Source organism: Narcine bancroftii, chromosome 2 (assembly GCF_036971445.1).
Source record: "Narcine bancroftii isolate sNarBan1 chromosome 2, sNarBan1.hap1, whole genome shotgun sequence".
Classification (NCBI taxonomy): Eukaryota; Metazoa; Chordata; class Chondrichthyes; order Torpediniformes; family Narcinidae; genus Narcine; species Narcine bancroftii.
In genome coordinates, this window is record NC_091470.1 from 106,039,209 (window position 1) to 106,168,263 (window position 129,055).

General features: G+C 44.4%; 3 protein-coding genes and 2 long non-coding RNA genes across 7 annotated transcripts; 4 read left to right on the forward strand and 1 right to left on the reverse strand.

Moving 5' to 3' along the window:
* The first annotated feature begins 49,131 nt into the window (after positions 1–49,131).
* On the forward strand, positions 49,132–53,212 carry LOC138754087 (uncharacterized). Its single transcript, XR_011351559.1, has 2 exons — positions 49,132–49,852; positions 52,944–53,212. It is a non-coding gene; the product is annotated as an uncharacterized lncRNA (long non-coding RNA).
* LOC138754088 (uncharacterized) lies at positions 52,911–54,851 on the reverse strand. Its single transcript, XR_011351560.1, has 2 exons — positions 54,752–54,851; positions 52,911–53,161 (listed from the first exon to the last, which is right to left on the reverse strand). It is a non-coding gene; the product is annotated as an uncharacterized lncRNA (long non-coding RNA).
* A 3,203-nt stretch (positions 54,852–58,054) lies between these two features.
* LOC138754084 (lysoplasmalogenase TMEM86A-like) lies at positions 58,055–90,137 on the forward strand. 3 transcript variants are annotated; one of them, XM_069917900.1, is made up of 4 exons: positions 58,055–58,263; positions 66,936–67,200; positions 85,686–85,916; positions 87,887–90,137. In XM_069917900.1, exons 1-4 carry the CDS (start codon positions 58,243–58,245, stop codon positions 88,048–88,050), a joined length of 681 nt encoding a protein of 226 aa, XP_069774001.1. In that variant the 5' UTR covers positions 58,055–58,242; the 3' UTR covers positions 88,051–90,137. The 3 variants fall into 3 exon arrangements, with proteins under 3 accessions (XP_069774001.1, XP_069774002.1, XP_069774000.1); XM_069917901.1 differs by lacking the exons at positions 85,686–85,916; positions 87,887–90,137 and adding exons at positions 62,035–62,138; positions 71,792–77,089; XM_069917899.1 differs by lacking the exons at positions 85,686–85,916; positions 87,887–90,137 and adding an exon at positions 71,792–77,089.
* Positions 90,138–94,480: 4,343 nt separating this feature from the next.
* On the forward strand, positions 94,481–103,258 carry LOC138754085 (lysoplasmalogenase TMEM86A-like). Its single transcript, XM_069917902.1, has 3 exons — positions 94,481–94,726; positions 98,957–99,218; positions 102,348–103,258. The coding sequence occupies exons 1-3, from the start codon at positions 94,694–94,696 to the stop codon at positions 102,770–102,772; spliced, it is 720 nt and encodes a 239-aa protein (XP_069774003.1). The 5' UTR covers positions 94,481–94,693; the 3' UTR covers positions 102,773–103,258.
* A 13,191-nt stretch (positions 103,259–116,449) lies between these two features.
* On the forward strand, positions 116,450–118,035 carry LOC138754086 (alpha-2A adrenergic receptor-like). The gene has a single exon (XM_069917903.1). The coding sequence runs from the start codon at positions 116,465–116,467 to the stop codon at positions 117,911–117,913; it is 1,449 nt and encodes a 482-aa protein (XP_069774004.1). The 5' UTR covers positions 116,450–116,464; the 3' UTR covers positions 117,914–118,035.
* The last annotated feature ends 11,020 nt before the right edge of the window (positions 118,036–129,055 follow it).

Genomic DNA, 129,055 nt, shown 5'->3' on the forward strand with positions numbered 1-129,055 from the left:
GCCTACGGTCTACCCTGAGTGTGTTCCCTCCACATAGGGGAGATCAGACCTAGTCTCCCATTACTGAACTGAAATGTCTTTGTGAATCTCCTCAGCCCCCTCTCCAGTGCTACCACATCTTTGTAACATGGTGACCGTGCTTTTAAAAAGTTGCAGTATCATACTCCATACTTCTATATTCAATGCCTCAATGAATGAATGCTAATGTCTTCATGTGCCTTCCTAACTACATTATCTCCTTCGTGGTTCAATGGATGTGCTCCAATCTCCCTTGGTTCCTAAATAATCCCTGAGACCAGTCTACTCATGGACATAGTCCATGAGCAATTTTTCAGCCCAATTCACCAACGCATCAATATCTCTCTCTAACTTTTACTTTTCCCCTGTTGACAACCACACCACTATTTGTTATTTGCACACTTGTGATCATGCCTTCCCATCCACGTCCAAATAATGTGCATATGTTTCCAAGAGCTGAGTCCTGGTTTGGAGCCTTGTGAATCAGGCTCTTCACCAAAACAACCATCTGCTGCGGTCACCAACAAATTTTGGATCCAACTTGCCTCTGATGTCACTTGCCTCATCCTTCGTGGACCAGTCTCCCATGTGAAAATGGCTTGGGAGATGGCCAAAGGTTTTGGACTCGTATACCTTGAAACAACTTGGTAGAGTGGGTTCCAAGAAATCAGAGGGTGGGCTATTCTACCTTTGCTCCAATGGTCTGGTCAAGTGGGATAACATTGACACTATTCACAATGACAAGATATGGGAGTGGAAATAGGCCCATTGAGCTTGCTCTGCCATTCTAATCAGGAGCTGATCCATCCTCCCACTCAGCCCTCTCCCTCTATCCCTTGATTCCCTGAATAATCAAATACCTGTTAGTCTCTGCCTTAAATACACCCAACAACCTCTTCATAGCTGCCTGTGGCAACAAGTTCCACAGACTCGTGATCCTCTGACTAAAGATATTTCTCCCCATCTCCCTTTTATCCTGATCAATGGTTGCAATTTTTAAGGCTCAATACTGTCAAGCTGAAAAGGAAACTATTCCTCAGTATTTTTTTTAAATTAAACGTAAAGGGAACATTTCATGCAGTAGATAAACTGAACAATTTTTTTTTAAATTTTTTATTTTTTTTGAAAGGTTTGCTTCCTGAAAAAATAAAATTGGAGATGATTATAGATGACTTCAAGTTGAACACAAATAATTTCAGATTTGCTGGATCACGTAGGAAGTTGGAGAAACATTAAATTAACTTTGATTGAATTTAGCAAGCATAAGCACGTCACCGAACACAGGTCTCGGATTATCCTAATCCAATTTCTAGAGGTGGACCATGGAAAGCATTCTGTCTGGAATGGAGGTGCGAATGCACAGGACAAAAAAAAACCTCAAAGTTCTGAACATCGACATCACGGCAGCAGTCTTCGTTCCATTGAGGACGCCTACTAGAGGCAATCATTCATATTAAAAAAAAAAGGCAGCCCCTACCCTCAAAAGATTCTCACCACACAGGTCTTGCCCTCTTCACGCTGCAACCATCAGGAAGGAGGTACAGGAGCCTGGAGACGAGCACCCAGCGGCACAAGGACAGCTTCCCCTCCAGATTCCAGAATGGGCAATGAACCACAGATACTCTCTCATTTTCTCTTAATTTTGCACTAATTAATTTATGATTAAAATGGAATTGTATGGCAATATTTGAACTATAACCCAGCTGCAAATCAGCAAAATTTGTGACATGTTCATGCTATTAAATTTCCTGATTCTGATCTCCTTTTGAATGAGATAAGCATTCACCTGTATCCTCTCCATCCTGTACCTATTTGAGACATGTTAAGTTTGTCACACCTTGCTGCTCTCAACCCAAGGCAATTCAATTCTGTTCTCTTCAAATATTTATCTTGCTTCCTTTCTGAAATGAATATTGTATCTGCCCACCTTATCGGTATCACAACATGGATCCAGCCCAAGTGCTTGTAAATAATTATTTCCCCTGCTTTTATGATAGAATTCTAACCTACAAAAACCTTTTCATGTCAGGTAAAGGGACATAAAAGGGTGTTGTGTTACACTGGATACAATTATCATTAATCTGAAGAAACACCTTCATTCAAATTTTGATCCTAATTTCCCTGTTACTGTTTTAAATAACTGGCCACGCTTAATATTATATGCTCTGTATGCTGGCATTCTCACTCAAAAAAATAAATTGACTTTTTAAAATCTCCACGGCAACAAAATCTCATTGACCACAAATACAGTCATTTCTGATGAAAGGTGGTTCACCTGGAATGTTAACCATTCTTTGTTCCACCTGCCCCTTTTGCGCCAAAGAGACGGGTTATTGCTGTATGCACCACTCGTCTCTGGAAGCCTGCTTGCTTGTTCACACAGAACAGAAGAAAAGCCGGGTGGTGAGTCCTTTTACACTGCAAGCTGGCATCCTGAGGCAACAAAAAAAAGTGGCGTAGCACAGCTGGATCCATGTTGTGTTATCGATAAGGTGGGCAGATACAATATTCATTTCAGAAAGGAAGCAAGATAAATATTTGAAGAGAACAGAATTGAATTGCCTTGGGTTGAGAGCAGCAAGGTGTGACAAACTTAACATGACTCAAATAGGTACAGGACGGAGAGGATACAGGTGAATGCTTATCTCATTCAAAAGGAGATCAGAATCAGGAAATTTAATAGCATGAACATGTCACAAATTTTGCTGATTTGCAGCTGGGTTATAGTTCAAATATTGCCATACAATTCCATTTTAATCGTAAAAGGCCCACCCCTTTTAGACTGACCCTGCATCACCTCTGACACGACCTACCTTGGCGGATTCAAGCCAGGCTGAGTGGGAAAATGGATCAGCTCATGATTGAATGGCGGGGCAGACTTGATGGGTTCTATAGCCTATTTCTGCTCCTGTGTCTTATAGTCTCTCCCAGATTTGTTAATTTCCACCAATTTATGCCAGTCCTGTGTTGTGTGTGAGAGGAAACCTGGCCTCCTTGCCTCTCTGAAATGTTTGTATTTAGGTTTTAGGTTCCATTATGGTCATGTAATACTTAATTTAGAATGTATCATACATGAAATTCTTTAACTTTTGTCTACCGAAAGGCAGACAGAGTCGCCACTTTCACGTGTCCACCTGGTCTGAAACCTGTACATAAGTCACATCACCTGTCAATCAAGGTTGCACACCTTGCTGTTAGCTAATTTAAATCACCCAGAGTTGTTATTGGCTAAAAGCACAGAATAGCTCTGTATATTGCCAGTGCATAGTACCTTCTTTCTCTTTGCCTCGTGGTCCAAGCCCCAGACATTGGTCCATGTCAGGTTTCTACTGTGAACATCGCTGGAAGTTTCGTGGGCAAGGTGTGGACTACACTGAAGCTGAGCCTTAGTACTGTAATAGATCAGTACTTGTAGAGAGCTGCATCCCTGTTGGTACAGGGAACCGGGTGTGAATGTGAAAGTCCCTGTCTAGAGTGTGTACTCAAGTGTGTAAACGTGTAGAGTACAGGCAGCCACTGATACTGGAATCCAACCTAGGGCTGATGTGAATGTTTATTTAGTTGTTTAAGTAATATAGTAATCAAGAACTGTTTGACATTCTCCCCCTGTGTGTTAATTAAAGTTATGTGTGATTGTAACACTTGTGTCCAAACTCGTCTCTCTGTGAACCCACCGAACCTGATACTCTTCCCAACCTGACGTTTCCAAGCTGCCTTCTGATGAAAGGTGATGATTAGATAGGGGCTGGGCTCCTCATCTATAGCTCCCTTGTTAAATCTCACCTATGCAAAGTGCAGAGTAGAGATTGGACATCGGGGCACTGTAACCCAACAATAGCTCAACTTTGCATGCCTTTGCATTGAAAATAACTGGAAACTGAAGTGAGACTGATTGACACAATCCTCGTCAAACTGACACAGGGAGTCACAGAGGAACTGCAGAAAGGATTGCTGCTTATTGACCAGCTAATATATAAAAAGGGTACTGATATTTTTTTACTATATTTTGGTAAAATCATAATCCCCTGGAGTGAGGAAAGACTGGATTGAAGATGCATAGATATTGCTGGGATGAATATTTTCTGCTGTGATGGAAATGAGGGATTGGCTTAGAATTGGCACTGAAGATGTTGGAGATTTTCAATCGTGAGATAGTTTGGGGCTTTAGGATAGAGTATTGTGTTCAGTTCTGGTTGCCTTATTACAGAAAGGATTTAGATGCCTTTGAGAGGATATAGGGGAGATTTAGTAAGATGTAGCCTGGGTGGGAGAATATGTCCTATGAACCAAGGTTGCAGAGGTGGGGCTTTTCTCTTCAGAACAATGAAGGATGAGAGGAGACTTAATAGAGATAAATAAGAGTATGAAGATAGGGTGGACAGCCTGGAGCAAAAATAGCAAATATCAGAGCATATTTGTTTAAGGTGTGTGGAAGAAAGTTTAGTAGAGATGTCAGAGCTAAGTATTTTCACTCACAGAGGGGTGGGTGCCTGGAATGCATTGCTGGGAAGGTGGTGGTGGAGGCTGGAACAATAGCGACATACAAAAGACTCTTAGTAGGTACATGATGTAGAAGGTTATGGGTATAAGGTAGGGAAAAATCTGATTGTTGTGGAGTAGATCAGCATAACACTGTGGGCCGAAGGGCCTGTGATGGGCTGTAATATTCTATGTTCTTGATATGCATTGGAACTTGACATGTTTGATGCACTCTATAGCAAATGGTTTCTTTGAGTCATTTTTAATATTTTAGTTAACTAAGATAATGCATGTTAAATGCTCCTGAGTGTAAAGGGATCATTTAGCAGGAACTAGTGACTAAATGGTCTTACAGTTTTCTTTTTGCATTGCCGAGAAATGTAATTGCTTGTTTTATCTCAACATTACAGAATTGAAAATCTATTTTTTTCCCTGTGGTAAAATGAGTTGGTGACCACTTATGGGTTGCTTGAACATAGAATATGGCACAGTACAGGTCTTTCGGTCCTCGATGTTGTGCTGGCCCATATTATTTCGACCAAAAAAAACCTACCTCATAACCCTCTATTTTTCTTTCATTCATGCATCTGTCTTGGAGTCTCTTGATTGTTCCAGCCTCCACCACCCTTGACAAGGCATTCCAGGTACCAACAACTCTCTATGTAAAAAAAAACACACCCCCTGATGTCTCCCTAAACTTTCCTCTCTTCGCTTTGCACAGAGGTCCTCTGGTGTTTGCTATTCCCACCCTTGGAAAAAGGTACTGGCTGTCTACCTTATCTATGGCTCTCAGAGTCTTCTAGACCTCTATTAAGTCACCTCTCATCCTTTTACGCTCCAAAGAGAAAAGCCACAGCTTTGCTACTTTGCCCCATAAGACTTCTTTTCCAATCCAGGCAACGCCCTGGTAAATCGCCTCTCCACCATCACCATAGCTTGGGTTGATGGAATTTCAACCAGATAGGGTGACACAGTTGGGGTAGCAGTTAGTGCAATGCCTTTACAGCACCAGCGATTGGGACTGGGGTTCGAATCCCGTGCTGTCTCTATGGAGTTTATATGTTCTTCCCGTGTCTTCGTGGGGTTTCCATGCGGGCTCCAGTTTCCTCCCACTGTTCGAAACATAGCAGAGATTGTAAGTTAATTGGGTGTAAATTGGATGGCACGGCTCATGGGTCAAAATGGCCTATTACCATATTGTATGTGTAAATTAAAAAATATATCCCGTATATATCTGCTGGTGTAACCCTGGCTGATCTTCTTCTTGGAACATTTGTTGCCATATGGTTTTCTGTGGATTTTTAAATTCAAAGCAAATTCAAACAGGCCAATGTTGTATACTTGTCCATTGCCAGATTTGCAAAACAAGCATTCTATTCTGAGCTCTTCCGGAGAAGAAGCTTCAAGAATTCCCTCAAATCTTCCTTGAGGAAATGTGACATTCCAATCGATCATCTGTTCTAAGGCTGGAGAATAAATAATTCTGTTCATAGAGCACAGTAATAGACCCTTCGGCCATGACCTCGTGCTGCCCAAATACAGACACTCCTCAGCAAACCCATCGTAAGTTGAATTCTGCACCTACCATTTTTTATAATTAAATTTTGAATACCTTTATTCTACACTGAAAAAAAAATTAACATACATAGCTGAAAGCGCACTGGGCATGAGGAAAGTGTGAAGCATTGAACTAAAATTAATTGCTGGATGGTGGGGACGCTAAAGCAACAGGGTCATCAATTTCACTCTCATATTCGCATATCACAAGTGGGGGAACAGATCGGAATTTGAAATGGAAAGTATGGATTCGAACCATCGCAACTTTGAAACAATTGTAAGTCAGACCATCATAAGTTGGGGAGCACCTGCACCACAATTAACCTACAACCCTCGTACATTTTGAAGGGTGGGAGATAACCGGAGCACCCAGAGGTTTCAGACATGGGGAGAACATACAAACTCCTTTCGGAGAGCTCTGGATTTGAACTCTGGTTGCTAGCGCTGCAATAGCGTGGCACTATCGGCTACGCTAAACATGCCGCCCTACACGATGACAGTAAGTGTGGCCGTGACCCATTCAACCAACTCCTCTCCATAATATTTTGTTCAAATATTTGGAAAGTCTGAATAAAATTAAATCGGAGCAATGGTTCAAATGTTTAGAATCTGAAGAATACTTCAATTAATTGGTGAAAAACTTAATAGAAGATGGGCGTGTCTGCAACTCATTCCCTAATGGACAGGATGAGGCAGAAACCGTCATCAAGTGCAACCTCTTCTTGGATGAACAGATCCAGTGTCATAGAGTCTGAGAGAGCTCTACAGCATAGGAGCAAGCCCTTCATCTCATCTTGTGCACACTGACCAAATGATCTAACCGAGCTCGTCCCATTTGCATGCGTTTGACCCACCTTCATGTCAACCTTTCAGGTTCATGGTTTTGGCAAGTGGGGTTAAGCTGGGAGCTTCTTCCAGCACAGGCACGATGGGTTGTTGAACAATGGCATATTTATCCTGGTGCATGATTGCTTCTACCTAAATCTCGATGCCACGTGATCATTGCATGCATTGCCACAGCCATGAATTAATTAGCACACTGAGTATATTCTTTTATTCAGTGTTTGCTTTAAAGTTTTAATTTTACAATGTATATTTGCCACGAATGTATTTTATTTGCTTTATTGTGAATATAATACTGTCAGTGTTTGGCTCAGAGAACGAAACGTATTTTCAATACAATATTCAATTGATTTTTTTTAGAATCCTGTTCCAGCCCTTCGAGTTTGGAAACAATGTGAGTATAATTTTACAAAACTTTGTAAGAGACAGAGTTTTAGTGTGTGTGAGGAGGTTCAAGAATAAAGGAAATTGTGCCCTGGATTTTATAGTTGTGGCACCATGACAGTATAAAGCCAGTGGCTGGGATACATGCATACTTGCAGAAGTTAGTTGTGATCTCTAGTTTCAAGCCCAGAGATAAAGAGAACTAGTTATTTGACCATAAGACCACAGGAATTTGGGTGCAGAATGAGGCCATTTGGCCCAAGTCTACCCATCATAGCTGATTTACTAGCCATTTCAACCCCATTCTCCTGCCTTCTCCCCCTAACATTTGAATCCTTTCCTGCTCAAGAACCTATCTCCCTCAGTCTTAAATACACTAGATGTCCTAAAATCCGGACTGTTCGGGGATTGGGTCAGTCCGGATTTTTGGATTTTCTGGATTCTCAAGCAGTATATTTAAAATTCAAGTTCAAGGTGAATGAAGAAGAGATAAATTTTGATATTTTATTCGTTAGCAAATACAGCATGCTTCATTTATCAAAACGAGCAGTTTTAAAGAAAAACAAAGTCAACATTTGACGAAAATGTAAATGAATTTTTTACGACAAAAATAAGAGTGTAGAGCATGAAATTATGTTTAAAAATGAAGATTGTGAAAGAAAAAATACGGTATACAAATTAATTTCTTTGTGATAAGATTACCTGTATTGTGTGGTCATTCGCTGCCGGTGTGTATCTGTGGCGTTTACACACACACATTCGCCCACAAAAGTCCGTTAAATTTGAAAAGTTTGCACGTTTTCAAAAAGTTCAGATTCTCGGGTGGCCCGGATTTCTGGATTTATAATGACTTGGCTTCCGCAGACATCCGTGGCAACAAATTCCACTGCTTCACCACCCTCTGGGTTAAGAAATTCCACCTCATCTCTGTTCTATCGGGACATTTTTTGTATTCTGAGGCTGTGCCCTCTGGACCCAGACTCTCCCACCACAAGAAACATCCTCTCCACGTCCACTCTGTCCAGGCCTTTCAGTATTTGGTAGGTTTCAATGAGATTCCACCCCCCTTCATTCTTCTAAACCCCAGCGAGTATAGTCCCAGAACCTTCAAGCACTCCTGGTATGATAACCCTTTTGTTGCAGGGATCATTTTAGTAAACCTCCTCTGGACACTCGCAACGCCAATGCATGCTTCCTTAGATAAGGAGCTCAAAACTGCTCAAAATACTCTTAAATGCAGCCTGATAGAGCCTCTACATTACCTTCCTTCTTTTAGATTCTATCTCTCTCGAAATGAATGCTAGCATTGCATTTTCCTTTCTTCCCACCGACTCTATCTCCTAGTTAACCTTTAGGGAACCTTGAACAAAGACTTGCAAGTCCCTCTGAACTTGTTGCCCTTTCAGAAAATAGTCTGTGCCTTTATTCCTTCCACCAAAGAGCGCGACCATACACTTCTCTACACCTAATTGCACCTGCCATTTCCTTGCCCAATCTCCTAACCTATCTGTCCTTCTGAATTGTGAAGTCTTCCTGCCGTAAACACTCAGCAAACGTACTGCTTCATTGTCGAAGGGGCGTGAGAGTTTTTAAAGGGGTCAAAATTCAAGATTAGTGCTTCAAAGAAATGGCTTCAAAGACACTGATTTTATGCAAATCCACTGTAATTCCTTCTAATAAATATTATGAAATATAATGGACTGGAAATACTCCCACGCTATTAACTGTGTGGCGTGCAACAGACCAAAGCACATTTTATGTGCAGGCCTACTCATGGCTCTATTACTAATCAACCACTCAGCATATCTTGTACGGTTAACTACAATCTCTCGACCGCTACTTCTATTTTTTTTAAAAAAGGTTTGTTTACAATATTAGGACCATTTTAATTCCACACCTCATTGCCACACCAACATGTCTGCCCGAGCACTGCCAATTGAGGCCACCTGCAAATTGGAGGAATGACACCTTGTGTTCAGCTGCAGCAGTTTCCAACCAGAGGGCATCAGTATCTGTTAAGTCCTCACTCTCCCTTTCTCTATCTCCTTTCCTACACCCTTCATTTTCATTTTATATCAGTGAGCTTCCCTTCTTAGCTCTCTGCCTTCTCCCCATCACATGTCAGCCTCTTCCTCTCTCTGACTCTCACCCCCTGCCGCATCCACCTCTTGCCTGTTAGCCTGTGCTCCTCCCCCTTCCACTTCCTCCCTCCTCCCCTCTCCTCCTCCTACTTTTCCAAGCGCTGGTCCCCCTTTACTTCCTCTGGCCCAGGTGAAGTACACTTGATCCCAACGTCTGCAGACGAATGGAATGGAAAATTGTCTAACGAGAGGCATACCTCAGTTTGTGGGGTGGGGGGTGGTGGAAAGGGCAGCAATGAAATTAAATGCCTCCTAAATTTTATTTCCACTTGAATAATTTTACACAGCCAAAATGATACCTCGTAGTGATTTTAATAAACACATCAAGACAAATAAACTGAACAGAATATTCACATTTGATGTAACACTGCCAGCAATGAGAAACAGAGAATGTGACCCCCCCCCCCCCACCATATTTGTATTAAAGAAATGCAAATGAGTCAGGCAATCCAACAATATTCCTGCTTGATAATCAACTAATCATCCTGATGGTTAATGGGTCTGGGTCAAAGTTCAGGTTTATTGTCAGTGTATCACATACAGCCCTGAGATTGTTTTTTCCTGCAGGCCAATCTTAGTGATCTCTATACTGGTAACTGTACATTATACTAATCAGGAACTGTAAACAAACTGACTGTGCCAATGTAAGAATAAATATACAATAATAAATAGCGAACATACGAGTCCTTAAATGAGTCTCTGAATGAGTCCATTGTTCAAGAGTTTAATAGTTGAGGTGTAGCAACTATACCTCTACCTGGTGGTATGAATCCTGTGCCACTTGTAGCTCTTTCCTGAACTGAGCATGTGCTGGGTGGTGTGGATCCTTGATGATTGCTGCTGCTCTCTGACAGCAACGTTCCATGTAGATTTTTTCGATGGTGGGGAGAATTTTGCTTGTGATGTCCTGGGCTGTGTCCACTACCTTTTAGCAGGATTTTTCACTCAGAGGTATTGGTGTCCATACTGGGCCAGCATGCAGCTGAATCAGCACAATTTCCACCACACATCTGTAGTCGTTTGCCAAGGTTTCCAATGAGGTGCCAAATTTCCACAGACTCCTAGTGGTGGAATCTGAATTCTCTCCACTGAAAAAGGGGTACGCTCTTAGGTCTGAATGAATGGCGTGGTCCCAACTGTACACACAATTAGAGCTTCTTATACTGGTTTAGTCCCAGAAACATCCTTGCGTAAACCCAAGGGTGCAATCACTTGCTTCTCAGCAACTTAATGCAAATGCAGCAAGCATTAAGAAGACAATTAATTGCGTGGTTAGCCCCAGTGACCCAGGTTCAAATCTTGCACTGTCCATAAGGAATTTATAATGTAATCGACCTGCATGGGTTTCTTCCGGATACTCTGGTTTCCTTCCACTCTCCAAAATTTGAGTGTTGATAAGTTAAGTGGGTGTACTGGGCTGATACTGTGCTGTATCATTAAAATGTAAACAAACCTTTGAATACATGTGCTAGGATGTTTCAGTACATTTATCCACTGCCTTGATAAAACCACACTTGGGGTATTGTGTGCACTTTAGACCTCTTTACCCCAAAGAAGATCTATTTTACATAAAGGGAGTGCAATGAGGCTTCACGAAACTGGGAATGCTGTAGGACAGAGGATTGGTCCCCTGGATGGGAATTTGAGAGAAGACCCACTCGCAGGATGTGGGGAAAGAAATGTCTTCACTCAGATGGTGGTGAGCACGTAGATTCTAAATCGTTGACTGCATGAAAGATGGAAAAGGAGCAATAAAATCTCTGTTGTCTGGAATTCAACCAAAAAAGGGAAAATAAATGGGTAAAAAATATGGTGCGCCTCACCGTTAGTTCTCCATTCGCACAACACACAATCTCAAGCAACCAGAAAATTCACTTATCTGGCACCAATCCCCATAGGTTCCAGATACTAGGGGTTTTACTGTTGATTACAAGCCACAAAATATATCATGAGTTTTGAGAGGATACGGTATCAAAATAGAAAAACAGCTCTGATGCCCAAAAACCCCATTCCCACTCCTATAGTCCTATTTTCAACATCGATATGGAGGGTCTAATGGAAATCCCTTTGCGGGGGTGGGAAGAGTGCATCAAGCAAACTTTAATATTAGATAGAGAATGCTGGATCAGGCAGCATCTGTGGGAAGGGAAACTGATAATGTTTCAGGTTGGAGACACTCCATCCCAACCTGCGAGCATTAGTGTGACAATGCTTAAATTGGACTACCTGCTGCATGGGTTGACATTCCTGGACTGCATGCAACACAAATCTCTTTACTGGACAATATTCAATTTGCTTCATTGTGCAGGCACATGAAGTAGTACTTTGCAGGTCATGGGGAAGGCTGCTTATCTTGTTACTCAGTCATCTTTCCTTTCAGTTCTTCGAAGGGCATCATTTGTTGATAAGTTCCTTTGACTGTGAATGTTCTCCTGTTCCTTCCATGTCTGGCATTGCTCCTCCACTGCCGACCCGACCCAAGAAACATGGTAAGTATAAGCTAAATAATTAACATCTGCTTTGATGAAGGCCAGGAGACCTTACTAGAGCAAGGGAAAGTACATCTGAATCAAATCTCCCATGGTTCTGATATGTAGGGCTTGGAATTGCATGTAGTTCAGATTCAGATTTCATATTTGTTGTCAGAGTGCATACATGACATCACATATAACCCTGAGATTAATTTTCCTGTGGGCGAGGCAGAATTACCACTTATTGATAGTGCAAAAAAAAAATTGAACACAACATACACATGTAAACAAATGATGAGATGTAAACTGACTGCAATACAGACAAAAAACAATAAAGTACAAAAGTGAGAGCCCTTAAACAAGCCCCTGATTGAGTTTGATGTTGAGGAGTCTGATGGTGGAGGGGGAGCAGCTGTCCCTGAACCTGGTGGGGTGAGTCTTGTGGCATCGATACCTCTTTCCCGATGGTAGCAGCGAGAACAGTGTGTGTGCTGCGTGGATCCTTGATGATTGCTGCTGCCCTCGACGACTGCATTCCCTGTAGATGTTCTCGATGGTGGGGAGGGTTTTGCCTGTGATGTCCTGGGCTGTGTCCTCTACCTTTCGCGCTTCTTTGTACTCAGGGGTATTGATGATGCAGCCAGTCATCACGCTTTCCACCAAACATCTGTAGAAATTTGCCAGTGTTTCGAATGTCAAATCTTCACATGCTCCTGAGGAAGTAGAGGCATTGACGTGCTTTTTTCACAATGCCATTAGCGTGTTGGGTCCAGGAAAGATCCTCCGAGATGGTGACTCCCAAGGACTTAAATTTGCTCACCAGTTGGGTATCATGATGGGTTTGTGTAAAGAAGAAATAACACAGACAAGTTTCGAAAGCAACATTTATGTTTTTTAGATAGAATTTGCGTGCTTTTACCGGTCTGAAGAATGTCTGACGTCTCTGCAGTGGTTGTTCACACATGAACAACCAAAACTCCAAATCTCCTTGATGAAGGGCTCAAGCCCGAAATGTTGGTGATGTATCTTTACCTTTGCTACATAAAGACGCCATTTGACCTGCTGAGTTTCTCCAGCATTTGTGTGATTTATCTTAAAACTCCAAATCTCTGTTTCCTTACGCGAGTTTAGACAGCAGACCGGAAATGTGGTGATTAAAGAGGCGGGACTTGCAATGCAGGACATCGATACGTGCCCATTGTTCATTTAGAATGCAGGCATTCTGGGAAATTTACTAAAGGTCTAGGTGGTAAAATATTGGAATGGGAATGGCACCCTCATCCCCATTCTGACCTTTTTACACAGCATGCATTCCAGGAAAATGGCAATAATTTCCTGAAATGTAGTGGCTGTGTTTAAAAAAACATAGTTGAGAATCTTTTAGCTCAGTTTACTACTGTATGTTATCAATATTGATATCCTTAATGATGAAGCAATTTGTACATATTATAATTGGATAGTTTAACACCTCTTTTATGTTGTTATTTTAATTTCTAACATAATGCACTTTGATAATAGATCAACAAGTGGTCCAAATGTCCTTTCACAATAAGTTGGTAAGTACTCATTAATTTTAAAATGATTAGTGCTGGTGAGTCCGTGGGTATAAAGATGCAAATCAAAGTAACAATTTAGACTCAGCTGCGACACTCAACATAAATATCCTCTTCTGCTTACAATCCTTCAAAATGCAAAATTGTGCTTTACCAGAGTAAATCTCTGATATTAATTTAATTTCTTCTGTGTACCCAAAGACCGCCTTCTAATCAATCCACCCAATCATTTATAAAATAAATTTAAATTTAGACATACATCTCTGTAACAGGCCCTTGCAGCCCACGAGCTCGTGTCATTCAAATACCCGAATGAACTTACAATCCCGGTACTTTTTTTGAAGGAGACCTATGCAGGCACGAGGAGATTGTACAAACTCCTTACAGACAGCGCCAGATTTGAACCTGAGTTGCTGGGAGTGTGATAGGGTTAGGCTAACTGTGCTGCTCGGAGGGTTGTTAACTCAGCCTGCACAAGGTCAGCTTCTGCCCCACTGCCATCAGGTTCCAGAATAATCAATGAGCCAAAGACACGACCTGACTTTTATGTAATATTATTTTTATTTCTTTATAGTAATGTTGTAAGATGATTATAATATGAATGTTTACACTGTGACGCTGCCGCAAAACACCGAATTTCATGAATTGTTCTTGACAATAAATTCTGATTCTGATTCTCTGGTTAGAATCCAATGGTTCTCAACCCACATCCCTCTTTAAGTAATCCCTGTTCCATTGATGCTCTGTGATTAACAAGGGATTACTTAAGGTGGGATGTGGGTGGAAAGAAGAAGTTTGAAATCCATTGTCTTAATTGTACCTAATTGACTCGTTATGTGCATGGCTTCATATCTCCAAAGGAAATGGGCCAATGACAATTTTTCTCAAGCAACATATCAATTAGATGGAGAGCAGTGATTCTCAACCTTCCCTTCCCAATCACATCCCACCTTAAGCAATCCCTTACTAATCACAGAGCACCGATGGCATAACCATTACTTAAAGTGGTGTGTGAGTGGAGAGAAAAAGGTTGAGAACCACGGCTTTAGGGCAACCGGTCTCTGACTCCATTCTCTGCCTCCTATTACTGAGCCAATGTTAATCCTGTAGGCAAATTGGCCTCCTATCCCATGTGCCCTAACCTTTCATACTAATCTACCAGGTGGGACCTCATCAACTATCTTGCTCTTGTCTACCCTCTTTGTCACCTCTTCAAAGTTCATGACACACTATTTCCTATCCACAAATCCATGCTGGCTCTCCCTAATTTGCTCCTGTTGATACATTCTATCTCGCAGAATCCTCTCCAGCAGTTTCCTGACCACTGATGTCAAGGTAACAGGTCTGTAGTTACCTGGATTATCTTTAAGGCCTTTTTTAAACGACGGCATCACATTTGCCATCCTCTAGTATTTCTCCTGTCCCCAGCATTGAATTAAACATGTCTGTTGAAGCCCGAACGATTTCCTTCCTCTCTTCGCACAATATTCTGGGATGAACCTGGTCTGGGCCCGGAGATTTATCCACCTCAATATGGCTTGAGACTGCTAACTTCTCCACCACTAAGGCAGACGTGCCCTAGGCTATATTTTGTTACCTCCCTCTTTTCCTATTCCTTCTTAACTTTTTCCACAGTAACCACAAAATGTTCATGTAAGATTTTTAATTTTAGAATAAAAAAAATGTAAACATACAGCACTGTAACAGGCCATTTCAGCCCACGAGTCTGTGCCACCCAATTTACACCCAATTAACCTACATGGGGCAGCATAGTTGGCGTAGCGATTATTGCAAAGCTTTTACCGCGCCAGTGATCGGGTCCGGGGTTCGAATCCCGTGCTGTCTGTTTGTACATTCTGTGTGTGTGTGTGTGTGTGTGTGTGTGTGTGTGTGTGTGTGTGTGTGTGTGTGTGTGTGTGTGTGTGTGTGTGTGTGTGTGTGTGTGTGTGTGTGTGTGTGTGTGTGCGCGCGTGTGTGTGTGTGTTTTCTCCCTGGGGGCTCCAGTTTCCACCAACTTTTCAAAACATACCAAGGGTGTCAGTCAATTGGGTGGCACGGATTCGTGGATCAAAATGGCCTGTTACCGTGCTGCATGTACTGTTTTAAAAATACCCAGTACATTTCGAATGTTGGGAGGAAACCGGAGCCCCCGGGGATAACTCACGCAGACACGGGGAGAACGTACAAACTCCTTACAGACAGTGTGGGATTCAAACCCCAAACCCGATCGCTGGTGCTGTAAAGGCTTTGCACTAATGGCTACGCCAAACCTACCACCCAATCTTCCCTATCTGCTCTGGCGTGACACAAATGCGCCTCCCTTGATCCTTGAGAGGACGCATTCTTTCCCTCATGAACCCTTTGTTCTTAATATATGTAACCAGTATTTTGGATTCTACATTACATCATCTGCCAAAGCCATCAAAAAACATCTTTTAGGCCTTATTTCAAACCTTCTAAATCATACACCCCTCACCTTACAGTAACTCTTTCCCATCTCCCACTCTGGGAAACAGAGTCAATACCCCTCATGCTTATATGGATCTCGATAAGATCCTTTCCCAACCTCCGATGCTCCAAGGAAAACAGGCCTAGTTTTCCCAGGCCACCAAGGGATTCCCTCAAACCTTCAAAGGGTCAGCTTCCATGCTGTATGACTCTAGGACAGGACAGGAGATGATGGGATGTACCAGATATTGAGCACATAATATCATTGGAGATACTTTGAACCATTCAGGGAAGGTTGTACTGTTGGAATCGCCGTCTTTCTCAACTGGGAGCCCATCTTCATAGGAGATAATTCTTCACAAACTGTTGCTGAGTTAAGGTGGAAAGGGAAGTTGGTGATAATCATGTTGTACATCATTACAGGATTGTGAAAATGAAGATACAGACACCTATGAATTACCCCCATCTGAACAACAAATGTTACCACTGACAACAAGCAGGGCCATTAATAACAGTGATTACATTGGTAAGGAATGGCTCTCATGCTCTTTGGTAAATATTTCTAAGGTGTAGTGGGGAATTCTGATCTTATGGCATGGGCGCTCTGTGAGAGAAAGGTATAAACTGTGTAATGAGGGCCCTGAGGGTTGTAAAAAGGGGATGAAAGAACCTGGGTGGATCAGAAGGGAAGAGAAAGGAGCACAAGGAATGCAGTTGACCTGAAATTAAATTTAGCTATCCAGTACAGTACAGGGCTTTCTGCCCATCCTGCCCAAATACTCCAATTAATCCCCCACCCCTGGTACATTTTGAAGGGTGGGAAGAAACTAGAGAACCCAAAAGAAACCCACGCAGACATGGAGAGAACGTACAGACAGCCCTGGATTTGAACCTGGGTTGCTCCCGTTCTGCAAGTATCGAGTTCACCGCTATTCAAACCACGCCCCCTATTGTGGGCGGCACAGTTGGCTTAGGGGTTAGCGCAGCACCTTTAGAATGCCAACGAACAGGACCGGACCAGGGTTTGAATCCCGCACTGACAGTAAGGAGTTTGTATGTTTTCCTCGTGTCCTCATGGGCTTTCCCCCCACCCTTCAAAAACGTACTAGGGTGTAGGTATTGGTGTGTAATTTGGGCAGCATGGACTCATGGGGCGAAATCAGCCTGTTACATTGCTGTAAGTCTAAAATAAAAATAATATTAGAAAATTAATTGTTCATACATTTGGCTGTGAACTGCCCAGGCGGAATGCGAGGTTTTCCTCTAGTTGTGTTGGCCCTCGCTCTGAGAGTGGAGAGGATGTGGAGGGATAGGTTAGTGTGGGAGTGGGGAAGAGGAGCAAATATGCAAATAGGAGTTTGGGGTGGTTAATGAGGACAGAGTCCAAGCCTTCTGCAAAGTGCTTGTCTTGTCTCCCCAATGCAATGGGGGGCCATGTTTAGAGCTTGAGAGGAGGGGCATGGGAATCTTTGCCTCCCCACCCATGCCTCCCTGGCACTTTCCCTCTGCGGGAGGTGCAGCCTTTGCTCTTTCCGCTCCGCCCTCAGCGTCACCCAGTCGTCCCAGGGCACCCACCCGGGGGAGGCATGATTTAGGTGCACCTCCTCCCACCTCTTTTACTGCAGTTGGTGCTTCTGATGTGATCGCCTCTTCACTGACAAGGCAGAGTGCCTGAATTCAGGGATCACTCCATCTCCAATGGCCACCCTGAGCTCCCCATGGGTGTGACATTTCAAACCCCTTTCCATTCCCACGCTGACCTGTCTGCCCTTGACCTTCTCAGCTGCTAGGGAGAGGCTAAATGCAATCAGGAATAATACCATGAATTTTATAATGCACAGCCCAATGGTGTTGACATTGAAGTGTCCATTTTCAGGTAACCTCCACCCCCTGTAACCTTCAGGACTCATTTCTCCCGCCCTTTTGTCCAAACTCCACCTCCAGATTTTTTTCCATTTTTCCAACTATCTAAAGCAGCATAGACCAGCCACCTGGGTTTGAATCTGGCGTGGTCAATAAGGAGCTTGTACATCCTCCCTGTGTCTGTGTGGGTTTCCTCTGGATGCTCTAATTTTCTCCCACTGTTCACAACGTACGGGGGTTGTAGATCAATTGGGTGGCACAGGTTCATGGGCCAAAAGGGCCTGTTACTGTGCTGTATGTCAATACTATAGTCCCCAGCAAATCCATCCCCAAACTAGGATCTAGGCCTCAGTTCAGCGTCTGTAGATGGATCCTTAATTTTCCGAAGATGCCGAGCAATATCTCCTCCTTGATCACACTCAGCACTGGCGCTCCTCAGGGACGGGCCTAGTCCCTGACTACACTCCCTCTACTCCTACCACTGGACAGCTCCTCACTGTTCCAACTCCATCATATTTGCTGATGATACCACAGACGAGGACTGAGTATCGAATAAGAGTTGGGTGGCAGGGTGCCACGGTAACAACCTCTCTCTCTCTCTCAATGCCAGTACGATGAAAGAGGCGATCATGGACTTCAGGAGAGGGGGCAGAGTCCCTGTCTTTGTCCACATCAATGCCACTGAAGTTAAAAGAATAATCAACTTCAAGTTCTAAATTTTAAATTAAACTTAGATTTATGGCACGATAACAGGCCCATGAGCACGAGCCGCCCAATTACATCGAATTGATCTACAACCCCCAGTATACTTTGAGGAAATTGGAGCATCCAGAGGAAGCCTATGCAGACACGGGAAGAACATACAAACTCCTTACAGACAGCTCTGATTCGAACCCTGGTCTCCAGCGCTGTAACAGCATTGTGCTAACCATGCCACTCATTTTTTCTGAGGAATAAATATCTCCAATCACCTGACCTGGGACAAGCACATCAATGTGATGGTTAGGAACCAACACCTCAGCTTTCTCAGAAGACTGAGTGAGTTTGGCATGTTCCCCACCCCAACTTCCATCCCTCAACAACTTCAACACAGGCAGACTAGCTGGATGCATAACAGCATGGGACGGGAGCGACTCTGCTCAAGAAGCTGTGGGGAAGGCAACTCAGAGCATCACACATACTTCCCTCTGCTCCATGGACTCCATCTCCCACTGCTAGGGGAAGACAGCTGAAGAACCCAACACACCCGGACACTCTCTCTTCTTCCTCCTCCCATTGGGGAGAAGGCTCGAGAGTGTGAAAGCCTGCGCCAACAGGCTTCAAGACAGCTTCTTCCCCATAGCCATCAGGCTCCTGAATGGACCCCGCCCAATGCTCAGGCTCCCCTTGCTTGATACCAATTGACCTTCCTTTCCATTGTGATCCTGCAATCTGTAATTATGCTCTTTACTTACGAATGTTAGGCATCGCCTGATAATTTGCTCCCGGATGAACCCTTCTCACTGTACTAGGTATTTTGTTCTGGAGGGAGATAGGAAGTTTTGGGAAACTCATCATAATTCCACAGTCCTATTTTGTAATCATCTACATTCGGATACGTTGCAGTCTTTATTTATAGACTGTGTCTGGAGATTATTTTGATTGATCTGGCATCAACATACACAGAAATAGTCCCCAGATCTCTCCAAACAGCTAATAGTGTTCAGCACGAATCATACTGGCAAATGATTCAGATTCAAGTCTCACACCTCAGCTAACGATTAACCAAACTGCAGCTGTTTTCCACATGTATTTGTATCAAAACAAACAATCCATAATAGCTTCACTGACAAAGGAAGTAACTAACATATTGGATGAAGATATATTGCGCGTGGATGATTTATTTTTAATGGTACGGGTCTTTTGGCCCATGAAACCCATGCTGCCTGATTACACCCAATTAACCTATCAACCCCGTCTGCTTTGGAGGGTGGGAGGAAACTTGAGCATCCGGAGGAAACCCACGCAGGTCACGGGGAGAATGTACAAACTCCGTACAGACAGCGCCGGATTCGAACCTGAGATTCTAGTGCTGTAACGTGGTCAATTCTTTCAAAAAGTGATTTTTGGGACATAAAATGCCACTGGCAAGGGTAATATTCATGGATAAATTATTTTCCCCCATGTTGGTATTCTTAAAAAATTGCACTCATTATTCCAGTGATGGGAAACCAAGTGATCTCATCCTTCCTTTACTTGTGAACAATACACAAATGTGCTGTGTATTGTACTTGTGCACTGCACTTGTTCCTGTGCATGTACACTACACTTGTGCACTGTTTGTGTACTGCGCTTATGCCCAGCACTTGTGTACTACTCTTTTTTACTGCACTTGTGTACTGAACTTGCGTACCACACTTGACCCAACATCTAAAGGTTTACTTGTTTAATTGTTATTTAACTCTCATGCTTGTGAAACTGTTCTTGTTTCAGAAAGGCCAGTGTTAAATAAACAACTGGCACCAACAACTGGATTTCAACGACAAGTGAATTCCACGAAGGTAATATGGAAAACTCAAAATGTGATGTTGCACTTTTGGTCTTTATGGGCTCCTGATAATTTGATATTTGTGGAGTAGAGTAACAGAGTGAATTGCAGGGCAAGTATTCACTTGCTTTCATTTCGTTTATCAAGACCAGTATTACAAAGCATAAAGTGCATTCTTTTTGATTTAATTAAAAAAAAACCTTTTAACGATACATCCCTTCCGGATTATGATACCTGTGATGCCCACTTATACACGATGAACCTCTCAACCCTGTGAATTTTTGAAGGGTGGGAGGGAACTGGAACACCTAAGGATGCGCACGCAAGACACAGGGAGAACTGTGCAAAGTCCGAACAAAAAATGGCAGATTTGAACTCAGTTCATGGGCGCTGCAATAGGGTTACATTAACCACTGCACTGACCATGCCAATTTGACTGGCCTCATAACTTCATGGGGCAACACAATTTACCACATGTTTTGCTCCACATTCCATCATCTTGTATGCATCTGTCTGACCTGAGAGAGGACCCTAATCCTATCCCTTGTATGCAGAGATTACATCTAAGGCTACTCTGCTCTGGTAAGACAGAGTCATAGACAGGCCCTCTGGCCCAACCTGCCAATGCCGATCAAAATGTCCCACCCCCACTAATCCCACCTGCTTGCATTTGGTGAATATCCCTCTTAACCCATCCTATCCAGTTAATATAGGTATTCCCCGACTTACAGCCTACTCGACTTGCGTCCATCCGCACATGTGATTGAACTTTAAAAAAAATAAATACACATCCGCGCATCCGCAATATAGGGCCCAGCGCAGTCGCTGTTCTGTAGGTGCACTAGAAAGATGGAAAGCAAGAGGACAAGCCAATAGATTGTCTCATTTCATCGTTTCAACAATTCTAAAGGACAAAGAGAAAATACATGAGGCTGTAAAATTGTTCTGCAAGTATTAAGAACCACCTTGATTCCTGTGTGCATGCGCGGTACTCGGTTGGTGCATGCGTGATGGGTTCACGCATTGAAGTTCAGTTGGCGCATGTGCGAGAGTTAAGGGCATGAATTCAATATCTTCGGGGCACTTAACTCTCGTGCATGCGCCAACCGAAGACCCGCGTATGCGCACAGGAATCACAGGAATCACAATGGCTGCGCCCAGCCTACAGACCCCGAGATGCTGACTAACAAGGTAAGTACGTGCATTTTGGCTCTTATATGCCCCGTATCCCTGTTACACTTGGTCAAATACAACATTTGATTAAAAAGTTTGCTCTAAGGCTTTGCGACTCCACGCACATGAGCAAAATCCCGACTTACGTCCATATCAGGGTACAACTAATCCTTCGGTCCCAATTACAGTCGTAAATTGGGGAGTACCTGGACTCAAAGGTGCTGGAGGAACTCAACAGGTCCAATGGCACCCATAGAAGGCAAAGTTATATAACTGACATTTCGAGCCTGAGCCCTTCGTTAAGGTATAAGAAAAAAGCAGCCGAATGCCTGAATAAAAACAGAGGGAGGAGCAAAGGCCAATGGTGCAGTGGGAGGAGCATAGGCCAATGGTGCAGTGGGAGGAGCATAGGCCAATGGTGCAGTGGGAGGAGCATAGGCCAATGGTGCAGTGGGAGGAGCATAGGCCAATGAGAAAGGCCAGAGGTGGACGGATAAGAAAGCAGGAGAGAACAGCTGTGAATTAATTGGGAGGTAGCTCTGTGAATTCTTTGGCTTGGCTTTGTGGACAAAGATTTATGGAGGGGTAATGTCCACATCAGCTTCAGGCTCGTTTGTGGCTGACAAGTCCGATGCGGGACAGGCAGACACAGTTGCAGCGGTTGCAAGGGAAAATTGGTTGGTTGGGGTTGGGTGTTGGGTTTTTCCTCCTTTGTCTTTTGTCAGTGAGGTGGGCTCTGCGGTATTCTTCAAAGGAGGTTGCTGCCCGCCGAACTGTGAGGCGCCAAGATGCACGGTTGGAGGCGATATCAGCCCACTGGCGGTGGTCAATGTGGCAGGCACCAAGAGATTTCTTTAGGCAGTCCTTGTACCTCTTCTTTGGGACACAGGGATGGGGGGAAGAAAGATAGAGAGAGAAAGAAAGAGAGAGAGTGAGAAAGAGATAGGAATAGGGGAAAGGGAGAGATGGGTGGGTTGGGTCTAAGGAAACCAGAGAAGTCGCTGTCAATGCCATCTGGTTGGAAGGTGTCCAGATAAAATATGAAATGCTGTTTCTCCAGTTTGCAGGAGGTCTTAGTCTGGTAGTGCCAGAGACCACGGACAGACATGTCAGCATGGGAATGGGGTGGGGAATTGAAATATGTTGCCACTGAAATGTGATTCATGTAATGGTCCAATTTTTTCTTCAATTGCATGCCCCTTTAACCAAGTACCTCCCAGGGACAAAAGACCTAACCTCTCCAGTCTGTCCTTGTAACTCAGTTAGATGGGTGCTTGTTCCTGTGTTGTATCTCCCTGTGACTCTGTGATGATCTCAGTTTCACTTGTCTCTCAGATTTGTACAGCTTTCTAGACTTCATGCCAGATTTTAAAAAAAATTTGAAAGTTTTCCCACACCCAGTTCCAAATTAAAGGACTCCCGTGATAAAAGAGAGAGGGGTACATGGCAATTCCATATAGCCCCAGCACCCTCCTGTTTCTGGATGGCTGGTGACGGGTTCTTCCCAAAATTGATCTTCTTCCTCTGCATTCCATCAGAGTTAATAGCGGGAGGTCATTTGGTTAACCACCTGCCTCACTTTGCAATTTACACACACACACACACACACACACACACACACACACACACACACACACACACACACACACACACACACACACACACACACACACACACACACACACACACACACACTCACACACACTCACTCCAGACTACCCCATGCTGAAAATGCCAAACCATATCCAGCCTCAGACTTCCCTGGTGGGGAAATGTACTTGAATGGGAGGTAATTGCATTAACCCTTGTTGGACAGAGCACCTACCCATTGGCTATCAAGCTCTGCCAGGCCCTCCAAACTTGGTAGTAAGCTCGGTGCCTTGGTAGACCCATAATTCAGAAATGTTGAAGCTGGATAATCTTCGTGCTGTGTTGACACAGTGCAGAATCTTCTGTCAATTCTGGGTCAATGGAAAGGAATATAAATAAACAAGGCACTGGAGCTCCTTCAAATGCTGTTGCTCAATTTAGCAGTCCCAGCGGCTCTTGTTCCCGTTCTCATGCTTGTCAGTATTTAGCTTATCACATCATACCATGCGTGTCTTAAGGGCTGAACATGATGTGAAAACTAGCACAGAGACAAGTTCTCACTAAATCCTGCTCATGTACATTGCATGTCACGGAATACCATCAACAGCAAAGCTGGCAGATGGTTCTTATCCATTACCAAGGGAGCTGAGCGCAGATCCTAAATCACTGCTCCATGTGTGGACAACTAACACACCAGGAAAAATGCCTCCTGATTGGAATAAAATCTCTCCAGGCTATTCAAGGAGTACCAATGAAACAATATCTATCAAGAGCTCATGGGCAGAGGTTCCATCTGTAGTTTGCAGTTATGAATCACCCTCTCCCACATACACACACACACACACACACACACACACACACACACACACACACGTATGATGTGAATACACACATGTATGATGTGTATAGGCACATGCACACACACATTCATGCACATACAAACATACATGCACATGCACACACACAAACACATGTGTATGACATGTATGGACACACACAGACAAACACACAACCCACACATGTATATGGACACACACACACATAGACTAGTTCCATGTTTGCACTATGTTTCTAACCATGCATTTCTCAACCTACTGCCCCACTACAGCCACACTTTGAGGTGGAACAGGCCACAAACAACAACCAAGATGTAAGTGACAGAATCTAAAGGCCACCTTCAGTCTGGATGTTCCTTTGGCCAGAAATGACTCCCTGAATTCAGTATTCCGCTGGTCACAACATAACCCTGACTTAACACCACTCATCCCTCACTCTCCATCTCCCACTTACTGGATGCAAACTCATCTGGTTTCTTTTCCCCAAACCCCTCCTCCCACACTTCTGTACCCTTCTCCATGTTTGTGCCCCAGCCTGCACATCCAGCCATGGATTCCTTTGCAAATCTCCACACTTCCAGTTCACCTGAAGGTTTTCAGTTTATTTATATATTAAGTACATTTGGCATATTCCATACATAGAATGACAATTAAACAGGTCATTCAGCCCAACAACCCTGTGCTGGGAGTTAACAGCCCATAGACTTCCAAATCCCACACTAATCGTATCACCTCTTTCCCACCCCCAATATCACTCAATCATCCCCTGCCTCGCATGTGCATCAACCGTTTGGTTGTCTAGTAAAGTCAAGTTTATTGTCACCTGATTCTACAGGTACAACCTGATGAAACAGTGTTCTCAGGTCCTCGGTGCAAAACACACAGACACACAACCAGACATAACACACATACAGACAAACAATACATATGCAGGGCAAGTATTCATAAAGATTATTTCATGACTATGAGCATCTCGGATAGTCAGTGAGCAGTTCCTTGGGTCGTTCAGTGTTCTCACTGCCCGTGGGAAGAAGCTGTTCCTCAGCCTGGTGGTGCTGGCTGCGATCCTCCTGCATCTCTTCCCGACGGGAGCAGCTGAAAGATGGTGTGAGCGGGCTGAAAGGGGTCCTCAATAATTTTGTGCGCCCTCTTCAGGACAATGATCTTGGTAGATCACATTGATGGTGGGGGGTTGGGGGGGGGGAGGGGAAGGGACTGAGTCACTTTAATCTGCATCCTGCTCTGAGTGACAGCGGTTTTATGCTCGGAGTAACAAAGACATCCAAACTCATTGAAACCAAAAAGTTTGCTGATGCTGTGACTGTAGTAAATGCACAGAAATGCTGGAGAAAATCCATCGTCTCTCAGCATCCATAGGAGGTAAAAATATATAACTGAAGTTTCGGGCCTGAGCCTTTTGTCAAGGCATGGGCAAAAAGCAGGGTGGCGCTTTTTATGGATGCTGTGGGGCCTGTTGAGTTTTCCAGCATTTTTGTGTGTAAAGTTATTCGTTTGATACAGGTTATGTGCCTCCAGATAAACTGTGGTGCCAGAACTCAGCTGGTCCTATGTTAGTTAATATGTAGTCTGAAGCTTCAAGTTTTCATACCTTCTTCCTTCAGGATCCAAACAACAGACGAGACAGTGAGACTGACTGCATGTACGACCTATGGGTTGCTCTCCATGTTGACAAGATTTAAAAATATGTAAAGGGAGAAGGTCCAGTTAAAGTCTTTGATGCAGAAGGAAGAAATTAGATCAAGAAGAGATAGTGAATACTTTAGGCATTAATTAATATCCATTGATTATTAGAGAGGTGCAGACTGAGGTAGCTGAAGATGTTGGGAAAGATTCATGGTTCGGGGCTGATGTTATTCCACTCACTTGGAATGAGAAGAATCATGGAGTTAAATTAAGACCTTAATTGAACTCTTCAAATGTGAAGGAGGCACTTCCCCAATGCTCACAACAGTTCCTTTTAAAATAGATCAGGCAAGGGCCTGCGATGGTGGCACAGTCCAGCAACACTGACTGGTATGTCCAGCACAGATCCACTCAAAAAAAATCATTTGGGGAGCAGGCATTACTTCCAATAGACCAGGGCACAAAGGACTTCTCTGCAGTCTACCACAAAAGTCTGGGCTTCCCCAAACTCGATCCTCTCCCCTTCTAACAGGTCTCCAGGTCACCTGATCATTTTATTGTTGAGTGGGGCTGGGCATTGAAACATACCCCGGGTCCCAAACTGCCAGTGTCCTAGAATGGGGAAAAGATGGGGGAAGATGAACGTGCCTTTCCAGTAGGAACATCCTGGGTAAGAAAAGGAAAACTCTTTCCCTGGATGGGCTCCGGTTGTGGGTGTTAATATCCGCCACACCTTGTAGCAGAGGTGGCTGAGAAGCAGGAGTTTTGGGATGGTTAGCATAGCAGTTAGTGCAGCATCATCACAAAGGCAGCGACTCATGTTTGAATCTGGTGCTGCCTGTAAGTACGTTATCCCAGTGGCCTTCCCGGGTTTGTAAATTGCAAAGTGAGGCAGGTGGTTTCTTCCCTCCCTCTAAAACGTATGGGGTTGGTTGGTTAAATGGGTGTCATTGGGTGGCACAGATTTAATGGGCTCGAAGGGCTTTCTACCATGCTGTATCATTGAAATTAAACATTAATTTAATTTAAAGAGATTGAGTCGTCAGGGACTGTACTCACTGGAACTTAGAAGAATGAGAGGGGATCTTATAGAAATGTATAAAATTATGAAAGGTATAGATAAGATAGTGGTAGGTAAGTTGTTTCCATTAGTGGAGGAGACTGAAACTAAAGGATCACGGCTGATCTGATGATGGGCTCATCTCCACCTGCCAACCTTTTCCCCATATTCCTTAATTCCCCTACTATGTAAAAATCTATCAGATCTTCTCTGAAATACATTTACTGAGGCATCCACTGCTTCAATGGGTAGTGAATTCCACAGATTCACCACCCTCTGGGAAAAGCAGTTCCTCCTCATCTCCGTCCTAAATCTACTCCCCTGCCTCTGTCCCCTGGTTCTGGTCTCCCTGAAAATGGACACAACTTACCGACCTCTATCTTACCTTTGCTTTTCATAATTTTATATGCTTCCCCTCTCATTCTTCTAAATTCAATGAGTTCAGTCCCAGACAATCTCTCCTCATAGGCAACCCCATCATCTCTGGAATCAACCTGGAGAACCTCCTCTGGACCACCTCCAAAGCCAGTACATTCTTCCTCAAGCAAGGAGACCAGAACTGCACGCAGTCCTCCTGATGCGGTCTCACCAGGACCTCATATAGTTGCAGCATAACCTCCCTTCTCTTGAATTTAATCCCTCCAGCAATGAAGGCCAGCATTCCATTTGCCTCCTTGATAACCCGCTGCACCTGCAAATCAATCTTTGGCGATTCATGCACAAGCACACCCGAGTCCTTCTGCCTGGCAGCACGCTGCAATTGCTTGCTATTTAAATAATATTCTGATCTTCCATTTTTCCATCCTCAGGTCTGCCAACATTGTACTCCATGTGCCAGCCCTTTGCCCACTCACTTAACCTGTCTATGTCTCTCTGCAGACTCTCCGTACCCTCTGCACTATTTGATTTTCCACTCAATTTAGTGTAATCAGCAAATTTAAATAAACTCTGTTCCCTCCTCCAGATCATTTATTAATATCGTGACCAGTTGTGGGCCCTGCACTGACCCCTATGACACTCTGATCACCACTAATTAGCAACCAGAAAAACATCCCTGTACCCCAACTCCTATTGGTTAACAAATCTTCTATCTTCTATCCACCCCAACTCTCTGCTTCCTTATTTTATGTCGGAGTTTTAAGCAGGCACCTTATCGACCACCTTCTGAAAATGCAAGTAAGCCATGTCCACCTGTATCCCTCTACCCGCCATGCTCATTATATCCTCAATGAATGCCACTAAATTTGTCGAACCAGTCCTGCCTTTGCTGAATCCATGCTGCGTTTGCCTGATGGATCCATTTTGTTATTTTTTCTTTTATGATAGCTTCAAGTATTTTTCTGACTACAAATGTTAAACACACTGGCCTATAGTTCCTTGCCTTTTCCTTACATCCGTTTTTGGTGTTCACTATCTTCTAATCCACCGGGATTTGCCCAGAGGCCAGAGAATTTTGGTAAATAATCACCAAAGCCCCCACTGTAACTTCTGCGATTATTTTTTTCCATGCCCTGGAATGCATTCCTTCAGGACCAGGGGATTCAGCTACCTTGAGTCCCTGAAGGGCGACCCCCTGTGTTACAGTGTCACCTGAATTCTCATTCGAAACCTTAGGCTACAACAGTTGACGTTGAGCAAACTAAACAGTTCGTCAAGTTGAAAGCTAAAGATTTGGTCAAAGAAGCTTTTTATGAAGTACTTTGGAAGAGGAAAAAAAGGGCAGAGAGGTTGAGCAAAGGGGAATTCCGGTGATATGGGAAAGGTCACGTGAGCAAATGGTAGAATAATCAATTCAGATAGCCAGAGCTGGAGGAATGCACTGATCTTGGAGGACTGGCAGGGAGGAGAGACAAGGAGACATAGGATATGAAGAGATCTGAACCATCAAGTTATTGGAAAACAAGTTATTGGATTCCAGTACAGAACCACAGCCCCCTACTCTTCCCCATCTCCTTTCCTTCAGCTCTCGCTCTCTTTTTCTCTCTCTCCCCCTTTTCCCTCTTTCTCCTTTCACAGAGCCAAAATTTTCACCTTTCCTCTTCTCATATCCCATTAACACCTTTTATCTGTTGGTCTGATCTCCTCCCCCTCCCAATCTTCCCCCTTTCTCTCCCTCATCTTTATTCAAATACCTCCCTGCTTTTTGCTTATCCCTTGAAGAAGGGCTCAGGCCCAAAATATCGGTACCTTATCTTTACCTCCTTTGGGCGCTGCGAGACCAGTTGAGTTCCTCCAGCATTCACTGTGTGTTTTTGCTACAATCACCATGTCTACAGACTTCTGTGGAGTGATGTCGAGAGCTTATCATATCTAATTAACGAACACCTTTGACTATTTTTCTGGACTCCTCCCCCTCCCATTCTACCCACTTTCTTTCCCCAACCTTTAATTCAGACACCTGTATTTTTTCACTCGTATGTTGAGAGGGCGGAGGCCCGAAATGTCGGTAATATTTTTTTGCCTCCTATGAACGCTGCGAGACTGGCCGAGTACCTCCAACTTTTCCACGTTTTAACTACAATCACAGCGTCTGCAGACTTTCATGTTTCCCTCGATTACCAGACACATTGGTGAGGGACGAAAGTACAGTTATGATATGGACTGGAGGGATCTGGATGAGCTCAGGTTCACAGAACATTGAATGGGGGATGCTGGATAAGTTTTCATGGGGATAGTTCAACTTGGAGGTGGTAAAAGGAGAGCAGAAGGTTCCAGCAGCAGATGAGATGGTGTTGGTGCAAGCAGGGTTCCAGCCATGGAAATGACTCCACCTGGGAGTCCATCAGTCCCAAATTGTCTGAGCATAGAACATCGAAATCTCCAGCAAAGTGGAGGCCCTTCTGCCCACAGTACTGTGGTGACCTAATAATGTACTCTAACTGCCTAGAACAGAGGTAGACAACCTTTTTTTAAAAAAAAACTCTCGTTCCACCTTAAGTAATCCCTCTGCCATCAATGGTCTGTGATTAGTGAGGAATTGCTTAAGGTGGTATGTGAGTGGGAAGAGAAGGTTGAAAATCACTACTCTAGATCCAATTGTTACTGAAATATTTTGCTTAAGAAAAATTGTCTTTGGCCCATTTCCTTTGGAGCTATGAAATCATCCACATAACGAGTCAATGAGGTACAATTAAAACAGTGGCTTTCAAACTTTTTCTTCCCACTCACATACCACCTTAAGCAATCCCTTACTAATCACAGAGTACTTATGGCATAGAGAGTACTTAAGTTGGAATGTGAGTTTTTTAAAAAAGGTTGTCAACCCCTTGCCTAGAATTTCCCCACTGCATAGCCCTCTATTTTTTATCAGTTCCACATACCTTTGTAATAGTCTCGTAAAAGATCGCATTGTGCCTGCTACCACCGCCATTGCCATCAGCGCATTCCATGCACCCACCACACTCTGTTAAACACCTCCCTTTTCCTATCCCTCTTCTTGGCATGAAGAGCGCACCTCATACACTCCCCCCTGCGCTTACTCCATAAAACTGTACCCCCTCGTGTGGGCCATTTCACCTCTGGGGAACAAAGCCTCTGGCCATCAACACAACCAATGCCTCTCATCATCTTGCACTCCTTTCTCATTCCCTCCTGTCACTCCAAGGAACAGCGCCAGTTGTTTCCAGTGTTAGCTGGAGGCTTAAAAAAAGAAGTTGGTGATAGGGATATGCTTGGTTTTTCCATTGTTTATATTCTCCTTGAAAGGACCACTGAATGGCAGAGCAGGAAATTAGATCTGGTTTGTGAACACAACTCTCAGGCCATCATGTATCCTTCCCCCCCCCCCCCCCATCAACTTTCCACTCCCCCCGTCTCCGGAGAGCTACTAATACATTCAAAGCCACACCCCACCCCAGTCACACTCTCTTTCCATCCCTTCCACTGAGCAGACGATACATGAACTTGAAAGCACGAACCTCCAGATTTAAGGACTGTTTCTTTCCTGCTGTTATCAGACTCTTAAATGGGCCCCTCTTTCATTAACGATGCCCTGGCACTGTTTTAACTCTACTTTTTTTAATACCCTGCAATTTGCCTTTGTAACACGGTACCTTGCACTTTCTCCTTTTGTAACACCCTGCACCTTTGTTTATTATTGCACGGCCTGCTATGGGCACTCAGCAGATCAAACAGCATACTTTATATAGCAAAGATAAGGATACATAATCAAAGTTTCAGGCTTGAGCCCTTCATCAAGGTATAAGCAAAATGAGAAGTGTTGATGAACATTTTGCTCATACCTTGATTAATGGTTCATCCCCGAAACGTGTCTTTACTCTATAAAGTACACAGTTGGACCTGCTAAGTTTCCAAAGATTTGTGTTTTTACTTCAATCACGTTTTCTGCAGACTTGCGTGTTCTAGACCTCTCCTATTTAAATATGGGTTGACTTGTCCGGATACCATGCAAAACAAAGCTTTTAGCATTTTGGCACACGTGGCTAAAACAATCCAGTGTAATTCTAATTCGGTGTTTCTAACATCCTGAGGGGCAGAACCTCTTCCCTTATACCCCATATGGCCCCAGTTACCCACTCCCGTGGAGATACACACTCCTTCCGGCAGTTTAACTGGGTGATCATTCAGTCCGCTTTATGCTGCCTGTGACAGTGGGCTCTGAACTTTCCACAGGATGATGACAACTGTGAATATCTGGACTTCAACAACAAGGAAGGTAAACAAGAAAGTCTGCAGACGCTGGGGTTGAGTTCAATTCACAAACGTGCTGGAGAAACTCAGCAGGTCCCCCAGCATTCATGGGCAGTCAACATTTCAGCTTTGCACCCTTCATCAAGAGCCTTTTACCTCCTGCACAACCCTCTGAGTTTCTCCAGCCCATTTGTGCATTGCACATGAAAGGTAAGTCTGTTGCATTCTGCTTCAGAACACTAATTTCTTCAACAGCTGGGTTTAACAGGTGAGAAAACCTTTACATCCCTTCTTTACACTGTCTCCTTTCAACAACACAGATTGGAAAAATAATAAATGGTGTGTGCACTTTAAAATCAGTTGGTTGCATATGGCCCAGGGGGATGATGAACTTTTCAGTGGAGATTAAAGTCCTTGGATTCGTGTGATGGACCACCTTGATTTGAGGGAGATGGTGCATGCGGGAATTGTTTCGGAAGCCGATTTCATGGCCAGTGCTGGAAAATGCGCACTTGAAAATATCAAATTTAAACATGGGCTCAGAAACGCATTCCGCGGCTCCTGTTGTGACCTCCTATCTCCTGGAGTGACTGGATGCAGATGGAAGATGGTTTCATTGATTACCTTCACTCTGTCTGCTGCAATAACAGTGACCTTCCAGTGGCCAACTATTTCGATTCCACACATGTTGAAACTTCCTGCAAATTGAAGGGGCAGCTCCTGATATTCAGTCTGTGCACTCTCCAACCAGACGGCATCTCCAGTTTCTGTCTAACTCCTCCCCTGAGTCTCTTTCTTTCCTTATCCCTCTGTCTGCTTTCCTCCAGCTCCCCACCCTCCTTCCCTTCCCTCTCCAGAGCTACCTCATCCCTATCACTTCTCAGCTCCGACCTTCCCACCTATCTCTTACCTAGCGGCCTGAGCTCCTCCCCTTGGCTCCTTCCTCTCTCCTCTCCTCTCCCTCCTTTTTATTTCAGGCACCTGCCCATATTTTTGCCCATCCCTTGATGAAGGGCTCTGGTCCAAAATGTTGTTTCCCCTTTACCTCTTATGGATGCTGCGCGAGTTATTGGATAGACCCGCAGCAGTTCTCAACCTTTTTCTTTTGACTCACATCCCACTTTAGGTCCATCCCTATGCCATTGGTGCTCCATAATGAGTAAGGGATTGCTTAAGGTGGAATGTGAGTGAGAAGGTTGAGAATCACTGCTCTAGACCCAATTGTTACTGAAATATTTTGCTCAAGAAAAATTGTCATTGGCCCATTTCCTTTGGAGTTATGAAACACTAAGCATAACAAGTCATTTAGGGACAATTAAAACAGAGGTTTTCAAACGTTTTCTTTTCGCCCACATACCACCTTAAGCAATCCCATACTAATCACAGAACACCAATAACATAGGGAATACTTAACCTGGTGTGTGTGTGGAAAGAGAAAAGGTTGAGAACCACTGGAATAGAGTAACAGTTCTTCACTACTGAATATGGAGCGGAGTTGTGCTGTTCGCACAACGTGCATTACCCCTCTCCTTTCTTCTCACAGTCCAGAAAAGCAAAAGCGGACCAGATTCCAGACCACTGCCAAGTTTCCTTCGAGGAATACCTTTGCCCCCAGTGTAAGTGAAACCAGTTTTCTTCAGTGCTGTAGAACATCATCCCACACTTTTTAAACCAGCTTTCAGTGATCGTGGTGAGACTCAGGAGATTCAAGACATTGGAAATGAAGCTAAATACAATCAGCAAAATCTCGCGTTTTTTCAGCAAATCTTGCATTTTTTTCATGAAATCATATCTTTGCAGCGCGCGTTTCTTCGGCAGATCTAACACTTTTTTTCAGCAAATCTCGTGGATTTTTTGCCGATTTCAACTTAATAATTTCAACTCACAATGCGAGCCCGTTAACCGAACCCCATTGCAAGTCATGGTCTACCTGTATAGTCGGCGTTTCGGGGCGTACATCGAGACTTGAACATGCGTTTCGGCTCACAATATTGACCATTCTCTTCCTCCCACTGATGCTGCTCAACCCCACCAAGGTCCACGAGGAGGTTGTGTTGGGTTTTCCTTCATGTTGGACTGACGTATGCTTGTCTGTTTTCTGAGATTTGTCTTTCTCCTTAACTATTGGGTACTGAATTAAAAGCAAAATGTATATATCTTGCAGGGGAAGCCCACCTGTTCCTCCCGGAAAAGCAGTGAGTATCGTTGCTGATCTGCGCAGGATTAATGACTGATTTAAAGATTGTAGCTGAGGTCATGCATAATTCCAGCAAAATGAACCAAATGCCCCTGTGCATAAGAGTACATTTTTTAAAAATCTAAGTAACTAATGAAGAACTTTGCTGAAAGATAACGTGGAAACAGCAGTCCCTTGCTGATTGGTTAAATTGCAAATATATTTTGCAACACAGATCTTCCACATCTTTTTCATCATACAGCCTAGTAGAAGGCCCTTCCAGACCATGAAGCCTGTGTCACCTCTGTACATCTAGCCAGCCCCATACATGCACCACTGACATGTCTGCCATGGCCTGGTGTACTGCTAAATTGAGGCCACTGTACTGACAATAACCACACCAGCAGAGCGAGTATAAGACAACTTAAATAAACTAATATGTACACTAAGAGGTCTTGTCTCTCTGCAAGACAAACCTGGAAGGTTATAAGTTAGACTTTAGCTCTTGACTGCTTTATAGACAAGGTCACTGGGATGACCCCTGGTGACCTAGTGGTGTATTTACATATCACCACAGCCACCTGTAAATTGTAGGAACAATGCCTTGTTACTCCCCCCCCACCCCCACCACCGTCCTCCTTCTCTTGTTTGTAAGTTCAAAGTCCAAATTTTTTGTGGCTTCCATTGCCTTCTGAACCTTCTCGATAGTGGTAAAGGGGTGGGGAGTGCGGTCTGCCTTTCGGCATATCTTGGTGGAGGTGTGGGAGTGAGAAGTACTGGTTGGTCATGTGGGCTGGGGATCCTCTTGTATGGGATTAGGTCCTGCCATCAAGTCTAGAGTGGTGATATTTTGTGGGGCGGGCGTACCCAGGGACCTGATTTCCGGGGTGGGTGGTCTAGTCCTCTGGGGTGACTCGATGGACGACTGTTCTAGTGACTGCTGCTGTGCTCCTTGTTGATCCGTAGACATCTGTGTTTCCTCCACGTTGTTCACACATCCGGCCGGCACGAGATCCCTGGTGGCCACCGAGTCTTCTCTTCCATTTTGGAATGTGACGAAGGCATACTGAGGGTTCGCGTGCCTCAACTCCACTTGATCCACCAGCGGGTCCACTTTGTGGGGTCTGCAGTGCTTCAGGAGGAGAACAGGTCCCAGTGTCATCGTCTATTTAGGCAGCACTGTGCCCGTCGTGGCTTTCCTTGTGAAAGAAAAGATACGGTCATGTGGGGTCATGTTAGTGGCAGTACACAACAAAGAATGTATAGAGTGTAGGGCTTCTGGCAACACTTCTTGCCATCTAGTAACAGGCAGGTCTTTTGCTTTTAAAGTCAAGAGGATTGTTTTCCAGATAGTGGCATTTTCCCTTTTGACTTGTCCATTCCCCCTGGGATTGTAACTTGCAGTGTGTGCCGGCTCCAGGATTTCTGGGGTCGAGCTCCAGCCTGTCTGGTTGCAGCTCATGGCTAAGCCGCAGTCTCTGGTCCCTTAGGTGTAGCAAGGGTGGACCCTGGGGTACTGGGAGCTGCTGGTAGAGCCTCTGTGGGGCTGGTGTCTGCTGGAGGAGTAACCTGGGTGCTTGGGACTATTGGCTGAGTCTCTGGCTTTGGGACATTCGCAATGGGCTTAGGGGGGATCCCAGCGGTAGCATCAGATCTCCGTGGTACTGGGGAAACTGCTGCTGGGGGAGTGACGGTAGCAGTGTCTGCTCTCCTTGGCTCTGGAGTGGTTGGGAATTCTGCACATACGTGGCGATCGGGAGCACGCCTTGTGGAGATCCTTCTACCCGCACTTGTAGTGGCCCCTTTCTGATCAGACCGGGGTTTAGGGTCGGCGGCATCTGTACCGGCGAACCCACAGGCAGGCAGGGCTCTTGGCCATTTCTTACCTGCCCTATCGTACTTCTGTAGTCTTCCCTGCATTCTACCATGATTCCAGTACAGTGGTTCCTCGCCATCTCTGTCCTCAGAAGCATGTGCATGCTAGTTGTCCCCAGATTCCCTTCCTCAGGAAGAGTCTCTAGGTGGTCGGGAATGCAGGTTGGAGCAGAAGCAGCTTCCATCCGTGTAGCTATCATATTAGTTTATTAAATTGTACTGACAATAACCACACCAGCAGTGCGAGTATAAGACAACTTTTATAAACTAATATGTACACTAAGAGGACTTGTCTCTCTGCAAGACAAACCTGGAAGGCTAGACTGTAGCTCTGGACTGCTTTATATACAAGGTCACCGGGATGACCCCTGGTGACCTAGTGGTGTAATTACATATCACCACAGCCACCTGTAAATTGGAGGAATAATGCCTTGCATTCTCTCTCAGCATCAATATATGGTTCTCCAATTTCCAACAAACCCCTCCCCCAGACTCTCCCTTGTCCTCCCTACCCTTTCCCTTTCTTCTCCTATCAGAGATCTACCGTTAATCCTCTGCCCTCTTGCACTAACACTTCTCAGCTTTTTTCTCTTCTACCCTCCCATCTGTGTCTACTTACCTGTCCACCTGTGCTCAGGCCTGGGTTAACCATTAAGCAAAACAAGCACATGCTTAGGGCAACAATGGAAGTGGGGCGGGGGGGGGGGGGCGGGGGGGAACCACAGAGCTTTTTTTTTCCAGTGCTGGATTCCCCATGGAGCAGCTGAACAAGGGGCCCACAACTTGCATTTTTTCCTATTGCCCTAGTTATAAGTAAAACATAACCTGATGTTGCTTACTGTAATTTAGTGTTAAATAAAATTACAAAACAGGTTATATTTAATATAGTTGTGGGGTTTGAACTGGAGGAAACTGCATTTTTAATCTATTATTTCAATTCAGAACTTAATGAGTTGTCTTGTCACTCGGTCAGAGGGGGGAACCATTGTTGGGCTGTGCTTGGGCCATCAGTTGGCCTCAATCCAGCCCTGCCTGTGCTCCGTCTCCTCCCCACCCCCCCCCCCCCCCACCCGACATTTTTATTCGGGGCTGTGCCTTATTTTCGACATTCCTGTTGAAGGGCTTAGGCTCAAAAATCTTCCTTCCTACCGATGATACGTGACCTGATGAATTTCTCCACCACTTTTATGTACTTCATGTGTTTTTATTTGGGGTCTACCCGACTTATATTAACCTTTCCTTACTGATGTATTCTAACCTTCTTCCACTAAAAGAGGATTGGAAAGTTATTTTTAAAAATTAGATGTGCAATGGTTAATTCTCCAAATTTAGTTCCTTTAACTTTCCTGGTGAATAAATCCAAAATTACCTTAGTGTAATAGTTCATCTCAATTTTCATGCTCCATAACACAAGCAGGCTATTTGAGCAGAGCTGTCTTAGTTCACTTGAAAACATTTTCCACAGATGAAAATATTCATTCTGTGTAGTATGAATGTCTGAAGGTTCACTCTGACCTGAGGAGATCGTATGGAATAATTTATTTGCTTCCAGGAAAGGAATTTGCGAATTTCTGGTTCAAAGAATAATATGCATCATTAAAAGACTGTTTGGGACTGTACTAAACATCATTTCAGTCAGTGTTTGGGACTGTGCTAACACATCGATTCAGGCTGTGTTTGGGACTGTACTAAACACCAGTTCAGTCAGTGTTTGGGACTGTGCTAACACATCGATTCAGGCTGTGTTTGGGACTGTACTAAACACCATTTCAGTCAGTGTTTGGGACTGTGCTAACACATCGATTCAGGCTGTGTTTGAGACTGTACTAACCAGCAGTGTCTGTCTGTGTTTGGGACTGTATAACCATTGATTCTGTCTGTGTTTGGGACTGTACTAACCAGTGATTTTGTCTGTGTTTGGGACTGTACTAATCAGTGATTGTGTCTGTGTTTGGGACTGTACTAACCAGTGATTGTGTCTGTGTTTGGGACTGTACTAACCAGTGATTCTGTCTGTGTTTGGGACTGTACTAACCAGTGATTTTGTCTGTGTTTGGGACTGTACTAACCAGTGATTGTGTCTGTGTTTGGGACTGTACTAACCAGTGATTCTGTCTGTGTTTGGGACTGTACTAACCAGTGATTCTGTCTGTGTTTGGGACTGTACTAACCAGTGATTCTGTCTGTGTTTGGGACTGTACTAACCAGTGATTTTGTCTGCTGTCACTACTATTTACTTTGTTTCTATTTGCAAGGGTGTGGAGTTAATATGATAATATGTTTATTAATTGAAAAATTATTTTTATCAGATCATAACTTTAAAAACTGTTCTCTTTTAGTATCCTCGGAAAGTTTCCTTATCACCAGAAGGTTGGTGTTTACATTTGTCTTCCTTTAGAGTCTTTTAATACAAATCTTTGATCTCTAAAAACCACATTCTTCCAAAGCAGTCACTACTACAGTCCGACATGTGACACTTTTTTTCAGTTTAGATTTTTGTCTAGTCATTTTACTGCACAGAACAAATCAAATTCATTGCAAAGCAGCTACCTCCTAACCTCATTCAACTTTCAAAGAACATTCACCAGCACCCCGAGGCAAAGTTCACAGAGCCACCTGTAATTGATCAATCATCTGTCACAGGATAATAAGTGCACCCCAAGCCACAATCCTCAATGTTTACAGAATATCCAGGGTGACAATGTCTGGATCGGCCCGGATTTTAAATGCAATCGATATGCTCTTAGAACAAAGGAAAATAGAGCATAACACAATATGCATCAGGTGGGTTCTCGGAACCAAAAGGGATTCCTTTTCGTAAAAATCTATTCCTTTCCATCAGATGAGCAGCACGGTTAGCGTTCAAATCCGACGCTATCTGTAAGGAGTTTGTGTGCTCTCCTTGAGTTTGCGTGGGTTTCCTCCAGCTGTTCCATTTTCCTCCCACCGTTTGAGACGCACGGGAGTTGTAGGTGATTGGGAATTGGGCAGCATACACTCGTGGGCCGGTAGGGCCTGTCACCGTGCTGAATGAACAGTGAAGTACAGGCACTACCTTCCTTTCTCTACTTTTTGCACAACCTTAAAAAAATGTAACTTGTGGCAATATTTGCTCCCATAATTCTGATGCAACCTCTGTGATATGTTCAAGACATTGATCCCTCCATTGTGCTCGCTGCGAGATCAGTGCCCTGTGGCGATGTTTCTCCCAACAATGTAAGATTTGGATTGGAATATAACCTGTATTTATCTGATAAATGTCAAGCTCTTCTCTTGCTGTTCAAGACTTCATTACATTCTCTCCACACAGAAGCTCCAAATTTATCGTCAACAAGCAAAGGATTTCTACAGAACCAAGCTAAATATGGGGTGCTCGTACCAACTCCATTTGTTCAGAGGTACGTGAATCTATATTCACCAGAACCAGATTAATTCCAGTGAATCATTTTCTCTGTTTACTTCATTAGCTTAAAAACAAACCGCAGCGCGGTAACGACAACGCTGCCACTGGTGCGGACCCGGGAGAGCAGGGAGTGGGCACATACGCATCGTTCTATGGGTCATGCTACCTGACCTTAAAGCTCCTGATGGGCTTTAAGCAGCCCGTTAAAGAGGCTGATGGTGGCTCTTTTTTTTAAATAAGAAAACCCTGCAACCACAGGTCTATGTCCAAGGTAGTGGCGCCTGTGCTGGGCAGTGTTGCCCACTGGGGGGAAGAGCGGATTGCTAGAAATGGGGTCAACAGCCCCTGTTGAGAAGAAGCAGTGCAGGAGATGACCCTACAGGGACAGTGACTGAGGCAGCAGATCAACGAGTGGCTCAGCAGCTGAAGGACTCATGCAGGCTGTGGGCTGTTGGTGACTTGCGCTCGAAGGACCCACACAGGCTGCAGGCTGCTGAAGACTGGCTCTTGGGAAACAGGCATTAGAACTAGGATTCAAGAGGGTACTGAGGATAAGAAGGGCTCCCGGAGGGCCTCTAGTGCCGAAGGCTTCCTGGTTGTGCTGGAGGTTTGGATCGGGAGCTCGGGTTGCCGATAGTTTGAACTGGAGTCTGTGTAACTGCAGGAGCGATGGAAGTGAATCCACGGTCACTCGGTATATCTGAAGGGAATCTCTTTTGGTTCCCTTTTTCATGGTGACTCTTTGTTTGCCTTACGATAGGCTGAAGTCAAAGTAGATCATGCATATTACATTTTTAATGTATCATTACACGTCAATAAAAGGAAACTTTGAACTTTTAGTTATGGAAAAATAAAACCATTATCGAAACAGCTGTAACTCCATCGGGAATAGTGAAGGTTCATGGACCAAATGATAGATCTATTGTGTATCAGTGATTCACCTGCATCATCAGATACCCTTGCTCAGATAGGTAGCCTGCAAGAAATAACAGAGATGCAGTTGTAGTACTGACCTCTACATTGCGGAGCCCAGACATCAGCTCCAAGACACCTCCTTATATCTACTCCTGGACCAAGACCCCACTAACCATCATCAAGATATTGTCTCAGACTATAAATGACATCATTACTTCAGGTCACCTCCCCATCACCACCTCTAACCTGACAGTTCTCCATTCCTAGAGCACGTGCTTCCATCAGTCCTAGAGCCTCCACGTTGATGCAATCACAAAGAAGGCCCACCTACGGCTATACTTTGTGAGGTGCCTGAGGGGATTCGGTACGTCACCAAAGACTCACGGAAACTTCTACAGGTGGGCGGTGGAGAGCATTCTGGCTGGTTGCATCACTGCCTGGTACGGAGATGCCAATACTCAAGACGAGAGAAAAATCCAGAGGGTTGTTAACTCGGCCTGTGACATCACGGGCACTAGACTTCACTCCATCGAGGACATCCACATGAGGCGGTGTCTTTAAAAAGCAGCTTCTATCCTCAAAGACCTCCACCACCCAGGCCACACCCTCTTCAATCTGCTACCATTGGGAAAAAGGTACAGGAGCCTAAAGACGAGCACTCAATGGCACAAGGACAGCTTCCATCAGATTCCTGAATAATCAATGAACCAAAGACACTCCCTTACTTTTCATGCACTTTTTTTTTATTGGTAGTAATGTTGTAACATGGTTATAATATAATTATTTGCTCTACTGCTGCTAAACATTGAATTTCATGACTGGTTCATGACAAAAAAATCCTGATTCTGATCTTCTACCCAAAATTCACAAACAGAACTGCCTAGGGGGACCTATTGTTTCTGCCTGCTTTTGCTCCACTGAACTCATTTCCCATCTCAAAACCACCCTCTTCTCCCTTATTCAGTCCCTCCCACCTACATCTGGGTCATCCGGCTCACATGGAATGAGAGAGGGCAGTTTGTTGGCACAGTGGGTAGAGCCACTCTTCACAGCAGTAGAGCCCCAGGACCAATCCTCCCTGTACCAAGTTTGCTCATTTTCTCTTCGACTGACTGGGGTCCCTCCGGGTGCTCCAGCTTCCTCCCAAAAAGAGCAGGGCAGCAGGTTAATCAACCACTGTATGAGTGAGTGTAGGTGAGTGGCAGAGTTTTTTGAGGGGGGGAATTGACGGAAATGTGGGCTGAATAAAGTAGAATAGGTGACAAATTGGATGGGCTGAGGGCCTGCCTCCATGTTATGTTATATGACTGTGAGAAGTGCCATGGATTGCCATTGCAGCCTAGCTGTTGGAAATGACTACCTTAAAATCTCAAGGAGTCCACGGTCCTCTTACAACAGCTCAAAGCATAGACCAGTGTTATGCCAACCTAATAATGTGATTTTGTAACTGCCAAGAATTTTCCTAGAACCCTCCATTTTTTATCATGTACCTAATGACCTGTAAAAGATCCTATCGTACCTGCTTCCACCTCCGTTGCTGGCAGCACATTCCATGCACCCATCACTCTCTGTGCAACAAGATTGGAACATGCTTGTCACCAGGCAAGTGGAGGGGTGCAATGCTGGAGACCTGTTGATGGAAACGAATACTTTACAGAGTGTTCCTGTTGCACAGGCACTCAGTCTGTGGTTGTGAGCAGTTAACCCTTGCAGTTAGCACAACGTGTTACAGTGGCACCAATCAGGACCAGGTTTCGAACCTCGCGCTGTCTGTAAGGAGTTTGTTTGTTCTCCTCGTATCTGCATGAGTTTTCCCTGGGGGCTCCGGTTTCCTCCCACCATTCAAAATGTGCCGGGGTGTAGGTTAATTAGGTGTAAATTTTTTTTACTCAGTTAACCATGTCTGTTTTTGTTTGCAGTGGAATGCAAGACAATTTCTTGGGTAAGTGAAATGAGAAAACTATTTAAAATCCAGGTGAAAGGAATTGAAAATAAAAGCCAGCTTTGCAAAGATGCACTGGCTTCTCCCTGGCAAACCTTGGTTCAGTTCAAACACTTGTACCTGCTGTAAAGAAGTGGAGGGATGGCAGCAAGGAACAAAGACCCAGCCTGCTCAGCCTCTCCTTGTAGCTCAGGCCCCCGAGTTCTCGCAACATCCTCATAAATGTTCTCTGTACCGTCTCCAGTTTTTGACAGCATCTTTTCTGGAATGCGGTGAGCAGAACGGAACACAATGCACAAAAACTGGGTGAAACACAAAAAGTCTGTAGACATGGTTGTTGTAAAGCACACTCAGAAGTGCTGGAGGGACTTGGGCGGACTCGCAGCGTCCACAGGAGGTAAAGGTGTATTAATGACATTTCGGGCTGGAACCCTTCCTCGAGGTATATCCAAAGAACAGAAAGACGTCAGAATGAAAACTGAAGACTGGCCGGGGGTGGGGGGAGGAGGAGTCACGACCAACAAAAGGTGTTAATTGGGTATGAGAAGAGGAGAGGTGAGGATTGATTTTGGCTCTGTGAAAGGAGACAGATGGAAAGGGAGGGAGAGAGAGAGAACTAGAGGAAAGGAGACAGGGGGTGAAGATGGGGAGGGGGGGCGGGCGGGGTTTAACAGAGGCCAGAGAAGTTCATCTTAATGCCATTGGATTGGAAGAGGAGTTGTTCCTCCAATTTCCAAATGGCCTCAGTCTGGCCATGCATGAGACCATGAGCAGATGCCAGCAAGGGAATGGGGGCGGGGAATTGAAATGGATAGCTGCTGGGAGATCCCCACTACTGCAGCAGGCAGAGCCTAGGTGCTCAACAAAGCAATCTCCCAGTCTGCTCCCGGTTTCTCCGATGCAGTAGACACCCCCTGCAGATTCACAAGTGGAATGATGCTTCACTTGGAAGGACTGTTTATGCTCCAGAATGGGAGGACAGGTGGCCACATGTGGAGAATCTCTTGCGGTCACAAGGGTATATGCCAAGGGGATGCTTGGCGGAGAAGGAGGATGGATGAGGGAGTCATGGAGCGAGTGGTCCCAGCAGAAGGCGGAGAGGGGTGGAGAAGAGAATGTGTGTCTTCATGGCAGGATCACATAGTAGGTGGCAGAAATGGTAAAGGAGGATATGTTGGACACCGAGGCTGGCGCACTGGCTCTTGGTCCACATGGCTTAAAAATCTGCTTCCTCCATGACCTCGCCCCATCTCAACTCATCTATACTCTAGTCCTGCTCCAACTATGTACTCACCCCTTCACACTGTGACTGGATAACAGCAAAGCTCCTTCTTGATGACCCAACCCGTGGGCTGCAGCGTGAAGATAGCTTCGAGAAATGTTCACTGCAATTGGTTTCTTCATTCACCTGCTTTTTTCCATAATTCACTTCGCTTAGTGGGCTGATATAGAATAAAGAAATGGTGGAGAATCACAAAGGGTCGAACTTGGGAAACATTCCAGAGTGGAAATTTCAGAACATGTCATGTGTCACAGCTCTTCAGTCTTGTTTTGTTTTTCTTTATCAGGGAATGCAAGTATCAGCCAGTTATCATCTCTGCAAAGTTCTGTCGGAGAGGTGGGTGTCCTATCACTATACTGCAGTGTTGTTGGTGAGCTGATGCAGCACAGAAGCAGGCCCATAGGCTGTTGTTTTGCTCCCAGTCTCCTTTCCCAATGCAAACCCATTCCCCTGGTGTAAACAGACAGTGCTGCTCTAGGTACTATGTAAGAAAAAAAAAGGGTGTCATGGACTGTGAGGGAGGGAAGGGAAATATTTACCATGGACTAAGGTTGGCACAACATGGTAGGCTGAAAGGCCTGTACTGTGCTGTCCAGAGCCACTTTCAGGCGCTCAGATGCAGATAATGCATGCGGCAGACGCGGCTGGAGGAGTGCAGCTGGGATGTTCAGGTGGCCACGGAGAAGATGCCTTTCTGTCACCTGAACGTGCCGGCTGAAGGAGAGTCGCGTCCGAGCGAACGCTGGCTCCTGTGGACTGTAGCTGTAGTCCCACTGCTGCTTTCAGGTGCAAAGATTATACCTACAGAAGATTATACCTACAGAAGTGCTCCTCCTGGCCGGGTTCTCCACTTTCAGGTGGCCACCCGACAGCCGCATAGGGTTAGAATATGCGCCTTTACATTGGGGTATTTTGGCCACCTGAAAGTGCCTCAGGAGGGCCAGTCATAACTCATTATTTTTGCATAAAGAATTTACACATTTTGGTTTGCTTGTGTCGAGTCATGCGATGTGAGAACAGACCTTTTGGCTTATCATGCCCAGGTCGGCCAAAATATCACATGCACACTCGTCCCCTCTGCCCATATTCCTCTACACTAGTGGTTTTCAAACTTTTACTTTCCACTCACATACCACCTTAAGTAATCCATAGTACTCTGTGTAAGGAATTGCTTAAGGTGGTATATGACTGGAAAGAAAAAGTTTGAAAACCACTGTTTTAATCGTCCCTAATTGACTTGTTATGTTCACGGTTTTGCAACTCCAAAGGAAATCGGCCAAGGAGAATATTTCTCAAGCAAAATATTTCAGTAACAAATGGGGCTAGACCAATGGTACTCACCCTTTTTCTTTCCACTCACATCCCATGTTCAGTAATCCCTGTGCCTTCAGTGCTCTGTGATTAGTAAGGGATTGCTTAAGGTGGGATGTGAGTGGGAAGGTAAGATTGAGAATCCCTGCTTATGATTAAAACAGTGGTTTTCAAACATTTTCTTCCCACCCACAGAGATTTCTGAGGCTGTGGAATGCTTGGGTAGGGGATGGGTGGGGGGTGGGGTTGGTGGAGAGGGGGTTCGTCAGTGAAGCAGAGGTCATTGTGGAGTAGTTTGAATTAAACAAAGAAATTTGAAGGGATATGGGAACATAACCTTTAATTTAAAAGAGACAAAAAAATCGCAGAAGGAAGAAAATAAGATTTTTTAAAAAACCACTGCTTTTAATCCAGCACCTTATCATTATCGTTGCAGAAGATCAGGGAGGTGATGAAATTTTCTTTTACATTTTTCTTTCTTGTGTTGCGGATAGCATCATTCTTCGGAGTACTGACGGCTCAAAACAAGAGTGACATCTACTTCCTAAGAAATCTGAGGAGACCTGGCATATTGTCAGGAACTCTTCAGGTGCACTGTGGAAAATACACTGAATGTTTGTATCATAACCTGGGTTAGTAACTCAAATGTCCAGAAGGTAGAAAATCTAGCCAGATCTATCAGAAAAGATGCAGACATCTATGTCAGGCACTGCCTCAACAAGACAGCCAGTGTCATAGAGGATCCCCATCACCCTGGCCACAACCTCTTCTCACTGCTATCTTCAGAGAGAAGGTGCAGAAGCCTGAAAACCAGTACCTTTAGGTTCAAGAATAGCATCTTTCCAACAGCTATTAGGCTCTTGAACACCCCTTTACTACCCCAACTCTCACCGTAGACTATTACGGGAGCACCGAAAGATCTGTCTGCGCTATTGAAATTTAATTTTTTTGTGCACTAACTACAATTGTGAATATTTATCTATCATTTTATATTTATTATCTTCTTATTCAGTCTCAGCCAATTGTGCAAATTTAATGTACACGCTTATAGTCGGTGTATCCTATACTATGGTTTAGCTGCAGCAAATAAGAGCTTTGGTGAATCTGTACAGAAATGACAATATCCCCTTCCAAATACCAAGTGCACGTGCTAGTTAGAAACTCATATTATCTGTTACGTTGGTCAGATTCAGTTCTTCTTCGTGGACTCCATTTTAAATCCCAAGGAGGCAAGTTTCAAAGTGACATAAAGGCCCACTTCACCAATGCTCTTCAGGTGGCGCACTTAGCGTAGTTCTCAGCAAACCACTATTGAGGCACCGGTGACCCGTGTTCAAAACCGTTCTCTCCATGTCTTGTGTGGGTTTTCCCCAGGTGCTCTGGTTTCCTCCCACCCTCTAAAACGTACGGGGTTGTAGGAATTTGGGTGTAAAAGGCCGGCATCGATGTCTACCGTGCTGTAAAGCAATAAAATTTGAAATAAAAATTTTACCTCCTCTAAATTGAACAGATGAGCTGATATCATCCAGCAAAAGAGCACATCTGTTTTTTTTTAAATTCTTCTCTCTGTCTGCAGAATATCTCTTTAAAAAGTAAACCCTGGTTTGCAAGCAAGTGTGATCGAAAGACAGGGGAAGCTGCATTGTATGAAAATGGAAAGGTAGGTATCAGACGTTCTTGTTTTTAAAATATTTTATTTATAGATTTAAAGCCACAATAAATTTGTCGTTTTTACAAACATAAAATTCAAATCCCATGTGGTATAAAAAAAAGATAAAAAGAAATAAAGATAGAAATATAGATTTACCCAGACCCCCCCCACTAAAAAGAAAGAAAGAAAGGGATCAGAGCTCTTCAAGAGGAGTTTTATTAATATAATATTTCATAATATTGTATATATAGAGACCTTAGAAGAAATAAAATATCAAAAATTCAATTAAATATTTAAACCCTTTTGTAAATATGGGCTCCATATTTTCAAAAATAAATATTTATCTCGTCAATTATAAGCTATTTTCTCAAGTGGTACACAGCTCTGAATTTCAACATTCCCAAATTTATATCTGATTTCCAAGATATGGCTATGCCCTTTCTAGCCTTAGCTAATGCAATTTGCACAGATTTAACTTGATGAATATTCAGTTTTAATTTAAATTGAATTCCTTTAACATCTCCTAATAGGGTATCAGAAGTTCTTGAGGATGTTCTTGTTTGAAACATCTGACTAAAATGGCTGACTGTAAAACTGGGCAAAAGTTCTGATCTTTGATGAATGGTGGCACAGAGTTCTCAGTAATATCATTCTTCTTCCAGTGCAGATTGTAAGAAAATGTTTCGCTGACCTCTACGGTCTGAATGCATCTTTCCGACTCTCTCATGTTGACTTTAGATTATTGGTTTTTTTTGTTCAACTATGCACAAGCATAGTTGCTTTATTGGCTTTGCTCTTTGTGTCCCTCCAGTTAGTTCATTCATCCTTTAACCAGGTGGAACAGTGTGTACAAAGGGAAATATCACGCACAGTCCAGCAGCTATTTGCCATGTCTTGCAAAGCTATTTTTTCTTTTCATTACCGACATGGAGTCACACAACGAGGAAACAGGCCCTTCAGCCCATTGGCCACACTGGCCAAAATGTCCCACTCACACTAGTCCCACCTGCTTGTGTTTGGCCCATATCCCTCTCAACCCATCCTATCCATGGATCTGACCAATCTGTTCTTAAGCTTTGCAATAATACTTGCCTCAACCACTTCCTCCCGCTCCTTACAACCACCTCCCTCTTTACATAAAAGTTACCCCTCAGGTCACCCACCCCCATCCCCTCAACCTATGTCCTCTGGTTACCTATTCCCCACTCTGGGCAAAAGACACCTAATCGTTTCCTCTCGTGACTTTGTACACCTCGATGAAATCACCCCTCATCCTCCTGCGCTCCAAAGAATAAAGCCCTGACCGGCTCAACCTTTCTTTGTAGCTCAGGCCTCCTGAGTCCTGGCAACATCCTCATAAATCTTCTCTGCACCGTCTCCAGATAGATCTTTCCTGTAGCACGGTGATGAAAACTGAACACCATGCTCCAAAGAAGGCCTCACCAATGGCTTGTACAATTGTAGAATGACGTTCTAATCTCTGTACTCAATTGTCTGACTAATGGGGGGGGGGGGGGTGGGCGAGGGAATTGACAGTAGAAACACAATATCTCTTGAAATCATCTTCAGGATGCAGGTATCCCCCACTTTTTGAAAATCTGCTTTATGCCACTTCACTTTTACGAAAGAATTACATTAGTACCTTTTCTCGGTAACTGAAAGAAATCAGAAAAGGATTTTCGCTTTTATGATAAAAGGCGAAAAGCGAACATAGCATTCGGCAGGCTGTTAGGAAAGTGCGGGGCAGTGGGATCAGTGTGAGGACATTGCCGGCTGTCAGGAGAGTGCAGGGACTGATAGCGGGCTGTCGGGAGTACGTGGGGCACTGGGATCAGAGTGGGGACTGATAGTGGGCTGACGGAAGAGCATGGGGTAGTGGGATCAGTGTGGGGACTGATAGTGGGCTGTTGAGAGAGCACGGGGCAGTGGGATCAGTGTGGGGACTGAGAGCAGGCTGTCAGAAGTGCATGGGGCAGTGGGGACTGATTGCGGGCTGTCGGGAGTGTGTGGGGCACTGGGATCAGTGTGGGGACTAATGGTGGGCTGTGGGGAGAGCACAGAGCAGTGGATCTGGGAATGCTCAAAAATGTTTCCCATATAAATTAATGGTAATCACTTCTTCGCTTTACGCCATTTCGGCTTACGAAAGGTTTCATAGGAATATTCTACTTTCAGATAGCAGAGGATATCTATATTGCATCCATAAAACATTTATTAATAATCAGAAAGCTTGGAGGACACAACATTTATTGGCCAAATCTGAGCGTGAGCCACCTTCCTGAGTAACTGCAGTAATTGTGCGAAGGTGCCCCATTAGTATTGTTGGACGTTGAGCTCCAGGATTTAGACAATGAAGCAGCAATCCTTATCTTTCTTTCTTTATCACAAGTTGCATGTTTTTTAAGACAAATATCATCATCTTCTGACCATGTCCTGTGCTGCCACATCTTGGGATGTTGTGAAGTTGTACAAGACATTGTTGAGGCCTTATTTGAAGTGCTGTGTGCAATGTTGGTCACCAACCTACAGGAAAGATATCAATAAAATTGAAAGTGTGAAGGTTTACCTGGCAATGTTCCCTCTAATGTTCAGCCATCAGTGTGCACAAAAATCTTACGTTGTGCATTTTTTTTTCCTGTGACGAAAGTATGTGTGCCCTGAAAGCTTGTGCAAATGCAAACTTGAAATTGTTTCAAGATAATTTTGGCACAGCCCATCTCTCACGGCTAATCAAACTGTATTGGCATGTTTTAATATAATAACTAGTTAACAGAAACAGCTAAGAGATTATTTTCAATAAGTATTAATTGCTACATTATTTTAGGTCACTAACCTTTCATGCGCACATTAATTTCCTTCGTGTGCTGGTGGCAAAACATGTGTGCGTGCGCGCATGCCCACAGCTTAGAGGGAACAGTGCAGACCAGGATGTTGCTAGTACTTGAGGCACTGTGTCACAGGGAAAGGCTGAATCAGTTAGGGCTTTATTCCCTGGAGATTAGGAGAATGAGGGGAGATTTGATAGAGATTATGAGGAGTATAAAAAGAGTAAATGCAAACAGGCTTACTCGAGTGGGGTTGAGTGAGTCAAGAACTGAAAAACATGGGTTAAGGGTGAAAGATAAATTATTTAAGGGGAATTGTAGTGCATCGAATGACTCAAACCAAGGCTTTTATTAGCAAAAGACTGGAGCGTATTACATTGAGGTCAACCAGTCCAGACTGACCTGGGTCTGGTTAGGAGCAGCCCTTTATGACCTGCCAGTAGGCGTGGCTAAGGCCTTCAGCCAATCACTACCACTATATGTAAATATATACAAATATATACATTGATGATAGCATACTGTACTATCACAGGAACATTGGGGGAAAATTCATCACTCAGAAGAGGATCACGAGCATGTGGGATGAGAGCTGGTTTAAGACCAATTTGGATATGTACATGGATGGGAGATGGTTGGAGAGCAATGGTCCTGGCCTGTAGATGGGACATGGTGGAATAATACTTTGCCACAGACAAGATGGGCCAAAGGGCTTGTTTCTGTGCTGTAGTGTTCTCTGACTCTATCTCCTTGCACACTTCTTTCAGGTTTGCTAGCTGTTGTGCTTGTTCTTGCAAGAAGAATGACTTTACATGGTTTTAACACCTAACTGACTTTATTTTCCTTGAGCTGCTTCAACCGACGTCCAAGGACAACCCCTGTCATATGTCTTTTCTAGTTTCCACCCAACCCTGTGCATTGCATCCTAGGAAATGTGGTTCTTCTTTATACATCTAATAACACAGTGGCATTCTGCACTTTGGGACTAAATCCTTTCCATTTTTCCGACCCAGAATGGAATTGGGTCAAAGAAACAAGCCGGCACCTTGTTGTGAATAATGCATGTCCTTTCTAAACTTAAGGATGGTGCATTCCTCGTGAGGCCGAGTTCAGGAAGTAACAGAAACCAACCGTACACTTTGGCAGTGTTCTCCAGGGGAAAAGTTTACAACATTCCCATTCGCTGTAATGAAGGCAGCAACCACTATATTCTTGGCAAGAAAAAGGCAGGAGAGAAGGTGAGTAGATCAATAGCAAGGGAGGTCTTCATTTTACTGTGCATAGAAAGCATGCAGTCTAGTGTGGGCATATTATGGAGTTTGACATCTCATGTCCTACCATTCACTACCATTTTTTAATTTCCCAATATCTTGTCACTTGTAAGGATTCTTTTCCATCTCCACCTAATCTATAATGCTGCTGTAATTGCAGATAATCTTCCTCGCCATCCACACCCTATAATATGCAAGTTGTCAATATATATCTATATATCAGTCCCAGCACTGATCCTTGTGGTGCACTACTGGCCACAGGCATCCACTAAGGCCCTCAGCCTTTTAGCACCAAACCAGTCTTGAATGCAATTAGCTAACTCACCTTGGATCGGTTGTACCTTAAGCTTCTAGAGCAGCCTGCCATGAGGGACCTTGCTCAATGTCTGAGTAAACCTCACGCACACGTCAGTCTTTGTTACCACCTTAAAAAAACCCTCTATAATTACATCATTTGATGCACAGGATTTAGATCGTAAGGTGTAGAAGCCGAATTAGGCCATTCAGCCCATTAAGTCTACACTGTCAGTCCATCATGGCTGATTTACCATCCTTTTCAACCTCATTCTCCTGCCTTCTCCTCGTAACCCATGAATCCCTTCCCAATCAAAACTTGTCTAAACCCCTTAAATATACCCAATGACTTGGCCTCCACAGCCATTCACACCAACAAATTCTACAGATTCACCAGCCTCTGGATGAAGAAATTCCTCCTCGACTCACCCCAAAAGGGATTTATTTTACTCTGAAGCAGTGTCAGAACAAGTCAAATCGGGGGGCATTAGGGTAACAGCTGTGGGGGAGGGGGCACAAACTAACTTTTGAAAACTCACTCAGCGGGATGCGGGGGAGAAGTGGGTGCCATACCTGCCTTGAACCTCCTCTGTGCACTGCTGTCTCACTTCCCCCGCCTTCCGATGTAACTATAGCGCGTGGAGATGAAACAAAACCACTACTGCAGATGGAGGGGGGGGGGCACACTAAGTCATTTGGGGTGGCATGGTCCGAGTGCCCCCTCCCCCCATGACACTAAGCCTGACTGTGTCCTCTGGTCCTTGACTCCCCCTTCATCAGAAAAATTCTCTCCATGCCTTTGCAGTTGATAGACGTCTTGCCCATCTCTCCATGTTCACCTAGCAATGACCCACTTAGAAAAACGGGGATGCTACGTGAGGTTACTTTTTATAGACTTTAGTTCTGCTTTTAATACTATTATTCCAGGCAGGCTGGTTGGTGAAATCACTGACTTAGGATTTTCCGTATCTATTTATCTATGGATCAAGGACATTAACAAACCATTCCCAGACTGTAAAAATAGGCACTCATTATTCCCCTTCTCTCACACTTAGCACTGGTTCCCCGCAGGGCTGTTTGTTGAGCCCATAACTATGTCTCCAAATATTTCTCCAACACAATCGTAAAATTTGCGGATGACACCACTAGGGTTGGACACATTTCAAAGAGTGATGAGTTAGCTTACAGCGACGAAGTTCACGGACTGTCAGTGTGGTGCTCAGAAAACAATCTGGTTTTAAGTTCCTTGAAGAGGAAAGAGCCAGTAATAAATTTCAGGAGAAACATTGCGGCCCCAGCTCCATTGCATATTAATGGAGATTGTGGGGAAAGAGTCATGACTTGTAAGTTTCTGGGAACGTATTTGGCTGAGGATCTATCTTAGACTATTAATACCACCTTTATAGTCAAGAAGGCACATCAACGTCTCAATTTTCTGAGAATGCTTGGGAAATTAATCTACAGGAGAAGCTATTGGTGTCCTTCTATCGCTGCTCTATTGAAAGCGTGCTGGGTTACTGCACTCCGTGCGATTTGCCAGCTGTACATCAGCGGAGAAGAGGGATCTTCAGAGGGTTATCAATATGGCCCAGAAGATCACTGGGTGCTCCTTGTCCCCTCTGGAGGATTTATTTTGATCTCGCTGTATCACGAAAGCAGTCGATATTCTTAAGGATTCTACTCACCTGGGCCATCATTTCTTTGACCTATTGCCCTCAGGTAGATGATATAGGTCCATTAAATCACAGACCAACAGACTCAAGTGCAGTTTCTATTCCAGAGCCATTCGAGAATTAAACTCAGCCAATTAGTTTATTTTATATTCTTTTAATGCTGCTTTTTTTTTCTTTTTTGCTTTTCTTGATTTTATTGTTTTTATATGCACTTGTATGTTGTATTTGTGAATAATATGCACTTGTATGTTGTATTTGAATAATACTGCATTATTAATTTTGTGGTGTTTTCTTTTGCAACGAGAATAAAGTATATTTAATTACTCTATCCATAACTTCTCTGCATACAAAGCCTCTCAAACTAGGGAGCAGGTTCGAGGTGGAAGGTAGAAGGACCACAGTTCACTGAGCCACTGCAGAGGTCCTCAAGGCTTCAATTCGGCTTTGCAATGGTTCCCAACTCCACCAAACCAACCTCCTGCAGTGGCTGATGAATTCATGGATTATCTTGCGTCTCCCTAAAATTTTACCCCTGAGCAATTTGCTCCCATCCCATCCATATTCCGAAATACCATCTTCTCAGATGATCATTGCGCTACCTCGCCTAGTCTTACTGCCCCCTCCTCAATCCTCCTCCGCCTTTCCAGTTGATGGATGTCTCCCCATCCAAGCATTCCCTGCCTGCCATCTCTACCCTTAAGTCTCCTTCCCAACACTCCATTCTCTGCAACTACAAGGAAAGTTATCTCCATCACCAGCCAATCCTCTCTGCTTGGCCTCTCCTCCAAAGGTGCTCTCAGGCTTTCAATTACTTACATTTTTAATATTTAGACATACAGCCCGCTAACAGGCCATTTCAGCCCACGAGTCCCAATTAACCTACAAATGGTGGGAGGAAACCAGAGCCCCCAGGGAAAACCCACAGTTACAAACTCTTTATAGGTAATGCGAGATTCGAACCCTGGTCCCGATCGTTGGTGCAGTAAAGGTGTGGCGCTAACTGTGCTGCACTTCGCCAGTCTTTCCTGCAAACTCTCAACCTCTCCTCTCCAACTCACTTCTTGTTCTTTTTGTGTTTATTCCTGGATCAGCTCTTTAAAACGCTTACAGAAATGATCGAATATTATCAGCAGAAATTGTTGATCCTGATTAATGAGCAGAACCACATGAAAGATTCAACCTTGCTGCTTCACCCTGTCCAACCGTGAGTGACCGGCAACCGTCCCGAAAGTCATCCTGACCTGCTCCGAAATTAAATCCCAGCCTTGTCACCTCATCCTTCAGGAACCAGGAGTTGTCTGCGATTTGCCTGCAATAAAACTTAGAGTGGGTGAAAAGCAAGCTTCACTGGCTAAAATAATATTTTTGTATGGGTTATTATTCTTTTAAATTCATCCTTCTGTCTATTCTTTATGTGTGAACCCACATGTCATGATTGTCAGAACTCATTGGGAAAGCACCTCTTCAGGGAAGAGTGGCTGGTATTCTAGATGAAAATTTAGGGGTGCTGAGGCCAGTTGTCATATTTAATTTCTAATTTAGTTTTGTTTTAATTTAGAGAAGCAGCATAGTTACAGGCCCTTCTGGCCACCCAAATGCACCCATTTGTCCATTTAAGCTTCAAACCCCGAACGTCTTTGGAATGTGGGAGAAAACCGGAGCACCCAGAGGAATCCCACACAGACACAGGGAGATCATACGAATATATATAGATGAATGCTTGTCCAGCATACATATTGTTCGTCAGTACGTGTGTTATGTCTGGTTGTGTGTCCGCATGTTTTGCACCGAGGACCGGAGAACGCTGTTTCGTCAGGTTGTACTTAGGCAATTGTATGATGGCGGTGGATTTGAACCCACGCTACTGGCGCTATGACAGTGTTGCACTAACTGCTATGCCATGCTGCTCAGTTCTGCTTCACTGAAATTATTTTAGAAATATTAGTGCTAGGCTTTGCATATGGCCAACTCATAAGCAGGAACAGTTGAGTTTCTTACTAAATTTGAAAACTTTGGTGTTGAGCAAAATCCACAACTTCATTTTCTGCAAGATGTTCCAGGCTTGGTTAGAGTGAGCAGCTCCTTTGGTTGTTCGACATTCTCACTGCCCGTGGGAAGAAGCTGTTCCTCAGCCTGGTGGGGCTGGCTCTGATACTCCTTTATCTCATCCCACGACAAGAATAGCTGAAAGATACTATGTGTGAGTTGGAAGGGGTCCTCAATAATTTTGCGCGCCCTCTTCAGACATCGATCCTGGTAGATCACGTCGATGGGGGAGGGGAGGGAAGGGATACTCCAGTGATTGTCTCTGCCACTCTTATGGTCCTGTGGATTGGCCTCTGATCCATTTCTCTGCAGCAGCCCATCAGGGCGCTCTTGGTAGAAGGTTGACATAATGGTGGCCGGTAGCCTTGCCTGTTTCAGTTTTCTCAGGAAGTGCAACTGTTGCTGCACCTCCCTGACAAGTGAAGAGATCTGTGTTCACAATGGGCCACTACTTACGTAAAGGGAGTTGCTGATGTGTAGTGGAGGGAGGTCGTACCTGGTCCTCCTGAAGTCCACCATCATCTCCATGACCTTATCCACATTGAAATTCAGGTTGTTATTCTCACACCATATCACCAGATTTTCCACCTCTTCTCTGTAATGCGACACATCGTTGTGAGTGTCAAACAAGGCTCGATTCTTTTACTGAGGTTGAAGTGGGAGGGAGGGTGAAAGATGATGGGAGAAGGAGGGGAGGGGAGGAAAGGTAAAAGAGAGGACTCGGTAAACAATGACCTGTAAAAGGGGAGAATTGTTCCCCTATATTACCGGGCTGTAAAACTATAAATAAAATTTTCCAAAAAAATAAACAATGTTGTATCATTGCCCAGATTCTTTCTTCTATCTCTCTTACCAGTCTCATCTCTGCTCCAACAGCTTCCCTGTGTTTGGTGACTAATCCATAGGTACCTGTACTTATGAGAAACTATTCAACTGACATTGCCTTCACTCCAGAATCAACCTTAGCAGTTAATTGACAGTTGCACACATAGCCTTGAAACTTTGTCACACCTCATTACCTCATGTCTATTCAAACCTTTGAATGGAACAAAGAACTTAGAACCACTTTGGAATCATAAGAAAGCCTAGTCTGTTTTTTTTCTATCCAGGCCTTTCAGTATTTGATAGATTCAAAGAAACCACCCCTCATTCGAAGTTCAGATTTATTGCCAAAGTACATACATGACATCACATGCTACCCTGAGCTTTTTCCTGTGGACCAGGGAGAATTTCTACTTATAGGTAACTGTACTCAATGTGACAGAGAAATGTAAACAAAGAAAAGATGGAAACAAACTGACCATGCAATAGGGAGAAAAATAAATATTCAGGAATAAATAATGTGCAAAGTAAGAGCCCTTAAATGAGTCCCTGATTGAGTTTGTTGTTGAGGAGTCTGATGGTGGAGGGGAGCAGCTGTTCCTGAACCTAGTCTTGTGGCACTGATACCTTTCGGTGTGTGCTGGATGGTGGAGTTCCTTAATCTTGGAGCCCAAGAAGAAAGAGTGCAGTAACCTGCCTTAATGATGATCGACCAGTAGCACTTACATCAACAGTGAGGAAGGGTTTTGAAAAGTTGGTGTTGAAGCATATCAGATCTTGCCTAAGTGGTGACATGAATATGTTCCAATTCGCCTATCATAGCAACAGGTGCTATCTCACTGGCTCAACACAAAGCTCTGGAACACCTAAACAGTAAAGATCAGGATGCTTGTTTTCAACTACAGTTCGGCATTTAACACCATCATGCCCTCAAAACTGATCAACAAACTCCAAGTCCTGGGACTCAACACCCCACTGTGTAACTGGATCGTGGATTTACTCACCTCCAGACCACAATCAGTGAGGATTAGTAAGAAATATCTCCACAATCTCCATCCGTACCAGAGGATCACAGGACTGCATTCTTCGTCCACTGCTCACTTTACACCTACGACTCTGTGGCTCGGTACGACAATAACACCATCTACAAATTTGCCAATGAAACCATGGTAGTGGGTTGTATAAAGAAAGGTGACGAGTTGTCATATAGGAAGGAAATTGAAAACTTGGCTGAATGGTGCACTAACCTTGCATTCGATGTCACCAAAACCAAAGACCTGATTGTTGACTTCAGGAAGGGAAAACCAGAGGTGTATGATCCAGTGATCACTGGGGGAAAGGGTAAGCAAATTTAAGTTCTTGGGAGTCACTATCTTGGAGGATCTTTCCTGGACCAAACACACCAATGGCATCATGAAGAAAGCACGTCAACATCTCTCCTTCCTCAGGAGTTTGCGAAGGTTTGGCATGACACCAGGAACCCTGGCAAATTTCTACAGAGGTGTGGTGGAAAATGTGCTGACTAGATGCATCACGGTCTGGTATGAGGACACCAATACCCCTGAGCATAAATCCCTGCAAAAGGTAGTAGACACAACCCAGGTCATTACAGGTAAAACCCTACCCACTATCAAGAACATCTATAGGGAACATCTGTCGGAGAGCAGCAACAATCATCAAAGACCCACACTACCCAGCACACAGTCTGTTCTCATTGGTGCCATCAGGAAAGAGATATCGGTGCCACAAGACTCGCACCACCAGGTTCAGGAACAGCTGCTACGCCTCCACCATCAGACTCCTCAACAACAATTAGGGACTCATTTAAGGACTCTTACTTGTGCACTTTATTGATTTTTAAAATTCTCTCTGTAATGCACAGTCGGGTTGCTTAAATTCATAATCTGTTTATAGTTCTTTATTTGTTTACATGTATACGCTGTGGACAGCTTTTTTCACTACCAGTAAGGGGCTGGATGGAGGAAGCCAGAGAATAGTGGTGGATGATTGCTTCTCAGATTGGAGGCCTGTGACTAGTGGTGTGTCTCAGGGATCAGCACTGGGGCCATTGTTGTTTGGCATCTATATCAATGATCTGGATGATAATGTGGTAAATTGGATCAGCAAGTTTGCAGATGACACTAAGATTGGAGGCGTTGAGGAGAGCAAAGGTTTTCAAAGCTTGCAGAGGGATCTGGACCAGCTGGAAAAATTAGCTGAAAAATGGCAGATGGAATTTAATGCAGACAAGTGTGAGGTGTTGCATTTTGGAAGGACAAACCAAAAAAGGGCGTACACAGTGAATGATAAGGCACTGAAGAGTGCGGTAGAAAAGAGGGACCTGGGAATACAGATACATAATTCCCTGAAAGTGGCATCACAGGGTTGTAAAGAGACTTTTAACATAATTAAAGTATTGAGCATAAGAGCTGGGATGTTATTGTAAAGCTATATAAGACATTGGTGAGGCCAAATTTGGAGTATTGTGTGCAGTTTTGGTCGCCTAACTACAGGGAAGATATCAATAAGATTGAAAGAGTGCAGAGAAGATTTCCTAGGATTTTTCCTGGACTTCAGGAACCGAGTTACAGGAAAAGCGTAAACAGGTTAGGACTTTATTCCCTGGAGAGTAGAAGAATGAGGGAGATTTAAAAGAGGTATTTAAACTTATGAGGGGTATATACAGAATAAATGTAGGTTTGCTTTTTCAACCGAGGGTAGATGAAGGCATGGATTGAATGAGCTGGTAGTTGAAGTGGTGAATGCGGGCTCAATTTTAACATTTAAGTAGAATTTGGTCAGGTACATGGATGGGAGGTGAATGGAGGTCTAGAGTCTGGGTGCAGGTCAGTGGAACTGAGCAGAAGATAGTTCAGCACAGTCTAGAAGGGCCGAATATTGTGCTGTAATATTCTGTGGTTCTATTGTTATCTTTTAAATTCAATTAAGTATGTAATTGTAGTTGTTTTTTTTTAAAAATATCCCCGTTTACCTGCATAAAGTATGAATTTCAATGCTTATGTACCTTGTACAATGTGAATGACAAGAAACTCATTGCCGTTCTCACATCTCCATGAATGCTCCTCCCAAGATGGGAGCAAGAAATGAGTCACTGAATTTGCATCCTGAAAGCAACAGGAGAAACAGGCATTATTTTGACCTTCCTGACTGTGCCTCTCAGAGTACACCTGCGCACATGCGCTGGTTGCGGTGCGAGCCACCGTCACACTCCCCTATATCCAGATTGCAGCTGACAACATGTGGTCACGTGACTAGCTGAAAACACAATTCCATCAATCACCGGAGGCAAACCCCTTTCAATTTTAGCTGGTAGAACAAGTTTTCTTTCTTTCAACCTTGCTTTTTTTTTGGATTGAATCATTTGAATAAGAATGTTGAAATCTTTTCCACTGAAACCTAATTCCGCCACGCCACATTCTTGGTGAGCAGAAAGAGCGACCAAAACAAGTAGTCTCCCAAAGAAACTGGATCAGAGTGACACGCGGGCGAAACCTTGACAGAATGGGATCACCTATATCTCTGGTAGGCAGAGGTCGAAAAAGGAACTAACTTTTCTTTCATTTCAATTCATCAATATTTTGATTGCTGGAGCATTTTGCTTCGATGCCTATTTGTCAAAATGTATCAGAAGATCTCTCGGGTTGATGTTTAGTCTATGCTCTCCTTTCTTATTAATGAGCTGCATGAGTAAACATTGCCCTGTGTAGAGGTTAAAATACCAAAAGCAAAATATGAATGTGTGCAGAGGCATTAAGTCAAATTGCACAGAAACAGGTCCTTTTGTCCCTCTGTACCTATATTAATCCCGTCTTGGTTGATGCAATTCGAGTAAATAATTTAAAAATAATTATAAACCGGAAGCAGCCGATTCCAGTGCTGCCCAATTGCACTCAATTGACCTACCAGCCCGGGTACATATGGGGCTCAAATCCATACATCTCTGAAGGTCGCCACACTGGTTGATAGGGTAGTTACAAAAGCCTATGGGATGTTGAGGTTCATTAATAGGGGTAAAAACACAAAATGCTGGAGAAACACAGCTGGTCAAAAGTACATAACTGACGTTTTGGGCTTGAGCCCTTCATCAAGGTGTGGTACTTTAAGCCCGAAGCGTCAGTTATGTACTTTTACCTTTGCTACATGAAGGACACTGTTTGACCAGTTGAGTTTTATGTTTTTACTTCAACCACAGTGTCTACCGATTTTCATGACTTGCTTTATTCATACAGGGATTCAATTCAAGAGTCACGAGGTCATGTTGCAACTCTACAAATCTCTGGCGAGACCACATTTAGAGTATTGTGTTCAGCTCTGGTCACCTCATTATAGGAAGGATGTGGAAGCTATGGAGAGGGGGAAAAGGAGATTTACCAGGATTGTTGCCTGGATTGGAAAATAAGTCTCATGAGGCAAGGTGAGCAGAGCTGGGACTTTTCCCTTTGGAGAAAAGAAAGATGAGAGGAGACTTGATAGAGGTCTACAAGATTCTGAGAGGCATAGATAGGTTGGACAGCCAGCACGTTTCCCAGGACAGGAATAGCAAACAACAGAGGACATACTGTATGTTCATAGTGAAGAGAGGGAAGATCAGGGGAGACATCAACAGAAATTTTTTACACAGCGAGTTGTGGTATGCCTTGCCAGGGGTGGAGGTGGAGGCTGAAATATTAGGGGCATAGATGGAATTAAAATAGATGGTTATGAGGTAGGAAGAGTTGAATACTTTTTTAAAAAGGATATATGGGTCAGCACAACATTGAGGGCTGAAGGGTCTGTGCTCTACATACTATGTTTTTAGTGGTGGGGAAGAAACATGAGCATCCAGGGATAACCCCATGCATTCGCGAGGAAAATGTACAAACTCATTGCAGACAGCCGCAGATTTGAAGCCCGGGTCGCTGGTGCCGTAACAGCGTGCTTTTGTCATTCAAACGCCTGCCGGGATACTTCTTAAATATAGTCAGCATATCTGCCACCATCACCCCTTCAGGTAGTGCGTTGCAAATTCCAAACAAGGTGATAAGCCATTCTTTTTCCTCCGATGCACTATCAATGATAAACGGTAATGCTCAAAAGTTCAATGCACCCATGCACCAAAATTCTTACTTGCTGAAGCCAAACAGGTATGTAGGATGCACCAATAGTATAAAGTAAATTACCTCAGATAATAAATAGGAAGGCTAGATAGATTAATAAAGATTCCCAGTAACACTTAGCTTGAGAAATAAAAAATGGGTTTCAATAGAACAGACAGACTGTTTTGTGATCCTGATGTAATTTAGGGTCAGGGTCAGGAGGAGAGGTTTGAAACCTGGAATCTGATGGACGAAAGCATATTTTACTTAAAAGTTTTTCCATACATGTAATTAATAAATCATCATACAGTACAATAGATGATTACATTGAAAAATGTTCATTCATTACATGATGGTTACAACCCCTCCCCTTCCCACCCTCTCAGACCCCTGTTCCCCTCCCCCCATGAAGAATAGCATATATAGTCATTAAAAAAAAAGAAAAATTAGTATCGTGAATCGCTCGGGGTATTGCTCCCCTGCCCACCGGAATTTAACAGACCTTATATGGTCATTTTCATTTTAAGGAAGAAGGTTGACACAGGTCTCGAGAGGCTGAAAGAAGAAAATTTCTGCATATTCATGGCTAAAGTTTGCATGTACGGGCTCAAAATTCTCAAAAATATAGAAAGTTTATTTCTCAAATTATATGTAATTTTCTCTGAAGGAAGACAGCTTTGAATTTCTGCATTCCATCTTCCGATGCCTAGATGTTAATTCGATTTCCAAGTCACTGCAATACACTTCCTTGCTCCTGCTAATGCTATTTTAACTAATTTCAAATGATATATCGATATTTTCATCTTAGGTTTTGTTCCTTCTATATTTCCCAAAAAGAATAAATCTGGATTTGGTGGTGATAGTATACACATAACTTGTTCTAAGAAGTTCCCTAGATCCACCCAAAAAGATCTTAACTTGAAGCCTGAAAAAGTTGATTGCAAGAAAGCCCCCATCTCTTCACTGCACCTAAAACGTTGATCTGATATGTCCGAGTTCATTCTATTCAATTCTTGTGCAGTTTTTGAACCTCGAGGTACTGGAATTTAGGCTTCTGTATCTTCTGTACCTTCTGCCTGAAGGTAGCAGTGAAAATAGGATGTGACTAGGGTAAAGGTAAAAGGTTCCATTATTGTCATGTAACATACATGAAATTCTTTGACTTTTGCCTACTGTAGGCAGACAGAGAGTCACCACTTTATCCAGCGACCCTCACAGAAACCTACAGCACCTGGTCTCCCCCCCAAGTACCGACTAGTCCTGAGCCTGTTTAGCTTCTGAGATCAGACATTCTCATACGTATTCAGACTATTAGGCTTTTCGTTAGTCCACTTAGAACAGATATAAGGAGGAATTTCTTCATCCAGGGGTGGGAAGAATCTGTGGAATTCTCTGCCACTGATGGCTGTGGAGGCCAAGTCACCAGGTATATTTAAGATAGGTTTTCATCAGCGAGGGAATCAAGTGTCACTTTTAAGCTGCAGCACCTGGGTGGCCCTCCTGGGGCCCAGGTGTGATTAGCGGGGCAATGGTGCTTCCAGCACCTTTTAAGCTGCAGGGGATCAACCAATTAAATCACCAACCCGGCGATTTAAGGGGAAATCCCGCCCCCGTGATGATGCATTGAATGACACACCACGCACTTATTGGAAGTACTACCGGAAGTGACAAATCAAAGTCCAAATGGCAAGCAGAAATGGGAATGATCTTCAGATGCTGGCTGATCAACTCTGCTGAGCTGCAGTACAGCGGGCAACTGTTGTAATCACTGCTGTCAGGTGAATGCTGCAGTGATTGGAGGAGCAGCAGGATGTCAGCACTGCACATTTCAGTCGATGCAGCCTGGTGATGCACGCAAGTGCTGATGTCAACAGAACAACCGGTTCGGCCATTTTCGTGTTCAAGCTGCTGGTGGATGCAACCTAGGTAAGTTTAACTGGGTTCCCTGTCTACCTCTGAGTTAGATCAGGGACCCAGTTGGATTTGGACCACGCTGACCAGGGTCGGACCCTTTCAAGCTGCTGCGTGAGTGGGGGCGGTAACCGGGCAAATTGTCCCATTAACCCCATTTTACATGGCAGCTTGAAAGGGTCTGAGGGTTATGGAGACCAGGCAGGCGAATGGGGCTGAAAAACATAGTAAATGAGGCATGATGAAATGGTGGGATGCACTTGACAGACTGACTGGCCTAATCCCACTCCTATGTCTTTTGGTTTAGAATTCTCAACTTCTGAGAATCGTTGAATACTTAGAAGAATGAAATAGAGAGGTTTCTGGAGACGAAGTGAATCAAAGGATATTGGATTCTGGCAGAATGCTGAGGTACAACATTGCTAATTGTCCCATTGACTGGTGCAGCAGTGCTGATGAGTGCACAGAATATTCCTCACTTCTAATGTTAGGAGCTGTTTTAATAACGGAAGGAGAATGATTAGAAAGTTCTCTCAGAATAAAAGACCTCTTCTGCTTCATTATTATAATACATTAACTACATGTCCAATTCACTGCATTTTCTTGTGTCCCATCTGGGGCACCCAGCAGAGGTGTGGTCCCCTTAATTAAAATGGATATACTAAGATTGGCGGTAAGAACACACCGAGATACTGGAGGAACTCAGCCGGTCTTTCAGCGTCCAAAGGAGGCAAAGATAATATTGCTGACATTTTGGGATTGAGCCCTTCTCCAAGGAATAAGCAACAAAAAAAAACACCCCAGGAAATCTCAGAATGCTGGCTGCGGGCGGAATCCAGGCCAACGAAAGGTGTTCATTGAATATAAGGGGAGAGGTGAGAATTGATTATGTCAGGGACAGGACAGTATCAGGGCTACTTTTGTCTTGTTGGGTACCTTCTTGAGATGTCTGCAGTGGATGGGGGATCGGACCTGACTGCGCTTGCGTTTTCTGCATTCCTGGGCTCTTGAACTCCTCAACCAGGCTGTGAAGCAACCGGTCAGTTTACTTTCCACAGTCCACCTGTGGATTTTTGATAGAGATTTCGATGCCAAATCTCCTTAGACTTTTCCTTTGGATACAGACCCCAAGATCTCTCTGAACTTCCACTCTGATCGGAGTCCTCCCATTAACATTGTATTCTGCCTTCAAATTTGACCTACCGAAATGAACTACTTCACACTTTTCTGGGGAATATTGCACCTGCCACTTCCTTGCTGTGCATATTATCAATGTCGCTCTGTAACCTCTGGCAAACATCCACATTATCTACAACACCACCAATCTTCATGCAATCCACCAACTTACTAACCCACCGCTTTCTCGTCAGGTGATTTATAAAAATAGTCTGATCATAACTCTTGCTGGTATGATGGTGTGGAACGCCGAGCTGTCGTCAATGAACAACAATGCCAATGCTGCTGGGGTCAAGATGATCTACTGCAGAGTGGAGGGACAGTGAGATTGCTTCTGCTGTTGACCTGTTATGATGATAGGTGAATTGAAATGAGTCAAGGACCTTCCTGAAACAGGAGTTGATTCACTCCATAACCAATGATTCAAAACACTTCATGTTAGACATCAGTACCAACAGTTGAAAGTCATTGAGGCAGGTCATCTTGATCATCTTGGAACGATGGAGCGATAGATCTCCTTTTGAAGTAGGTGGGGACCTCAGACTGTAGTAATGAGAGACTGTAAATCTCTGCAAAAGCTCCAGACAGTTGGTGTGCACAGGTTTTAAGGACACAGCCAGCTGTACCACCTGGGCTGAATGCTTTCCGAGGATTCTCCCTCCTGAAGGTTTTGTTCACATCCATATCAGAGACGGGAGCACAGAGTCATCGGGGGTTGTGGAGACCAGCAAGGTTCTTCACAGTTTTCCCTTTCAAAGCGAGCAGATGAAGTATAATTGACTGCAGGGAACAAGTCTTGTCTCATTGAAAGTAATGGCATGCAATCCCTGCCACAGCTATTGGGCACTCCAGCTTGATCCTCCAGAGTTTTTACCTACACTTTCTGTATGTTTCGGTATCGCCTGATCTGAACACATAGATCTGGCCTTCAACAGTTTGTGTTAAACAAAAAAATCTGCAGATGCTGCAGAAGAGGCCCCTTGACTCATATGTCTGTGCTGGACATGATGTCCAAATCAAACGAAAACCTTGCTCCTCGCACATGCCAGATATCTGTCTGCAGTGGCGTCACTAGGGTTGGTGTTACCCAGTGCAGTAACTCATGGTGTCATTGCCCCCACCCCCCAACCCATGGCCCTCCTCCCATACCAGACCACACAGAATTCTTAGTAATGTTTTTTGTACTAATGTTGCTGGTAAATCGTAATTCTTGTAGATCACTGAATATAATGGCAAGAGTTTTGAGATAAACAACTAGCAACATTAAAATTACACCTTTAAATTACAATATCATAAACACAGCCTAAAAGTTTTTACATTTACATCAAGAATTTAAGAACTACATTAAAATACTAATGACTGCAATATTGTAGCTAAAACACCAGAAACTTTGACAAAAGCAGTGACAATGGAAACACTAGCAGCAACAAAAACAACAGCGCAGGTTTGTAGCACGTGCGGACGAAACCACGTGATTCAAAGTAACATTGTAATTGGGTAAGAAAAACTGACTGGAGCACAGTAGAAGGTTCAAAAAGTAAATTAGTACCGAGTTTTAATCTTGGAATTAAAACTCTTATAGCTGGACTTACGAAAAATGTTTTCGATGTTATTACTAAATATAGAGATATTTTTTATAAAAAATAATAAATTTCTGATGAAATGCTACACAAAAATTTTACAGACAATAATTTTGGTGTTACCCCCTGGAACACCTGAACAGGTGTCCTCCGGTGCAGTCCGCGCCCCCCTCCGCACCCTGCTAGTGTCTGTCTGTACCTTCCTGGGTCTATCTAGAAGCCACTTAAGCCCTCCTATTATATCTGCTTCCACCACTGTGCCTGGCAGCTTGTTCCAGGCACCTACCACTAGGTGTAAAATATTCCCCCCCCCCCCCCCCCACCAACATTTACCTCCAGAGAGGAAGATGAATCAATGAAATTCATTGCTGTGGATGGCTGTGGAAGCAAAGTCACTGGGTATATTTAAGACTCAGGTAGGTAAGTTCTTGGTTAGGAAGGTAATCAAGGTTTATGGAGGGAAGGCAGAAGAATGGGGTTGAATTTAGTCATGATGGAATGGCAGGGCAGACTCGATGCGGCGAATGGTTGTAAATTTCCTCCCCCTCACCTTGAATGTTTCCTCTAGTGTGTGAGGATTTTTTGCCTGTGGAAATTTGGGTGAATTCATTCAAGAAATGACCATCCAAATTCAAAGCTTCAACAGGAAATACTTCAAAATGGGTGTGTGATCAATGTGTACAATTTGCAGATCTAAAACTGCCACAAGTGACTTGTGTGGGACAATTTCCTGATACTAATGCCAAAATCATTTATATTAAAGTGTATCCTGACCACACCTCACCACATTTTCAGTCAATTAATAATCTGAAGAGAACAGAACAATCGCTTTTTAAAATGATGTCACCTTTCTCCACAGTAAGTAGGAGATTCTTCTTGCCCTAATCAATCTTGCTGTGCATGTGATTCTTCATGCCGTGGTCCACTGGTGCAGGTGTGCACCATCGCTACCAGAAAACTGAAAGTGTTGAGATTATCAGGAATAGATTCAGAGTGCAATAATTCCTTTAACTTCTTTTGAACACCAAAGATGCAAAGTAAAATCATCGATGTGAGTCTTGTGGCACCTCTACCTCTTTACTGATGGCAGCAGCGAGAACAGAGTATGCGTTGGGTGGTGTAGATCTGGTGATGATTGCAGCTGCTCTCCGATGGCAGTGTTCCTTGTAGATGTTCTCCATGGTGGGGAGGATTTTGCCGAAATTATCCCGGGCTGTGTCCATTATCCTTTGCAGAGCTTTCTGCTCAGGAGTATTGGTGTCCCCACACCAGACCATGATGCGTTTGGTCTGCACACTTTATACCACACATCTGTGGAAATTTGCCAGGGTTTTCTGATGTCATACCAAACCTCCGCAAATTCTTAGATCTGTTGCTTTGAATCTTGAGGTTATGTCCCCTAGTTTTCGTTTCACCTACCAGGAAATAACTTTCTTACTTCCAACTTTTAATAATTTTATGTGTTTCTACAGGATCTCTTCTCATTCTTCTGAATTCCAATGAGCACAGTCCCAGGAGATTCAATCTCTCCTTATAGGCAAGTTCCTCATCTCTGGAATCAATGTGGTGAGCCTCCTCTGCACCACCTCCAAAGCCAGTATGTCCTTTATTCAAGTGAGGAGACCAGAACTGTGCACAGTTCTCCAGGAGCAGTCTCACCAGAACCTTGCTGCTTTTAAATTCAACCCCTCCAGCAACATCCCATTTCTTGATTCCCTGTTGCACTTGCAAACTAACTTTCTGTGATTTATACACAGGCATTCCCAAGTCTCTCTGCACAGCAGCATGCTGCAGTCTTTCACCATTTCAATAATAGTCTGGTAAGGTAAATTGCTAATTCCTTTTTCCCAGAGTAGGTGAATCTAAAACCAAAGGGCATAGATTTAAGGTGAGAGGGACCTTGATGCACACAGAGAGTGGTAGGTGTGATAGTACAGGATACTATCACCAATGTATATATTTGTATATATTTACATATAGTAGTAGTGATTGGCTGAGAGCCGTAGCCACGCCTACTGGCAGGTCATAAAGGGCTGCTCCTCACCAGATCCAGGTCAGTCTGGACTGGTCGACCTCAATGTAATATGCTCCAGTCTTTTGCTAATAAAAGCCTTGGTTTGAGTCAACAAATCTTTGAGTCATTCAACAGACTGCACTAGGTTTATGGAACGAGTTGCCAGAAGAATGGGGGACAATTGTAATGCTTAAAGGGCATTTCGACAGGCGCATGGATGAGAAAGATTTAGAGGGATACAGGCTGAACACAGACACCCAGGCCGAGCTGAATTGACATGGGCTGATGGGCCTGTTTCTGTGCTGTTGAATCAATAAAATCTGATGATAATCTGTAAATCAGTCGTGTAAACATGTTGCAAAGGATTTGAGGAATCACGCGGGGATCTGGAGAGAATACATTATATTGTTGATCATTTGATGTTTTCTTGGCCTGCAGGATGATAATGAGAAGAAAATGTTGGTGCCTTTCTTCACAACTGTATGCATCCACACATTTCTCAGCCATCTTTCCTCGACATCAATTTGGGTGAAAGGACTGAGCAAAATTTTGCCAATCATCTGCTTGTGCATTTTCATTCTGGATAATGGGAAACAATTCCTATCTCAGCACCACCGTGTCCAGAAACTGCTTGCAGGCCTCCTCCTCTCTGCAGCAGGTGACACTCTTCTTCTCATGGACAATCGAAGGATTTTCGTGGGAGGTAAGTGGAACACTTTGGGATTCTCATGCAGGCTGGGAACAGAGGGTTGGGTTTTAATGGCACTTTTCTCTGCAATGCTGCACAGAAACTCACTGAACGGATGTATGATAAACTGAAGGCCAGAACCTTTCGGTTCAAGAACAGTTTCTCACCAGGTTATCAGCCTCTTGAACCTCTCCTTGGTACACTAATCCTAAGCTATTCTTACTCTACAAAAAAAGGCTCACTGCTCTATTGTAATGGCACTTTTTTCTCTTGCACCAACCGCAATGGTAAATATTTATTCTCTGTCTGTAATTCGTATTCATTATCGCTTTTTAATTTAATTTAATGTGCACCGTTGTAGATTTTTTTTACCAAGTACCTGCTTGGCTGCAGCAAGTAAGAATGTTAGTGCAAATCTTCATCGTATGACACATTCTTATGATTCATCATTATTATCTTTATTTTATGCACTTTTTCATTTTGCACCATCCGTTGTACCTCTGAGCTGAGTGGATGGCATGCAAAACAGTTTCTTTCTCTGTAACTCTGTACTCGCTGCCATAAACATTTCTATTCCATCCAACATACACTTGCTTATTACCGATTGGCAAACTGGCTTGCATTCCATAGAACGCTACGGCACAGAAAGCAGGCCATTTGGCCCTTCGATTCTGTGCCAACCATTGCTCAGCTGGTCCTGCTCCCATTCCATAACCCTCGAGACCATGTATCTATCCAATTTATTCTTAAAACTCAAGATCGAGTCCACACTCACCACATCAGATGGCAGCTCATTCCTTACCCCCACCACTCTCTGAGTCAAGAACTTTCCCCCTCAACCTTTCCCCTTTCACCCTAAAGCCACGTCCTCTCATATTTATCTCTCTTATTCTAAGTGGAAAGAGCCCATGTCTATACCCCTCATAATTTTGCAAACTGTTCTTAAACCTTCCCTTATTCTTCTTCATTCCAAAGAAATAGTCTTAACCTGTTGAATCTTTCCCTGTAACTCAACTCCTGAAGACTCAGTAACATCTTTGTAAATCTTCTCTGCATTTTTTCAGTCTTATTGATATCCTTCCTGTAGCTAGGTGGCACAAAATACTCCAAATTTGGCCTCACCAATGTCTTAAAAAACTTCAATATAAACATCCCAATGCCTATACTCAATACTTTGATTTATAAAGGCTAAGATACCAAAAGTTTTCTTTACAACCCTGTCCAGCAATACAAAATTCCAGTTTCCAAATCATACATAAATATTTCTCACAGCTGAATGTTCATGGCCCCATAAGCTTTTGGTGTAGCAGCTCCTACCGTTTTGTTAAGCCATTCAACTTTTAAAAAACTTGCAGTTCTTTTGCACCACGCCCTTCACTTCTTTTGAATTCGACATGGTGAATCAATAGTTTTCTCAGTAAAAACTCAGTTAGCTAGCTACAGAATTTGAAACAGATCTTCATAAATTTTACAACATGAGCACTGTCCACCAAGCATGGCTGCAGCTGTATAAATCGGAATAGAAAAGGTGAGGTAAATTAGTGATGTGTAAATGTGGTATTTGAAAAACCGACTAATTAGTTAACAGAAACAGTTAGGTAAGAGATTATTTTCAATAATTATTAATTTAGACATTATTTCAGGTGACTTTTGTGTGCACATTAATTTCCTTTGTGCGCTGGTTGTAAAGTGTGTGTGTATGTGTGCATGAACATAGCTTAGAGGGAACAATGCCTATGTTTTATGTTCATCTCTCTGCTACAGTCCATAATGACACACTGAAACAAGCCAACAGTCTCATTGATGGGGAACTGGAATTCATTTTCCTTTCTTTATTTTACCCAACAGCAATCAGACTCTCGAAACTCCTCGTACTTCCCTAACCCTGACCATAAGCTACCAAGGTTCCGATCACCAAAGTTCTGAGACATCATTTTTTTTATTGCACTAACTGCCACTGAGAATATATATTTATTTATTTATCTATCTTTTGATAATTATGAACTCTTTTTCTGCCTTGTATTTGTGATCATTTAAATTTTAACTACTGTAGTTGGTGTATCTTATATACCTGTGTGGCTTCAGCAAGTACGAATGTTTGGGCATCTGTGTCTTGGAATTTTTAATTATTTCAAAATTTAATTTTAACAATACATTTTTCCAGCCCACGAAACCCATGTCAACAAAATACATCCAATTAACCTACAAACCCTGTATGTTTTTTGAAGAGTGGGAAGACTTGGGGAATCTCAACACAGACACAGGCAGAACATTGAAACTCAATGCAGATAGTAGTGGATTCGAACTCAGGTCTCTGGAACTGTAATAGGATGGTGCTAGCCGCCAACTTCTAAAGCACAAGGAATTATGTACATGGCAACCAACTCACATTGACCGTTGAACCCGACTTTACCTTGTTTCAAACTTTCTGCTTAAAGTAAACAAGCAGATTTCTGAGAATGCCATACAAAGTGCTGGATAAACTCAGCAGGGCACGTAGTATCCCTGTGCCATCAGTGCTCTGGATGAGTAAGGGATTGCTTAAGGTGGGATGTGAGTGGGACGGAAAAGTTGAGAATCACTGCTCTAGACCCAATTGTTACTGAAATATTTTGCTGGAGAAAAATTGTCATTGGCCCATTTCCTTTGGAGTTATGAAACCAGGCACATAACGAGTCAATGAGGGACGATTAAAACAGTGGTTTCAAACTTTTTCTTTCCACCCACATACCACCTTAAACAATCCCTTACTCATCACGAGCATCAATGGCATAGAGAATACTTAAAGTGGGATGTGAGTGGAAAGAAAAAAGTTGAGAACCACTGATCTACAGGAAGTATAAAATAACCAATGTTTCAGGCCTGAGGCCTTTGTCAAGTATGAGCAAAAAGAAGGTAGGTGTCTAAATAAAAAGATGGAGGCAGGGGCAGGGGGAGAGGAGAGGAAGGAGGAAGGGTCAGGGGGAGGAGCACAGGCTAATAACTAAGAGGTCATAGGTGGGTTTAGGTGAGAGAGTAGAAGTGAAACAAACTGAGAATTGATCGGGAAAGGGTAGCTCTCTGAATGGAGAGGGAAGGGGTGGGGATCTGGAGGAAAGGAAACAGAGAGATAGGGAAAGAAAGAGACTTGGGGAAATTCTCTGGAATTTAGAAGACTGAGTGGGGATCTTATAGAAACATATAAAATTCTTAAGGGTTTAGACAGACTAGATGCAGGTAGGTTGTTTCCACTGCTGGGAAAAACCAGAACCAGGAGTCATAGTTTAAGCTAGAGAAGTCGATGTTAATGCCATCTCGTTGGAGCTTGTGTGGATGGAAAATTCAGTGTTGTTCCTCCAGTTTGCATTTAGCATTGGTTAGGCAGTGCATGAGGCCATGGACAGACATGTTGGTGAGGGAATGGTGTAAAATTAAAATGGTTGGACACTGGGAGATCCTTGTTGTTGCAAAGGACAAAGTGAAGGTGGGCATGTAGGTGCAGCAGGTGGTAAGGAAGGCGAATACTATGTTGGCATTCATGGCAAGAGGATTTGAGTACAGGAGTACAGAGATCCTGCTACAGCTGTACAAGGCCTTGGTGAGGCCACATCTGGAGTACTGCATGCAGTTTTGGTCTCCTTATCTGAGGAAGGACATCTTCACCATGGAGGGGGTGCAGAGAAGATTCACTAGACTGATACCAGGGATGGAAGGACTTGCATATGAAGAAAGGTTGGATAGACTAGGCTTGTATTCTCTGGAATTTAGAAGATTGAGTGGGGATCTTATAGAAACATATAAAATTCTTAATGGTTTAGACAGACTAGATGCAGGTAGCTTGTTTCCAATGCTGGGAAAAACCAGAACCAGGGGTCACAGTTTAAGGATAAGGGGGAAGTTTTTAGGACTGAGATGAGGAAAAATTTCTTCTCTCAGAGGGTGGTGGATCTGTGGAATTCTTTGCCACAGGAAGTCGTTGAGGCCAGTTCCTTGTCAATATTTAAGACTAGGTTAGATTTGGCCCTTGTGGCTAAGGGGATCAAGGGGTATGGGGAGAAGGCAGGAACCAGGTACTGATCAGCCATGATCATATTGAATGGCGGTGTAGGCATGAAGGGCCAAAAGGCCTAATCCTGCACTTATTTTTCTATGTTTCTATGCTCTGTGAAGTGATCTCCCAGTCTCTCCGATGCAGAGGAGGCCACGACGGGAGCACCGGATGCAGTGGGCGACCCCTGCAGATTCACAGGTGAAGTGTTGAAGGACTGTTTGGGACACCAAATGGTGGTGAGGGAGGAACTGTGGCCGCAAGTGTGGCACTTCCTGCAGTCGCAAGGGGTAGGTGCCAAAGGGAGGGGATGTGGGGGCGATGAGTGGATGAGGGAGTCATGGAGGGAGCGGACCCTGGGGAAATTGGAATGCCAAGATAGTTCTTCTCTTTAATCAAAAGCTGCATATGTGTTGCTCCTGAGTCTACGTGGTAAAAGGAACCTGATAAAAATACAAAATTGCTGGAGGAACTCAGCAGAACATCCATTGGAAGTAAAGATATTTCACCAACATTTTGGGCCTGAGGACTTCTTCAACACATGAGCAAAACACTAACCTGGCCTTACTTTAACTGCAGGTGCGGCATCGTTTGCCCTTGCTCACTGTGTCTACTCCTGGGTCTTCGGATTCAAGCCTCTGAATCTTCGAGCGGGAGGTTTAATAGGCGCTGTCGTCACAGCGGGTTGGACCTTGCTCAGCCTGTGCTTGAAGACCAAGGAAGCTCTGCTGCTCAGCTGTTACTGTGCTCTGATCGGAGTCATGGCTTGGCGGGCCAATTCTCAGGTGCTGTTCCACAGCCAAAGGCTTTCAGCGAGGGCAACCGGGGCAGTGGGAGCGTGGCTTTTTATGATCTCAGACTTCATTTTAGCGACCAACCTGTTATGTTTCCCCATACCATTTCAGAGGATTATTGTCATGACCACCTATTACATGGCACAGCTGCTTATCACCCTTGCCATTTTGAGAGAAAGCAAAAATAAGGTTGATTAGATTGCCCACGGTAAGTTTTGTGGTGAATATTGTTTCACGTTACAAGTGGAGCTTTTGATACCATTCAGCCAGTATCAATGGGTCATGGATGCACAAATCTCCACTTTGTCTGGCATCGCAACACTTACACTCCTGTTGGTCCATATACTTCATGCATGTGATATTTGGTTTTGTGTGGGATAGATTCGTAGAAGGTTGTATCTGTCCATACAATTTCATCACCTGAATTAATTCTATAACCTTTCTAATAACTTGCTCGATAAAGTTGCAGTCCCGATGCCTCTGAAGGATTCCTTTTCCTGTTTCCACCACCTCCTCTGGCAGCTCATTCCAGATACCAAGTTTGTTTTGTGTGAAAACATTTATCCCTCAGACCTCCTTACAGCCTTTCACCTCAGTGAGAGTTGGTGGACGTGGGATTGATTTCGACACTGGAGCGGCAAGGTTAGCGCAACGGTATTACAGGCTGGCGATCCGGGCTCGAATCCACTGCTGTCTGTAAGGAGCTTTTATGTTCTCCCTGTGGGCCTCCTCCGGTGGCTCTGGTTTTCTCCCACCCTTCAAAATATACCAGGGGTTGTAGGTTAGTTGGGTGTAATTGGGTGACATGGGCTTGTGGGCCAAAAGGGCCTGTTACCATGCTGAATGGCTAAATATCTAAAAATTCAAGAGAAGATTGGATAGGTGCATGGATAGAAGGGGTACGGCAGCCATGCAACTTGAAAGAACTAGCCCAGTGGTTCTCAATCTTTTTCTTTCCACTCACATACCACTTTAAATATTCCCTATGTCATAGGTGCTCTGTGATTAGTAAGGGATTGCTTAAGGTGGGATGTGGGTGGAAAGAAAATGGTTGAGAACCACTGTTGTAATCGAACCTTATTGACTCGTTAGGTACCATGGTTTCATAACTCCAAAGGAAATGGGCCAACAACAATTTTTCTCCAGCAAAATATTTCAGTAACAATTAGGTCTAGAGCACTGATTCTCAACCTTTCCTTCCCAATCACATCCCACCTTAAGGAATCCCTTACTAATCATGAAGCGCTGATGGCAGAGGGATTCCTTAAGGTGGTAAGTGAGTGGAAAGAGAAAGGTTGAGAACCACTGATAGGCAGAGTAAATAGTTTGGCATGGACTAGAAAGATCAAAGGATCTGGTTCTGTACTGTGGTGTTCTATGGTTCTTCAGATCTAAATCCATGCCCTCATATTTTAGACACTCCTATCATAGGACCCTGTCTATCTATCTAATCTGTGCCTCTTGTAATTGTATATACCTCCATCGAGTCAACCCTCAGCCTCCTTTGCTGCAGCGAAATGAAACCTAACCTCTCTAGTCTCTCATAACTCATACCCTCCATCCCTGCGAATCCTTTCTACACTCTCTCTGACAATCTCATCCTTCCTCACTTGTGGAACCCGGAGCTACACACAACACTTTGACCAACCTCACCATTCTTTGGCATAACTGTAGTGTAATGGCCAGTCCATATTCTCATTGTCCTGTTCATTGAAGGCAAGCGTGGAAAATGCCTTCTCCACCACCCTCTCCACTTTTGTTGTGATTTTGTACCCTGAGGTCCTTCTTTTCCACAACAGCCCCATCATTCGTTGTGTCACTCCTCGTCAAGTCAAATCAAATTTATTGTCGTCTGATTGCACAAGTTAAAACCTAATGAAACAGTGTATCACTTGGCCTCTTTGTTCTCCAACACTTCACAGCACCGTAAGGCTATAAGACATAGGAGCAAAAATAAACTATTCAGCCCATCAAATGTGCCCCACTATTCAATTGTGATCTGATTCATTTTCCCATTCAGCCCCACTGCCCAAAGCCTTTGCTACCCTGGCTAATCTTACAAGTCAATCTCTCCCTTAAATACAGCCAAAGACTCGGTCTCCACAACTGCCTGTGGCAACAAACTCCACAGATTCATTTCACTCTGACTTAAGAAATTCCTCTGACTTAAGAAATTCCTCCTCACCTCTATTCTAATCCTCGTTCAATCCTGAAGCTGCGCCCTCTCGTCCAAGGCTTTCCCACCATGGGAAACCACCTTTGTACATCTATTCTACTTTGCCCATGACTTTCCACATTCAAAATGTCTCTTTCTCCTAAATTCCAACGAGTGCAGGTCAACAACAATCAAACTCACCCCTTATGATAAGCCTTTTACTCCCAGAATCATCCTTGTGAACCTCCTCTGAACCCTCTCCAATGTCAGTCAGCACATCCTTTCTTAGATGAGGTGCCCAAAACTGCTCACAATCCTCCAATCGAGTTCTCACCAGTGCCTTAAAAAGCCCCCACATCACATCTTGCTCTTCTATTCTTTTCTTTCTTTCTTTGGCTTGGCTTCGCGGATGATTTATGGAGGGGTATGTCCACGTCTGCTGCAGGCTCGTTGGTGACCGACAAGTCTGATGCGGGACAGACAGGGACGGTTGCAGCGGTTGCAAGGGAAAATTAATTGGTTGGGGTTGGGTGTTGGGTTTTCTTCCTTTGTCTTTTGTCAGTGAGGTGGGCTCTGTGGTCTTCTTCAAAGGAGGTTGCTGCCCGCCGAACTGTGAGGCGCCAAAATGCACGGTTGGAGGTGATATCAGCCCACTGGTGGTGGTCAATTTGGCAGGCACCAAGAGATTTCTTTAAACAGCCCTTGTACCTCTTCTTTGGTGCACCTCTGTCTCGGTGGCCAGTGGAGAGCTCGCCATTTAACACTATTTTTCTCGAAATGAATGTCAGAATTGCATTTGCATTCCTCATCATTGACTCAACCTGTAAGTTTACCTTCAGGCAATCCTGCATGAGGACTCCCAGGTCTCTTTGCATCTGGGAATTTTCAATCATCTCTCCATTTAGAAAATAATCTGCCCATTTATTTCTTCTAGCAAATGCATGACTGAACACTTTCCAACATTGGATTTCATTTGCCACTTTTTTGCCCGTTGTCCTAATCTGTCTACAATCTTCTGCAGCCTCCCCTGTTTCCTCAACACTATCTGCTGCTCCACCTACCTATGTATCATCTACAAACTTGGCCACAAAGCCATTCATTCCCCACCATTGACTGTGTCATTACTCATACCCTGAGGCCTCTCTGATCTACAACACTTTCCACCATTTACCGTGTTACTCCTTTCACCCTGAGATCTCTCTGTTTTACAGTATTCCCACCATTGACTCTGTCACTTCTCATTTCCCGATATGTCTTTGTTCAACAACTGTTCACCATATCAGTCCTTGTACTCCTAGATTTCTCTGTTCCACAACTCTCCCAACCATTCAATGTGTCACTTCTCATACCCCAAGGTCTCTCTGTTTTACAACACTCCTCACCCTTCACCACATCAATCCTCATACCCTAAGGTCTCCCTGTTCTGTAATACTCCCCACCACTCCCTGTATCACTCCTCATACCCCAAGGTCTCTCTGTTCTACAGCATTCCCCATCATTCACCACATCTGTCCTCATACCCCAAGATCTCTCTGTTCTACAACACTCCCCACCACTCTCTGTATCACTCCTCATACCCCAAGGTCTCTCTGTTCTACATCACTCCCCATCATTCACCACATCAATCCTCGTACCCCAAGGTCTCTCTGTTCTATAATACTCCCCACCATTCCCTGTATTGCTCCTCATACCCCAAGGTCTCTCTGTTCTACAACACTCCCCATCATTCACCACATCAATCCTCGTACCCCAAGGTCTCTCTGTTCTACAATACTCCCCATCATTCACCACATCAATCCTCGTACCCCAAGGTCTCTCTGTTCTATAAAACTCCCTACCACTTCCTTTATCACTCCTCATACTCCAAGGTCTTTCTGATCTACAACACCCCCCATCATTCCTCGTACCTCAAGATCTCTCTGTTCTACAACACTTCCCATCATTCACCACATCATTCCTCATACCCCAAGGTCTCTCTTTTCTACAATACTCCCCATCACTCCCTGTATCACTCCTATACCCCAAGGTCTCTCTGTTCTAAAACACTCCCCATCATTCACCACATCAGTCTTCATACCCCAAGATCTCTTTTTCAAATACATTCGCCACCATTCCCTTTGTCATTCCTCATATCCCTAGGGTTTCTTTGTTCTGCAACACACTCCACCATTATATGTGTCTCTCTTTATACCTGGAGGTCTCTCGTTCATTTGATAAATACAGGATAGTGCATCCAGAATTAGAATATACTGTCGTGAACAGGTCACAAAATTCAATTTGCAGCAGTATCACAAGGCAAATATTTATATAAACCACCGTACAAAAATAGTGCAAGAAAAAGTGAAAGTCAGGCGGTGTCTGTGGTTCATTGTTCTAGGCACATATTGTGGATTTATAAGTTGCTGAGCCATCAGTGTTCTTCCTTGGTCAAAAGGCTGGAAGACTGAAGGTTAAAATTGTATTGATTCATTCTATACCTCACATGGTTCTTTGCTGTACTACAGCTAACTTAAACCAACAAACTGCCTAATTTCAAAAGTAGAAAACTGTCTTAAGTTTTACATGTATTCGATAATTCATTCAGTTCAAATTTTGTTATCCTAGATAATTAGAAAAAAGCTGTTTTTCCCCCACTACTGTCAAAACTAAGATAAGGTAGTGCCAGGAAGATAAGATACACCATAAATAGAGATGATATAAGTTAATTTTGTCCGTGGCTTTGGAGATTGTTTTGTTAAGTAGATATGGGTGTGTTGTATGTTATACAGTTCTTTTACTGTTGAATCTAAAATCTTCCTTCTAACCTACTTTTGAGTGCTTCACTTCTAATAAGGCATATTAAGTTGTTCTTTTCACTGTAATCACAGGATGTAAATGCCTTTTATTACGAATGAATTGTGCAAAATAAAGTATCACCCTTGATCAAAATATCGAATTGGAGTTCTTTTTAATGTAGAACAACGGGGCCTTTCAGCCAAGAGTCTGTGCTGCCCAAATTCACCCAAGGGTCTAATCAACCTGATAAATCCACCCCCCCCCTGACCCCAAAGGTCATTGGAATGCAGGATGAAACCAGAACACCCGGAGGAAACCCATGCACACAAGGGGGAACACACAAGCTCATTACGGACAGAGGTGGATTCGAATCCGTGTCACTGGTGCTGTAATAGTGTGCTCTAAATGTTACACTAACCATGCCCTTTGATTAAGTCTTCAGTCTGTCAACTGCTGACAGTCTCACCATTCCAGAGTAATCGTGTGATTATTCTCCCCTTATGTCTCCTGTAATCAGATTGATCCAAGGGTCGCTACCCACAGGATTTTGTTTCCTCTCAGAATGCATATACTCAGAATGAAAGTCTAAAAATTCAGATTGCAGAAATCTAGATCACCTGAGAATCCTGACTCAAACTTTTTAAATTTAGCGGGCTTTTGTGTGTGCGTGCGTGCATAAGCACCACAGATGCACAGCGGCAACAAGTGAGCACGCTTAATCTAATCACAAAGAAATTCATGTGCATACTGCATTTTTCTTTCACAATGTTCATTTTCAAACATAATTTAAAGCACAACATGCTCTTTTATTGTAGTGAGAAAATACTGTTTACATTTTTGTCAAGTGATAACATTATTTTTCTTTAAACCTGCTCGTTTTGATAAATGAAGCATGTTGTATTTGCAATGAATAAACTATCAAAATGTACCTGTTCATCTCTTCTTTATTCTCTTGAACTTTAAATTTTAAAAGTACTGCCCGAGGATTCGCAAAATCCAAATATATGGACCGACCCAATCCCCGAGCAGTTCAGATTTGAGGACATTTACTGTAGAGTTGGGCAGAAAAGTGGCAGATGGAGTTCAATCCAAATAATTGTCAAATGATGCAGTTTGGAAGGTCCAATGAGAAGGCAGAGTACATGGTTAATGGTATAAAACAGTGTGAAAGGACAGAGGATTGGGTTCCAAATCCATAGATCTCCGTGCAGGCCAATAGGATAGTTAAGAAGGCCTATGGCTTGCTGGGCTTCTTTGGTTGTGGGATTGAGTTCCGGAGTCATGAAGTAATGCTGCAGCTCCATAAATCTCTGGTGAGACCACACTTAGAGTATTGTGTTCATTTCTGGTCACTTCATTACAGGAAGGATGTGGAAGCTATGGAGAGGGTGCAGAGGAGATTTACCAGGATGTTATGTGGATTGGAAAATATGACTTATGCGGTAAGGTTATCAGAGCTTTTCTCTTTGGAGCGTAGAAGGATGAGAGGAGATTTAAAGGTAAAGGTTCCATTATTGTCATGTAATACTACATTTAGAATGTAAATATATGAAATTCTTTAACTTTGTCCACCGTAAGGCGGGCAGAGAGTCGCTACTATGTCCAGCACCCCACTCAGAAACCTACAGCATCTGGTGTCCGAAGGTGGCCTCCCTTCCAAGTACTGATCAGTCCTGAGCCTGCTTAGCTTCTGAGATCAGACAATTCAGGTTATTAGGTGTTATCAGATGCTTAAGAGAGGTCTACAAGATTATGAGAGGCATAGATAAGGTAGGACAGCCAATACCATTTTCCCAGGGTGGAAGTGGCAAATCCCAGAGAATATCTATAAAAATGATTGGAAGAAATGTTAGGAGAGATGACATGGGTACATGTTTATGTAGAGTTGTGGGTGCCAGGGTTGGTGGTGGAGACTGAAACAATAGGAGCATTCAAGAGACTCATTAGACAGGCACGTGGTTGAAAAAAAAATAGAGCGTTATAGGTCAATGAGGGTTAATTATTTTTATACAATATCATGGCCTGAAGGGGTAGTACTGTGCTGCAATGTTTTATGTCTTTGTTCTAATGTGGCCTTTTTTAAAGAACCTTAATCAGTAATCCCAAAAACAGCCTCCCCACCACCCCCCCACCCGACAGTCTCCCCACTTAATCCACCCCTCCTGTAAGACACCGTGAAGCTCCACATCCAGCAGGTTCATGTTAAGCACCTGGGCCTATGCCTTCAGAGCAGATGATTAGTGAGGGGGTGAAGCCAATCGAAAGCCCAAACCTCCAACCTGGCTCAGCACCACAAGAATAGTTAAACAGAGTTCATGATTAAACTAACCTCTCATGGTACAATGAAGCTACTTGGAAGGATATAGGTTTCTTTGAGTGAATCCTTGAGGACAGCATATTTTGCATAGTGGTTAGCGCGGGCTAGTTCGGGGCCAGCGTCCCAGTTTTAAATCCAAAGTTGCCTGCAAAGAGTTCAAGATTCAAGATTCCTTTATTGCCATGTAATAAAACAGGTATAATATTACACAAAATGCCCTTTTGCCTGCTGTAAGGTAGACAGATTCATCATCAGCAGAAATTGATGGGCGCCTCTTACAGTTTGAGAAAGAGAAGCAAAAGAGAGTCGTCTCCCCCCCCCCCCCCCCCACAGAGTCACTGAGTTTGTACGTTCACTGTGTGCTCTGGTTTCCTCCCACCCTCCATAAACGCAAGGTTTTTTTTTGTAGGAGAATTGGTGTATTTGGGCGTCATGGGGCAGAAGGGTCTGTTACTGTGCTTTATCTCTGAATTTAAATTAAGAAAAATATTCAAGGTTGAACCATGAAAAAGAAGAGCTTGGTAATTAATGTTTGCTGCTTTAAATGAAACTGCTGGGAGAGTGGGTGGATCACAGGCAAGAGAAAAGTTAGGATCATTACCTGAAGGGTAGATCGGAACTTATCTCTGAATTTGGAATCTTACAGGGGGTCAGTGAAGGCCTAAATCCTTTATTGGCCTGGTCACAGACTAGCAGCTTGGGCAGTTCAGAGACATTTTAATTGTGGTGGTAGCCTGGACTACATCGCCAGGACTGGTGGCATCCATTCGAGTGAGGGCAGGGGGAGGGGGGAAGTTTCGGGTAGATGTCAAGAGGTCAATTTTTTTGCACAGTTTGATGAGGGCCTGCAAAGCATTGCCAGAGATGGTGGTGGAGGCTGGTACAATAGGGACATTCAAATGTATGTATGTACATACATGACATCACATACAACCCTGAGATTCTTATTCCTGCGAGTGCAGCCGATTACCACTAATTGGTAGTGCAAGAAATAAACTGTACACAGCGGAAACATAAACAATCAAAAGAATGATAAACAAATAACAGATGTAAACAAACTGTGCAATGCAGAGAGAACAAAGCAATCAATAAAGTGCACAAGTAAGAGTCCTTAAATGAGTCCCGGATTGCGTTTGTTGTTCAGGAGTCTGATGGTGGAGGTAGCAATCTCTGAGAAATTTTGGCTTTGTCCCAGAGAATAAGCAGTTATTACAAATCCTTTTATAGCTCTCCCACGTATCAATTGCATTTTATTGAAAAGAAAGTAGTATTAGTTTTAAATACTCATCAGGGACTTGAAGCAGGGGAGATGAGACTGAAGATCCACTTGTAGGAGAACATTATCCTGAGCCATGGGGGCGCATGTAAGAAAAGGAGAAGGGAAGTAGTTAAGAGAGCAACCCACGACTCTTGTGGTGGGAGGGAAACAGTGAGGGGGAGGTTGGGGGAAAATGGCAGAGCCCATGGCAGGGATAAAGATTTGGAGAAATTAAGGTACAGGCGGTCCCTAGGTTAAGAACATCAAACTTAGAATGGGCTCTTCCCCAGTTTGTGTCTGTGCATAATGTGACCGCTAAATAAAAACTCTAAGTGCCTGTTCTGCTTTACATACAAATTCAGATTATAGACAGACCTAGGTAATGGAACTCGTTCGCAACCTGGGGAACTGCCTTGTACCGTAAAAAGCCTGGTACCTGGAATTCAACCAATAGAAATGTGAATACTTAAAAATTTAAATAAAAGTTTAACATTGTAAAAATAAATGTTCTCTGAAGCAACACACTTAGTGAAGATGGGAACCAACATTCAGCTAGTGGAGCGTGCCCCCCCCACCAGTCGTGACTCACCCATAGCAGCCGTTTGAATAAAGTTTCAATAAAGTTGTGTTTGAATGAAATGGCGATGCCTGGGATGAAGAGCCAGCCAATACCACTCATCACTGGGGCGACTCTCCCAAAATGTCTGTCTATCCCTACTTTGGAAGTCTTTATCTTTATTAATATTAAATATATTAGCAAGACTTTATCTGCAAACTTGGGGGAAGGGGTGTTTAATTATGACAGTTAGCGTAGCGGTTAGTGCAATGGTGTTACAGTGCCAGTGACCAGGGTTCGAATTTAAATTTAAATTTTGGAAGTTACCTGATTAAAGTGAACTTCACATAATTAAGGACTACAATACTGATTTTTTTTCAAAGTTACTCTTTGTCCTTTAAACGCTTTAATCTTGATGCAGGTGTATTAGTTAGGCATTGTAAGTGTGTGTCTCAGACAATCAGAAAATTTGCACATCTGGCATCCACGATCCCCATAGGTGCCAGATGCTGGGCATTTTACTGTAGTAGCATTGCTACCTTGTTGGAAGCGTGGGGTGAAATGAAAAATGAGAAGGATTTTACATCCAGGAGGTGAGAACTGCAGCAAATTCGTCAAGGCTGACCTCTTGTAAGGTCAAGTTGACTTGATTTAATTACGATGCAGACTTGGTGAACAATGAACCCATAAACCGTGTACATCTTTGGAACGTGGGAAAAACCCGGAGCACCAGGAGGAAAACCACACAGGCCACGGTGAGAATTTGCAAACTTCTTGCGGACAGCGGCGGATTCAAATTTGGCGCTGCAATGGCGTTGCACTCTCTGTGCACCCTCTTCCAGCTTAATGATATACTTCCTGTAGCTGGGCAACCAGAACGGCTCACCATACTCCAAGTGTGCCTCACTAACGTCTTGAACAGCTGCAACATGTCACCTCATCGCCTGCACTGAAAATCCTGAGTGACCAAGGCAAGTGCTAAATGCCTTCTTTTCCCCCCCAGCTGGGTTTCCAGCTTCATGGGACTATACACTTGTCCTCCCAAGTCTCTTTGTTCTACAACTCACCCCAGGATCCTACCTATCCAGGTCTAGTTTTTCTTTCCTCATGGCCCTGCTAGTGTATAGTCATGGGACTATACACTTGTCCTCCCAAGTCTCTTTGTTCTACAACTCACCCCAGGATCCTACCTATCCAGGTCTAGTTTTTCTTTCCTCATGGCCCTGCTAGTTTATTTAGGTCAGTAGTTCTCAACCTTTTTTTTAACCAATTTACATACTACCTTAAGTAATCCTTTACCAATCACAGAGGACCTATGGCAAGGTGAGAACCAGTGGCTTAGGCAGAAATGGTAGTGTTCCCACAGCTTGTCTGTGAGAATCTCTGCCCAACCAGCATTCGAAATAGAGAATTGAATTGCATTAAACTGTTTAATTTTTCAAACTATTTTGGACAACAGCGCAATAACAGGCCCTTTCAGTCAATAAGCTTGAGTTGCCCAATTACACCCAATTGACTTACAACCCTGAAGGATGAGAGGAAACCAGAGCCCTTGGGGGAAACCCACAGGGTCATGTGGAGAACGTACAAACTCCTTACATACAGCGCTGGATTCAAACCCAAGTCACTGATGTTGCAACAGTGTCGCACTAACTACCTCGCTAACACTGGCTCCATGCTTTGAGATGGAGAGAAAAATCTTATGCGCTATCTGGACAAGTCAACCTATACCTCGTAGGGCAGGTGATGGGACAATAAAACAAAAATGCAGGGCAGGGTGTTGAAGAAAGACATACAGAAAAATGGTACAAGACTTCATACATTAAGGAGAGGCCCATTCAAGGGACTGATAACAGCAGGAAAGAAAATGTCATTGAATCTAGAGGTTCGTGTTTTGAAACTCATGTATCTACTGACCAAAGGGAGGGTGGAGAAGAGGGTGTCCGGGGTAGGATGTGTTCTCTAATACGTTGGCTGCTTTCCAGAATATCAGGCACTTGAAGCTAGAGTCAGCAGAGGGGAAAATAATATGTGTGATAGCCTGAAAGGTGCTCACAACTCTCTGCAGATCTTTGCAGTCTTGGATGGAGGACTTCCCTCCCATGCAGTGATGCATTCGTGCAGGATACTGTCCATGGTGCATGCATGTTAAAAATTGGAAAGCGACACATTTCTATCCGCACATCTTTTAGCTTATACTTTGAGGAAGGGTTTAGGCCTGAAGCGTTGATTTTGCTTCTTTATCTTTGTAACATAAGTAACGCTGCATGACTTGCTGAGTTCCTCCAGCAGTAAACTTCAGCTCGGTAAAGCTGCCAACTTAAGGTTATCTCCACCTCCATCCGGATCCACTCTTTTCATTCCCTTCTTTACCTACAGGGTTAAACTCAAAAATTTGCAAATGCTGTGATTGTAATTTACACAGAAATGGTGGATAAACTCAGCAAGTCACGCAGTGTTTTTTATGTCGCAAAGGTAAAGATACATAACCAATGTTTTGGGCCTGAGCCATTCCTCAAGGTATGAACTAAAGCAGGCAGGAACTACTCCTGTACTCTCTAACTTACCTTCCTCAGTGGTCTCTCTATCTCCCTATCTCTCCACCTCTCCCACCTGTCCAATATGTTGTCATCTCTTAGCCCCTCCATGGCTTCTTTCCCCCGGGCTGCCCCTGAGATATCTGTGCCTCACCTAATCTCAATGGAAAAATGATTGCATTTACTCTATCTTTTCATCTCATAATTTTGTATACACCCATCATATCTCTGAGGGAGTGAAGAACTAACTTATTTAACATTTCCCTGTAACTCAGCTCCTCAAGAACCAGCAACATCCTTGTAAAAACTCTTTAGTTTGGAGTTTACAGTTAGCTCAACACCGTTACAGCGACCGGGACCGGGGTATGGATCCTGCGCTGTTGGTAAGGAGTTTGTACATTCTCCCCATGTCTGCATGGGTTTTCCCCTGGGGGTTTGGTTTCCTCCCACCATTCCAAACATACCGGGGTTGTAGGTTAATGGGGTGTAAATTGGGTGGCACCGACGTGGGCTGAAATGGGCTGTTGTTCTGCTGTATGTCTAATTTTTAAAAATTTAAACTTCTCTTTGAAGCACCTTTACACTTCCAGATTTGTGAATTTCCTTTTCTGACACTGCATCATGTGACTGAAGTCTTATCATCTTCTTATTTACACATATTTAGTTAAGAATTCAAAAGCATCTGGTGAACAACAGCACTCGAATAGTATTCAATGTTCTTTAAGCTTCTGGGCCATATCACACCTCCAAATCAGAGTTAATCAGAAGATTGCAGAGCCGTACAGAAAGATGACAAAATATCAGATCAAAAACTCTGTCAAATCTGGAACTGGGATACCTTCTACAAGCTCGAACATAGTAATTTAATGAGTGAGAGCTGCTGAGAGAATCTGTGCTAACATGATGGTCATACTAATGCTTCAATCAGTGGAGAAGAGACTAGTTAAACTTGTTGATTGTGGAAGAAACCAATAAAGCAAGTAGGTTCGCAATTAATTCATCCAAGTTCACAGTAAGTACTTTTAAACTTAAACATCCTTTAATTCATAATTTCCAATTGGGGAAAATCAAGGACTGAGGATGAGTTAAAATGGAGGTTTTGTTCACTGGGAAAATTGTTCAAGCAAATGGAGCTCTGGTTTTTAACTAATGTCATTGTAAGACTGTAAACAAAACTAAACAGGCAAGACCAAGCTGGATTCTGCAAGGGGAGAAAGTGACTGGGGCATATCAGTGAAGCAGCATTCCTCGATGAATGTGGAATCTACGTGAAATCCAAAAACCCGAATGCCAAAAATCTGGACTACCTGAGAATCCAGACCTCAAAAACTCTCAAACGTTCTAAATTTAGCAGGCTCTTGTGTGCTTGCCTGCATGTGACAGCGCCATGGATGCACAGAAGTCATGGAATTGAACGAAGGGCGGCACAGTTAGAATAGCGGTTAGCGGCAGCACTGTTACAGCCCCAGTGATCGGGACTGTGGTACGAATCCCACGCTATCTGTAAGGAGTTTGCACATTCTTCCTGCATCTGTGTGGGTTTCCACCCACTGTTCAAAATATACCAGGGGTTGTATGTGTGAGAGATGAGTAAAACTAATATGAAAATATGTGTAATGAATAAAGCCAGTATGAATAGGATAAGGGTAGATAATAGAATGTAGGAAGTAAAGTTAGTCTGAATAAGATAAGGGTCTTCTAGCCTTAGAGAGAGTCAGCAAGTTCCGCATTAGCAGAATTAGCGAGTTCTGAATATAAGAGTTAGTAAGCCCTGAGGGTTGGAAACGTGTGAATAAGGACAAAGGCAGGTGAATAAAGACAATGACATGATGGGACACAGACAGGATACCCCCTGGTCCTCCAAGTTCACAGAAACAGCACTAGGGCAGACAGGATTGCTAATGCCAAACTTATCCAGGAGGCAGAAGAATGTTAAGGGGGGAGGGTACCTCTACACTGAAATGAACTGTATAAAAGTTGGGTGAGCCCCAGTATGTGTGTGTATTCCCAGGGTAAGGGGAAGCACCCAACTTTGCATTGTTGCATAATAAATGTTCTTTGTTCTCAATTTTTATCTCGAGCAAATTCTGTGAAGGTACTTCTGTTTCTCACATATGGGGACTCGTCCGAGATCCCACTCCCTCCACTGACAGAGTGCCCGATGACGAGGGTAGGTGCACCCCGGCTGATTCAGCTGGACTCACGGACGACGGGTGACTGGTCAGTGGATGAAGCGAGTGATATCCGAAAAGAGGCATTGAGAACAAACGACGGGAGGACGTTAAGGAAGCGTGCTAGGCTACTGGATCCCGGTAAGAGGAATTTTACTTACCTGTTAGTATGGGAGGTGTGATTAGCAAGGGAAATAGTCCTAAGGAAGGACGGGACGATCAGATAACTAAGCAAAGTCCGTGAGGATTAATGCTATCTGATTGGGGTGCGGGGAGAACCCGCGGGAAAGACAAACAGACCATGGTCAGGTATTGCTGTCTGGAATGGGTTAAAAACCCAATAAAAGGGAATTCGGTTTCTTGGCCAAAGTTCGGATCCGATGAGGACTGGATGTGTCAGGCATTGAACATCTGGCTCCATCAAAATCAAAGAGATAATATTGAGAGCAAAGAATATGCAGCCTGCTGACTCAGTGGATCGGTTGATCAACTGGTTTTGAATGAAAAGGAATATAAGGACAAGAAGGATGAGGAACCTTTTGTCCCTGAAACACAAGGATGGGATGTGTTACATTCCCTTCCTCCACCTTATGCTCCTCCTATGCCGGCTCCTATCTTTCTCCTCTCTCCTATGCTCTACCCTTCTTCACCTTCTCCTCCTCCCCCACAGCTAAAGAAAGGAGAAGAAATTAGGGGTGGTATGATGACCTGTTCACAAAGTACTAGATTACCACCTCAATTGACAAGAGAGGGAGGAGACTTTGATTCAAAACAGTGTGAGACCCTCCGGGAGGGAAGGGCAGAACCCTTTGATTCATTTCCCGGAGAGCAGGAATCTAGACGTTATAAAGGACAGGATAAGCCAGAAATTAACTGGATGAGACCCTTACGGGAAGTTCCCATGGGAGGGGGTCTCGGTTTCGTAAATGTGCCCCTGACTAGTTCGGAGGTGCGTAATTTTAAGAGAGAATGCCCAATAAACAGAAAGGAAAGGCTAAGATTTTGATGCAGGCAGTCAAGGAAGTCGTGGAGGGACAGCAAGGAAAGGGTAGGGGCTGTGTGCCAGCTCCTGGACATTGGGAGGAGCTCCGGGAGTGGGAGAGTAGAGACCAGAGCAGGGGCAAGGGTAGAGGGGAATTCTGGGGACGACAACCATTCCCTGGACCTCGTGGTAATCCCGGTAGGAATTGGGAAACAGGAGCATTAGTTTGCTACCATTGTAAAAAAGGAGGGACATTTTAAGAGAGAATCCCCAATGCGAGCCAGGGAGACGCAATCTTACACACTGATGGAAGCAGATTATGAATGGGGGGGGGGTCACGGTTCTCAGTCAATACACACCGTGGGGCTGCACAGAGAACCATTGGTAAATTTAAGCATAGAACCCCACAGTGACAAGATGACCTTTTTAGTAGATTCTGGGGCAGCCCGGTCTATTATTTTACAACCACCCGAGGGTGTTAAGATAGCGGGGACAGGAGGAAGAGATTTTACGGTCCCTGTATTAAGGGATGTAAGAATACAAATGGGAGAGAAGATAGTAACGGAGGACATTCTGCTGGTTCCCCAAGCTGGAGTTTGTTTGTTAGGACGAGATTTACAGGACCAATTGGCTATCGGCACCAGACCACAGGAATCAGGTATCGGGGTTCAATTGTATGTATTAACCGAGGAGGATCGGGAACTAATAAATCCTGGAGTATGGCCAAAAAGAGGCAATAGAGGAGTTCTAGATATTCCTCCCTTGCAAGTTACTTTAAAAGATCCTGAGCAAGTAATTAGACGAAAGCAGTATCCAATTCCGATGGCTGGCCGAAAGGGGATGCAGCCAGTAATTGACCAGTTGGTGAAAGATGGTATACTCGAACCTTGTATGTCACCTTTTAATACTCCTACCCCTGAGGCGAACGACCAGAACATATCCAAATATTTAAAGGGACTTTCTGCCTCTCTATACGAATTAAAACGGAAGGGTTTATTAGCTCAAAACCCACCCCTGGAGCATCCTATTCATTTTATTAAATCTGGTGATTGGGTATATGTAAAAGCATGGCAAGATCACCAACTAAAACCTGTCTGGGACGGCCCCTATTGTGTATTTTTGATTACAGACACTGCAGTGCGAACAAAAGAAAAGGGGTGGACTCACATAGAACAAATTAAACAAGCTGGTGATCCACGGACTAAAGACATTGATAATCTACCCTCCACCTGGCGTGCAGTCCTTCATCCTTCTGAACTGAAAGTTACACTACGCCGGGAAAAAGTGCTGTAATGTTGTTTTTACCATTTGCTGTTTTGTTTACTTGTTGGTTCCCAATTTTTGGGAAATCACCAAATTGCTCACAATGGAATAGGGGCAGCAGAGGTGACAATTATTGACCTTTAGAATGCAGACAGGGCGCAGGTATAGAGTATAGTCATAGTGGGGTACCTTATTTAGTATGGGTTAATATAGGATCCCAACATGGACCAGGGGAACAGAACGGCCCTAGGGGAGTAGACTTGGTTTGTATTCTGGCCTCTACAGATATTAAAAAGAGGAGTTTTAAAGCGATAGCACAAAGAAGATGGTGGGACAATGACAGACAGAATGTTAGTCACGATTGTACATGTAGCAGAGATAGAGTGAATACATATGCTAATGTTCACAGACAGGCTGCAACTCACAGGTTAAGTGACAAGAAACACCCCTCTCCAACTTGGTCTCCTGTAAATCATCCTTTGGGTCACACAGACATTCAGAATGTTAAGAACCACCACTGTAAGGGGAGTTCTAAAAGCTGCTCCAGAACACCACAGCTGCTTGGCATTTAAATCGTTTAATCAGACTCCAGCCTTGGAGATCATCACCGAACAGACAGTGATGGCCCTGAATTTATGGGCTGAAGAAAGATGACAGATACGAGCCACAGTTCAACAAAACTGCCTGGCTCTCGATTACTCGTTGGCTGCTGAAGGCAGCGTTTGTGAAAGACTGGTTAATGACAATGCTCACAACGGTCAGGCAGTTAAAGACACTTCTTCAGGAGTTTGAAAATCTTCCCATGCCCAGGTTCAGACTTGGCAACCTTGGTCTGGTGTGGGATGGACTAGACTTTTTATTGGTAACTGGAGTCTGATATCCACAGCCCTTATAGCAGCTGGACTCACTATTCTGGCCATTATGATGCTCCCCTGCCTAAAGACTTGTGTGCAGTATTTAATTCAACGGACCCCTCGTCAGAACACTATAACCCAAAGGATGTATGTTTCCATAATTCTGTCTGATGATGCTGAGACTGCAGTTCGTTTACTGACCAGCTGGGAAAAAGACCAAGTTTACAAGTAATACATACCAGTTGAGAATTCACGAAGCGTAGCTAAAAGAAAAGTGAGGATTGTGAGAGATGAGTAAAACTAATATGAAAATATGTGTAATGAATAAAGCCAGTATGAATAGGATGAGGGTAGATAATAGAATGTAGGAAGTAAAGTTAGTCTGAATAAGATAAGGGTCTTCCTAGCCTTAGAGAGAGTCAGCAAGTTCTGCATAAGAAGTTAGTAAGCCCTGAGGGTTGGGAAAGTGTGAATAAGGACAAAGGCAGGTGAATAAGGACAATGACATGATGGGACACAGACAGGATATCTCCGGGTCCTCCAAGTTCACAGAAACAGCACCTAGACAGACAGGATTGCTAATGCCAAACTTATACAGGAGGCAGAAGAATGTTGGGGGTGTGAGAGATGGGAAAATTGATCTAAAATTATGAACATGGAAGAAACTAAAGTTCATCAGTAAAATGGCTGTAACCAGTTCAAACAGGATAAGCTTGGGGCTTAGGATGCAGGAAAGCAGAGTCAGCACGATTAACATAAGAATCTTCTAGTCTTTGTGACAAGACCATAGGACTAAGATAAGGAATGGTAAGGTACAATAGAATGTAGGAAGTTGAGGTAGTCTGGATCAGATAAGGGTCTCCTAGCCCTGGACAGAAGTACCAAGTCATACATTTCTAATTAGCTAACCATACACAGATTTATACATATGAAATTAGCCAACCCTAGATAGAATGAGTCAACTCTGCATATCAAGAGACTGTAGCCCAGAGAATCAGGAAGGTGTGAATAAGGACAATGACATGATGGGGCACCCACAGGATACCCCCTGGTCCTCCAAGTGTACTGAAACTGCACGTAGGCAGGAAGGATTACCTATGCCAAACCCATCCAGGGGGCAGAAGAATGTAAGGGGGAGGGCATTCTGATACTGAAATTGACTGTATAAAAGTTGGGTGAGCCCCAGTATGTGTGTGTATTCCCAGGGTAAGGGGAAGCACCCAACTTTGCATTGTTGTAGTAATAAATGTTCTTTGTTCTCAATTTTTGTCTCGAGCAATTTCTTTAAAGGTACTTTAATTTCTAACAGGGGGGTGGGGAGGGTACCTCTTTCTTTCTTTGGCTTGGCTTCGCGGATGAAGATTTATGGAGGGGTAATGTCCACGTCAGTTGCAGGCTCGTTTGTGGCTGACAAGTCCGATGTGGGACAGGCAGACACGGTTGCAGCGGTTGCAGGGGAAAATTGGTTGGTTGGAGTTGGGTGTTGGGTTTTTCCTCCTTTGTCTTCTGTCAGTGAGGTGGGCTCTGCGGTCTTCTTCAAAGGAGGTTGCTGCCCGCCGAACTGTGAGGCGCCAAGATGCATGGTTTGAGGCGATATCAGCCCACTGGCGGTGGTCAATGTGGCAGGCACCAAGAGATTTCTTTAGGCAGTCCTTGTACCTCTTCTTTGGTGCACCTCTGTCACGGTGGCCAGTGGAGAGCTCGCCATAGAACACGATCTTGGGAAGGCGATGGTCCTCCATTCTGGAGACATGACCTACCCAGCGCAGTTGGATCTTCAGCAGCATGGATTTGATGCTGTCGGCTTCTGCCATCTCGAGTACTTCGATGTTAGGGATGAAGTCGCTCCAATGAATGTTGAGGATGGAGCGGAGACAACGCTGGTGGAAGCGTTCTAGGAGCCGTAGGTGATGCCGGTAGAGGACCCATGATTCGGAGCCGAACAGGAGTGTGGGTATGACAACGGCTCTGTATACGCTTATCTTTGTGAGGTTTTTCAGTTGGTTGTTTTTCCAGACTCTTTTGTGTAGTCTTCCAAAGGCGTTATTTGCATTGGCGAGTCTGTTGTCTATCTCGTTGTCGATCCTTGCATCCGATGAAATGGTGCAGCCGAGATAGGTAAACTGGTTGACCGCTTTGAGTTTTGTGTGCCCGATGGAGATGTGGGGGGGGCTGGTAGTCATGGTGGGGAGCTGGCTGATGGAGGACCTCCGTTTTCTTCAGGCTGACTTCCAGGCCAAACATTTTGGCAAAACAGGACGTCAAGCGCTGAAGAGCCAGCTCTTCAGGAGGGTACCTCTACATTGAAATGAACTGTATAAAGGTTGGGTAAACCTCAGTATGTGTGTGTATTCCCAGGGTAAGGGGAAGCACCCAACTTTGCATTGTTGTGTAATAAATGTTCTTTGTTCTCAATTTTTGTCTCGAGCAAATTCTGTGAAGGTACATCTGCTTCTCACATATGTCAATTGGGTGTAATTGGGTAGCACAGGGTCATGGGCTGAGAGGACCTGTTAACAGGTCGAAATTTTTAAAAATTTAAATTTAAAATGTCAACATTTAAAATTTAAATATTTATTTGTTTGTTTGCACTTTGTATTTTATATAAAAATGTTTTGTAAATGAACTATTATCCCCTAAATTATTCTCCTTAAATTTAAATTTTAAAAGTACTGCCCGAGAATCCGGAAAATCCGAAAATCCCGACCTACCCAATCCACGAGCAGTCTGGATTTTAGGACTTTTCCATGGAAAAATGAAGGCAATCACTCAGATGAGGTGTCCAGTCCCTGTGGAGTCACACCCTCATATACATCAGCAAATCTGGGTGTGGACGTGAAAAGGCTGATTGGGAAGAAATACGATTCATGAACAGCTCAGGTTACTTCAAGGTTGAAGATTTATTTATCTTCATGTAAACAAACTCTGTTTTCCTTTGTCTTCCGCATAAAGGCACACACAGAAGCCCCCACCAAGAAGAGAAAGAGAAGCCAAAGCGACTGCCTTTGGAGACACCGGGTGTCCGTGGATCCTGTAACCTCCTCTGATGGTGTCCTCTTTTGCAACTTCAGCAGCCTCCTGTTCCAACAGTGACCCCCGAGATCCGAGTTTCCCTCCTTGGCCACTGGATTCCATCCTCCTGAAATGAGGAGGTGGTGGGTTCCACAGACACTCGATGTCCCTGAAGGGACTCTCTTATGCTTCTTTTTCTCTCCTTGGTGGGGGTAGCAGACTAGTGACTCTTCTTTGTGTGTCTTTACGGGCAAACCGAAGTTAACAGAATTTGTCTTTTTGTGTACATCAGTGGTTTTCAAACTGCCCCCACTAAACTCACATTCCACCTATGCCATCAGTGCTCTGTGATTAGTAAGTGATGGCTTAAGATGGGATGTGAGTGGGAAGGGGAGGTTGAGAATCACTGCTCTAGATCCAATTGTTACTGAAATATTTTGCTTGAGAAAAATTCTCATTGGCCTATTTCCATTGGAGTTATGAAACCGTGCACATAACAAATCAATCAAGGATGATTAAAACAATGGTCTTCAAACTTTTTCTTTCCACTCACAATCCCTTACTAATCATAGAGCACTTATGGCATAGGGCAGGGGTGGCCAAACTGCGACTCGCGAGCCACATGCGGCTCTTGGACATGTAATGTGCGGCTTATGGGGAGGGTAGGTGTCGGCAGCGGGGAGGGTAGGAGTCAGTAGTGGGGAGGGTGGCTGTCGGCAGCAGGTCGCCAGTTGACTGTCAACATTCTGCCTGCTGCTAGGCATCTGAAAGCTGCTAGCTGCTTTGCCTTGCCTAGGTAGTCCCACGCCGGCCGCCCCATCCCTAATATCCTTCGCCGGGGGGCTGTCAGGCAGTTGGGTCACTGGGCATCAGGGAGGGGGGCTGTCAGGCGCAGGGAGTTGGGTCGCTGGCTGATTGTCATCAGCCCGCCTCCTGCTAGGCTCCTGAAAGCTAATGGTGCTTGCGATCACATGATTGCTACGGCTCTCAAACATCTGAAGTTTATGGTATGCGGCTCTTATGTTAAGCAAGTTTGGCTACCATAGGGATTACTTCAGGTGGAATGTGAGTTTAGGCAGGCAGTTTGAAAACCACTGGTGTACACATAAAGACAAATTCTGTTTACTTTGGTTTACCTGTAAAGGCACACAAAGAGGTGCCACTAGTCTGCTGCCCCTGCCAAGGAGAGACAATACAGTCAGGAAGCTGTCAGCACCTGAGGGCAGTCAGCAGGCCCTTCTGGAGCTCTGTTGCCATCAGCACCATCATGGATTCCAGTTCCAATACCTGGTTCCCCTCAAGTTGGTCTCCAGAAACCTGCTGAGCTCTTCACTGGTCCTACTCTTATGGTCTTCTATCCTATAGGGTCTTCTCCCAGACTTTTCCTTGGCAGCGAATGGGTGGGGGTGCTCTTCAAGTCTGGTACCACACACTGCACACATTGGCCTACTCTGACCCTAGAGCTGGCACTCCTTGGGATCTGGGCTGCCGAGCACAGTTGCTGCCATCGTGGTCATGGATGCCCGTGGGGTCACCGGTGTATAAAGTACTCACCACCAGTGCCATTCTACAGGAAGTTTCAACTTGTAAAGGGCTGTCGGGTGAGGGGAGAATGCACTAGGACCTTTGAGTCTCTCTCCCCCAACCTCCCACCATCGACATGATCTACTGGGATCATTGTCTGAAAGAGGGCGTTCAAAATCGTTGATGACCCCTTCCACCCTGCACACAACAGAAATAGATACAGGAGGATCAGCCAGTACAAAAAAACCCCAACAAATCTTGAACCCGGCTGAATCTAGAGTACTGCTAAAACCTGACATAATTCAGTGGATAACACGGAACTAGGATAAAATTGTAAAGGTTAATTACAGTGGACAATGAAGATTTTGCTTCCTGAACACTTTTGGGTGGATTTTATGGATTTTGGCTGCCGATCACGAAAATCACCTTAAATTTTCCCTATCATGTACTGTTTCTTAATATAACATTTTTTTAATGATTTCCTGTCATATTTTAAATCTATTTCAAGCATATACAACCATGAATTGCAGCAAGTCATTGAAAATTCATTTCCTGCATTCACACTTGAACTTCCCTGCTGATCTTGGTGCAGTCAGTGACGAACATGGTATCAGGGCAACTGGAATCCATCGATGCTGCCCGACTGTGGTTGGACCCTGACACCTGCTGAATACAAATCAAAATCAGTGGCAAAACATTTTTTTAGGTCATTTGAACTAATAGGTCACGAAGATTATGCGGCTAAATTCAATAATGTTTCTCCAACTTCCTACGAGATGCAGCAAATCTGAAATGATCTTTGTGTTAAACTTGAAGTTGTCTGTCATAATCCCCAATTTTTTTAGTCAGGAAGCAAACCTTTTGAAAAAAAATTGTCGTCCAGTGTTATTGCCTTAATAATTTTACATTATGATATTTGATGTCTCACTTTTCTGGTATCCTTATCATTACATACTCTCCAGCCAAGTTGCTATAACAAGTCCAGCCAAGTTGCTATAACAAGTCCAGCCTTGTGGAGGTGCAAGCTGAGAAGGAACCAATCCCTGTGCTTCTTAAGGGGCCACCCACTACAGCGATTGTCGGACAAGCACCAGCCTGCCCCGATGTTAATGAACTCCATTCCACTGTGGGCTTGGTTGTGTGAGAGTGTCGTTACTCTGCGTTCCCTGCCTGTGCTTGTAATAAGCATAATTGAAGACAGGTTTCTGTGACAGATAGGCACCAGCCGATGGTCCTGGTCTTTGTCAGTGGCCTCTCTAAATGAAGCAGATGATCAAACGTCGATGGATTTGAAATGCCGCAGAGTTTGGTTCCAAGTAAGGATTTTATTTAAAATATGTGTCCGTACCACCCATTTAATGTTATTGCCAGGGCAAGGAGAGCTGTCTCTGTCTAAATGATTACCAGCTCTGCTTTTCACTCTGAATTGTTTCTCTCAGTTTTGCCCTTAAGGTATCAAGTTTTTGCTAAATCTGCTGCTTTTGCTGTGATCCCTGATGTTTGAACTGAGGCCTCAAAATCAAACCCAGTCCTGCTCTCATCTACTATACAATGCCCTCCATAATATTTGGGACACAGACACAATTTTACATGTATTTGCCCCTGTGCACCACAGTTTTAAATTTGCATAGTCCAAAAAGTGCACAGTCCAAATTTTATTCAAAGTTATTTGTATACATTTTGGTTGTGGCTGGACGGTTCAACTTGAGAAGTGGAATGCCAGCATTAAATCTTTATGAGACTCCACTCAACATCATGCTCTCATGGTTATGGATGCCCAACATTCCCTAAAAGAAGGCATATTAACCAACAGCCCACCCGGTCTGCTCTGCAAATGTTAACTCTATGGATTGACACTATCATTAAGATGGGATACCCACCACACTGCAGATGTTGGATGACAATGGACAATGCATTTGTGGATGGCACCAAAATTGTGGAAACTGTGAAGAAGGTTATTTGATTTTTTTATAAATAATCTGAACAAAGAAGTAGAAGGATGGGTCACTAAGTTTACGGATCATACCAAGATTGGAGGTGCTGTGGATAATGTTGAGGGTTGTTGTAGGCTACAACAGGATATAGACAGGGTGCAGAGTTGAGTGGAAGATGGAGTTCAATCCAGATTAGTGTGAGGTGATGTATTTTGGAAGGTCAACCCTGAAGGCTGAATACTTTGTTAATGATAGGATACTTGACATTGTGGAAAAATAGAGGGACCTTGGGGTCCAAATCCATAGATCTCTCAAAGTTGGTGTGAAGGTTGACAGGAAAGTTGAGAAGGCCTGCGGTATGTAAGGGGATTGAGTTCAGGAGTCGTGAGTTAATGTTGCAGCTCTATAAATCTCTGGTGAGACCATACTAAGAATATTGTATTCAGTTCTGGTCACCTCATTGCAGGATTGCATGGAGAGGATGCAGAGGAGATTTACCAGGATGTTGCCTGGATTGGAAAATATGTCTTACTAGGCAAGGTTAGCAGAGCTGGGACTTTTCTCTATAGAGTGAAGAAAGATGAGAGGTGACTTAATAGAGATCCTCAAAATTTTGAGAGGAATAGATAAGGCAGATAGCCAGCACTTTTTTCCAGGCAAACATCAAAACATAGGGCAGCGCAGTTGGCATGGCAGTTAGCGCAATGCCTTTACAGCACCAGTGATTGGGATTGGGGTTCAAGCCCTGCACTGTCTGTAAGGAATTTGTATGTTCTCCCCATGCCTGTGTGGGGTTTCCCCAGGGCCTTCGGCTTCCTCCCACCATTCAAAATGTGCCAGGGGTGAAGGTTAATAGAGTGTAAATTGGGAGGAACTGACTTGGGGCTGAAATGGCCTGTTACTTTGCTGTATGTCTAAATATATTTTTTTTAAATTAAATCAGAGGACATCTGTACAGCGAAGGGACAAAATTTTAGGGGAGACATTCATTTTTCCATTCAAATTTATTGTCAGAGTACATACATGACTTCAAATACAACTCTAAGATTCTTTTTCCTGCAGGCGAGGCAGATTACCACTCACTGGTAGTCGAAAAAACTATACTCAATGTACACGTGTAAACAAATAAAGAAATGTAAACAAACTGACTGTGCAATACAGAGAGAGAAAAAAAATCTGTAAGTGTAAAAGTAAGAGTCCTTAAATGGGTCCCCCGATTGAGTTTGTGGTTGGGGAGTCTGATGGTCGGGGTGGGGGGTGGGGGGAAAGCAGCTGTTCCTGAACATGTTGGCGTGAGTCTTGTGGCACCTACACCTCTTTCCTGAAGGCAGCAGTGAGAACAGAGCGTGTACAGTCCCATATCCTTGCTCCTGCCGGGAGCCCGACGTCCCTAATCCTGCTGGGATCCCGACGTCCCCGCTGCTGCCAGGAGCCCAAGGCGACTTCTTCGATGTGGATGGTACCGCACCTGAAGTTGAGAATGGAGTCGCCATCACCGATGCTGAAGACTTATTGTAATCACTTGCTTGGTTAACTTACAGATTTGTTACTTGGCGATTGGGATGTTGTAACAAAGTTTGTTGTTGCTGGGAGGCCCGGACACCTTGCATATGGTATGCAGTTTCCCTCATTGATGCATATGGAAACTGCATGTATACCTATTTATTTATTTAGTACAAGTCTGGGGGTCTATGAGGGATCAAAGATTCCATGAATGGATTGATGGTCGAAAAAGTTTGGGGACCCTTGGTTGGGAGGGATATGGATTGAACACATTGAAAAGGGACTCACTTAATTGACGTGGACCAGTTTGGCTGAAGATCCTATTTCTATGTTGTCAATCTCTATGACTCCATGACAAATTCTATTTTGTACCTTTAAAGGTTCAAATGGATCCCAGTTGGTTCCTTTGGTTCACTAAGCATCACAGTTTTAATTGTTTCAAAAGCAATCAGCTCCCATTTCCTGGAGTAAACGCACACCCTCATATTGTCATGAGGTGCAAGCACCAACGGAAACTGGTGATAATCTTGCTTCAGTTATTGAGTCTGGGTTACAAATGGCATGACTTGGAAAACAAGTCTGAGCTGGGTCAAGGACAGCCAGGGCCCAGACCTTGTAAGGCAACACTCTTGTAAGCTTAACGCTCGGGAAATGTACATGAGAATGGTCAGAGGTGGCCAACTCCCATCCTGTTCAGTCAAAGTATTTATTGCTATGCCTACAGACATACAGGGAAAAGCTTAGTTCTGAAATATGTTTGTAGAAAATGGTAGCAAGATCCATCATGATACAGGCAGTATTTAACTAAAGTTAAACGGAACTTAACATGTCAATCAGGTTTAAAATGTAAATCAATAATAAAGTATGGTTTCCCAAAGGAAATCCGGTACAATTATCAATCCAGTCATTGTCGTGTCAGAGAACAATGTAAAAGGTAGTGGACACATCCCAGGACATCACAGGAAAAACCCTTCCCACCATTGAGAACATCTGCAGGGAATACTGCCGTCGGAGAGTAGCAGCAATCATCAAGGATCCACACCACCCAGTACACGCTCTGTTCTCGCTGCTGCCATCAGGAAAGAGGTGTAGACTCGCACCAGCAGGTTCAGGAACAGTTGCTCCCCCTCCACCATCAGACTCCTCAACACCAAACTCAATCAAGGGGCTCATTGAAGGAATCTGACTTTGCACGTTATTTGTTATTGAATATTTATTTATTTCACAGTCAGTTTATTTACATCTTTTTATTTATATATCTCTCTTTTGTATACATATCTTTTTTTGAGTACTCTATTTTTTTGCACTACCAATTGGTAGAAATTCTGCCTGGTCTGAAGGAGAAAGAATCTCAGGATTGGATGTGATGTCAGGTATGTACTCCGACAATAAATCTGTTAAAATGATGGGAGAACAATGAGATAGAAACAGAATGCTGGAGAAACTCAGCAGATCAAACAGTTTACTTTATATAGCAAAGATAAAGATACATAACCAACATTTCAGGCTTGAGCCCTTCATCAAAATACAGGCAGGCCCTCAAACAAAATGGTGGGGTGGGGGGGGGTGGGGAGATGGGCAGGAGGAGGAGCACAGACCAACAGGCAGGAGGTAATAAGTGGATAAGGGAGCACCAGCAAACACGGGCTGGTGGGGGGGGGGGGGGGGGCGGGGAATGGCTCTGTGAATGGAGAGGGAAGATGGCAGGGATCTGAGGAAAGAAAAGGGGGATGGGGAAGAGAGGGAGAACAGGGAGTGGTCTAGCAGAATCTGGAGGAATCGATGGAGGTGCCCAGATTAAAAATCAATTCATGGATTGCCTTTGTTTGACAGTACATGAGACCATGGACAGACGTGTCAGTGCAAGGGAGGGGTGGAGAATTGAAATGATTGGCTACTGGGAGATCCCTGTCATCGAAGATGTGGAGAAACAATTGATGTTGATGGCATAATTATTAATAATAACATTAACAGCAAGACAGGCAGTGCTTTCATTGCCCTCTGGTAAGTGTCAGAGCTTGATATTCCATTTATATAATGGAGCTCGTATAACAGATACCACCAAAATAATTCTTCCTGCAAATCTAATGATTCTTTCTCTTACTAAAGGTTCTGAATGAGTTGCCCAGGTTCCTGCCCTTCTTGCTGAGTGTCTGTATTTATTTTGTGTTGGCGCCACAATCTTCTTGTCCCCTCTGGATAAAAGCGCTTCTAAAATGCTTGCCGAATTTATTCCTGTGTACGTACATTTGGGCCCCTGGAATAAATATGTACACGCAGGCCAAAGCTCGAAAGCTCCTCGCGGGTCTCTTGTTCTCAGCAGCCGGAGATATCTTCCGAACTTTGTCGACACAGCTGTACCATCTTCACAGTAAGTGTGGGGAAGATTGGTTGATGATGGTCATTTAAGGATTTTGTAAATTTATAGTTTTTGAAGCCAGCCTTTCAAGGAGGATAAGTTGAAATCAGCTGGCCTTGGAGAATTTAGCTCTGATAAGACGCACATAAACCTCCTTCATTATTCACAGTGAAAAGTTTTGAGTGATTATATGAGGTGTTTGTAGCAAAAGGAATTGTGTAATTGTAGAATCTATAATTAACTACTTGAATGTGGAATTATAACAGGATTCTTCATCAAGGATCCCCACCACCCAGCACATACTCTGTTCTTACTGCTGCCATCAGGAAAGAGGTGTTGGTGCCATAAGACTCGCCCCACCAGGTTCAGGAACAGCTGCTCCCCCTCCACTATCAGACTCCTCAACAACAAACTCAATCAGGGACCCATTTAAGGACTCTTACTTAGCACGTTATTTATTATTGAATATTTATTTTCGCAGTCAGTTTATTTACATTTTTCTTTGTTTATATTTCTCTCTTTTGTATACTGTATGAATTAAATATGAAGACTACACTCATTGTCACTGGCCTCACCACACAACCTCTGCACCCTAAACTGAAACCACTCTCAAATGAGGAACATTATCTCATCTTTCGCATGGCACCCTCCAAACTAATGGCATTAACACTGATTTCTCTGGTTTTTGTTATTCCCCCACTGTGCACTCCATCTCTCCCTTATTCCTATCATATGTCTCCTTTCCTCTCTCTCTCTCTCTCTCTCTCTCTCTCTCTCTCTCTCATTCCCTTTGCCTCCTTTCCTCCAGCTCTGTATTCACAGAGCCAGTCCCTCTCCCTATTGTTACGGAGTCCAGAGGACCCCAAAATCCAGCAGCAATGGATATGTACCACAACACTGGGTTACTTAAACAAAAGTAGTTTTTAATTAAAATTGAACAAGAAAACAGAATTAGACTTTAACTTATTACTATCAATTTACTTAACCTACTTAATCCCCCCTCTAACATTAAGTGCAGGTGTGTGTAATGTATATTTAAGATTAGAAAAGTTCTTTGGATCACAGTCCAATCTCACTAGTTGCAGGCAATTTTTGTACTGTGCACAGAGGTTAGCATTAACAAAGTTCACCAGGCTTTGGTGCTTAACAGGCAAATGGTTACCACTCAGGAGGGTTCTTCTTGGTCTTAAGAAAGAGATTCCTCCTCCAGGACATCCACAACTGATTCCTTCTCAATCAGTCTTGCTGACGAAACTTGCCCCCTTCAGGGTTCTCCAGATGATCCTCCTTCTTTCAGGTCACCTTTCAGACAGCCAGCCTTCTCCTTTTACCAGACAGTCTTCCAAATGTTTGCCAGAATTGTCCTTTTGGAACTGATTTCTGTCTCTCTCTGTTTTCACACCCTCGCTCTTTGAGAGAAAAATTGTTCTGCCCTGCTTGCAAAGATCACATGTTGCCTCATCCAAAAACCACTCTGCAAAAATTCTGTGTTTTAAAATGTTTTAAACTGCTCTAACAATTCCTCCCAAACCACCTCTAAAAAGTCTGTCACACTATCAATTCCAACCTGCCTCTCATCCATGTCCAGTGATCCCATTTGCCTCTTGGCTTGCGCTCCTCACCCTGCCCTTGCTTCCCTTCTACCCCAGCCTTAATATACCTGCCTGCTTTTTGCTCATACCCTGAAGAACAGCTTAGGCCCAAAGCATTGGTTACATATCTTCACCTCCAATACACTGCCAGACCTGCTGAGTTCATCCACCATTTTTGTGTTTTTACCCTATTGACCTCTGCCCCTTCCCTGCCTATTACCTGGTCCAAAATCGATCGACTGCGATTGTAGGATCCTCTTTTAAATTGAGGATCTCGTGTAATCTCAAGATTCAAGATTTGTTTTATTGTCAAATTCCTTTAGTCCACCGTAATTCGCCATCAGCAGAAAATGCCCAGTGCCCTTTACAGTCAAAGAAAAAGGAGTCACTGAATGTCCGTGGATTCGCTTCCAGCACTCCTGCATCCTCTACAGCTACACAGCCTTCAGATCAAACCATCAAGTTCCAAATCCAAATCTCCAACACAATCAGGAAGTCTCCAGTGCCCTCGGCACCCTCTTACGTCCTGGTTCTAATACCTGGTACCCATTCAGCCAGTCTCCAGCCAGTGTGCAGCCTGGTACGAGTCCCTTAACATTATCAGGATTTCTAATTTCCATCTGTGGAAAAGCTGGCCATCTTTGCCCATTTTAGGTCACTCACCGAAATGCTCCTCCACACCAAAACAGTCCCCAAGCTCTCCCACACTGTTGTGGTCTTGGCTCTTCCAGAAGTTTGGGATGGCTTCAGATTCCAGTGTATTCTGTCTTTTAGGGAGCTGAGGAAGTTAGATGTTTGATGGATGTTCTGTGCTAGTCTAATACGTGAAATGCATCAGATACAATAAACTACACAAAGGAAGAAATAGCAGCTAAACCTTCTAACTCTATTCACAGTCCAATGAATTCAGCTGAGAAAGGATGTAAAATGGGTCTGCTTAGAGAACACAGATATAGTTATATACAGTGTAATAGTCGAATTTTGTGGACCAATTTTTGGGGTAAAATCTAGGGGGTCAACTATTACAAGCATATTACTTTTGATCATGGTAAATACCTGGGTCGTTTGGGCCGTTGGGAGCTCAGATGACCGAGCAGGCGGGCGGCCGGGACTGGGCCATAAGTCTTGAGTTCGGGACGTCAGGAGCTTGGATGTGCGGGCGGCTGGGGCCATGGTGAGAGTCAGGAGCTCTGGTGGGCAGGCAGTTGGGGCCAACGTGAGAGTCCGTGGTCAGGGTCAAAAATAGAGGTGGTTTACAAGGTATCGGCTGTCACACGTATATTTACAGTAGATATACAGTTCTGTTGATACTGTCTTCACGGGGTGGCCTCATTTTAGGAATAATTGCAAATATGATTTTGGAATATTCAGCATCTCCATGTGAAAGGGCACAACAAATTGAAAATAAACAAAATATACAACAGTGTGTCATCATACATGGATTTAAAGCCATTGTTATATGGGAACATTTGGAAAAAAAGGTATGCTCAGGCATGGTATCAAAAGCAGAAAATAAACAAATTAATGATTCCTTCTGCTATCTTTTCAGGTGTTTCCATGTTTGGGCTGGCTTATGTCTGTTACATCTGGATGTTTGGCTTGAAACCTGTAAACCTGCTGGCAGGCCTTTACCTGGCGATTATAGGCGCTGTGTATTTGTTGTTCCTCACTCGATGCCTCTGGGATCAAAATTCTTTCCAGTGGGCAGCATTCATCTACATCGGTGCCGGAGGAACGATGGCCTGGCGAGCATGTGCGGGCATACTCTTCATCCAGAGCTGGTCTTGGCTCAAACTGTCGGCTGCTATTGGAGGACTGCTTCTTGTTGTGTCTGATTTCACCTACACTGTTAGTGCATGGTGCTTTCCGGTGTCCAACTCCACAATGATTGCAGCCACCTATTACACAGGCCAAATGCTTATTGCACTCTCGGCTGTTAATCCTCAGAAACTGGTGGGCAGAAACAAAAGATAAAGCAATTTGCCATTGTCTTACAAATGGTTTTCAACCTTTTTCTTTTCACTCACATACCACCTTAAGTAATCCCTATGCTATCGGTGCTTTGTGATTAGTAAAGGATTTCATAAGGTGGGATGTGAGAGGGAAAAAGAAAGGTTGAGAACCACTCCTCTGGACCCAATTGTTCCTGAAATATTTTGCTTGAGAAAAATGGTCATTGGCCCATTTCCTTTGGAGTTCTGAAACCATGCACATAACGAGTCAATGAGGGATGATTAAAACAGTGGTTTTCAAACTTTTTCTCACATACTGCCTTAGGCTATCCCTTACTAATCACAGAGCACCGATGGCATAGGGATTAATTAAGATGGAATGTGACTGGAAAGAAAAAGTCTGAAAACCATTGTCTTAAACTGCAATGGTCCAGTATGTCATTCTGAAGTTGATGATATTGAGGTATCAGAAAATTGAAAATAAAAAGCTCATTTTTATCAATAACACAAGATGGAAACCATAATCTTCCCCTCCTCTTGCCTCAAATCAAATCTGGAAAACACGTAAATATTTTGCTAAGAAAAGGGGGATTCTCCTTATTCATGCCCAGTCATCATCATCATCAACATCACCACCACCACCATAATCATCATCACCACCATCATCACCATTACCACCACCATCATCATCATCATCACCATCACCACCACCATCATCACCATCACCACCACCATCATCACCATCACCACCATCACCACCACCATCATCACCATCACCACCACCATCACCATCATCACCATCACCACCACCATCATCACCACCACCATCACCATCATCACCACCACCATCATCACCATCACCATCATCACCACCACCATCATCATCACCACCACCATCATCATCACCATCACCACCACCATCATCACCATCACCACCATCATCACCATCACCACCACCAGCACCATCATCACCACCATCACCATCACCATCATCACCACCATCACCATCATCACCACCACCATCATCATCATCACCACCATCATCATCATCACCATCACTACCACCATCATCACCATCACCACCACCATCATCATCACCATCACCACCACCATCACCACCACCACCATCACCACCACCATCATCACCACCATCACCATCACTATCATCACCATCACCATCAGCACCACCATCACCATCACCACCACCACCATCATCATCATCACCACCACCATCACCATCATCACCATCACCATCATCACCACCATCACCATCACTATCATCACCACCATCACCACCACCATCATCACCATCACCATCATCACCACCACCATCATCATCACCAATATCACCATCATCACCACCACCACCATCATCATCATCACCATCACCACCACCATCACCATCATCACCACCATCACCACCACCATCATCACCATCACCACTGCCACTATCATCATCACCAATATCAACATCACCATCATCATCACCACCACCATCATCATCATCACCATCACCACCACCATCACCATCATCACCACCATCACCACCACCACCATCATCATCACCAATATCACCATCATCATCACCACCACCATCATCATCATCACCATCACCACCACCATCACCATCATCACCACCATCACCATCACCATCATCACCACCATCACCATCACTATCATCACCACCACCATCATCATCATCACCACCATCATCATCATCACCATCACTACCACCATCATCACCATCACCACCACCATCATCATCACCATCACCACCACCACCATCACCACCACCATCATCACCACCATCACCATCACTATCATCACCATCACCATCAGCACCACCATCACCATCACCACCACCACCATCATCATCATCACCACCACCATCACCATCATCACCATCACCATCATCACCACCATCACCATCACTATCATCACCATCACCACCACCATCATCATCACCACCATCATCACCATCACCACCACCATCACCATCATCACCACCACCATCACCATCATCATCACCATCACCACCACCATCACCATCATCATCATCACCACCATCACCACCACCATCATCACCATCACCATCATCACCACCACCATCATCATCACCAATATCACCATCATCATCTCCTCCACCATCATCATCATCACCATCACCACCACCATCACGATCATCACCACCATCACCACCACCATCATCACCATCACCACTGCCACTATCATCATCACCAATATCACCATCATCATCACCACCACCATCATCATCATCACCATCACCACCACCATCACCATCATCACCACCATCACCACCACCACCATCATCATCACCAATATCACCATCATCATCACCACCACCATCATCATCATCACCATCACCACCACCATCACCATCATCACCACCATCACCATCACCATCATCACCACCATCTCCATCACTATCATCACCACCACCATCATCATCATCACCACCATCATCATCATCACCATCACTACCACCATCATCACCATCACCACCACCATCATCATCACCATCACCACCACCATCACCACCACCACCATCACCACCACCATCATCACCACCATCACCATCACTATCATCACCATCACCATCAGCACCACCATCACCATCACCACCACCACCATCATCATCATCACCACCACCATCACCATCATCACCATCACCATCATCACCACCATCACCATCACTATCATCACCATCACCACCACCATCACCACCACCATCACCACCACCACCATCACCACCACCATCATCACCACCATCACCATCACTATCATCACCATCACCATCAGCACCACCATCACCATCACCACCACCACCATCATCATCATCACCACCACCATCACCATCATCACCATCACCATCATCACCACCATCACCATCACTATCATCACCATCACCACCACCATCATCATCACCACCATCATCACCATCACCACCACCATCACCATCATCACCAACACCATCACCATCATCATCACCATCACCACCACCATCACCATCATCATCATCACCACCATCACCACCACCATCATCACCATCACCATCATCACCACCACCATCATCATCACCAATATCACCATCATCATCACCACCACCATCATCATCATCACCATCACCACCACCATCACCATCACCACCACCATCATCACCATCACCACTGCCACTATCATCATCACCAATATCACCATCACCATCATCATCACGACCACCATCATCATCATCACCATCACCACCACCATCACCATCATCACCACCATCACCACCACCACCATCATCATCACCAATATCACCATCATCATCACCACCACCATCATCATCATCACCATCACCACCACCATCACCATCATCACCACCATCACCATCACCATCATCACCACCATCACCATCACTATCATCACCACCACCATCATCATCATCACCACCATCATCATCATCACCATCACTACCACCATCATCACCATCACCACCACCATCATCATCACCATCACCACCACCATCACCACCACCACCATCACCACCACCATCATCACCACCTTCACCATCACTATCATCACCATCACCATCAGCACCACCATCACCATCACCACCACCACCATCATCATCATCACCACCACCATCACCATCATCACCATCACTATCATCACCATCACCACCACCATCATCATCACCACCATCATCACCATCACCACCACCATCACCATCATCATCACCATCACCACCACCATCACCATCATCATCATCACCACCATCACCACCACCATCATCACCATCACCATCATCACCACCACCATCATCATCACCAATATCACCATCATCATCACCACCACCATCATCATCATCACCATCACCACCACCATCACCATCATCACCACCATCACCACCACCATCATCACCATCACCACTGCCACTATCATCATCACCAATATCACCATCATCATCACCACCACCATCATCATCATCACCATCACCACCACCATCACCATCATCACCACCATCACCACCACCACCATCATCATCACCAATATCACCATCATCATCACCACCACCATCATCATCACCACCATCATCACCATCACCACCACCATCACCATCATCATCACCATCACCACCACCATCACCATCATCATCATCACCACCATCACCACCACCATCATCACCATCACCATCATCACCACCACCATCATCATCACCAATATCACCATCATCATCACCACCACCATCATCATCATCACCATCACCACCACCATCACCATCATCACCACCATCACCACCACCATCATCACCATCACCACTGCCACTATCATCATCACCAATATCACCATCACCATCATCATCACCACCACCATCATCATCATCACCATCACCACCACCATCACCATCACCATCATCATCACCACCACCATCATCATCATCACCATCACCACCACCATCACCATCATCACCACCATCACCACCACCATCACCACCATCACCACCACCATCACCATCATCACCACCATCACCACCACCATCATCACCATCACCATCATCACCACCATCACCACCACCATCATCACCATCACCACCACCACTATCATCATCACCAATATCACCATCATCATCATCACCACCAACATCATCATTGTTTGTCAAGACAAACTCTTTGTCAACCCAAACATTATGTTTGACAGTCACTGGAACCTGCAAGTGACACCCAGGAGACCGTAGAATCTGGAATCCGAAGTTAGACTCAATCTGCTGGGGGACCTCAGCAGGCCAACTGGCATTAGTGGGAGAAAAAGAATGGTCGATGTTTCAAGCAGAAACCCTTTATCAAAACTAGTTACATGAATGTAACCAGCCTCAACAAGGGGGTTTCACCTCTGAGCATTGGGACCATCCTTTTTCTCCCACTGAAGCTGTTCCACCCGCTAAGTTCCTCCAGCAGATTGAGTTCAAACTGGAACATCCAAGCTGAGATTTGGGACTTTTGCCGAATGCTTAACTAGCCAAAAGCAAGTCAGTTATGAATTGACATAACCTTCCATGATCCCAAAATATAGATGAGGGTTTTAAGTGAACTAAATCCACATCTTTGTAGAAGTCTAGTAGAGCTCAAAAGTAGACGAGGTGGTGGCTAAGGTAATACATAGATGTTGGTCTTCATTAACATCAAACTTAACAGCAAGAGGTTGAATGCAAGTGTATAAAATCATTGATATTACAGGAAGAGCACGATTACAGTGGAGAGAGTATTCACCAGGATGTTGGAAAGATGGAAAATGGAGAACGAGTTTGTTTCCCTTGAAGTGGAGAAGAGCATCAGAAATCACAAGGGTCATAGATAGAGTCGACAGAAATAAACTTTTTCCCATGAAAGACTCGAGGGCATAGATTTAAGATAAGGAGCAAAAGATTTAGAGCACACATGTCAAACTCTGGCCCGCAGGTATATTTGGCCCGCAAGATCATATAAAAAATGTATTAGAGGTGGCCCGCTGGCCGCCGCGCCAGTATAGCGCATGCACAGTAACCGCTGTGTCCCAGGGTGAGAGAGAGAGAAAAATCCTGATCCTTGAAAAGTAGTGGTGGGTGGTTTAATAAACACGCTGTCGTGTCGCCCCACCACCCCCCCCCCCTCCCACCGCAGCGTGACCTGGCCGGTGTCAGGGGAAGCCAAGGCCTCTTCCCAGCTCCAGGAACCCCAGTGGCACAGCGTTTCTTGGAGCTGCAGATGGAGTCAGGACGCCGGAGGGAAGATTTGGGCACTCCGCCGGGCGATGGGGGCGCCGGCTGCCCTGCGCCTTCCCACCGGACCAGCGGCGGGTTCCTGGATTACACATGGAGAGCGAGGCTGGTCGGGCAGGTAGGGTGGAAGCCCCCGCCAATCTCGGGAGTGGCGTGGGCTGGATCGGGATTAGCCGCGCTCACCTGCTCCTCCACCGCTGACCGGGATCCCAGCGCGGTCCTGAGCGCGGAGACTGCCCTGGAAAAGTCCTGGGACACCGGCACGGAAAAAAAAGGGGGTCCGAGAGAAACTCAGCAGGTCAAGGGGGGTCCGGGAGAAACTCAGCAGGTCAAGGGGGGTCCGGGAGAAACTCAGCAGGCCAAAGGGGGATCCGGGAGAAACTCAGGAGGTCAAGGGAGGTCCGGGAGAAACTCAGCAGGTCAAGGGAGGTCCGGGAGAAACTCAGCAGGTCAAGGGGGGTCCGGCAGAAACTCAGCGGGGGCCTGACCTCGCCAGGACCGTTGCCCACACCCCCTTCCTGCCGCAGGCCGACCCGCGACTCACGGTGACGGGGCCGCTGATCCGCCGAGATGCCGCCCTGCAGCGAGAGCCAATGCCCCCGCACTGTCGTTGTCCAACCCGATCGCCCGCAAACCCCGCCCTCCCGCACACAGGCCTGAGTAAGGATTATGAACTTTAATCTCAGGATAAAACGATCTTCCAATAGTTTCATGTCACTGTGATAAATATATTCCTGGTTAAAAATGGTCCTGCACCTGGATACAAACTCATTAGGCATAAAACTTGAAAAGTGTGTAAATCAAAGGATATCTGTACCAATGGAAAAAGGGCATGGCAAATAACCCTGCTAGAGTTCATGCCCACAATCAGTCACCCATTTGATTGTTTCAGGAATCATGTTATTCTCCCACATTCTCAATAGCCCTCAGATTTTACTATTCGACAGCACACTAGCAACATTTGACAAATCCTCTATAGAGAAATATTATTTATTGAATATTTTATTTCTCATTTGTTAATGCTTCTGGAAAGAGTTTATCCAAAACTATTATTAAACATTTATTTTAATAAGAAAAAGTTTAACATTACATATGTTGAAAGAAGAGAAAACATGCAGATGTTGTTGAAAATTTTCAATAAATATTTAGTTCGGCCCTCGACTTAGTCCAAGTTTTTAATTTTGGCCCTCCGTGAATTTGAGTTTGACACCCCTGATTTAGAGGATCAAGTCATGCTCACACAGTAAAGATGAGATAGCATTTCTCCAGGACCACGGTGAACATGAAGTTAGAATAGAATAGGGCACACATGTCAAACTCGGGCCCGCAGGCCAAATTTGGCCCGCGATATAATTATATTTGGCCCGCAAGATCATTTCAAAAATGTATTGGAGGTGGCCCGCCCTGCAGCGAGAGTCGATGCTGTTTTTTTGATAATGTCACCCCCACCATCCTCCCCCTTCATTGCACATCCTTCCCCATTGTAACATGAGAAATTGTAACACGAGAAGTCTGTCGATGTCATCAGCCGGCAAGCCAGTTGGAAGGCTCCCCGCACAACCAGTCACTTCTCCCACCTATCGAGCGGTGCGGCGGATGGGCGAGCGCCTGTGATTTCCTGTCGGCACGACGGACATGGCAGGCTGCGCACGGCCCCCGGGCAGCGCGAGCCCCGTGCGACTGGCACCGACGGCCCTTCCACAGCGTGAGCGCACTTCTCCCGGTCACCATGGCCTTCAGTGCTTGCATCCGCGCGGACCCCAGGGATGGCTGGTTCGGCCCTGCATGTGAAGAGAGAGATGGTGGCTGTCCGCAAAGGCTGATCGGCAGCGCGCTGGGCCTGAGTGGGTGGGTAAGCAGGGGTGGGCAGAGGGTGCAGGTGAGGAGTAATGGGCAGGGGAAGTTATGGTGGTGCGAGGGGCAGTTAGAGGGAGGGATGAGTAGAAGGAGGGGTGGATAGGGAAGAGGTAAAAGGAGAGGGGCAGGGCGAGTAGGGGAGGGGTGATTAGAGGGTGAGAGACGGGTAGAGGGAGGAACAGGTTGAGGGGAGAGGCAGTAGAGGGGCGTGTATAGGATGGGGTGGGTAGAGGCAGAGCGAGTGGAGTGAGGGGTGAGTAGAGGTTGGGTAAAGGACTGGTCAGGTAGAGGGATGGTGGGTCGAGGGTGAATAGAGGCCTAGAGCCTGAGGAGTGAGCAGGAAATGCTGAGTCCTGATGCAGGCCAAAATGGACACAACCTGTGAATGCTGACTACATCTCCACAGGGACCAAATATGTTTCCCTCAGGTCAAGCAAAGGGTGAACTTGAGCTACCTACTCCGGACCTGTAACATTATCCTCCTAAAGTTATATCCTAAAGTTTAACATTACATATGTTGAAAGAAGAGAAAACATGCAGATGTTGTTGAAAATTTTCAATAAATATTTAGTTCGGCCCTCGACTTAGTCCAAGTTTTTAATTTTGGCCCTCCGTGAATTTGAGTTTGACACCCCTGGAATAGGGGATCTGAGGAAGAATTATTTTTTTTTGCCCAGAGAGAGGTTGTTTGCCACAGATGGTAATAGAAGCAATCAGGTACTTCACCACATTTAAGAAACAGCTTAAGGCACAGTTTAGGATGCCATTTGAATGCCGTCTTCCCCTGTTTGCTGTTGTGCCCTCCCTCCCTTGCCTGTGCTCCTCCCCCTGCCCCCCCAACCCCCACCATTTTATTCAGGCACCTGTCTTAATTTTGCTCACACCTTGAGGAAGGACTCAGGCCTGAAAAGTTGGTTATGTATCTATATCTCTGCTAAAAAAAAAGGTACGCTGTTTGAACTGCTGAGTTTCTCCAGTATTGTGTTTTTACTTCAATCACAGTGACTGCAGACTTTCGTTTTGACTAGATTCAGTGCCCACCCCACCCCCACCCCCACCCTGGTTCTTTCTGTAGCAAGGAATAAGCAGGCTAAGGATGAAATGCTGGTAAAAGGGAATGGTTTGTATGGATATGATGGGCTTAAAGACCTCTTTTCACACTGTGTGATTCTATGAGACTAGCCCTGGCGCAAAGGACAAAGGCGAATACCATAGCTTATCTTAGCTTATGTATTTTGATTGGAAGTCCAAAACAAAAGTCAACAACTTTTCTGTGAAAATACAGATGGTACCTCCTTACAACAAATAAAGATTATTCAACAGTGGGGTGGAGTCATTGAATTCATGGCCAATCCCTCCCTCGATGCATGGTGTGAAGTTGTGAACAAAAGCCACTGGAATCTGATATGACCTGGAATTTCTTCTGACATTTCAACTTTCCATCTTGGAAATGTTGAGGTGTCCTTGCCGTCACCTTACATGTTAAACACCAGGGATAAAAATAGCCCCATTATATTGTTATAAGTCATTCTATTTAACTGGTGTAGGACTTGAGGATTTAAATAATATGGGAATTTTAGAAACTAAAGACAAGGAGGGACAGAGGATTTTGATTTATTTCATGCCGTCATCAGGAGTTAATTATTTCCTGCATTGAAATATCCATAACCTGACTGTTACATATGAAACACATTTAAAGAAAATTAAATCCTAGTTACTATCTCAAAAGCAGTTTCAAGGAGTGTGAGGGAAACCACAGAATCTGAAAGCATTAGTTTACAGGATGGTTTCTTTGCACATGAACTGGTGACTGACATGTTACTTATTATGCAGAACTGTGATAGAGTTTCTTAAAATGAACAAAATGCTCAGAAAATAATTTAATTTCAATTGTTAATTTAAGTTTAATGTAGCACAGTAACAGGCCCATGAGCCCATGCCACCAAAATACACCAATTAACTCACAAGCACCATACGCTTCTTTTGGAGTGTGGTTGGGGGTGGGGGTGGAATCCAGAGCACCTGGAGGAAACCCAACCAGACAGTGCCGGTTTCGAACCTAGGTCACTGGCACTGTAACAGCACTGCACTAACCGCTATGCTAACCGTTCTACCCAATCATAGGGGAATTGACGAACAATTCAAGACATTTTAGCAAACTTAATGACAAAAGTATTAGCAAGTGCTTGCAGCTTGTGTATCATTAAGAATTTGCACCAAATATCTATGTACCAGAATTTCTTGATTCATAACATTTGGGCGTTTGAAAAACATGCCTTAATGCATTAGATTCAATTGAAAGTTTCAATCAAGTGCATTCATGCAAATAGTGAGAATAGAAAAAAACATTGGTTATACTACTGAAATGGTAATTGTAAAGTATTAATCCAATGGGACAAGTTCAAATTTCACCACAGGAGCTGGGGAATTTAGATTCAGTTAATTACATTTTTAAATCAGAAATTTAAGGGGAAAAAATGTCAGTAGCAGTGAATGTGAAACATCTGATTCTCACAGCTGGGCTCATTCATTTCCTCCAGGCGGTTTAAACATTGCATTACAAATGATTGCAGAACCACAGCAATGATGAGTGAAACAAGAAAGTCTCCAAACTTGTGATTGTAGTAAATACACAAAATAGCTAGAGAAACTTAACAGGTTCCACTGTGTCTATAGGAAGTAAATGGCAACCAACGACGGATCGGTTTACCTTAACGAAAGGCTCAGGCCCAAAATGTTGGTTATATCTCTTTGCTTCCTATGGACTGACTGAGTTTCTCCAGCACTTTTGTGGCTCAACCAACGTTGGTTACCCTTCCTGTAGATGCTTCGTGACCGACTGAGTTTCTCCAGCACTTTTGTGGCTCAACCAACATTGGTTACCCTTCCTGTAGATGCTTCGTGACCGACTGAGTTTCTCCAGCACTTTTGTGGCTCAACCAACATTGGTTACCCTTCCTGTAGATGCTTCGTGACCGACTGAGTTTCTCCAGCACTTTTGTGGCTCAACCAACTTTGGTTACCCTTCCTGTAGATGCTTCGTGACCGACTGAGTTTTTCCAGCACTTTTGTGGCTCAACCAACATTGGTTACCCTTCCTGTAGATGCTTCGTGACCGACTGAGTTTCTCCAGTACTTTTGTGTATTGCATTTGACCGAGTCTCCACATTTTTTTGTTTAACTGTCAATTGGAGTGGGCGAGCAAAATTCAGAGGGAAGAGACAGAGGGATGGATAACAAATACTGACACCTACCATATATTCTTATGTACTTGACAATACCGTAAAATAGTCCACCCCAACATCTTTGGCCCCAAAATCGAGTGCTTTTGCATGACTCGAGTAAAAGTTTACCTACTCATATTGGCCCCGCCTACTTGCCCATTCAAGACCTCGGCACCCCACCTGCAGACCTACTACCCATTCCCAGCCATCTGAGCTCACAATGCCTTGAACAATGAAAGTACTTATGGCCCATGTAAAAGTTGACCCCTTCCACCCTTTTTTGGCGCCCAAAAATTGACGAATACGTACGATACATTCCCAAATGAGTTTTAACATCAGAGTATAGCATTCAGAAATCTGTAACAACTCAAATGCCATCTACAAATTTGCCAAAGACACCAGAATCACAGACGGGAATGAGGAAGCATACAAGTGAAATAGATCAGTTTGTGGAGTGATGTCACAACAACAACCTTGCACTCTATGTTAGCAAAACTAGGGAACTGACTGTGGACTTCAGGAAGGGGGAAACTGGTGAACACAGGCCAGTCCTCATCGAAGGGTCAGCAAATTCCTGGGTGTCAACATCTCTGAAGATCTATCCTGGGGCCATCATGTTGATGCAACCATGAAGAAGACTCGGGAGCAGCTGTATTTTGTTAGGAGTTTTAGGAGATCTGGTATGTCACTGAAGACTTGCTACTGTGGAGAGCATTCGGACTGGTTGCATCACCATCTGGTATGGAAGTGCCCATGCACAGGACAATAAAAGGCTACAGAGAGGTGTGAACTCAGCCAGTGCCATCATAGGCATCAGTCTTCACTCTATTAACATCTGCAAGAGGCAGTGTCTCAAGAAAGCAGCCTCCATCATCAAGGACCCCCTCCACGCAGGCCAAGACCTTTCTCACCGCTACCATCAGGACCCCCTCCACCCAGGCCAAACCCTCTTCTCACCACTACCATCAGGACCCCCTCCACCAAGGCCAAGGACCCCCTCCACCCAGGCCAAACCCTCTTCTCACCGCTACCATCAGGACCCCCTCCACCCAGGTCAAACCCTCTTCTTACCACTACCATCAGGACCCCCTCCACCCAGGCCAAACTCTTTTCTCACCGCTACCATCAGGACCCCCTCCACTCAGGCCAAACCCTCTTCTCACCACTACCATCAGGACCCCCTCCACCAAGACCAAGGACCCCCTCCACCCAGGCCAAACCCTCTTCTCACCACTACCATCAGGACCCCCTCCACCCAGGTCAAACCCTCTTCTCACCGCTACCATTAGGACCTCCTCCACCCAGGTCAAACCCTCTTCTCACTGCTACCATCAGGACCCCCTCCACCCAGGCCAAACCCTCTTCTCACCGCTACCATCAGGACCCCCCTCCAACCAGGCCAAGGACCCCCTCCACCCAGGCCAAACCCTCTTCTCACCACTACCATCAGGACCCCCTCCACCCAGGCCAAACCCTCTTCTCACCACTACCATCAGGACCCCCTCCACCCAGGCCAAACCCTCTTCTCACCACTACCATCAGGACCCATTCCACCCAGAGTCACCACCGCTACCATCAGGACCCCCTCCACCCAGGCCAAACCCTCTTCTCACCACTACCATCAGGACCTCCTCCAACCAGGCCAAGGACCCCCTCCACCCAGGCCAAACCCTCTTCTCACCGCTACCATTAGGACCCCCCTCCACCCTCTTCTCACTGCTACCATCAGGAAGGATCTTCAAGATGAACACCCAACGGTACAAGTAAATCACAAAATTCTGTAGACACCGTCTTGAAGTTTTAAAGAAAGCGCACAATGCTGGAGAAGCAAAGCAAAGCAGGTCAAACAGTGCAGCAAAGGCAAAGATACCTTGATGAAGGGCTTCATGAAGGGCTCAAGTCCGAAACGTCGGTTCTGTATCACATAAAGGATACTGTTTGACCTGCTGAGTTTCTCCAGCATTTTGCCCAACGGCACAAAAGCAGCCTCTTCCCCTTCATCATCAGATTTCTGAATGGACAATGAACCCCAGACCCTCCCTCGCGTCTTTTTCTCTTCTTTGCCCTAATATTTTTTACATTGCGTGTTGATGGAAATGTGATTCGTCGCTCTCTTTGCAGCTGTAATGCACAAAACCACTGCTGCAAGACGATGAAATGTAGTGCCACATCTTCACGTCAATAAACCTGCTTCTGACCTGGGTGCAGGGCACAAGCCCAGAGGCACAAAGCGGCGGGTTCTCCTTCAAGAGCGGGCAGCGGCGATATTTCCGTGAGGTTCGGTTTTTGCCCAAGCGGCAACTGACCGGAGAGGAGCGGCAACGCGAGCCTCTAAAACGCCACGGAAAGAGAGGCTGGATCAGAGAGAGAGAGAGAGAGAGAGAGAGCTCCCTGAGCTGAAAGAACGTGGAGTTTATTTACGGTTATTCGGGTTTGGAGAAAACTCCAGTTTTTTTTTTGAACTTCAAAGGTTGATCAATCTTCTAGTAATTTAGTAATCGGTAGAAGTTCGGCGGTGGAATTAGTGAATTCTCTGGTTTGCAATCGCTGTTGCGAGTGGAAATTCAAAGTGTGAGTGAGCCCCTGAATTATATCCTCCGTTCACCCCTTCCCCGCTTAATACCAGGTACCTCGATGTTGGTCCGGAATAAGTTCCAGGGCTTAATGATTCTCAGATTCAGCCCCTCGAGAGTACGGGGGTGGGTGGGGGGCGAGTTTGCACGGACCTTCGAGCCCTTGACAGTTCCGAATCCACCACCGCTGCTGAGAGTGCGGAGGAGAAGGTTTTTTTTTGGGTAAAAATAGGGGTGATGACGATCGAGGCAACGTGATCTCTTCCACGCCTGTGCTGGAGACAGTGCGATGCCCCTTTTAAATGCAGCGCTGGAGCCAGCAAGCTCAGCTCTGCGGGACGTTTGTCATCGAGACGAGTCGGGGAGAAGCAGCGTCCCGGCCACCAACTCACCGCACTGATGAAGCTTTGCAGAGTCGAGCTTGTGTTCCGCGTTCGCCCCGCTGGAGACATGGGCTTTGCCAACTTCACTCCAGTGTGAACCCTGAGTTGGCGATGGCAGCGGCGGATTGTCCAGCGCTTCGCGGTAACGCCAGCCTCTTGTGCAACGGGAGCCAGCAGGTTGTGGGAGAGCGCCTCCTCTCACTACCCTACTCCCCCCGAAGCACCGCTGGCATCGCTACTGCCATCAGCTTCATTATGGTCTTCACTGTCCTCGGGAACGTGCTGGTCATCATCGCTGTGCTGACCAGCAGGTCGCTCCAAGCCCCCCAGAACCTCTTCCTGGTCTCGCTGGCCGCCGCCGATATCTTGGTGGCCACCCTCGTGATGCCCTTCTCTCTGGCCAACGAACTGTTGGGCTATTGGTACTTTAAGAAAGTTTGGTGCGAGATTTACCTGGCGTTGGACGTCTTGTTTTGCACCTCTTCCATTGTGCATCTGTGCGCCATCAGTTTGGACAGATACTGGTCAGTCACGCAGCCCATTCAGTACAACGCCAAGCGGACGCCCAGAAGGATCCGCTGTGTGATCCTCACCGTCTGGTTCATTGCTGCGGTCATTTCTTTCCCCCCTCTCCTCTCCACGAACAAAAGCTTTGATCTGGAAGAAGTCCCCGTGTGCCGGCTCAACGAGGAGAAGTGGTACATCTTGTCTTCGTGCATTGGGTCGTTCTTCGCCCCCTGTATAATCATGATCCTGGTTTACATGAGGATCTATCAAGTGGCAAAGCAGAGGTCCAGGCAGTCGCCAGGCAGCGGGAGAGGAGAGGCGGTCAAAGCCTCCAGCTCCAAGCATCGGGTGGCCGAGCGAAGCGCGCCCTCAGGTCGGAGCGCTCAAGGGAAGGGCGCCGAGGGCCAAGAAGAAGCTGGTGAGTGCTGGTCCTCCGAGCAGGAAGCGTGCCCGGAGAAAGAGAGGTCCCAGCCACAAGGTTCTCCTGGAGCAGAGCAGGACGGCGAGAGCTGGCACCCGCAAAGCCAGGAGCACTTCGTCAAGAGGCAGACGCCCCTCACCCCCAATGCTCTCAGGAAGAAAGCGATCCAGAACCGGGAGAAACGTTTCACCTTCGTCCTGTCGGTGGTCATTGGCGTGTTCGTTCTGTGCTGGTTCCCCTTTTTCTTCTCCTACAGTCTGACAGCCATCTGCCCGGAGACTTGCACCATCCCGCCTGCTGTCTTCAAGTTCTTCTTCTGGATCGGGTATTGTAACAGTTCTCTCAACCCCGTTATCTACACCATCTTCAACCAGGACTTCAGGAGGGCGATCAGGAAGATCATTTGCCGGGAACAGAAACGGTCCCTCTACAGATCCTAGCTGCGGGGTGCACAGGGTGGGATGCGAAGGGGAAGCAGTTCCAAAATAAATGCATGTGATGGGACTCGTCCGCGATCTTTCACGCAGAGATGTTCTTTTCAAATAAACGAGCTTTTGAGGAACGGGTATTGCTCAGGATAAAATGTCTGTTGGTTGATGAAAATTCCTCTGCAAGGAGCGTTGTCACGGTTGACAGTTCCAGAGATGAACCCTTAGACCACAAGATGGTCATTCGCCCAGCCTCAGACCAGTCCTTTTTATACTGGCAGGGTGGCAAGACAAGGCTTTGGCCCGGCCTTTGGCAGAAGGATTGGGTCTGATCAAGATTTCTTTTATTGTTAAGCAATAATGCAAAGAATGCAACATATCGAATCTACTTCAACTTCTGCTTGGCTTAAGGCAAAGGGTCGTTATCTCCTAACCCGAGCTCCAGATCCAAATCTCTGAAACAATCAGATTTTTCAGGACCTGAGGCTCTTTGAGAGCTCTTCTTGCCCCCAGTATCCTCTCATACCTAGGTTCCCGTGAGGCAGTCTCCAGCAGCCCTCAGCCTGTGCAGGCCAGTCAGTCACTGAGACCCTCGCTGGTCCATGGTCACCTTCCCTCAGGGTCGGAGTCAGAACAAGACAGCAGGGGCATTAGGGTTACCGGGGAGGAGGGGGGGGGGCACAATCTGACATTCGAAAACTCACTTGGGGGGTGGTGCGCTGTCGCCAATCCCCTGTCCCCTCCCCCTCCCTCCAACGTAACAGACAAGCATGCTGCTTATATTGTGTGGAGACTAGTGATGCTAGCCAGTGGTTCTCACCCTTTTGCTTTCCACTCACATCCCACTTTAAGTAATCCCTCTGCCATAGGTGCTCTGTGATTAATAAGGGATTGCTTAAGGTGGGATGTGGGTGGAAAGAAAAAGTTTGAAAACCACTGTTTGAATCGTATCTAATTGACTCGTTATGTGCAAGGTTTCCTAAATCCAAAGGAAATGGGCCAATGACAATTTTTCTCAAGCAAAATATTTCAGTAACGATGGAGTCTAGAGCAGTGGTTCTCAACCTTCCCTTCCCACCTTAAGCAATCCCTTACTAATGACAGAGCACCGATGGCTTAGGAATTACTTAAAGTGGGATGTGAGTGGAAAGAAAAAGTTTGAAAACTACTGGGTTAGACGCTAGTGACACTAGGCTGTGGGTGTGTGTGGGGCACAATACTGCATTGAGAGGGCGTCAATGCCCGTGAATGGCCCCGCTTTGGCGCCGATCATGCTTCTCCTTCTCAATTTGTGGGGGGGAGGGTGGTTGGGGGGTGGTGTGCTCACCATTTCTGGCCCTCTGCCCTTAAACCACCCCAATTGCCTCAGGAGCCTTGAATCTTCTTCAGTGTACCAGTTATATTCGGAAAGGTGAGCAGGGCTGAGTAAGGCTCACAACCCACTGCAGTTAAAGGGATGGTCTTGCTGAACTAAAAATATATACTTAGAAATCAGCCATCAGGTTTACTTTCAGTAGTTGATCTGTTCCAGTGATATGTAGTTTTACCCTGAAGATTGTAGCCTTGATGGTGAAGATCCACTGAATAGATTTAAAGCAGAACTGCTAAATTTTTGTGGAAGTTGCGGAAACATCTTACAACCTAACTGGGAAACTGTTCAAAGTGAGAAAAGTGGAGGGGGAAAGACTAGAGGTTTTTTTTTACACACAGTTGTGGGGGCCTGGAATGTATTGGCAGAGATGGTGGTGGAGGCTGGAACATTAGGGTCATTGAAGAGACTCCTAGGCACACGGATGAAAAAAGAAAATAGAGAGTTATGAGTTAGGGAGCTCTCTCTTTTTTTGGTCGGTATATATGGGCCAGCACAACCTTGAGGGTTGTGCTGTAATGTTATATGAAGGGATCCCAAAGGGAATTCTAATAAGAGTACAAGGTGTCCCAGCAGAATGTAGCTGGTCAAACAAGTTGCACAGCCATTATTTCTTTATAAGCTGAATGATAAACAATTTAACCAGCAAGTGAGGGTGGCTGCAAATTTGATAATATTGTCAGATATATTGTACCACGTGCATATGCAGCAATCTTCTTATTTGCTGCAGTTGATCAAGTACTTAATAAAATATAACAACTACAATGTTACAGATTAAAATTAAAAAGAAATAATAAATATAATAGATAGATCATTTTACACATAGCCATGTGTGGTGCTGCATTTTGGGAGGTCTCGCATGGGTAGGTCCCACATGGTGAACAGAGAGTATTGTAGAGCACAGGGATCTTGGACTACAGATACATGGTATCTTGAAAATGGTATATCAGGTGATCAATAGGTCTTTTGGCACATTGGCCTTCGTCAAGCCTGAGTAGAGAAATTGGGAAATCATGTTGCAGATGTATAAGACATTGATGAGGCCCCATTTAGAGTATTGCATTCATTTTTAGTCACTATGCGATGGAAAAGATGTTGTCAAGCTGAAAAGGGTCTACAGAAGATTTATGAGGATGTTGCTAGAACTCGGGGGGCCTGAGCTACAAGGAGCAGGGTAGGGCGTAATACCTTGAAGTGGAGGAGGATGAGGAATGGTCTCTTAGAGGTGTACAAAATCATGAGGAGAATAGATCGGGTGAGCACAGAGAGTCTTTTGCCCAGAATTTGGGAATCGGTAACCAGAGGAGATGGGTTTAAGATGAGGGCAGAGAGATTTAACAGGAGCCTGAGGGATAATGCTTTACATAGTGGGTGGTGGGTGTATGGAACTGGCTAATAGTGGAGGTGGTTGAGGCAGGTACTACTGACATATTTAAGAAAAAAATCTGATGGAACCATGGAAAGTCTGGGCTTAGAGGGACACGGTGGGACATTTTGATCGGCATGGGGAAGTTGGGCCGAAGAACTTTTTTCCACCTTGATGGTTTGCTTAATTTTATAAAGTTAATCTAAAGGTACAGCATTAGTTAATATTGGAATTAAAAGATGTAGAGTTGGAGAGATACACAGCATGGAACATCCCCTGCAACCCAATGTTCATGTCAATCAAGTTGCTTATCAGAGCTGGTCCTATTTGCCTATTCACATACCTGCCAAATGTCTTTTAAAAGCCCTCATTATACTTGTTTCTTCCACTTCCTCTGGAAGTTCATTCTATGAGATGGCTCAGTAGATTCAGTGGCAGATATTCAAACAGTTGACTGTAAATCTCAACAGAGAGGGAATCCATGAGAAAGAAGTACAATAAGAGGTAAAGGATATTGTTAAATTCCTCCAATCCCTTCCACCCTATTTACATTTCACTGGTTCTCAACTGTCTGCACACTTAGTCTTGTTGAAAGGTTTCCTACTGATAGTGTTATCCATTGAGTTGCTTGTTGGTGAACTTGGATGGTATAAACTGAAGGGGAATTGGTTAGAGTGGACAGGTGGAATGGAAAATATAAAGCAGTCAGTGTGAGGGTTACAGGCTATGATGAATAAAAAAGGCCAAGAAGGGGGTAAGATGCAGAGCTGGGACTTTTTTCCTTTGGAGCGTAGAGGGATGAGAGGAGACTTAATAGAGGTCTCCAAGATTATGAGAGGCACAGGTAGGGTTGGCAGCCAGCATCTGTTTCTCAAGGCAGGATTAACAAATAACGATGCCATGAGGACAAAGTTAAGAGAGGGAAATTTAGGGGAGACATCAGGGGTATTCTTTTTTACACAGAGAGATGGTGGTGAAGGCTGAAACATTAGGGGCATTGAAGATATTCCTAGACAGGCTCAAGGATGGAAGAAAAATAGAGGGTTACAGGGTAGGAAGGGTTTAGTGCTTTTTTAAAGGAAGATATGGGTCAACACAACATTGAGGGCTGAAGGGTCTGTACTGTGCTTCATTGTTCCTCGTTCTAAGTGACAAAAGCTAGTGGTAGGACCAGAGCTCTGGGAAGTTTGGAAGATTCAGCAGCAGAAGCTTAAAAAATGAATTTTGAGAGAAATTGTAAATTGTAAAAACAAATTGTAAAGACTTCTATTGATATAGAGATCAGAAGCGGGTGGCTGGAACAAATGCATGTCCTCCCAAGAATGAAGCTGGTGAATTAAGAACAGGAAAAAAAGAAACAACAGCAACATCACAGATATTTTTATGCATCATTCTTCACGACGGAAGACCTTGCAATTATCTCTAAAATGAGCAGATGGGGTCATTTGAAGTAACATGGTAGAAAAGTCTCAATCCTGAAAGATAAGTAATTGCAGAAACCCAGCAGACTAAAGGCAGACAAGTCACCAGAACCCAATCGACTGCACATTGAGGCTTCAAAGGAAGTGACTGCAGAGATAGTTGCCCCATCGGTTGAAAAGAATTCAAAACTCATTAAATTCCAGAAGATTGGAAATGGCCAATGTGACTCCCTAGAGACACATGAGCTGTTTACCAGTCTTCTCATACCCTTGTTAGCATTGATAATCAGAGGGGGAATAGCTAATCATCAAAGATAATTAAACCTAGTCAATGTGGTTTTATGAAAGGAAAATCATTTTCGACAAATTTGTTCAAATTTCTTCAAGGATGTCACAAGATGGACATCTGTTGATGAAGTGTATTTAAATTTTCAGAATTTTACATTTATATTTAAATTTAGACATATCGCACGGTAACCAGCCCATGAGCTTGTGCCACCCAAATGCCCCAATTAACCTACAACCCTCGTTTGTTTTGAAAGGTGGGAGGAAACCAGAGCACCCAGAGGTAACCCCATGCAGACATGGGGAGAACGTACAAACTCCTCACACACTGTGCAGGATTCGAACCCAGGTCTCTAGCTCACTGCTACGCTAACCGTGCCACCCCACGGTTTGGATCCACCATTCTCAACCTCTTTTTGGCTATGCCCCCTCCCCCCTTAGGACTCTGTTCAAAGTTTATGGGCCCTGTGAAGCAGTCAAGTTTAGTTGATTTCTTCTGTTCTTCCCTCCTACTGACTACATAAAATACATTAAAATTATTTAATGATTTCTGTCAGGGGCCCCCACCCCCCTTATATGTGCTGTGCCTGTCTCCCCCCCAGGGAGGGCTGTATGGCTCTGGTTAAGAATGGCTAATTTATATTTCTAAGGTGTATTTGATAAATTGGCTCATAAGAAGTTGGTAGATAAATTAAAAGCCCCTGGGATTGAAGGAAGTGTTAGAACGTATTGAAAACTGTGTGGTTCATGGAAAATGGGGAGGTGGAATAAATGGATTATTTTCCGTCTGGGAGTATTCAGCTTACGGAGTTTCCCAGGGATCAGTTCTTGGGTGCAATTGTTCACCTACTAACATTAATGACATGGAGTAGGAAAAATCTGTTGATGATACAAAAATAGGTGGAAAGTCGTGCTGTGATTGACACTGATTCTGCACCAGGATGTAAAGAGATTAAGCAAGAGGGAAAAAACTGGAGAATGTAGTCATGTGAGGTCATCAAAAGCCAGATTATTCTCTCAATGGAGGGACTGTGAGTGATTGATGTTCAGAAGGATCCAGGAATTCCTCTTGTCCACACTTACCATGCCACCAGCCTTAGTGTCTAACACATTTGTGCCATTTCTGTCACCAACTACGTGATCCCATCACCCAGACACATGTTCCTATCTCCTTCCCATGGTCTTGCTGCTGAACCAGAACATAAACCAGTAGAGCACAGTATGGGGGCTTCAGCCTACCATGTTCTTGGTGGATGTGTCATCATCTCTCTGAGCCCTACTCTCAACAATTCCGTCCCTTAATCTTTTCATACCGTTACAAACTGTTCCACTGCTTGTTGAATGGAGGCTGTAAAAAAAAATAAAAAGAGAGGCTAAGGGATATTTTTGTGAGAACTGTTGGGATGGGGAAGGTCACACAATGTGATCATCGATGATGGACGCTACCCTCAACTCTTCTATGGACATCAAGGAACTTTGGATACCTGACAAAGGCCTCAAATGATGGCTACTCTTTATTTCTTATGGATGCTGAGTTTCTCCAGCATGTTAGTGCATTGCACTCCACCCTGTCTTTCTGTTTTAACTTGGAGTCAGTTCGTTGTTCCCTCCAGGCACTCATGAAAATGTGGCTTATCTATACCTCAGTTCAAAACATATCTTGAAAAATGAATCTGTGTGTTTTACAAACTATTAGAATATAGGCACAAAACAAAATAGTCTTTCAGGGATCCACCACAGGCTTCATAGGATGAATCACCTCTTTTGGAAAAAAACTATATTCAGTATTCAGCCTTCTGATGAAATTAGAATGCTGGAAACGCTCCATAGGTCAGGGAGCATCAGTGGAAAGGAAACTGTTCACTTTAATTACTTCCCTTTTCAAAGGTATTGCCCGACACACGGAACATTTTTCATTTCAGACATCGGCATTTTGAAACTTTCAGATTGCGATCACTTCGAACTGAAGGAAAAATCTGTATGAATATGGTGAAGCTTTGAAATTCGTTGCTTTTGAGTGAATGAATGAATGTTTTCAGATGGTTAGTCTCTGCTATTTTAGCCAACTTAACTATGATGAAAGCTCAGTCTGCAACAGCTGTGAAATTATGTCACTTTGCTTCGGTTAATAATCCTTCATAAAGGACTCCTCTCTTACCACGTGATGAAAATTCAATAGCTAGTTATATAATCGTATCATAGAACATAAAATATTACTTCACAATAAGGCCCTTCAGCCCACAATTTTGTTTTGACCTATGTAAACCTACTCCACCTCAATCCAAACCTTCCCAATCTCACAGCGCACAACCCTCTGTTTTTTTTTTACATCCACTTGCCTATCTTAGAGTCTCTTAAATATCCATATTGTTCCAACCTCCTCAAGTACCCCCAACAATGCTAGGCCAGGCACCCACCACACTCTGTGTAAGAAAGATACCTCTGACATCTCCCTTAAACTTTCCTCCCCTCACCTTAAAAAGGTGATCAGACTGAGATAGAATACAGGGATTGAAGGCGGTGTGTGACTAAAGTGGTTACAACAAGCCTATGCTCAGCTCTGTGACTCCTGGGTGCCCTTCCCACTTGGTTAGATCCTCCACTGGTGCCCTTGGGTGTACCAACCTTAGCCTTACCAGAACGAGCAAATCATGCAATTGCATAGTTGACATCAGTTCCCTCATCCGGACAGTGGGGAAGGCTTTCAATGCTTGCAGATAGATCTGGACCAGCTGAAAAGCTGAGTTTCAAAATGGCAGATGGAAATTAATGCATATAAATGTGAGGTGTTGAACTTTGGAAGGTAGGACGTACACTGAAAATGGTGGAAGAACAGTGGGATCTGGGAATACACAAACATAATACCCTGAAAGTGGCATTACAGATAGATAGGGACGTAGAGAGAGCTTTCAGCACATTGAGCTTCATAAATCAAGGCATTGTGTCGGAGTTGGGATGTTATGGTGAAGATGTATAAGGCAATTGTGAGGCCAAATTTGGAGAATTGTGTGCAGATTTGGTCACCCATCTGCAGTAAGAATATCAGTAAGATTAAAAGCGTGCAGAGATTTACAAGGATTTTGCCAGGACTTGCAGAACTGAGTACAGGGAAAGACTGAACAGGTTAGGACATTATTCCCTGGAGTGCAGATGATTGAGGGGAGATTTGATAGAGGTATACAAAATTACGATGGGTATAGATGGAGTAAATGCAAGCAGACCTTTTCCACTGAGGTTAGGTGAGACAAAAACTAGAGGACATGGGGATAAGGGTGAAAGGGGAAAAGTTTAGGGGGAACTTCTTCACATGGAGAGTGGTGAAGAAGTACTGCCAACCGATTTGGTAAGTACAGGCTCAGTGTTAACATATAAGAACATTTTGGACAGGTACATAGATGGGAGGGGTATGGAGGGATATGGTCAGGGTGCAAGTTGGTGGGATGCGGCAGAAAAGTGGTTTGGCACAGACTAGATGGACTGAAGGACTGTAGTGCTCTCTGTTACTACGCTTGGGTGAATCATGAACTCATAAAACTGCCATCATATTGAAAGGGAGGATTAATTATTTATGCGGTGGAATGCAGTTAATGTCAAGCATCTGGAGGGGCGGCCACTCTTCTGTCTCCAAAACTTTGCACTGTGTTTATTTGGCCTCTGCCATATTGCAATGTTGCATTTGACACCCACTGACAATCATATTAAAAGATCCATCCAACCCCCGCCACACTCAAGTTCAACTTCAAACTTATTATCATCTGAATGTATATCAACTAGTTTCTACCCTGATAGAAAACCTTCTGCCTGTGGTGTTGCTCCTTCTCTCTGTGACACTTTGCCCAATATCTCTGAAAGAGTGTTGTACCCACACACTTCACACTTTTGAGACAGTAGTGATACGACCTCCAGCCTACTGCAGGGGGCAACCTCTGTACCTGCAGGAAGACCTCCTAAAAGGGCTGACTTCACCTGGCCAGCTGTCAATCAACTGACCTGACTATAATCCGGAGCTGGCCCCTCCTGGGCCAATCATTCATGGAGCCACCAGGACAGAAACTGGTGTACAGACTTTTAATGGATTAAAGCCTGTTGTACAGTCTTTACTGAGTTCTTGTGTTTGCTTACTGCACCACAGAGACACACAAAAGGACACCAGTTAAATTTCCAGTTTATCATCATCTGACTATACATGTGCAATGAGATGAAACAGTGTTTCTCTGGACCACAGTGCATACACATATACATTTAATAAACAGCATATAATAATCATATATATATATATATTTATTTATATATAAAGATATAAAGATATAAGCTAAAATAAATAGATACAATATAAATAATTTGGGAATGATTTACTCAGTTACTGGATACCACTTCTTACTGCCTGTAGGAAGAAGCTACTCCCCAGCCTGACAGTCCTGATTTTGATACTCCTGCACCTCCTTCTTCATGGTAGTGGATCAAAGGTACGGGCTGCTGGATGGAAAGGCTACTGAATAATTTTTTCAGCTCTAGTTAAGCAATGCTCCCAGCAAACATCATCAGTAGAGAAAAGGGAGACCTCAGGGATCTTCTCGGCCATTTTGAAGATCCTATGCATTGACTCCCGATCTGACGCTTTGCAGCTACCGTCCCACACAAGATGCAGCTGGACAGGACGCTCTCAATGGTGCTCCTGTAAAATGTTGTCAACATGGAGGCCCTCCTCAGCCTCTTTGGGTGTGTGCCTTACAGAAAAGTGAGGAGGCGTTGTGTTATCTGTTATCTGCACACCAAGGAACTTGGTGCTCTCCACCCTCTCCACGATGGAGACTTTGATATCTTCTAAACTTTGAACCTAAAGCTCATCCAAATTTCCTTTACTCTTGTCCAAAAATGTGTATGGGTGTCACAATACTTGACTGTGATTTGTCGATAATTTCCAAAACACGGTCTCATGACCCGTGGAATGCTCCTCCCCTTTCATTCCAAATGATCTTGTCGAAAATGGAAACACAGGTTTGGGTACTCATGGGTATTAGTGCATACAGTGAACAGTTCCGGAAGAGAAGGTAATTAAGCACGGAGCTTGCTGTTGGCTGTTGAACTTATTTACTTAAAAACACTGTACTTCAAAAGTAATGAGATGAGAACTGAAAGGTACCACGTGTTGAGGCCATTATTATGATGCAAACCTTTTCTTATTGCAGAGCACAGAAAAAGATTAGTGCTCACTATTCATCAGATACCCAGCCTTAAATGTATTTCTGGAAAGGAAAAACTTTGCTGCAGACAAAGAGAAAACAAACTGAGCTGAGGCATAAGTTGCAGTATTGATTCAGCATGCACACTAGTTACTATATGAAGGAATAACTTTGCCCTTTTTACAATTTCTTGATTTTATTGGAGAAAGAATCACAAGGAAATAAACCTAATCTGACTTCTACAAAACAAACTGGATGCCTGGGCTCTGAAAAACTCATGAAATGGCATCACCATTAAGTGTGACCCCAGTTCCACACTTACCATCAGTGCACTACTCTACTTCCCTCTGTCAACATCTGTAGAACATCTTCCTTCTGCCAGCAACTTGCAATGGCATCTGTCCACATCTGTTGTACACCTATTCCGCCACACCTGTCATATACCTTCACTCAGCTCTTCCTTGCCTCTATCTTCCCCTTGCCAACACCTGTCATGCATCTTCTCTCTGCCAGCATCTGTTCACCCCTTGTACATCTTCCCTCTGCCACATTTGCTGGACACCTTCTTTCTGCCAACACCTGTCATACACCTTCCCTCCACCTTCCCTCTGTTAACATCTGTTGAACATTTCCCTTCCGCCAACACGTCGTACACCTTCCCTGTGCCATACCTGCTGCACACCTTCACTCTGCCAACACCTGTTGTTCACCTTCCCTCTATTTTCTCTCTGCCAACACCTGTCATACACCATCACTCTATCTTCCTCATGCCAACATTTGCCATACAATAACAATACAATGACATCTGATCAATTGCTCTTATGTACACCATCATGAAGTGGTCATGGCTCACATCTCCAGCCTCTCAGCCAAATAGATCCACAGCAGAAACCATCTCCCCAGCCCTCCATTCTAGAACACGTTAGATTACTGGTCATAGAATACAGGTCTTGCTTTCAATACCACAGTCCCGAGCAAACTCTTTCCAAACTTCAGGACCTTGGACTCTGCAACTGGATCCTTGACTTCCTATCTAACAGACCGCAATCAGTGAAAGTGGGGATCAACATCTTCTCCTCAAAATCACTCAGCACCAGTGCTCCTCAAGGATGTGTCCTCAGTCCCCTACTACACACCCTCTGCACCCACCTCTGTACAGCCAAACACCGTTCCAACTCCAAATTCTCTGATGACACCACAGTCGTGGGACAGGTATCAAATAATAAGAAGATTGAATTCAGGAAAGAAATTGAAAGTCTAGTGGCACGGTGCCAAGATAACAACCTCTCTCTCAACATCAGTAAAACAAAGGAGATGAACACTGACTTCGGAGAAGGGGAAGAGACAACTTCTCAAACCGGTCTGGAGAGGCTCTTGGATAAAAAGTCAACTATAAAGTGGCACGGTTAACACAGCAGTTAGTGTGACGTTATTAAAGCACCAATGATCCAGGTTCAAATCCGGCACTGTCTGTATGGAGTTTGTACCTTCTCCCTGTGTCTGCATGGGGTTTCCTCTGGGTGCTTTGGT

What these genes read in the sequence shown, in the direction of transcription:
- LOC138754084 (XM_069917899.1), top strand. Translation starts at nt 58,243, where the DNA reads ATGGGATCACCTATATCTCTG. An exon ending in TGGGATCACCTATATCTCTG is followed by an intron (nt 58,264 to 66,935) that starts GTAGGCAGAGGT and finishes CTTGGCCTGCAG; the next exon opens with GATGATAATGAGAAGAAAAT. An exon ending in TCGAAGGATTTTCGTGGGAG is followed by an intron (nt 67,201 to 71,791) that starts GTAAGTGGAACA and finishes CTTTAACTGCAG; the next exon opens with GTGCGGCATCGTTTGCCCTT.
- LOC138754085 (XM_069917902.1), top strand. Translation starts at nt 94,694, where the DNA reads ATGGATTTGAAATGCCGCAGAGTTTGGTTCCAA. An exon ending in GCCGCAGAGTTTGGTTCCAA is followed by an intron (nt 94,727 to 98,956) that starts GTAAGGATTTTA and finishes CTCTTACTAAAG; the next exon opens with GTTCTGAATGAGTTGCCCAG. An exon ending in ACAGCTGTACCATCTTCACA is followed by an intron (nt 99,219 to 102,347) that starts GTAAGTGTGGGG and finishes CTATCTTTTCAG; the next exon opens with GTGTTTCCATGTTTGGGCTG.
- LOC138754086 (XM_069917903.1), top strand. Translation starts at nt 116,465, where the DNA reads ATGCAGCGCTGGAGCCAGCAAGCTCAGCTCTGCGGGACGTTTGTCATC.